Source organism: Staurois parvus, unplaced genomic scaffold (genome assembly GCF_062004578.1).
Source record: "Staurois parvus isolate SC_StPar_1 unplaced genomic scaffold, SC_StPar_1.0 ptg000916l, whole genome shotgun sequence".
NCBI classification, from domain to species: Eukaryota; Metazoa; Chordata; class Amphibia; order Anura; family Ranidae; genus Staurois; species Staurois parvus.
In genome coordinates this window covers 285,621-429,799 of record NW_028318712.1, presented here as the reverse complement: position 1 = coordinate 429,799, position 144,179 = coordinate 285,621, and the positions used below count along the sequence as shown (strand labels likewise).

General features: G+C 40.0%; 1 protein-coding gene and 1 long non-coding RNA gene across 2 annotated transcripts; one reads left to right on the top strand and one right to left on the bottom strand.

Moving 5' to 3' along the window:
- The first annotated feature begins 54,879 nt into the window (after positions 1-54,879).
- ACTN3 (actinin alpha 3) lies at positions 54,880-143,900 on the top strand. Its single transcript, XM_089656546.1, has 21 exons — positions 54,880-55,219; positions 108,692-108,806; positions 118,001-118,120; positions 120,364-120,450; positions 122,702-122,789; positions 124,908-124,986; positions 127,032-127,113; positions 127,203-127,288; positions 129,049-129,141; positions 129,421-129,651; positions 130,809-130,956; positions 131,747-131,897; positions 134,369-134,477; positions 134,601-134,741; positions 135,384-135,566; positions 136,957-137,091; positions 137,256-137,435; positions 138,479-138,625; positions 138,788-138,853; positions 139,461-139,619; positions 141,415-143,900. The coding sequence occupies exons 1-21, from the start codon at positions 55,094-55,096 to the stop codon at positions 141,571-141,573; spliced, it is 2,685 nt and encodes an 894-aa protein (XP_089512672.1). The 5' UTR covers positions 54,880-55,093; the 3' UTR covers positions 141,574-143,900.
- LOC149442071 (uncharacterized) lies at positions 89,877-93,300 on the bottom strand. Its single transcript, XR_016307243.1, has 3 exons — positions 93,266-93,300; positions 90,328-90,467; positions 89,877-90,168 (listed from the first exon to the last, which is right to left on the bottom strand). It is a non-coding gene; the product is annotated as an uncharacterized LOC149442071 (long non-coding RNA).
- Positions 143,901-144,179: the final 279 nt, after the last annotated feature.

Below are 144,179 nucleotides of genomic sequence, written 5' to 3'. Positions count from 1 at the left end.
TCAGTGCTTTGAGCCATCCCTATCATAATGGAAGTGAAGATACCCTGTATCCTGGGATATATTATAAAGGAAATGGGATTTTTGCTTTACCTGTAGTTTCCTTGTGATGGAGTACATCACAGAAAACAGGGAATTCCTTTCCTCTTCCTTTATTGTTCATGGTGTGCCATAAAACAGAAGCTATGCCTGGCTCAGAAGGGTTATGTGGGGATTCCTGTTTGTTTTTTGCCAATGTCCAATCACCTGAAGATGGCAGCATAACCCTATTGTAATGGATATGACGATAATGTGTACAATAAATGTGTCCAATAATGTACTCCAAGAAAACATTTTTTACAAGAAAACCAAGGATCCCATTTTTACCTACTGCATCTGTAAAGAGGCAATTTTCCTACTAACCAATAATGCAAAAAGCACTCTGGCCAAAAGTATGAGGGGACCCTTACTCCCTGTGTGAGTCTGGGGGCATGCACCTGCACGGATGTCATATTGGGATACAGTGGACAATGCAGCCGCTGTTTCCCAATAGACAACAATGGGGCTGCTGACATTGGGATGCATAGAAAACTTGTGCATCCCCATGTCAGCATAACATGACCCTGCACGGGGCATGCATGTAATTGTCCCATGTGAATGAGGCCTAAGTTTTAAATACACCAAGTATACAACATTCCTAAGTCTTTTGTTTATTTGTATAGTTCAACCTACTGTCCACACTAATGTTCTGTGAAGTGTATATATAGTAATTATTGGCAGTTGTTCTCTGAGACCTGTTATTTCAAGGGTTTATCGGTTAAAAAGGTTGAGAAATCTGCCATAGTTCTTTGGCGCTATGTAGTATTTACCATGTTAAAAAATTGCTGCATTTCTGGCCCCAATTTGGGATTGGTTTCCTGTACTTGTTCCGGTGCCATGAACTTCTGAACTGTTTATTTAAGATGTGCAGAAGAGCAGTGCAGAGTGCATAACAGCTGATGGTCTATGCAAAAAAAGAAGTGTGGAGGGTATAGCCAGCCTAGGTGAGATGTGTGGCTCTGAGAGGGGATGGAGCAGTGTGAGGTAACTGGAAAGGATTGTGTGTCATGGCAGGTGTCAATATGTCTACAATAGAAACTAACTGGTTCCTGGGGACAAGGGTTCTAGAGATCCATGATCTTCTGGATCTATAGTACACAGCAATAATTTGTAGCACTCCCTTTAAAGTGGGTTAACAGATGGGGGACAGCCTTGAGTGGGCCATGTGGGAGGAGAGGGAGGATGAGCAGACCTATCAGAGGGGCTCTTAACTGCACCCCTACATCTTACAGATCTTGTCAAAAATACCAGGGGAGAGGCAACCTTGGGTCTGTGGCCCATGGTGCTGACCTCTTTCCATAAAACACCCCAGTGTTCATAAAACTGATAACTATCAAGAAGATTAAGGATTGGTGTCATGGGAGGCAGTGTCTCCCTATAAGGACCTGACATTAGCATCCCTGTATGGGTGGCAGCAGTGATAGAAACTGGGGGATGGGTGAAGAGCAGAGCTGTCAGCTCTTATTGGAGAATAAGAATAAGTGCTGTAGGCAGGTTGCCTGTGGAGGTAGCGCAGCAATATCTAGATGTGCAGGAAACGAGAGGTGTTTGGCGAGTAGCAGTGTTTGGGCTGCATAGTAATTGGATTGATTAGTGTAGCAGATGCGTTGGGGAGCCTGCGAGAGGAAGAAGAAATTTTTTTTTTGTTACATCTGCTCGTATTTGTTGGCTCTGCAATTGCTCCTTGGGGAGAAATCTACTGCTACAAAACATAGCTTAGAGCTAGGCCTCATGCACATAGCATATGAATGTATGCTCCAAATATACTACCAGAAGTTGACAGAAAAAATGGCTCTAATCTCAACTACTCATGCGCTTTTACAGGCTTATGAGCATAAACTCATTCCATTGGCTAGAATATTAATTTATAAAACAAAAATTCTAATGCGCTTGGCATATAGTAAAGATACAACGCTAATATATCCGGATACAGGAAAATGAATGTGTTAATGTCTATGTAATAAAGAAATCAAATGCGCTTGTGTGAAAGGGTTAAGCCCCAGTGGACACACTGTATACTTCCATGTGTTTCTCCTTCTGTAGAATAACCAGTCTCCTAGAGCGCACAGCTCACCTCAGAAACAATAGAAAGAAAGGCAAGCCAACATAGGGTAATAAAATTAAAACTCCTCTTTTATTGAAAAAGAAAAGGCACTCACAAATATCACAGGTTAAAAAGCATAAAACGCCCCCTCATGGTACAATGGCAGACATGAATGATGTCAGGTCATAAGCTCTGTCCCTACACATTTCATCTGCAATAGGACATCCTTAGGGAGCATATAGAAGGCTGGTGACCCAAACAAAGCATACATATATACATCCACTTATGATGTAATCAAGCCAGACACCAGAGAGACTGGATCGAAAGTTGAGGGAGTGCCTTACACTAGCCAATAGTACTGTAACGGGAAATAAACCATATTTTTTTAGGCTACTGAAATGGGGAGTTCGCTAAATGGCCAAATGATGCAAAAACAGGCTAGTACAATGTCTGTATAAAATGGAAAAAAATCCAAGTATACCATTTTGTTGCAGACAACCTTGAAAAAATTCCAAAATGAAGACCACAGTATTGTGCATTAACCCAGATAATATTAATGTAAATCTATAGGCAAAAACATTTTTTTTTTAATTTTGGATAGAGTAAGGGAGGGTGTTAACCTTTGCCAGATTTTTTTTCGCCATCTTTTTCCCATTGCAGTGATTTCCCTTCACTTCCTGTCCCATAGCCAAACAGGAAGTGAGAGGAAATCCCTGCAAATTATGAGTATTCATTGGGGACCCCAGGTCACCAGAACTAATGTCCTCATTGGAAGATTTCTCCTCTATTACTTTTCTGGGGACAACCAAAAATTTGGGATTTTCTTTTACTTTCACTTTCAATAATAATAGTAAACAGGACAAATAGAGGGAGTGAATCGTCTTAACAGGGGCACAGACAGCAATAAAAACAGACAGGTGTTCTAATCCATCTGCACTCTATTAAAAAAAAAAAAAAGTTGCCTTCAGTTATACTTTAAGCCATTGTAACAATATAGCCCAAGTTAGCATATGGACAATACTGAACGTTGTAACAATAGTTAGCTAAACTTCTATGGCCAGCTGCTTAAAAAATAAGAAATTAAAATTGATTAAAAGTAACAGTAAAATATAGCAATCATCTTAAAATATACAGTTGTGCTTAAGAGTTTGCATACCCTTGCAGAATTAGTAATGTACAGTACCATTTTTAAAGAAAAATGAGGGAGCAGGCAAAACACATTTCTTATTTCTTATGGGATTCATATTCAACTCTAGTTCATAACAGAGTGGCACAATTATAAAACAAAACATGATGACAAGTAAACAAATGAAATGACCCCAGTTCAAAAGTCTGCTTACCCTTAGTTCTTAACTGCTTGCTGTCCAGCCACTGTAGAAAAACGGCCACAAGGTGGCACCGCTGGGCAAAATCACATTTTAAAATGTAATTTTTCAAAACAGGTAGTGAGGCGCGCGCCCACCCTACCCGTCCCGCCGATCGCGGCAGCGGGTGTCAATTACCGGGTCCCGGCCAGTCATTACCTGCTGGGTCCCGGCAATTGCCGGCAAACAGCGACACAGAGCACAGCTGAATTGTTTACAATGCAGCTTTCCTCCCTGTCAGCTCCTAACACGCTGATCCTGAGAGAGGAGTTTATCTCTCGGGATCAGCCTGTTCCTATGAAGTACACTCCCCCCCGCCCCCTAGTAAAACACTCCCCTCACACAGTTAACCCTTTCATTGCCTAAACAAAGTTAACCCCTTCCTCCCCAGTGCCATTAGTACAGTGTCAGTGTTTTTTTTTTTTTTGCACTGATCACTGTATTGGTGTCACTGGGGATGTCAGTGACCCCAAGTCAGTTCCCCCTAGTGTCAAAATGTCCACCGCAGTCCCGCCATAAGTCGCTGATCACTGTCATAAATTGCTGATCGCCGCCATTATTAGTATAAAAAAAAAAATCCCAGTATCTTTCCCACCATTTGTAGACGCTATAACTTTCACGTAAACCAATTAATTTATATGTATTGGGATTTTTTTTTAGCAAAGACATGTCGCAGAATACATTTTGGCCGAAATTTATGATGAAATTTGATTTTTAAATTTTTTTACTGGACATGTTTTATAGCAAAAAGTCCAAAATATTGTTTTTTTTTTTCATAGCACAAAAAATAAAGACGCACAGGCGATCAAATACCACCGAAAGAAAGCTCAATTTATGGGAAAAAAGGATGTCAATTTAATTTGGGTGCAGTGTTGCATGACCACGCATTTGTCAGTTAAAGTAACGCATCGACGTAACACTAACCGCTTCCTGACCGCCCTATAGCAGAAATACAGCTACATGGCGACATGGGTGCGCAAAATCACTTATATATATATATATATATACATGATTTGCGCTCCCGTGATTTTCACGCCCCTCCCAGATAGCGTCAGATTGCCCGTCAGTACACCAGTCATCACATTTAACCCCTTGATTGCCAGGAGCACGCTCATGCACAATAAACCTCGATTGCTAGTATAGCGTCTGAACGGATCAATATCTTTGATCAGATCAGCACTATACCAGCGTTCACATTAGTATAGTGTACCCAAAAATGTTGCGTTAGCGGGATAAGCCCCGGCACCTGCCAGCACCTGCGTTTAGCCCCTATGCTTTCCCCCCCCCTTCTCCCCCAGCAAGTGCAGTGTCAGTAGGTCACTGTCACTTGATACATTGCACACAAAACCGCAGTGTTCGCAGAATCAGGCCTGATCTCTGTTAGCACTTGCCGGTAAATTTTGATGACTCTCATATGTAGCAGAGTGCCAGTACTAGTGCCGCTCTACCTTTTGGTGAACTGGCGAGTACCAGCGGTCTAGTACATATTGGTCTTTCAGATACCTCCTTGATTTTTGGAGCTGTTTTTCACAGAATATCTGTATGCGTTGATTGTCGATCAAAGCAATTTATACGCACAACAATTTATCGCCACCAACCCAAATTCAAACCTTGCCAGACCAGTTGCATGGAAACTCATTACGGTTTCCGAATTTACATTTTTTTTTTTAGCCTAACCCTCAACATGGGCATTACTAAAAAAATGTATTGTGGTTGTATTAGTCCGCAGACCCGATTCAGCATATGCCCATGTTTTCTGCTGCTATGGCCAGGCATAGGTATGAGAGTATAATGTGTTTTATGCATTTCAACGACAATACACTCTGTCATCCTCGGGGTGACCCTGAATTTGATTGGCTCCACAAAATTCAGCCCCTCGCAAATCACCTTAACCAAAAATTTGCAGATGTCTATACTCCCCAGCAAAAAAATCTGCGTTGATGAGTCCCTGATTAATTTTTCTGGCCCCCATGCTTTCAAACAATTTCTCCCCAGCAAGCGTGCCAGATATGGGGTCAAGATGTAGAAGACCTGTGAGAGGACAACAGGCTATACTTATAGGTTTCGAATTTACGAGGGAACAGATAGTCACGTGGAGCCCACTGGATGCCAAGACTACATGGGGAGCAGTGGCAAGATAGTTTGGGACTTGGTGTCATCCTTTTTCCATATGGGGTACCACTTATACGTGGACAATTTTTATGCAAGCATGCCACTATTTAGACATTTGTACAATTTTGAAACTGGCGCATGTGGCAAAGTGTGACCTAATGTGTGCCCACCATTAGAAGTGGGTAGATGCAGGGTGGTATATTCTAATGGTGGGCATACAGTGGGGCAAAAAAGTATTTAGTCAGCCACCAATTGTGCAAGTTCTCCCACTTAAAAAGATGAGAGAGGCCTGTAATTGGCATCATAGGTAGACCTCAACTATGAGAGACAAAATGAGAAAAAAATCCAGACAATCACATTGGCTGATTTGGAAAGAATTTATTTGCAAATTATGGTGGAAAATAAGTATTTGGTCAATAATATCTCAATACTTTGTTATATATCCTTTGTTGGCAATGACAGAGGTCAAACGTTTCCTGTAAGTCTTCACAAGGTTGGCACACACTGTTGCTGGTATGTTAGCCCATTCCTCCATGCAGATCTCCTCTAGAGCAGTGATGTTTTGGGGCTGTCGCTGGGCAACACGGACTTTCAACTCCCTCCAAAGGTTTTCTATGGGGTTGAGATCTGGAGACTGGCTAGGCCACTCCAGGACCTTAAAATGCTTTTTACGAAGCCACTCCTTCATTGCCCGGGCGGTATGTTTGGGATCATTGTCATGTTGGAAGACCCAGCCACGTTTTCATCTTCAATGCCCTTGCTGATGGAAGGAGGTTTGCACTCAAAATCTCACGATACATGGCCCCATTCATTCTGTCCTGTAAATGGATCAGTCATCCTGGTCCCTTTGTGGAGAAACAGCCCCAAAGCATGATGTTGCCACTCCCATGCTTCACAGTAGGTATGGTGTTCTTTGGATGCAACTCAGCATTACAGTTGTGGCCAAAATTATTCAACCCCCACTGAAATTGAGTGTTTTGGCCAGTTTGACATTGCTTTTGATCATTCAGTCATCTTGCTTACATTTACATTAAAGAGGCACTTGTAGGTCAGACAAATATAACATAACAGTTATAATGAAATAACCACAAATGTCTTTTCTGTGCTCACAGCATTATCAGTTTTATTCAACCCCCAAGTGACATTCAATCTTAGTACTTAGTACAGCATCCTTTTACAGTTATAACAGCTTTTAAACGTGAAGCATAGCTTGACACAAGTGTCTTGCAGCGATCTACGGGTATCTTCGCCCATTCTTCATGGGCAAAGGCCTCCAGTTCAGTCACATTCTTAGGCTTGCGCACTGCAACTGCTTTCTTTAAGTCCCACCAGAGGTTCTCAATCGGATTTAAGTCTGGTGACTGCGATGGCCACTCCAAAATGTTCCAGCCTTTCCTCTGCAACCATGCTCTAGTGGACTTGGAGGTATGCTTGGGATCATTGTCCTGTTGAAAGGTCCAACGTCTCCCAAGCCTCAGGTGTGTGACGGACTGCATCACGTTTCCATCCAATATCTCCTGGTACTGAAGAGAATTCATGGTACCTTGCACACGCTGAAGCTTCCCTGTACCTGCAGAAGCAAAACAGCCCCAAAGCATGATTGACCCTCCACCATGCTTCACAGTAGGCAAGGTGTTCTTTTCATCATAGGCCTTGTTCTTCCTCCTCCAAACATAGCGTTGATCCATGGGCCCAAACAGTTCTAATTTTGTTTCATCAGTCCACAGAACACTATCCCACAACTTTTGTGGTTTGTCCACATGGCTTTTGGCATACTGCAGTCGACTCTTCTTATTCTTTGGAGACAGCAAGGGGGTACGCCTGGGAGTTCTGGCACGGAGGCCTTCATTACGCAGTGTGCGTCTTATTGTCTGGGCTGAAACTTCTGTACCCACATCTGACAAATCTTTTCTCAGTTCCTCAGCAGTCACACGGGGACTTCTCTCCACTCTACGCTTCAGGTAGCGCACAGCAGTCGAAGTCAGCATCTTCTTTCTGCCACGACCAGGTAGCGTTTCAACAGTGCCCTTTGCCTTGAATTTGCGAATGATGCTTCCTAAGGTGTCTCTTGGTATGTTTAACATCTTTGCAATCTTCTTATAGCCATTGCCCTTCCTGTGAAGAGAAATCACCTCTTCTCTTGTCTTCCTGGACCATTCTCTTGCCTTCACCATGTTTGTAACCACACCAGTAAATGTCTAGAAGGAGCTGAGTATCACAGTCATTTTAAAGCTGCCTAATTGGTGCTTATTATGCTTGATTGCTGCTCGGTGACATCCACAGGTGTTTTCAATACCTGATGGAAAGCACCTGTATGAACCTCTGTTCTTCAGAGTGGTAGTCTTTAAGGGGTTGAATAATTGTGGCAATGAAGAAACCACATAAGAACCATTTACTACTGTATTACATAAACAATTGATGTCATTTTAGTTGCATTTGGGTAGTTACAACGTCCTTGTAGGATTTGATTCTGAATACAATTCCAAATGTACACTATAGTCCCTAAACCCCTTTACAGCATTGGGGGTTGAATAATTTTGGCCACAACTGTATCTCTCCTCCAAACACAACGAGTTGTGTTTCTACCAAACAGTTCTATTTTGGTTTCATCTGACCATATGACATTCTCCCAATCCTCTTCTGGATCATCCAAATGCTCTCTAGCAAACTTCATATGGGCCCGGACATGTACTGGCTTAAGCAGGGGGACACGTCTGGCACTGCAGGATCTGAGTTCCTGTCGGCGTAGTGTGTTACTGATGGTAGCCTTTGTTACGTTGGTCCCAGCTCTCTGCAGGTCATTCACTAGGTCCCCCCGTGTGGTCCTGGGATTTTTGCTCCCCGTTCTTGTGATCATTTTGATCCCACGGGGTGAGATCTTGTGTGGAGCCCCAGATCGAGGGAGATTATCAGTGGTCTTGTATGTCTTCCATTTTCTAAATTTTGCTCCCACAGTTGATTTGTTCACACCAAGCTGCTTGCCTATTGCAGATTCAGTCTTCCCAGCCTGGTACAGGTCTACAATTTTTAGGAAAATATATGCGAGCGCACCCACAAATAAAGTAAAGCAGCTGCACACCAGGTAACCATAAAACCTCTTAAAACAATATAAATCAAAAGATGCAGCGCTGGAAAAGAGACACTATAGAAATAAATTATTAAATAAACAGTTCATGTGGTGATTTCAAAGTGACTTCAGGTGCTTTCATCTAATCATATCCTCCTGGTGGTAAGGTGCTGTGCGATAAAGTGCAGAAGAAATGCACACTCACCAGAACGCACAGTTTAATGAGCGTTTATAAATGTTTCTCCTAAGGTCATCTGCTGGTCAGGATGAAGTCTGGAATCCAATAGCCTCCCTTCAGTGGTCCTGGATGTTAATATTAGGACATCAAGGTGATCCCTCGGGTGGTAGCCTATGGACTGCTCTATAGTGATTATGAAAGCTCCTTCCCCAGTAGTCAGATGAATGGCTGCGGATTAATACTCCCCAAGGGAGTCAAAACAGACATCTCCATAGTGTAGTAGATATGTACTTTATTGGAGCAAAAACGAGGATTTGAAAGATAAAAAATCAGTAAATATGCAAACGATTACATGGACTAACCGTCCAGTGTTAAAGATGGCCGCCGGAGCTCCACGATGCTCCGGCGGCGTGACGTCACGGCGTTGCTGGCTCCTCCTACGCGTTTCGTGCACACGCACGTCGTCTGGGGGGATTTGCCAATAACGCCGAGCCGTGTGACGCCAATTTATATGCTAGGCGCATGCGCATTAGGCAGGCTCCATATTTTAGAAGTCTTATCCGTGGACGTCCGAACAATCGTGCGAGCGCCATTTTCTGTTGGTTTATTCTGAATACAGAGTATTACAGCTGCGATATATCTGTTTGACTGGCACTGATTATCTTGTATGCAAACGTGGACACCTGCCGTCCTTTGTCAATATATCCCATATTTAACACAACAAAACTGCTCAGTGTGTATTCTTTTGATAATAATTGGAGATAAATAATAAAATATATGTTAAAGCCTTTGTCAATCAGCCGAATAGAAATGCCAATTGGTTTTCAAATAGAGAATATAGCACTAGCATATAAACAGTATATACTGACAATAAAAATATATATAGGGTACATCATAACATAATAAAATTAGATTACAATCACAATACTCATATCAAGGTTAAAAACGAGATGATGTAAATTATTGCTGTTAATTATAAATTGTAACCATAGTTGATATTAAAATAGTACTAAAATTATATATTTAAAATATTTTCTTCAAAAATTGATAAGAAACACACATAAAATGACATCATGATTCTAAAGAGCCTATCTGGTATCATTAAATATTTTTAAATATTTTGAAAGGGATAAAACCATATTCTTGCCTATTCTATTCTATTAAGACCACAAATAAACATATGGCCGAAAGGTATTAACTATTATTAATGAAGCAATTTAAATCTATATCTATATTGTGGCCTTTTGGGTACAGGGTTTGGAGTTCGTGTATCCAACGTGTTTCAAGTTGTGAAACTACCCGCAGTTTATTGACCCCCCTCCAATGCGGTTGTACCACATCTACTCCAACAAATTGTAAGGACGACGGATCTTTGTTGTGTTTCCGTTTGAAATGATAGGACAAGGAGTGATCCTTATAACCCTTTTTAATGTTATTAATGTGTTCTCTCAGTCTGTCGCGTAAACGTCTAGTTGTACGTCCCGCGTACTGGAGTTTACACGAACATTCAAGGAGGTATACTACGTTCTTACTGTAACATGTAATGCATTTATCAATATTGTATATTCTACCCGTAGTACATGAAGTAAAAGAGTATTGTTTATGTTTTCTTACATTATTGATTGTGCATATGATGCACTTATTACAGGGAAAAAATCCTTTTAGATTTGGTGCAAAAGAAATTTTCTCTGGGGGATTTATGACATTTGGTGCTAATCGATGTCGCAAGGCCATAGCTTTTTTATATATAATTTCTGGCCTATCTGGTAGAATTTTAGAGAGAATAGGATCCGTCATCAAAACATTCCAATTTTTATTAATTATACGTTAAATAGCTCTATGCTGTATGGAATATGTGGTTATAAAAGGACAAATCAATGATTTATTTGACGTTCTTTTGTTCTCTAGTAGTGTACTTCTATTTGTATTAGCTACTTGCTGAATTGTATCATCAAGATTTTGTTGGGAATACCCTTTTTCCAGGAACTTTTTCTTTAGAATCTCAGCTTGTGTATAATATGTGTTGAGTTCAGTGCAGTTTCTGCGGATTCTTAAAAATTGGCCTTTTGGAATGTTTGCCAACCATGTGGGATGGTGGCAGCTTTCAAGCGGGATGAAGCTGTTCCTGTCAGTTTTTTTAAAAAAGGACTTAGTAACGATCATCCCATTAACATTCAATAATGTCAAGTCAAGAAAATGTATTTCTGTAGTACTGTAAGAATAGCTTAATTCAATATTAAGTTTATCGTTAAGTGTTTTAAAAAAGTTTTTTAGGGATTCCTCCTCCCCATTCCATAATAAAAACACATAGTCTATAAATCTTTTGTAAAATATTAATTCTGGCCAATCTCTGGCATAAATTAACTTCTTGCCGACCGCGCATAGCCGAATGACGGCTTCACCGCGGCCGGCCAGTTCTGAGTGGACGTCATATGACGTCCTCCCAGAACGCGCTCTCCTGCGCGCCCCAGGGGGCGCGCACCCGGCGATCTCCGTGATCGCTGTGTCCTACGGACACAGCTGATCACGTGATGTGGTGAAAGGCCGATCCCACCGGCCTTTTACCACGTGATCAGCGGTGTCCAATGACACGCTGATCACAGGGAAATGCAAGTGCCGGTTCTCGGCTGCACTTTCCTCACGCTGTCAGATCGTGAGGAAAGTACTGCCGAGAACCGGCAGTTGTCAGAGCGGGGATCGGCACCGATCATCAGGGCACTGATGATCGGTGCCCAGCAGTGACACCCGCAAGTTCCGCCCAGCAGTGCTCCCACTAGCCCCGCCCACCCGTTCCCTGCAGTGCCCCCACCTGTGCCCAGCAGTGCCCCCACCTGTGCCCAGCAGTGCCCCCACCTGTGCCACCTACCTGTGCCCAGAAGTGCCACCTACATGTGCCCAGCAGTGCCACCCACCTGTGCCCACCCACCAGTGCCACCCACCTGTGCCCACCAGTGCCACCCACCTGTGCCCACCCACCAGTGCTGCCCACCAGTGCCACCCACCAGTGCAGCCCAGCAGTGCTGCCAGTCAGTGCCACCAGTCAGTGCCCAGGGGTTGTGCCAGTCAGTGCCGCCAGTCAGTGCCCAGAAGTGATGCCAGTCAGTGCCGTCTATCAGTACCCATCATCAGTGTCACCTATCAGTGCCGCCTATCAGTGCTGCATATCAGTGCCGCCTATCCGTGCCACCTCATTAGTACTGCCTATCAGTGCCCTTTAGTGCTGCCTATCAGTGCCCATCAGTGCCGCCTCATCAACGCAAATCAGTGAAGGAGAAAAAATACCTGTTTGAAAAATTTTATAAAAGAAACAAATAAACTTTTTTTTTTTTTTTCAAATTTTTTGCACTTTTTTTAATTTATAGCGCAAAAAGTAAAGCGCCCAGTGGCGATTAAATACCACCAAAAGAAAGCTCTATTTGTGAGAAAAAAATGATCAAAATTTCATATGGGTACAATGTTGCATGACCGCGCAATTGTCAATCAAAGTGCGGCAGCGCTGAAAGCTGAAAATTGGCCTGGTAAGGAAGGGGGTATAAGTGCCCGGTAGGCAAGTGGTTAAAAACTCTTCCCAGTAGGCCATAAAAAGATTAGCTAAACTGGGGGCAAATTTTGCCCCCATCGCTACAAGGAGCAGTAGCATCTCCTAGGTACTATAACCAGATGCCCCCTAACCCAAAAACAAAACCATCAATCTCACAACACAACAGGGACTATTATGATAATAGGAACCATCAATATACACCGCCAAGGACATCATATAACCACGGTCCAAACAGAACACCTCAGGTGCATTTTTTAGGGGAGGGAAGAATTCGGAAAAGAAGCGGTTCCGTAGAGGGAAGAGGGGCGGCAAAAGGGTCAACAGAAACAGGCAAAAGAAGGAAAACATAGCAGGCCAAGGTATCTTTAATTTGAGCAATACATTATTGACCCAACCGGAACTACACCTTTTGGATAAGGGGCTAAAATTTGCTCCAAAGAAAAAGTTAAATAAATTTCAAACCTATATTGATATTCATAGATTTTCACGACAACTTTCTTTAAAACGGTATTTCTACTCTAATCCTAGTATTTACAATCATAATAATACTGCTAATTGTTCAACATTAAGAAATGCCTCAACCTATAACCCCCCACCCCAATCCAGGTCTCATGTTAATATCTTTAGGGAACTGGTATTAAAAGATCTGGAAGAGCTTAAACTAAAACAAACTTCCAATACAGACACTACAAAAGCGATTGATCTTCTTCTAGAAAGAAAAGACCTGGTTATTAGACCAGCGGATAAGGGAGGAGGGGTGGTTATACTTAATAAATCAGATTACCTCGAGGAAGCTTATAAAATCCTTAATGACACCACCACATACACACGCCTACCTAATAATCCCCTACCAACCCTTAAAAAAGGTTTGAAAAACATTATAAAAAGGGGATTTGAGAATGGCATAATAAATAAAAAAGAGAAGGATTTCTTATGTCCATCAGCTCCGAAACTTCCGGTGTTTTATATACTTCCGAAAGTACATAAAAATCCGGTGAAACCACCAGGACGACCTATCATCAGTGGAATAGGATCATTATTCTCAAAAGCAGGAGCATATATAGACTATTTCCTGCAGCCATTAGTTACACAAACTCCTTCCTTTCTAAAAGACACAAAACATATTCTTAATGATATAAAAGACATCAGGACTTCACCTCAGACCTTTTTAGTAACAGCGGATGTCACTTCCCTATATAGTAACATCGCACATGCAGATGGGATGGAAGCTACCAGATATTTCCTGGACACTCATAGCACTTTACCCCCCCCACATATCGAGTACATTTTATCACTGTTACAGTTCGCTATGCAGAATAACTATTTTTGGTTTGATCGCAACTACTTTCTTCAAACTAAAGGCGTAGCGATGGGGGCAAAATTTGCCCCCAGTTTAGCTAATCTTTTTATGGCCTACTGGGAGGAGTTTTTAATTTATGCCAGAGATTGGCCAGAATTAATATTTTACAAAAGATTTATAGACTATGTGTTTTTATTATGGAATGGGGAGGAGGAATCCCTAAAAAACTTTTTTAAAACACTTAACGATAAACTTAATATTGAATTAAGCTATTCTTACAGTACTACAGAAATACATTTTCTTGACTTGACATTATTGAATGTTAATGGGATGATCGTTACTAAGTCCTTTTTTAAAAAAACTGACAGGAACAGCTTCATCCCGCTTGAAAGCTGCCACCATCCCACATGGTTGGCAAACATTCCAAAAGGCCAATTTTTAAGAATCCGCAGAAACTTCACTGAACTCAACACATATTATACACAAGCTGAGATTCTAAGAAAAAGTTCCTGGAAAAAGGGTATTCCCAACAAAATCTTGATGATACAATTCAGCAAGTAGCTAATACAAATAGAAGTACACTACTAGAGAACAAAAGAACGTCAAATAAATCATTGATTTGTCCTTTTATAACCACATATTCCATACAGCATAGAGCTATTAAACGTATAATTAATAAAAATTGGAATGTTTTGATGACGGATCCTATTCTCTCTAAAATTCTACCAGATAGGCCAGAAATTATATATAAAAAAGCTATGGCCTTGCGACATCGATTAGCACCAAATGTCATAAATCCCCCAGAGAAAATTTCTTTTGCACCAAATCTAAAAGGATTTTTTCCCTGTAATAAGTGCATCATATGCACAATCAATAATGTAAGAAAACATAAACAATACTCTTTTACTTCATGTACTACGGGTAGAATATACAATATTGATAAATGCATTACATGTTACAGTAAGAACGTAGTATACCTCCTTGAATGTTCGTGTAAACTCCAGTACGTGGGACGTACAACTAGACGTTTACGCGACAGACTGAGAGAACACATTAATAACATTAAAAAGGGTTATAAGGATCACTCCTTGTCCTATCATTTCAAACGGAAACACAACAAAGATCCGTCGTCCTTACAATTTGTTGGAGTAGATGTGGTACAACCGCATTGGAGGGGGGTCAATAAACTGCGGGTAGTTTCACAACTTGAAACACGTTGGATACACGAACTCCAAACCCTGTACCCAAAAGGCCACAATATAGATATAGATTTAAATTGCTTCATTAATAATAGTTAATACCTTTCGGCCATATGTTTATTTGTGGTCTTAATAGAATAGAATAGGCAAGAATATGGTTTTATCCCTTTCAAAATATTTAAAAATATTTAATGATACCAGATAGGCTCTTTAGAATCATGATGTCATTTTATGTGTGTTTCTTATCAATTTTTGTAGAAAATATTTTAAATATATAATTTTAGTACTATTTTAATAATATCAACTATGGTTACAATTTATAATTAACAGCAATAATTTACATCATCTCGTTTTTAACCTTGATATGAGTATTGTGATTGTAATCTAATTTTATTATGTTATGATGTACCCTATATATATTTTTATTGTAAGTATATACTGTTTATATGCTAGTGCTATATTTTCTATTTGAAAACCAATTGGCATTTCTATTCGGCTGATTGACAAAGGCTTTAACATATATTTTATTATTTATCTCCAATTATCAAAAGAATACACACTGAGCAGTTTTGTTGTGTTAAATATGGGATATATTGACAAAGGACGGCAGGTGTCCACGTTTGCATACAAGATAATCAGTGCCAGTCAAACAGACATATCGCAGCTGTAATACTCTGTATTCAGAATAAACCAACAGAAAATGGCGCCCGCACGATTGTTCGGACGTCCACGGATAAGACTTCTAAAATATGGCGCCTTCCTAATGCGCATGCGCCTAGCATATAAATTGGCATCACACGGCTCGGCGTTATTGGCAAATCCCCCCAGACGACGTGCGTGTGCACGAAACGCATAGGAGGAGCCAGCAACGCCGTGACGTCACGCCGCCGGAGCATCGTGGAGCTTCGGTGGCCATCTTTAACACTGGACGGTTAGTCCATGTAATCGTTTGCATATTTACTGATTTTTTTTATCTTTCAAATCCTCGTTTTTGCTCCAATAAAGTACATATCTACTACACTATGGAGATGTCTCTGTTTTGACTCCCTTGGGGAGTATTAATCCGCAGCCATTCATCTGACTACTGGGGAAGGAGCTTTCATAATCACTATAGAGCAGTCCATAGGCTACCACCCGAGGGATCACCTTGATGTCCTAATATTAACATCCAGGACCACTGAAGGGAGGCTATTGGATTCCAGACTTCATCCTGACCAGCAGATGACCTCAGGAGAAACATATATTTATAAACGCTCATTAAACTGTGCGTTCTGGTGAGTGTGCATTTCTTCTGCACTTTATCGCACAGCACCTTACCACCAGGAGGATATGATTAGATGAAAGCACCTGAAGTCACTTTGAAATCACCACATGAACTGTTTATTTAATAATTTATTTCTATAGTGTCTCTTTTCCAGCGCTGCATCTTTTGATTTATATAGGTCTACAATTTTGTTTCTGGTATCCTTCGACAGCTCTTTGGTCTTCACCATAGTGGAGTTTGGAGTGTGACTGTTTGAAGTGGTGGACAGGTGTCTTTTTTATACTGATAACAAGTTCAAACAGGTGCCATTGATACAGGTAATGAGTGCAGGACAGAGGAGCCTCTTAACTAGTTGCCGACCGCAGATAGCCGAATGACGGCTGCACTGCGGCCGGCCAGTTCTGGGTGGACGTACACGGCCGATCGCGCGCACCCGGCGATCTCCGTGATAGATGTGTCCTACGGACACAGCTGATCACGTGATGTGGTAAAAGGCCAATCACAGCGGCCTTTTACCACGTGATCAGCGGTGTCCAATGACACGCTGATCACAGGGAAATGCAAGTGCCGGTTCTCGGCTGCACTTTCCTCACGCTGTCAGATCGTGAGGAAAGTACTGCCGAGAACCGGCAGTTGTCAGAGCGAGGATCGGCACCGATCATCAGGGCACTGATTATCAGTGCCCTGATGATCGGTGCCCAGCAGTGCCACCCGCAAGTTCTGCCCACCTGTGCCCAGCAGTGCGCCCACTAGCTCCACCCACCTGTGCCCAGCAGATCACCCACCTGTGCCACTCTGCAGTGTCACACACCTGTGCCCAGAAGTGCCACTCACCTGTGCCCACCCACCTGTGCCCACCAGTGCCACCCACCTGTGCCCACCCACCAGTGCTGCCCACCAGTGCCACCCACCAGTGCAGCCCACCAGTGCCGCCAGTCAGTGCCCAGCGGTTGTGCCAGTCAGTGCCGCCAGTCAGTGCCCAGTAGTGATGCCAGTCAGTGCTGTCTATCAGTACCCATCATCAGTGTCACCTATCAGTGCCGCCTATCAGTGCTGCATATTAGTGCCGCCTATCCGTGCCACCTCATTAGTACTGCCTATCAGTGCCCTTTAGTGCTGCCTATCAGTGCCGCCTATCAGTGCCCATCAGTGCTGCCTCATCAACGCACATCAGTGAAGGAGAAAAATTACCTGTTTGAAAAATTTTATAATAGAAACAAACTTTTTTTTTTTTTTCAAATTTTTTGCATTTTTTTATTTATAGCGCAAAAAGTAAAGCGCCCAGTGGCGATTAAATACCACCAAAAGAAAGCTCTATTTGTGAGAAAATAATGATCAAAAAATTTCATATGGGTACAATGTTGCATGACCGCGCAATTGTCAATCAAAGTGCGGCAGCGCTGAAAGCCTGAAAATTGGCCTGGTAAAATAAGGGGGTATAAGTGCCTGGTAGGCAAGTGGTTAAAGAAGAAGGTACAGGTCTGTGAGAGCCAGAAATCTTGCTTGTTTGTAGGTGACCAAATACTTATTTTCCACCATAATTTGCAAATAAATTCTTTCCAAATCAGCCAATGTGATTGTCTGCATTTTTTTTCTCATTTTGTCTCTCATAGTTGAGGTCTACCTATTATGCCAAATACAGGCCTCTCTCATCTTTTTAAGTGGGAGAACTTGTACAATTGGTGGCTGACTAAATACTTTTTTGCCCCACTGTACCACACACTTTTTCTGGCAGAGATTTCTTCTTTTTTTTCATTCAGTCCACAGGCTGCATACAAAAAAAAAGAACATAGCATATACACCCAACAAGGACCAGCGATGTACTGGTACATCACAGGACTTTGAATGGTTATACCAGGATGATGCCTACAGCTGCAGGCATCATCCTGGTATCATTTTTTTCAGCCGGCGATCGGCTTTCATGTAAAAGCAATCCTAGTGGCTAATTAGCTGCAGGATTGCTTTTACAAGCAGCGGGATATGGTGCCCCCCCTCCTCCGCTGCCTTCCACAGCCTTCTCGGGCATTCCCGTGCCATCGGAGAAACCTGAGAATGCAGCCGGTGTTTCTGCCAGCTGACCATAGAGCTGATTAGAGACCAGAGTGGTGTCAATCATCTCTATAGTCTAAGAATTCAGAAGCTACAAGCATTTCTTTACTTCAGTTTCGCAGGATAAAAACAGCACTGTAACGGACCGCACTTGGGTATTTCCCGTTATACTGCAGCTTCCCTGTCCGAACACAGATCCCCGGACACCACCCGCAGATCATGCAGGAACTAGACTCACCCGACTCTTCTTTTTTTTTTTTTTTTATAAATATTTATTCATTTTTCAAGTCATATACAAAATATTTCCACATTTCTATTAAAATAGTTATCTAAACAGTAATTTCTCCTTATGTAATTTATTTATTTATATATATATATATATATATATATAACTTCCTTTTCCATCCCCCCTCCCTTACACCCCCACCTCTATCTCCCTATCCCCTCCCCTCCTTCCCCCTCCCTCCCACGTTCCACCTTTTTTCTTATCTCGTTGACTCCATATATTGCTGTTGTTCCTAAACCCCATTCTAAACCCACTTCCAGGAGTGTTATCTCTTCATATATTTCGCCTTTGCTTTGTAATCTTCCCATCCTTTCCATTTTTTATTGTAAATCTCCAACTTGCCCTCATACCTATAGTATAATCTTTCTGTCCCGGATATCTGATTTACTCTATCCATCCAATCCTCCTCAGTTGGCACCTCTCTTTTCTTCCAGTACCTGGGGATCAGACTCTTTGCTGCGGTCAGGTAGTGCCATATCCCCGAACTCTTATATGCTTTCATTGAGAGTTCTGAGATATGGAGGAGACATAGTTCTGGATCCAATCCTATATTGATATTAGTAATTTTCCTTATCAAATAAACTATCTTCCGCCAAAACACCTGTATTTCTGAACACTCCCACCACATATGATACCACGTGCCCACCTCTCGACAACCTCTCCAACACATCTTTGACATTTCTGTATTTATCCTGTGCTCCACATTTGGGGTGATGTGCCATCTATTTAAACACTTATAGTTTATTTCTACTTCCCTCATACTGATATTTTCGTGAATTAATGTGAACATTTTCCTCTGCTCCTCCTCCTCTATTTTTCTTCCCATATCTCTTTCCCATTTCTCTATGTGCATTAAATTTGTGTCAGTGTCAAGTTCCATTAATATTTTGTGTATTTTTGCCATTCCGTGTCTACCATTTCCTCGTGGCTCCAATATTCTCTCGAATGGATTCCAATCTTTTCTAGTTCTTATAGGCTTTGGGAGGCTCTCAAATAAGTACTTCAGTTGGTAGTATCTTAGTCTATCCATCTTATTGAAGACTTCTCCTGTTCTTTCCTCCATATCCTTATATGACCCCATTTCCTCACCTACCATTATGTCTCTCAGTTGTGCCTCCTGTTTTATAATCCATTTCCCTGCTATACTGTCCATGCCCGGGGTGATATATTTTGTGTTCCTGAGTGGTATTAATTGTGAATTAAAAACTCACCCCTTTTGTCTATGTAGTAAATCCCATTGTTTTAAAACGTTAAGAGTGTACGTGCTAGTGCTCTCCTCTAATTCCCTATATTGTGCAGGTACCAAAATACTTTTACTTAAACTTATTCCACTCAGTGCTTTCTCAATTTTAACCCAACTTTTCTCCGGATTATGGATCCAGTCAAAGATTCTCGCAATAATCCCCGCTCTATAGTATCTCCTAAAGTCTGGTACTCCCAATCCTCCTCTCTCTTTACTTCTAGTCAACGTCTCATAGCCTATTCTAGGTTTTTTATTTCCCCATATATATTTTATTATCATTTTCCTGAGTTATTTGAAATATGCCTCCAGGAGTTTGATTGGAATCATTTGAAATTTATATAATACTTTGGGGACAATTACCATCTTTATCAGGTTTATGCGCCCTATCCACGATGGATTCCCATTTCCCACCCTCCTTAGTTCCTCCTTGATCTCATTTAATAATGCTATATAATTTGCTTTATATAGGTTCTTAGTTGAGGCTAAATATTTTAATTCTTTTTCTCTCCAAAGGAAAGGAAATTCTTCTTTGTAGTTTTTCTTTTTCACTATTTTTAAGATTTATATTTAAGATTTCAGTCTTTGTCGGGTTAATTTTCAGGTTTGACAGTTCTCCATACTCCTTCAGTGCTTTCATTAAATTTGGAAGTGATGTTCTGGGGTTTCCAACATAAAACATCAGATCATCCGTGTACGCCACAACCTTGTGTTCTCTATCTCCTATCTTTATTGCTTTTAAATCTATGGTCTTCCTAATCCTAGACAACAAGGGCTCCAGTGACAACACATATAACAATGGAGACAAGGGACATCCCTGTCTTGTGCCATTTGACATCTTAAAATGTTCTGATCTTCCTCCATTTACCATTATGGTGGCGGTAGGCCCTCTATATAACTCTCCAATCCACCCTCTCATTCTGTCTCCCAGACCTAACGCTTCCAGGGTATCCATCATAAAACCCCAACTTACTCTATCGAATGCTTTCTCAGCATCTATCGACATCAGTATCATTGGGATTTTCCCTTTTTTAGCCTCCTGGATGATCAACAGTGATCTCAATGCATTATCTCTACCCTCTCTTCCCGGGACAAACCCCACCTGATCTCTTTGTATCCACTCCGACATCAGTTCTTTTAATCTATTTGCCAGCACTTTTGCAAATATTTTAGTGTCTACATTCAATAGCGCTATTGGGCGATAACTTGCACATTGCGAGGGATCTTTATCTTCCTTCTGTATCAGTACTATATTGGCCTGTAGAGATTCTCCCCTCATCTCCATCCCATTCCCCAAGGCGTTCATATAGATCTTCATCTTAGGTATTAAAAGCACTTTATATTTTTTATAATATTTAACCATATATCCGTCCGGGCCTGGACTTTTCTTTCCCGCCATGCTTTTTAACGCTATTTCTATTTCCTCTGAAGTTATTTCTTCCTCTAAAGAGTTCAGTTGTATTTCTCTTATATCATGTATTTCATTTAATAATCTATTTATCTTTTCTCTCCTTTCTTTTTTCTTTTTTGCCCCCATTGCAATGAGAAGACCTCTGATGTAAGCTTTGTGTGCTTCCCACACCGTTGCAACCGACACATCCTCTGTCTCATTCTCTTTAAAAAACCATTCAATTTCCTTCTCGATTCTTTGACCAATCTCTTCATCCATGAGAAGTGCCTCATTCATCCGCCACACATATCCCTCTCGCTCCTCTCTACCCCATTTTAACTTCATTGCAACCGGGGCATGGTCCGACAGAGTGCTTTCTCCTATTTTTACTTCCCCCACCCACTCTATCATTTGATGTTCTACTAATATGTAATCTAGTCTAGAATAAGTCCCATGTACATGCGAAAAGAAAGTATAATCTCTCTCCTTCATATTCCTAATTCTCCAGATGTCCACCAATTGACACTCATGCATCAGTTTCTTTAACCTTCTCATGGACTTGCTTTCCTCTCTCCGTATACCAGAGTTAGTGTCCAACCGCTGTTCCATACAGAGGTTAAAGTCTCCCGCTACAATCATACACCCTCTTTTAAAGTCTATCAGTCTCTTCAACACTTCTCTCATGAATGTCTCTGGCTTCTTGTTAGGACTGTATATGTTTGCTATTGTGCATTCAATTCCCTGTAGTTTACCTCTCAGAAATAGAAACCTTCCCTCCAAATCCGTTAATCTCTCCTCAACCTAAAACCTTATATTTTTAGCGAAGCCTATAGCAACTCCTTTTGCTCTTTTTATTGGCGAGTCCGCATAGAACCATGTTGGAAAATATCTGGTCCTCAGTCTAATCTTCGACTCTATCTCTAGGTGTGTTTCTTGCAGGAATACCACTGAAGATTTTCTATGTTGTAGTTCTTTAAATAACCTAAATCTTTTTCCTGGACAGCTTAACCCTTTTACATTGTAGGTTATATATTGGATTTCTTCCATCTTACTCTTTTCCTCCTGACTCCTTTTCCCTCCTTACTTTCCTCTTTCTTTTTCCTATAGAGCGTTTTTATCCCACTAGCCGTTTCTCCCCCCTTGTCCCTCCCCCCCTCTCCCACCCCACCCGCTCCCCTTCCCCTCCCGCCACCAACCCCTCCCTCTCCCCCATCTCCCTCATTCCACCCCCCTCCCCCCCCTCTTTTAAGGCCACCAATATGCCTACTAATCATTTGTGGGAGATCCCACCTTAGATTTTGATCCCTGGGGTATAGCTCCGCCCATGGACATCTCACCCTCTACCTATCCTCCCCAGTGGCCCCCGTGATGTATTTTTCTTTTCCTCTCTCTCTCCTTCCCCTTACTCCATTAATTCCTATCAATTACTCTAGTCTATTTCCTCCAACAAGGTCTTAGTAAGGGGGTTAAGGCCTCCTGCAGGGAGAGAGTCAGAGGGAGAATAAACACACAAAAAAAAGTCCAGATCTCTCCCCTTCCTCCTCCCCCCCATTACCTTCCCCCCCCTAACAAACTGCCAGTCCTCTTTTCTTATAGTTCTAATTTCTCTTTCTTCTTCCCATCCAGCCATTTCCATTCTTTGTAATTCAAGCCTGTCACAGAAGTTTCTCATATCCTCTGGAAATCTCAAGTACGCCGTAACTCCGTTTTTCCATCCTATTAGGCATTCCGGGATCCCCCATCTATATTGCACATTTTTCTTTCTCATCTGCTCTAGTAAAGGTTTTAAAGATCTCCTCCTCCATAGCGTCTCTGGTGTTAGATCTGCAAATATCCAAATATCCAAATCTCCACATTTAATAACTGATCTTCCTTTTATCTTTCTCCAAATTTCATCTTTGTCCTTAAGGTTATAAAATTTAACGATTATATCCCTCTGTCTTTCCTTCCCATTAATTTGTTGGAATTTCCCAATTCTGTGCATTTCTTCTATTTTTAATTCTTCCATATCATTTCTCCCCGCTATGGAGTTCAAAATTTTATTTATATCCTCATGTAATGCTTCTCCTTTTAGATTCTCTGGGACCCCTTGTATCCTGATATTCCTCCTCCTTTCTCTATTTTCCTGAGTCTCTACTTAATAAAGCAATTTCATTTGTGTTTTTCCCATGTCTAATATCTTCTTTTCTAATCTGGAAATGTCCTGGGCCTGATTCTTAACTGTCTCCTCTGTTTCTTCCACTCTCATCAACAACTGCCCCAGATCCTTCCCGGATACCAACCATTTCTTGCTTTATTTTTTTCTCCAAGTCTTTAAACATCTCTTTTTTATTTGGTACTTGTAGTTCCTTATCGGACTCCGCTATTCCTGATACTTGGTGACTACTAGTATTCAAGCCCAATGAAAGTCTAGGGCTATTTTCCAGACTGGAGTCTACTTCCCCTTTTCCATTTATACCTTGGGGCCTTTCTGGAGTCACATTTCCTTGGGACGTGTATTTTTTTTATTGTGCCAGTTTGGGACCCTTTGAGCCCACTTCCCTTTGTACTTTTATTTTTCTTATCTTCTGTAGATTTTTTTACTCCTTTAAATACTCAAAATGAATGCTGAGTGTGTATTTCTATTTCAAATTCAGCTTTATCCAGTCAATTATTCTTTTCACCCATCCTCTTCTGCTTTCCTCTCCTTTATACACCCTGGGGTTTCCCCTTACCCTTCTTCCTCCTCAACCTTATCCTGAGCACAGTATGTTATATGCTATAAATCAAGCCACAGCTCATCTCACTCACCTCAGAGATCTCTTCTTGTGAGATGGCTGGGGCCCCTCCTCGCAGTCCTTCTTCAGCTCAGCTTATCACATCTCTAGGGGGAATCCTCCGGGTGTCCTCTTCTTGCTGCTGGATGGTATCCCAGTCGGCTTTCCAGGTAGGCGGCTGGTCAGATCCGCGAACCGACCGGCGCTTCCTTCTCCCCACCAAACACCGGCCGGCTTTCTTGCCTCTCAGCAGTCCTTTTCGGCCGATCACGTGATCGCGTGGTCATGCTGCGCCTCTCTGTCTCCCGGCAACCCGGCTCTACGACACTGCTGGGCACTTTACGTGCCAAGTACTGGCTCTCTCCCCACTGTCCACCGTTTCGGTGGGCTGGCAGGACCTCCTGGACCCCTCACACAGAGGTAAGTCCTGGTTCATCAAACCCCAACATCGCAGGGGCTCCTAGGGAGGTCAGGCAGTGGAGCTCGTCCGGGAGCTCCTACATCGAGCCCTCCTCAGACGCAATAGTCAGGCTCCTCCCCCCCTTTCCCCCCTCACCCGACTCTTAAGACAGGAAGTCAACTCCTTCATTCTTACACACACAAAAGATATATACACAGGGCGGAGAAACACAACCAGGGGCAGGAAACACATCATCAGCCCGCCCCATCAGTGGGAAGGGCTACAGGAAACACATCATCAGCCCACCCCATCAAGACACAGAACAATGGGATGCAGCACATGACAGAGGACAATGGACAGAGAACAAAGGACAACACACCAATACACAATATACATACCCATTCACATTCACACCCTGTACCCCTTAACAGGCACAGGGTGTGTTAAACATAAGAATTAGGGAAGATGATACAGGGGTCCCCCCACCCCCCAAAAGTCACTCCCATCACATATCTCCCCTTTCGGCAGGAGACTAACGCATGAGTAGATCCCAGACGGATGTACTCTAAAGATAGTCTGTACCTCCAGTCCCTCAATGCCAGCACTCACACAGTACCCCATGCAAATTGTCCTACACCAAGCATTACTCACCCAGCCAACCTCTGCCTCTCCCTTAGAACATACCCGCCGCTGGGGAAAAGTACGGACTGGTCCTTCTCCCTGAAATCCTCTCAGCCGCTGGAGAGATGACAGGGTGGCTGGGCCGACTCCATCATGCTGTGTGGGATCTGGGCCGACTGCCCAGCATCCCTGGGGTATCCAGGTGGTGACTGTAGTCTGATCCAGGGACATCAGTTCAAGCTGCTGTTGTGAGGTGCCGATCGCATCCTCTTCCTGTAGCTCCTGCAGTGCTGATTGTTGTGGGCAGAGGTCTACCAGGCCATGCCCTGATGCCAGCTCTTCTGCGGGTGATGTGCTGGCTGGTTCCTCCACAGCAAAAAAGTCTATCAAATCCCCAGCCTCTGGAACTGATGTCTGGGGATAGGGGTTCACCATTTCCTGTCCGTGGAACTCAGAAGACGTTACCAGTGCTGGGCAGAATTCACTAATGTTTAGCCCTGTTGCCAGCTCTTCTGCTGGTTCCTCCTCAGCAGAGAAATCTATCAGATCCCCAGTCTCTGGAAATTCCATTGCTGATTCTTGGGCATGCTGCCGAACATGTCTTAGCAGTTGCCTGTATGCCCTTTCCAGATGCAGTTCTTTCTTCAGCAGGTATTGCAGATCTGGCTCAAGCTCTGAGACCCCTCTGAGACCGAACATAGCCTCTCTGCCTTCTCACAACTTCTTCAGGGTAGGTTCTCCTTCATCGCCAAACACACAATGATCTGTAAGGCTCTCCCACAGCAATCCAGGCCCACCAAAGTCATGTCCCTCAGTAGAGCACTCCGTTGACACCCCTAAATATTCCTGCTCTGCGTACCATTGCAGAGCCCGATACCTGTTGTCCAGTTGTATCTCCTGCTGGACCAGCCTGTCCAACTCAGTCACCCATTGCTCCTGGGGTCGCTCTCCCAGGAATGGCATCCGTAACTTCTGATGGTCCCTGGCCCTTTCCCCTGGGGTTGGATAGCACTTGCCTTTCTCCATAACAGCAGCCTGGAGGGCTCCTCTCCAAAGGACCTCCCAAATCTGCTGCCTGAGCTCCAGGTACTGATCTGTAGACACAGTCCTGGGGTATGTTGCAAGAACAGTCTGCAGCAGCCCTGGGAACTCTGATGCCAGGTCTATATCTCCACTGTGGTGACTGACGTCTCCTTTCCTGACCTTGAATCCTGGTGGTGGTTTGGACGTGTTCACAGCTTGGAAGCACAATCCAACCACTTGCCACCAATGTAATGGAACCGGACCCCAGACTGCACTTGGGTATTTTCTGTTATACTGCAGCTTCCCTGTCCGAACACAGATCCCCGGACACCACCCGCTGATCATGCAGGAAATAGACAGCACCTGACTCTTCTTAAGACAGGAAGTCAACTCCTTTATTCTTACACACAAGATATATACACAGGGTGGGGAAACACAACCAGGGACAGGAAACACATCATCAGCCCACCGCATCAGTGGGAAGGGCTACAGGAAACACATTATCAGCCCACCCTATCAAGACACAGAACAATGGGATGCAGCACATGGCAGAGGACAATGGACAGAGAACAAAGGACAACACACCAATACACAATATACATTCACATTCACACTCTACCCCTTAACAGGCACAGGGTGTGTTAAACATAAGAATTAGGGAAGATGATACAGGGGTCCCCCCACCCCCAAAAGTCACTCCCGTCACAAAATGTGAAAAATTTGCAAATTGGGAAAGCATTTGATCACACCGATTTTAGTTTGATTAGATAATGTAAGGGCAGAGGAGATATCTAGAGCCTGATAAACCCCAGATTTCTCAAAAAAGAATATATGACAATGCCCATTGAAGTTATAGGGGATATTTGCATTCCCTGTGATAGCATTAAAAGTGATTTAAAAAAAATGAAAGTTACAGTGAAAAAATACTTAAAAAAATCAAAATAACTTAAAAAAAAAAAAAACTCGCCCCTCCCATGCACGCACACCTGTGTGCACAAGCGTTGACCCTGTGCCGGTATATAATCAGCGGTTGCACCATACATGTGAGGTATCGCCGTGAACATCAGATCAAGGGCAGTAATTCTAACACTAGACCTCCTCTTTAATTCTAAAATAGTAGCTTTTAAAGGCTTTTAAAGTGTTGCCTATGGATATTAAAAATGTATGCAGTTTGACGCCATTGCACGGGGCATGCGCAGTTTTAAAGCATGTCATGTTTGGGATATATTTACTCAGCATACCATCATATTTTATATCTTACCAAATAATTGGCCAATATATTGTGTTTTTGTGCATTAAAAGTAAAAAAAGTGTGTTTTTTTTAAAAATTGCTTTGAAAAATCGCTGCGCGAGTACTATGTGCCATGAAAAATTGTAGTACCCACCATTTTATTCACTAGGGTGTCTGCTTTAAAAACATGTATAATGTTTCGGGGTTTAAATTAATTTCCTAGCACAAAATACAGATTTTTTTCATGTGAACAAAAAGTGTCAGAAAAGGCTTGATCTTCAGGTGGCTAGAAGAGTGAGTGATGTGTGGTATAAACTTCTAATGCTGGGCATAAAACACCCCCACCCCCCAAAACGACCCCTTTTTGGAAAGTAGACACCCCAAACTATTTGCTGAGAGGCATGTTGAATCAATAGAAGCATTTATTTTTTTACCACAAGTTTTTGGAAAATGACAAAAAAATTTTTTTTTTTACACAAAATTGTCACTTAAATGATTTACTGCTCACACATGCCATGGGTATATGTGGAATTACTCCCCAAAATAAATTCTGCTACTTCTCCCAAGTATGGGAGTACCACATGTGAGAGATGTTTTGGCAGTCTAGCCAAGCACAGGACCCCAAAACCCAATAAGAACCTTCAGGCTTTTAAAGGACTTTATTTCCTCATTACACTTCCAGACTACCTATCACAGTTTCGGAGGCCCTGCAATGCCAGGATAGCACCTAACCCTCCCAAATGACCCCTTTTTGGAAAGTAGACACCCCAAGGAATTTGATAAGAAGCATGGAAGTATTTTTCAGATCTCATTTGTTGCCACAAGTTTTTGGAAAATGAAGAAAAAAAACAAAAACATACTTTTTCTATTCTTTTTTTAGATTTCAAAAATGTGATCTGCAAAAAACTCACCATGCCTCTTTTTAAATTCCTTGGGGTGTCTACTTTCCAGAAAGAGGTCATTTGGGGGGTTTGGTGCTATCCTGGCATGTCAGGGCCTTCGAAACTGTGATAGGTATTCAGGAAGTGAAATGAGGAAGTTGGGCACCTTCAGGCTTTCAAAGTGGTCATTGGATTTCAGGCTCCTGTTTGTAGCTAGGCTCCCAAAAAGTCTCACACGTGGTATCCCCATACCCGGTAGAAGTAGCAGAATGTATTTTGGGGTGTAATTCCACATATACCCATAGCTTGTGTGAGAAATAAATCATTTAAATTACAACTTTGTGTAAAAAAAAAAAAAAATGTTTTTGTCATTTTCCAGAAACTTGTGGAAAAAAATAAATCTTACATGGCCTCAATATGCCTCTCAGCAGATAGCTTAGGGTGTCTACTTTCCAAAAAGGGATAATTTGAGGGTGTTTGTACTATGCTGGTATTTTAGCACCTCAAGAAATGTGATAGGCAGTCAGAAAGTAAAAGCTGTTTAAATTCCATTATCTATACCAGCAATGGGCAAACTACGGCCCGGCGGACCTTTTAATCCGGCCCGTGAAGCGTGATAAAAAAAAAACAGCCAGGGCAGGCAAACATTGGCTGTCAGGATGTGTGTAGGCGGGGCAGCGTGACAAACGTGAGGGGAGCTAGGCTCCTCTCACAGTCCGCCCTGAAGACCGGAACGGCGTGGGAACACGGCGAGAGGAACGTGCGGAGCAAAGGTAAGTAAATTGACACGGGGGGACTTGGCTTACTACTTGGGGGGGAATAGTACTATGGGGGGATGAAATACTATATGGGGGATGAATTAATATGGGGGATGAATTACTATGGGGGATGAATTACTATATGGGGGATTAATTACAATGCTTACTATGGGGGAATATTACTATACTTACTATGGATGGCATGGTAGTGGCTGGGCTGGCCAGCAGCTAGTGGGGGGCATAAAAGTTTTGTAAAATTACCTCTTTTTATGCTTTTCTACCTTAAATTAATCTAAACATTTAATGTTACAAATTTTAATTTAATTTATATTAATTCACACATACACATCATTCATCTACTCTTGGTCCGGCCCCCGGGTCCAATATATGAACCCTTGCGGCCCTCAAGTCAAAAAGTTTGCCCACCCCTGATCTATACCATAGTTTGTAGACGCTATAATTTTCACACAAAGCAATAAATACTGGGATTTTTTTTAACCAAAAACATGTTGCAGAATACATTTTGGCCTAAATTTATGATTAAATTTTAGTTTTTTTGGATATTTTTGAGAAAATATTGTTTTGTTTTATTTTTTCTTCAAAACTTTTTTTGTTTATAGCGCCAAAATAAAAAGTGCACAGGTGATCAAATACCACCAAAAGAAAGCTCTATTTGTGTGAAAAAAGGACATAAATGTAATTTATGTACCAAATTGCATGACTGCGCAATTGTCCGTTAAACTAGCAAAAAAATGGCATAAATTGCACTATCTATACCAAAATTTGTAGACGCTATAACTCTCACACAAAGCAATCAATGTACACTTATTGGGATTTTTTTACCAAAAACATGTAGCAGAATACATTTTGGCCTAAATTTATAACTAACTTTGAGTTTATTATATATTTTTTATAGCTGAAAGTAAAAAATATAGTTTTTCTTCAAAATTTTCGGTCTTTTTTTGTTTATAGCGTGAATAATAAAAAGCGCACAGGTGATCAAATACCACAGAAAAAAGCTCTATTTCTGTGAACAAAAAGGACATAAATTTCGTTTGGGTGCAGCATTGCATGACCGCGCAATTATTAGTTGAATTAGTGCAGCGCCAAGTAGCAAAAAGAGGCCTGGTCATTAAAGGGGGTAAATCCTCAGGAGTGCAAGTAGTTAATACTATGCATTGCCCCCTTTAACATCACTGAGTAATAGTTCTCTGAGTCCCCAAATTCTTGCAGGTGGTATAGCTGCTCATACGTCTTGGCAAAATGCCTCCAGGTCAGGTCCCCAGAGTAGCTCGATGACATTAAGGTCAGGAGACTGTGATAGCCATACCATAACCTTCACTGTTTTTCTGCTGTAACCACTGGAGGGTCAACTTGACCTTGTGCCTGGGGGCATTTTGGTGCTGGAAAGTCCAAAATTGTCTGCCAGTATTTTCTGATAACATGCTGTGAGACATATTGTAACCAGGTTTTTTCTGGCATTGTCGCAGTAAAGGTTTCTTTCTGACAACTTGACCATGAAGCTCATTTTTGTTCAAGTATTGTTGTATTGTGCTCCTTGAAACAACCACACTATCTTTTTCCAGAGCAGCCTATGTTTCTCCTAAGATTACCAGTTGGTTTTTCCTTGTATCCCAAACAATTCTTCTGGCAGTTGTGGCTGCAATCTTTCAGTCTACCTGTCCTTGGCTTGGAATCAAGAGATCTCCGAATTTTCAACTTCTTAATACGTGATTGAACAGTACTGACTGGCATATTCAAGGCTTTGGATATCTTTTTATATTCTTTTCCATCTTTCTAAAGTTCCATTACCTTGTTACGCAGGTCTTTTGACAGTTCTTTTCTGCTCCCCATGGCTCCGTATCTAGCCTGCTCAGTGGATCCACATGAAATCTAACAAACTCATTGACTATTTATACACAGACACCAGTTGCAATTTAAAAAGCCACAGATGTAGGAAATTAACCTTTAATTGCCACTTTAACTTGTGTGTTACCTTTTGTGTCTGTACCAAACATTCTAGGGTATGTAAACTTTTAATCAGGGCCATTTGGGTGATTTCTGTTATCATTATGATTTAAAAAGGAGACAACTACAATATATGATAATAAATGGCCACATATGATCACTATCCTTAAACAAAAGACAGTTTTTTTGGCATGATCAGTCATATTTTCAATATCAATGCCAAAATTTCATGATTTCGACTTTAGAGCATAACTGTATGCAAACCCTCACCTTGTAAAACAACTTGTTCAGTTTAAAATAGAAATCAAAGGCAAAATATTTGTGTATAGATATAAAAAAACATTATTAATACTTTTTTTTTCCTTTTTTAAGTGATCACATACCCTCTAAGCGCCTTATGCAGCTGAGAACAGAGATCTGGGGAGTGAGGAGGAGAACTGACCCTGCTTTTGCTCTCATCTCTAGTATAGTCAGTTTTTAATTTGAAAGCAGGGGGACTGACAGGCACACCAGGAATTTCATACAAAGAGAAGAGGATACTTTTTTCATAAAAGTGAATGGTACAGCAGGTACACATCAGGAATATGATATGTTGGGTTTACAAACTCTTTAACTTCCCTTAACATTAAAAAATAATTAAAAAACAAAAGAAAAAAGTTGCATGTGGCTTGACTACATCATAGGCAGTTACAATCCTTATGCTTAAAAGTAAATTCACACAAAGACAAAATAAAATAAAAAGACAGGAAAAAAACAAAAACAAAACAGTTTGGGATCAAAATTCCTAACTTTTACTAATAAAGCTGTCAAGGTCCCAATCCATATTCAACCAAAAAGGACTACAAGTTTTGAAATCATAAATCCAATGAGTTTCTGGATGGTATACTCCTCTTTTGCTGTTACTATCACTCCATTAAGGGAAAACCTTGTTTATACCTAAAACTTTTAACAAACATGAATCCCTATTATGACAGGCTTTGAAAGGCTGTGAGTGCTGAATCCCTTCATAATATTAGCAATACGTTTATTAACCCTTACTTGGAGGGCTTGAGTGGTTCGTCCTACATACTGAAAACTGCAAGGCCATTGGAGGACATACACTACAAATGTACTTTAACATGAAATAAATTCTCTAAGTTCTTTGTGTATTATTAAAAGCAAAAGTCTGGACTGAGAGCAGTTCTTCCCCAAGGTTCCATACATTTTGCAACTTCTACAGGGGTAAAAACCTCTTATCCCTCCAAACAAAGTTACCTTGGGAGGAGGTTCAACTACATTGGGTGAAATATAGTCTCTCAAACATTCACTTTTCCTGAAAATAATATTGGGACAAGCTGAAAGTAGAGGTCTGAGTATTTTGTAATTCCTAAGTATCTGCCAAAGCTTGAATATTAGATTTTCAACAACTCTATAATTGCCTTGAAAAGATGATAGTAAATGTCCATTCAAATTTATCTTTAGATGGGTGGTTGGTAAGATTGAATAAAGACATCAGTCCATCCAGTTCAACCTGTGTAGGTGTGTGTATGCATTTATGTCTCTAACACTTCCCATATCCCTGTATATTGGTTGCACTAAGATGCCTATCTAAAAGTTGTTTTTTTTAAATTGCGAACATTTCCCGAAGACACCACAGATTGTGGAAGGGATTTCCACATCCTTACCATAAAGAATAGTAAAGAACCATTTGTAAAGAGCAACCTTCGTTAAAGAACAACCTTTGTTGTTTTGACCACATGTCCTCTCAAGCAACCTGAGACTGAACTGTTTTATCCCTATGCTAGAATCACCATGTAGATATTTATGTATTGCAATCATATCTCCTCTCAAGCATTTCTTCTCCGGGGAATACAAGCTTAATGTGCAGGCCTGGACTGGCCATAGGGCACACCAGGCATCTGCCTGGTGGGCCGCCGCCGCCGGGCTTAGGATGACCGGGCTGCACAGCGGGAGGTAAGTGGCAACTGCAGTCTGGCCGGGGCTGATACAGACCGCGGCCGCCGCTCACCTTCCACTGTGCGGCTATGCCTAAAGCAGGGCTGACAGGAGGAGCAGCACTGACAAGCAGAAAGCACAGCTGACACAGGGACACCTCCTTGGCCGGCTGCTGCACTGAAAGGACAACTGCCTCTCCTTCACTGGCCGGCACACTGTTACAGCTCTGTAGCAGCAGTGGATTGGACTGTCTCTTTGCTGGACGGGCTGTCTCTTTGCTGGACAGGCTGTCTCTTTGCTGGACGGGCTGTCTCTTTGCTGGACGGGCTGTCTCTTTGCTGGACGGGCTGTCTCTTTGCTGGACGGGCTGTCTCTTTGCTGGATGGCTGTCTCTAGCTGGATGGGCTGTCTCTTTGCTGGATGGGCTGTCTCTTTGCTGGATGTCTGTCTCTTTGCTGGATGAGCTGTCTGTTTGCTGGATGAGCTGTCTGTTTGCTGGATGAGCTGTCTGTTTGCTGGATAGGCTGTCTCTTTGCTGGACAGGGCTGTCTCTTTGCTGGATGGGCTGTTTTTTTCCTGGACAGCTGTCTCTTTGCTGGACGGTCTGTCTCTTTGCTGGACGAGCTGTCTTTTTTCTGGATGGGGCTGTCTCTTTGTTGGATGGGCTGCCTGTTTGCTGGATGGACTGTCTCTTAGCTGGATGGACTGTCTCTTAGTTGGACAGGCTGTCTCTTTGATTTTTGAACTGTCTCTTTGCTGGTTGAGCTATCTCTTTACTGGATGAGCTATCTCTTAGCTGGACGGGCTGTTTCTTTGCTGGTTGAGCTGTCTTTTTGCTGGATGGGGCTGTCTCTTTGCTGGATAGACTGTCTCTTTGCTGGATGGGTTGTCTCTTTCCTGGATGAGCTGTCTCTTTGCTGGATGAGCTGTCTCTTTGCTGGAGGAGCTGTCTTTTTTCTGGTTGAGCTGTCTCTTTGCTGGGCAGGATGTCTCTTTGCTGGACGGGCTATCTCTTTGCAGAATGGGCTGTCTCTTTGCTGAATGGGCTGTCTCTTTGCTGAATGGGCTGTCTCATTGCTGGGCAGAATGTCTCTTTTCTGGACTGGCTGTCTCCTTGCTCAATGAGCTGTCTCTTTGCTGGATGAGCTGTCTCTTTGCTGGGCAAGCTGTCTCTTTGCTGAATGGGCTGTCTCTTTGCTGGGCAGGATGTCTCTTTGCTGGACGGGCTTTCTCTTTGCTGTATGGGATGTCTCTTTTGTGGATTGGGCTGTCTCTTTGCTGACATGGGCTGTCTCTTTGCCCAGTTGGGTCCAGCAAAGATACATCCAAATTCAGCAAAGAGACAGCCCAGTCCAAGAACGGACATCCCTGTCCAGCAAAGAGACATCCCATCTCTTTGTAGATTGGTATGTCTCTTTGCTATATGGGGATGTCTCTTTGCTGGACGGAAATGTCTCTTTGCTGGACTGGGCTGTCTCTTTGCTATATGGGGATGTCTCTTTGCTGGATGGGGAATGTCTCTTTGCTGGATTGGGCCATCTCTTTGAATATATAGGGGGCACTGTGATTAGATCTCTATAGGCACTCTAATGTAAAGGTGCACTGTGATATAAAGGGGACTGCGCTGTAAAGGGACATTGCAATCAATACAGTGCCCTTTTACAGTGCAGTCCCCTTTATATCACAGTGCCCCTTTATAGTACAGTGCCAGCCCACACGTGTTGATCTTAGGTACTGCAGTTAAACTGACCACATTAATTGGCACTTCCTGCCCTTCATTCACTAGCCTGAAAAGCTTCCTCAGATCCCTCCCCCATCATCTAGTTTAAAAGTACCTCTAACTTTCTGGCCATCTTCTTCCCCAGCAGAGCTACCCCCTCCCCATTTAGGTGCAGTCCATCCCTGCTATACAGCAGGTAACCGACTGTAAAATTGGCCCAGTTCTCCAGGAATCTAAAACCCTCCTTCCCGCACCAATTACGCATACATTTGTTAAGTTCTCTAAGGTCCTGTTGCCTCTATAGTGTGGCTTGAGGTGCAGGCAGTATTTCTGAGAATACCATCCTGGAGGTCTAGATGACAAAGAAACTGTGTTAATTTTTGAAGCAAATATTCCCAGTTAACATTATATACCTCATTATTAACCAGTTGCCTACTGGGAACTTTTGCCCCCTTCCTGCCCAGGCCAATTTTCACCTTTCACTTTCACTGTTTCACTTTTGCGCAGTCATGCAATATTGTACCCATATGACTTTTTTTTCACACAAATAGAACTTTCTTTTGGTGTTTTGGTGGTATTTAATTACCACAGGGTTTTTATGTTACATAGTTAGTCTGGCTGAAAATAGACAAAAGTCCATCTAGTTCAACCATTAAAAAAAAAAAAAGTTATAATCCTATACCCACAGTTGATCCAGAGGGCAAAAAAAACCCCAGCAAAGCATGAACCAATTTACTCCTGAAGGGAAAAAAATTCCTTCCTGATCCCCCAAGAGGCAATCGGATATTCCCTGGATCAACTTTACCTATAAATGTTAGCATTCAGTTATATTCTGTGTATCTAAGAAAGAATCCAGGCCTTTTTTAATGCAATCCACTGAGCTGGCCAGAACCAACTCTTGAGGAAGTCTATTCCACATTTTCACAGCTCTCACTGTGAAGAAACCTTTCCGTGTTTGGAGATTAAATTTATTTTCCTCCAGACGTAAAGAGTGCCCCATTGTCCTCTGTGATGACCTCAGGGTGAATAGCTCTACACTGAGTTCACTATATGAACCACTGATGTATTTATACATGTTGCTCATATCCCCCCTTAACCACCTCCTGTCCGGCCGTGGTATATAAATGGCCAGACGGTGGCAGTGCAGGGTTGGGTGGCCATTTATAAACGGCCTCCCCGCCCCCTGCTTGTGCGCGCTCCCTGGGAGCGCGCAGCACCACGATCCGGTGCCCGCTGTGTTCTACACACACAGTGGAACACCGATCGTTGTATGGAAGCTCTCTGCGAGGTCCTGATCAGTTATCACATGCAGAGTAGTAAGCAAGATGTCACTTCTGAATGATCACAGAGGTCACATGGTACAAGGCTATTCACAACAGCCTTGTACCATGTGACAAGCTGTGATCAATCACATCTCACACAGTAGTTCTCAATGGCTGCAAGAATGCAGTCAGAGAGAAGGAGAAATGATTGCTTTTACAGCCTTTATGGGTGTTAAAGCAATCCGTGAAAAAAAAAAAAAAAATCTTCATCACCCCCCACAAGTAGTACAGTGTCACCATGGTGACACTGTATTGCTAGGGTGACAGTATGTAAAAAAAACCCAAAAAAAACCCCATAAATAATAATATTAAAAAAAAATAAAAATGTTTCAAAATTATAATTTTTGGTTATAAACTAATTTGGGTTATTTATTTTTTTTTTTACTAAAAATATCATGGAATAAATTTTGGCCTAGATTTATGATGAAATATTATTTATTTGCAAAATTTTATAAGAAAAACACTTTTTTTCAAAATTTTTGGACATTTTTCATTTACATAGCAAAAAAAATAAAAATCCCAGTGGTGAATAAATACCACCAAAATAAAGCTTTATCTGTCTCAAAAAATGCTAAAAATTCATATTGGTACAGTGTTGCATGACCGCGCAATTGTCATTCAAAGTGTGATAGCACTGAAAGCTGAAAATTGGCCTGGACAGGAAGGGGGTAAAAGTGTCCAGACTTGAAGTGGTTAATCTTCTCTTCTCAAGAGAGAATACATTCAGTTCCACTAATCTTCCCTCATACCTGATCTCCTCCATGCCTCTTATGTTTTGCGCTATAAACAAGACAAGACCGGAATTTTGAAAAACAAATGCGTTTCTGTTATAAAATTTTGCAAAGAAATAATCTTTCTACACAAATTTAGGACAAAATGTATTCCAGTACATGTCTTTGGTGAAAATAACCCAAATCAGTGTTTATTATTTAGTTGGTAGGACAGTTATAGAGTCCACAATCTATGGTACATATTTAAAAATTTATAAATCCGTATGTACTGACAGCTGATCTCATTTCTTGAGGCTCAAAAAGCCTCAAATACCCCCAAAATTACTGCTTTTCAGAAAGTAGACAGTCTGAGGTATTTAGTAAGAGGCATGGCAAGTTTTTTGAAGTTGTAATTTTTTTGGCAGTTTTGTGGAAAATGAAGAAATGGAAAATTTTTTTTGTTTGTTTACATACTGTCACCAATGCAGTACAGCATCATCATATAACTGGTGCGTCGGTGACTAGGGACACTGAAATTTTTTCTTTTTTTTTTTTCTACTGATGTGACCAGAGCAATACAATGTTACTATAGTAACATTGTACTATGGGCAAGCGATCAGGATTTTTTTTTTTGCACATTATGATTGCCTATACCAACGAATTTCATTGATATAAGCAAGCATTTTTACTGAATGAAACTGATTAATTCAGTAGTTTTTGTTGTAATCAGCAGTAATTGGCCATAGCTGATCACATTCTACAGATAGGCTTTGATTGGCCCAGTCTGTACACGTGATCACTGTGACCAATCACAGCTTGCATCACAGTTGTAAACAATGAATGGCTTCCTTTCGTGTCATTCACTGCTTAAAACTGTCATGTGATCTGCTGTGATTGGTCAGTGGGCCGGTGTAGTGATCTGTCATCAGCCGCATGACAGATCGCGCTGGACAACAGCCCATGGGGTGATCCTGGGAGGAAGTCATATGACATCTTCCTAGGATAATGGGGTTCCTGCTCAGCCGTCGTCTTGCAATAGGCTGGGAGCAGGGGCGGACTGACCATTTGGAAACTCGGGCACTGCCCGAGGGCCCAGGGTCAGTAGGGGGCCCCATGAGATGCCCCTGGTACCTTTTTCATAGGCATTTTTGAGTTTGGGCAAGGATACAGGGGCCCCATGATCCCCTATTGCCTAGGGGCCCCATGAGTTGTCAGTCCGCCCCTGGCCGGGAGGGAAGGATTTAACAGGGCTTACAGATTACAGATTTTACAGAGAAGTATTTCCCTTTTCCAAAAATCTGTTTTTCAAAATTTCAGCCTATTAAAAACTGATCTCTCTCAAAACAATTATGCCTAATGCAAAGAAATTGTCCCTTAGGGATCGCCTTCAGCCATGAAGGATGGTGGCAACTCCCAGAAGGAATGTAGGTGTTTCTATCAGTAAATAAACAATTGCCTCTTCTGAAAATGACCAGATCCAAAAAGTTGATTTAATAAAAACTCCAATCATAAGAAAATGTAATGCCCTAATCATTCATGTTTAATCTAGCCATAAATTCATGAAGAGAATCAACTGTTCCATTTCATAGGACGAGTACATAACTGATGTACCGACTCCAAAATATGAGTTCAGAAATGGATTGTCAATATATGGCCCCCTATTCCCACCAGGACATAAATAGGTTCGCAAGACTGGGGGTAAAATTTATCCCCATTGCAAAATCACCAATGAACCATAAGTAATTAGGATCCATAGCGAATACTAATAGTTCCTCTCTGTTTTCAGTTTATTGGTGAACAACTCAAATCCTTAGAAAAGCCCTTTACAGTAGGATTAATGAACAAAGACTGATCAGAGCTGAGACTTTGTAAGAATTGCCGCTGTCTAATCAACCACTAGTACTTGTGCACAAGGGAGACAACAAACCAGTCACTGGAATCCTAGACTCAGGTCTGTATTCACAATTACCCTGGATAACTGGATGCCTCCTTCCAATATCCGCCAGATATTCCCCAATGAGTTCACCAGACAAGACTCCCAGTGAAGTCCCTTGATTCTCTTCAACGATTACGTGCTGTGTGGCTGTGCACATTTTTGCGCGAATTAGCACGGCCATGTTGGGCATTGGCACATTTGCTTGGGCTTTCTCATCTTTTCCCCTGACACCTAGTTTGGACCTTGATGAGCACATGCACAATTTTTGATGCACTGCCCTGAAGGACAGCCGTTCTTCAAGTTGGGAACTTATCCTGCTGGACAAGAACAGGACTGCCCTAAGTCCCAGACTATTTATGTACTACTACCTAATGGACACACCCCCAGGGATTAGACAAGACAAACTATGCCAAGGCTTTCAGCCCACTACATTATAGAATCCTCTAGAAGACAGGGGGAAGCAATCAAACTTTCAGCCAGTGAAATCTAGAACAGCCCAAAGCAATAACAAACTTCTGCACTGATAACAGAGCAGCCAAAAAGACATTTTACATTTTCCTATACATCCTAGCTACCTATCTATTTGTTTAGTTCAAAAAGTACACTAAACTGTTTGATAGGGAAAAGAAGGTCAACATCGGAGACAGAGCTCTGAGGGAGGAACAGCATGTTACATACTATATTTCCACCAATTAATTTATGCACACTGATTAGAGAGGAGAAAGTGATTTTGCATGTCAGCACAAATATGGTGGTCACATGGCTTTATTGATAATCATGTCAGTGATTTGGCTTTTTATTATCAACATAGCTGTCACTGTATTTTTAGGTGGACTCAATTTGCACTCAGAAAGAAATATTATAATAACAGAAGTAATAAAAACTATGAGAAACTAAAAATGAAATTATTGTAGGCTGCTGCACCATTAAAAACCACTCAAAACTTCCACTTTGACTCTAACTTCCTAATGAAATCTGGCCAAAATGTTACAATTTTTGTCAGAATGTCGGCATTTGTGCAATTTCACTGATCTCCAATTCAGACTGAAGTACATTTTGGAAAAATAGATAAGTTGTCTCCATCACTATTACTTCTACTCCATTTTCTCCACTTCCATAGTGTAACATTAAAATAGTTGTATGTAGAATAACAAACTTAGCATAAAAAGTTATCCAATTAGATATTACCAATGTTCTGTATCTATCCCCAAACAAAGTAAAATTATTTTACATACTCTAGCTGCATGCAAGGGCATTTTGTTCTTAAGCGAGACTGTTGAACTATATAAACAGGTGTTCGTCTAGGTCTGAAACTATATTTAGTCCCCTGTGTGGATGGGAAGATAGAACCTAAAATTGTTTATGGTATGAGTTAGTGGACAACTGGAATCTGGAAGTAAACTATGCTAATAAGATTGGGTGACACATCTGAGGAGTTTTTAATGGCAGCGGGTAGTACTGGGTAAGAGATACATCTTCATCAGGTCATTAAAAGGAATCTCTGCCAGTGGTACCTAGTAAGGTTGCAGCAAGGACCCACTGCTGGAATGTGTTAAACATATCAGTGTCTTGCACACATACATAATATAGACACATCTTCAAGTTAATCTATGGAAATAAAGTGATCTCCTGCTCTGTGAAGTGCTTTAAGCGCAAGTGTTGTAAAAAAAATTGTATCCTGGTAACTGGTAATAAATTAAAGTGGCTCTAAAGGCTCAAAGTTTCTACCTTCATGCATTCTGTGCATGAAGGTAAAAAAACCTTCTCTGGGCAGCATCCTCCCCAGCCCCCCCCCCCCCAATACTCATTTAAGCCCCCTCTTGATCCAGCAATGTGTACTGGAGTCTCAGCTATCCCAGGACTCCCTCTCCTCATTGGCTGAGACAGAAGCGAGAGCCACTTGCCAATCAATCATAGCCAGTGAGCCAATGAGAAGAAAAAGGGGGTGGGGCCAAGCCACGGCTCCATGTGTGAATGCATACATGAAGCAGTGGGTGCCACCATAGCAAGCTGCTGCTGTGGGGGCACCTGACAGAAGGGAGAGGCCAGTAGCACCGGTGGGGACCCAAGAAGAGGAGGATCTGGGCTGCTCTGTGCAAAACCACTGCACACAGCAGGTAAGTATAGACATGTTTGTTATTTAAAAAATAAATAAGCCTATAGAATCACTTTCATTTTTTATTTCCTAAATTTTTTTATTTTTTACTCCATATTTATATGCTGACCAAGCTGTCTTGCATGTGTGACAGCAACAGGCGCTGGGATGGGGCAAACAATGATACAGGTCCGTGTCCTCTCCATTTATGGACAGTCTGTCAGTTTACACCCGACTGCCCTCCGATCCAATCCACTAGATGGAAGGGGAACAGAACCCCTTCCATTTGTTTTTAGCAGGTCAGAGCAGATTGGAGGTAGGCGGGTGTAGACGGTGTACAGGACGCCAAGGATGGGTCCTGGATGGGTGGAATGTGGCAGCAATATTTGGGTTATGGTCCTTTAAGGGAAAAAAAGGTGTGTGTACTTGAGTCTCACCCGTCATTGGTGAGGTATTTGGGGGTAGTCATGTAAAGGAGAGGGCTGACTCGCAATTCTCTTGGTATTAGCAGAGACGTATTCGGGAACCTGGAATTTTGGAGGTTTGGAGCGACATTCGGGTGGGAAAAGAATCTCCACTCCTGACTACGGGGACTCCAGTCCCTACAGGGTTAAGCAGCCACCAGGAAGCAGAACAGAAAACAGGAAACTCTGAATATCAGGAGTGGGGAGTAGGAGTTTTGAGAGAGACCTGTTGAAGTGCTGCACGAGTGCTGAGAGCTACCAAACAACCAGAGTTGGACTGTGCTAACCTTGGGGTAAATCCCATCTATGAACTTTGTTTCCTTTATGCTGTTTGTGCTGAGGATAAGCAGACTTTTCTGTTATATTTTCTGGAGTTGAGTGAATTCCTTGTTGCTGCTTTGCTTGCATTTAAAGATTCATAAACACTTTTTTATGTTTAATCTCCCTAACGGTCTGATTATGTCAGTATTTCTGTGCTCAAAGCGGTTTCAATTGAAATGTTATTTTTTTATTGTAGGCCTGTAATTCTTAGGAATAACTCACTGAAATCTGTTGGGTATGATAAAATTTGAAACACGAAATCATAAATTATAATATAATATATAATCATAAAAAATAATAATATAATAATAAATTTAGTTCAATAATGTAATCAAACCAAAAACACTGGAATTTGAAATAGAGTGCCAAGTTCACACATCACTGAGCTCAGTCGCAAAATCGTTTTCAGTCTCTGATGACAAATTTCCCCATGAATCATTATCACTCAATTCTGCAAGTGGTTCTAATTTACTATCTCTGTTTTCTAGCTGGTCTAAAACTGCTTTTGACCTAAAGGGATGCTTTCTGGATGCCATGGATGTTTCTCAGTTTCCAGGCACAAAGAATGGTAAAAATGCAGGCAGGGCACAGGACAAAGCACTAGGGATAAAATGTATGTGAAATTGTTTGATACACTAATGTAATACTATCAGATTTTAGTGTATTGAGGGAAGGTCAAATTTTAAAATTTTTGAAATTCCCGCCGGTTCCGTGTCCCATACGTCTCGATGCTCGCAGGGAACGGAACCCAGAAGACGGATGCTGGCATCGGCCGGGGACGCTGCAGGGGGGACATTGTGGGACCGCAGGACAAAGTAAGTGCTCGAGGGATCGTAGAGCAACACTGCAGGGTAATCCCGAATGAATCCCCCATGCCTCTTATCAGTTTGGTTCCCCTTCTCTGCACTTTCTCCAGTTCTCCGATATCCTTTTTTTGAACTGGTGCCCAAAACTGAACTGTATATTCCAGATAAGGTCTTACTAATGATTTGTATAGGGGGAAAATTATGTCTCTATCTGTCTGTAGTCCTGTTTTAATACAGAAGAGGTTTTCGCTTGCTTTAGAAACTGCAGCTTGGCATTGCATGCCATTATTAAGCTTCTGATCTACCAAAATACCAAGATCCTTCTCCACCATTGATTCTCCCAGTTTAACTCCCCCTAGTATGTATGATGCATGCATATTTTTAGCCTCTAAGTGCATAACCTTACATTTATCAACATTAAACCTCATTTGCCACATAGTTGCTCAATTAAACAGAGCATTGAGGTCAGCTTGTAAGCTGGAGACATCCTGTAAGGGCGTTTTTCGCCTGCATAGCTAGCGATGTCATCCGCAAAGACTGAATTGTTACTTTTAATCCGTGACTATATATCATTTATAAATATATTATAAAGTAAGGGTCCCAACACTGAACCTTGGGGTACATGCACTCCTTGCTTCCCCTCACTGGCTATGGGCAGCTGGCAAGTGAGGCAAACTTAAACTTCCACTCTGTGCCCAAAATGTCAAACCTTGAAATTATGTGCCCCCATGACACAGTGAAAAACTTATAAAACCCTATATTTTTTCATAGGCGACGCTTTAAAAACTCCTACAGATGCTCTGCTGCTACAGTTCTTGCTCTCACACAAATTATGCTATTACATAGGGGACCAATAACCCCCTATGTGACAGCATATAGGTGATAGGTTCTCTTGATATTGGGGGTCTGTTAGACCCTAGATGTCTCTCCTGTACACCACTGAAGTTGATGGAGCACTTCACCAGCCACTGATCCAAGTGATTGACAATATCATTCAGGAAATGACGTCATATATGCCACTTCCTGATCTGTGCACAGGAGGGAGGCTCAGCAGATGGATGTCAGTTGAGCTCCTGCCACTCTTCCCAGTGACACCCACCATACCTGCACTTGGACCGCAGGTGGGACAGCTCGGTAAGCATGGCAGGGGTGGAACATGTGGAGCGGGGCAGCACATTGGGGCAGTTGTGGAAGTGATCAGCTGCTTAACAGCAGCTTGTATCACTTCCACATTGACAGCAGACAACTGGCTTTACAAATGTACACACACTCCCGGCTGTTTTAGTGGCTGGGAGTGTGTTAAAAATACATGTTTGTAGCACAGTTAAAGTCCAAATCCCCCATCCTGGCACCCTAAAGCTGGGTACAAATGGTCTGAGTATAGGCTGGTTCAGAAGGATTCAAGGATTGTAGGAAAGAGAAAAGAGACTGGATTATGAAGAACCAATACAAGCAAGTCAGGGGTGCTGTAAATAAAGCCGTGACTTAGGGAAAGTTACATCTGTTTTTCTGAGCAACTGGGATCTACACTTTCATTGAAAGTACTAAACCACCCTACCTTGCCTAATTAAAAGAAAGCCTGCATAAAACTAATGCAACCACCCTGTCTAAGGACTAGAAAGCTACAGTATGTGAAATTAGTGTTTTGGGGTTTAGGTACACTATAGAAATACTTAATTTAAAAAAATGAAGAAATGTTGGTGGAGTACTAGATCAGGATAATTAAAGTGTTTCTAAACCCACAACAAGTACAATCAGTCTGTATATGCAGTAAAGCATGCTTGTTATACTCACTGTGGAACCTAAGGGGATCCTCTGCATTGTGTAAAAAGAATGTTTGATCCTGTCTTCTCTGATCCTCCCCTTCTACTGTCCCCAATTCATCTGCTAAAAGTACAGAGCTCTTGGAGTCACTCTGCACATGATCGGTTTAGTGTGCATGGCTAGAGAGGTTTTTTTTTTTCTTTGGAAGGGTGAATGTGATCAGCACAGGGCCAATCAGCACTGTCCAGACAGAGGGTAAGGGGTTATGCAGCCTCATAGGACAGTTAGAACAGAATTAAAATTCCTCCTACAAGCTTTAACCAGTGCTCAGCTGGACACTGATAGACGTCACAAGACTGCTATATACTGCTGATGAGAAAAGGTATTTAGCAGTTTATATTTACTACAATAATTGCATTTCTATGTCGTTTGTACTGTGGGAGAGCAGATATAGTGAATGCAGGGGTCATGGGTTTAGTAACGCTTTTAAGAGGAAGAACCCAGAATAATAGTAGTAAACCTGGTTTAATGAAGAGAGTGCCAGACTTTTGGTTGACAATCCAATTCAGTTTTGTCACTAGAGTAAAAACAATTGGCAACACTCTTTTGGGGGCGTTACTGATTTTCCTTCATCAGGGTTTGTGCAGGTTAGGGTTAGGAGAAAGCTGGATTTTGCAAAGTTTCTGAGGAAAAACTGACAGAGTGACAGCTGAGGTTCCAGGGGCAGCAATGAGTCAGTTTTTCCTCCACAAACTTCATAAATAACCAGCGTGGGAATAATTCCCATTTAATATCATGTAGCAACAGCCCTGAAGAAGGGAGAGCCCTTTCTTTTGAAATGCTTTGGCTTGATGTACTTGTTGCTATTCTCAATAAACATCTCTTAATCTACCATTAAACTTGCATTTTTCTGGACATCGGGTGCTACCTCGATCCTATTATTACAAGTATACGTGTGGAAACAACCGGCTGTACCAGAAAGGTAGCAAACCTAACCCTAAGAGGGTTTACCACCAGTATCCTCCATTGGGAACAACCTACTACTCACCCACACAACCACCCACCCATGACCAGTGACTGATCCAGTCAGTCCAGTGTGGTCTTCAGCACAAGCAAGATACTTCAAATCTGTCATGGAAGATTGAATCCAATCAAATGATATATCAAGCAAAAAAAGAAGCACAGACCAAAGGAAATAGAAACAACACCTATATATGTGGAGATCTCTGAAATGTGGCTGCACTGCATACCAAAAAAACACAAAGGTAAGAAAAGATGATCAGTGCCCTGATGATCAATGTAGCCCCATCAGTTCCACCTGTCAGTGCACATCAATGCCACATATCAGTGCCTACCAGTGCACAACAATTCCATATATCAGTGCCCATCTGAGTTACCTTTCAGTGCCGCCTATCAGTGCCAGTCAGTGCTGCCTATCAGTGCAACCCATCAGTGCCATATATGAGTACTGCCTTTCAGTGCCCATCAGTGATGTCTGTCAATGCCCACCAGTGATGCTTTTCAATGCCTCGTCAGTGCTGCCTATCAGTGCCCATCACTGAAGCCTCATTAACGCACATCAGTGAAGGAGAAAAGTTACTCATTTACAAAAAATTTTAACAGAAACTAAGAAAAAAACTTTTTTTTCATAATTTTCAGTTATTTTTGTTTTGTTTAATGAAACAAAAAATAAAAAAACTCAGTGGTGATTAAATACCACCAAAAGAAAGCTCTATCTGTTAAAAAAAAATTATAAAAATTTCACGTGGGTACAGTGTTGCATGATTGTGCAGTTGTCATTCAAAGTGTGACAGCGCTGAAAGCTAAAAATTGGCCTGGGCATGAAGGGGGTGAAAGTGCCCGGTATGCAAGTGGTTAAAAAAAAAAAACTGAATTGGCCTGTATCTTTTTTCAACCATAAACTGACTTGCAGTATTGCTTCTGTATAATTTTAAATGTGGGTGATGCTATCAAGATTTGAAATAGGTGAAGGAATTGAGACAGGACATTCATCATAGCCTCCCTAGCGGTCTGATTATGTCAGTATTTCTGTACTCAAAGCAGTACATTTTTTTGCATGGAAATATGTATTTTTTTTTATTGTAGGCCTGTAATATTTAGGAATAACTCACTATAATCTGTCCGAGCAAGAGTCTAGTAAACATCCCGGGTATGTTAAAATTTGAAACACGAAATCATAAATTATAATTTAAGAAATAATCATAAAAAATAATATAATAATAATAAATGTAATTCAATAATATAATCAAACCAAAAACACTGAAATTTGAAATATAGCGCCAAGTTCGCACATCACTGAGCAAAGTCGCAAAGTGTCTGATGACGAATTTCCCCATGAATCATTATCACTCAATTCTGCAAGTGGTTCTAATTTACTATCGCTGTTTTCTAGCTGGTCTAAAACCGCTTTTGACCTAAAGGGACGCTTTTTGGACGCCATGGACATTTCTCAGTTTCTAGGCAGAAAGAACAGTAAAAATGCAGGCAGGGCACAGGACAAAGCACTAGGAACAAAATGTATGTAAAATGCTTTGATACAGTAATGTTATACTATGTAATTTTAGTGTACTTAGTGAATGTCTCTTTTTCACATTTTTAAATTTTCCGCCGTTCCTTCCCCATACGTCCTGACGTCGCAGGGAACGGAACCCAGAAGACAGATGCCGGCATCGGCCGGAGGACATTGCAGTGGACACTGCAGGAGGGACATCGTGGGAGCGCAGGACAAAGTAAGTGAAGAAGAGATCCCGGAGCAGTTCTTCAAGGTATTCCCGAGTGAAGCTCAGGGTTACCACTTGTGGTGCTGAAACTTTACCCGAGCTACACTCGGGAATACCTCCAGGGAGGTTAAGGGAATTAATTCTACCAAACCAAGATATTCCACGATGATACTTATAACCTTTTAATGGTTCATACCAGATTTTTTTTTTACTGTTGTAAAGCTGCAACTTCTTCAGATCTCAGTACAGTAGCAGTGTTGGCCAAATCCTTGACAACTCTTTGTTTCAATACTTCTTGTTGGTCCTTTTTTTTTTTCAGTCAGTGCATAACAGAAGTATATTGTACTTATCTTTCATTTTTAAGAGGGGTTCTTGAGAAAGAATGTGTAGATGTTTTCCTAAAATATTTCTGAGGTTTATATTTGCTACTTTTTTTGTTTGTAAACCATTTTTATCAATATTCTCATATAGGTAGGGAAAAAAAGCAAAATTAATAATCATAAACATTTTCATACACAGAAAAAAATCAATGTACATATTTGTACTGTATATTTATATAAAACAACTTCCTCTAATTTTTACGTGCTCTTTTTTAAAATTGCTATAACTTTCTTAGCTGAAAAACATATAGTAATAGCATATACAAATCCTGTACATTAATGCATACACCAAAAAAGAATATAAAAAAAAGGAAGAAGGGGAGAACACTTACATTGCTTTTTCATAAGAATTGTTCATTAGCAATACTTAATATCCATTCTTTAACTCAGAATAAATAAAATTGAAAACGAATCAAAACAGGTCATAAGCCTAATTCCATGTGTCCATATATAAAACCCACTGGCTCCATTTGACCCTAAACTCCTCATGTCTATCCTGTTGTTGCGCAGTCATTTGTCTGTAGCCCTGATAAAACTGCATCATTTGACCTCCAAAACAGTTTTAACATGTATTTGATTTTTTTTTCTAGTGCTCTATATCTGTCATATCTAAGTCTATGCGCAGCCTTAAACTCTTCAGGCTTAGTGACCACCCTCAAAAACTACTATAAGGATCACTTTTTTTGTATTTCATCTGTTGCTTTTGGTTGACTAATACCAACATCTTTGTATAATGCTGTTTTCTATAAGTATTAGGCTGCATAGACAAGGATGCAATCACCAATGCTAGTTGACTGCTGAAATAAAAAAAATAGTAATTGTAATGGGACCATGTGTAGTGTGCATTAACTGTTTTTTGTACTGACTGGGGCAATCCAGGAAATGCCAGTGGTTAAACAGCATGGGGCCCACAAGGGTCCTTGTGTTTGAACCAGATTTGCCTAACCAGAACCCTGGATTTCCAAACAAACTACAACAGTTCCTTTAATGAGGAAAAGAAGAGAAATTAGCTATGACAAGTCAAGATGAGAGATGAGAAGACCTTCACCACACCACTAGCAGAAATAGCTCCAGTCCTCCTAATGAGGAGCTGTGCCAAAAGGTAGTCTTACTTTCTAAGGGGGAACACACACTCTGCTACCCAAAGCCTACAGGGTATTAAAATCCTCAGTTCCACTGCACAGCACTAGAGGGTACCCACTTTTTTGCCCTGGGGCTCCACTGACTTGGCCTTATATATACTTTCCACAACACTCATGAGTTGCAGACAGCTCTGTCTAGCAACCATAGAGCAGGACTAATTATGAAGGGGTTTTAATCCAGTGTACAAGGGTCCTGTGGGGACATCTAGTGTCTCCCTATGGAACTGCATCAGTGCTAACTACTGGTCCAGGGAATAGGGCCCTTTGTCCCACTAATCAATTACTGCACAAATTGTATTGGGCAAGACATACCACCTCTGTTGCTGGTTATTATTTATTTTCCAATTGTTTTATCCTACACAAGTTATAGCATCCGGTTATGATTCATTATTTATACCTTGTCATTATTTTATAACACTCACTTGTGTACTACATGTCAGGACAATAGGTAACAGTGAAACAGTTCAGATGTGCTAAATATTCAGATTGTTCAGTAATGAATAGCAGATACCATGAGCAGGTCTGTAGACAGAGAAGGCTTGCTGGTGCTTGTGATGCACTGCTGCAGATGTTAATAGAACATCATTAAGACTGTGGGGGAAATTTTCTAAAATTGGACCACTTGTGCATGGTGACCAATCATCTAGTTTCAGCTTGTACGGTTATGCTTTGGATATGAAAGATAAAAAACCAATTGGTTGCCATGCATAGCTGCTTCGGGTTATGGTTGCTCCAGTCTTAAATTTCCCCCTGTATGTAGCAGGAGCAGGTCAGAGCAGCAGTAACAGAGTCTGATAATAGGAGGGCCAGGCAGAAGTGTAGTCTAGACAAGCCAGGTCACACATGAAGTCCAAACGGTACCCAATCACTGCAAGGAAAAAGCAGGATCAGAACAAGTTGGGTCAATGTTCTGTGAGAGGGCAATGGGCATCCCTGCAGAGCTGACCTGCTGTCAGAAATTCTCTGCACAGCAGAATCAGCTGTGCGACTACACTAGCTACACTGGCTCCTGCTCCTCACATCCATCCCACTTATTTTCTAGGTCACATACAGACGCTCATGATATATGTGAGTGGCAGATTACAGGGAAAGCAGAGCACCAGAACAGGCAAGTAAGCCAATGGCCATTTTTTTAGAGAAGAGTAAAGGATAACTAAAAAAAAGATGCAATATACTGCAGGAGCAGATAAAAGGGGAACACTGGCAGCTGGGCACAGGGAACATGTTAGGATCTACTCTGGGTTATACATATTAGCAGCCACTGTCTAAAATCTGAACCAGCGAACACAAATGCTCCTGCGCTTGGGGATGGACTTGATGCAGGCTACAACCCCATTAAGAATGTCCTGGAACATGCACACCTTGCTGCCCTCAAATGGACCGGGGGAATCCAAATATACTGAATGAGGAAAGAACAAAGAGAGGGCACACAGGCCTAGTGCATTACCATAAAAAATGTTTAATAAGAAATAAAATAGGTGTTGTACTCACAAACGAGAATAAAGTCAAGACACATCATAAAAGAACAGCTGGGTCAACACCGCGCTGAGTAACAGTCCGCAATGGGGAGAGTAGACATCCAATAGGTTGACGCGTTTCAAGGACTTCACTCTTCCTCAGAGCCCTGTCTGAAATCTGCACTGTGTTCTGCCCTGTGAAGTCTGTTATGTATGGCCTTTCTAGGGTAGCTCCCTTAAGGTCCCGTTCACACTTGAGCAATGCTACTGCGTTGTGTTTTTTGCACTTTTTTAGCTTGTTTTTGGAGTGGCACCATTCATGGGCTTCCCTCCATTCCAAAAACCCATTAAAAGAAGCTCATGTACCAAATTTTGAAAATAAACCAAATGCATTTTGGGTTGTACATTTTGTCGCCAGAAAAGCACGCCACAGACTCACATCTGCTACCCTCTTTTGGACTACCGTTAGGAAATCATGACACTGCAAACTTGTGTGTTTTAGCGCGTTTTTCAAGTGCTTACAAAACCGTGGGCTGAAATGCTCTTTTCTGCCCGTATTACTTCTAAACCCAAGTATGAACAGGGCCTAAAAATAGGGTACTGTGTCCGTTGATCTTTGATTTTTCCCAGGTTGTACAGGTAGATCTCCACCACTCTAAGGTTGTCTACCCGTGGTCTACAGTGGATACTTGTGTCAATCCAGAGCACTAAGTTTCATTTCAGTCTGCTGCCTTGTTCCTCTGATATCTGTATGAGTCACTTTTGACAAGTTTTCTTGACATCAAGAGATAAAAAGGTGACAGCGGAGGGCCCTCCAGCACACAGCCTGTGATTGACAGCATCAGCTCTGCTCCTGTGTGCTGTGTGAAGGGGGTGTGTCCCTTCCCTCCAATCAGCTCTCAGCTCCCCTCACTAAGATCTGCAGAGTGCAACTTCAGCAACTTTAATGTAACTTTCTGATTTCTGAAAGCTTAGACAAGCTTTTAAACTCTGTACTTTAAAGGATGTAGAAGAGAGAGGACTGCAGACAGACAGGTACAACTTATGTAGGAGGATTTGTTTCATGTCTGTGTATCACGTGAGGCCAGTCACTTCAATAGGTTTAAAACCACTTTAAGATTCTTATATTCTTAATGAATTCGTTATTGTCTAACTTTTGTTGGACAAGAAATACCTCCCATATAGTGAGTTATTTATGGCAAAGTTTTTCAACAAACACACATATATTTTGTCTTTCAAATATAAAAGCAAAAAACATTTTTTCTGATAGTATTTAGTCATATTGTACCCAGCTTCCAACGATGTTTTGATGAACAACACACTTAGGGCTCCTTCACACAAGTCAATACTCTGTGTCTATGCAGCTTTTATTCAGCATTTTTAAAGCCTTATAATTGCCCTTCAATGCCTGCCATGAATATTACAATGGACTCCACTCTGTTTTGTTTACACAATGGCAGTAGCTTTGTGTTGTGTCATTTATCTCAGAATGCACTGGTAAATAATAGAAAACTAGGACAGAGCAGCTGTAGTCACTTCCTGTTTCAGATGCCGGGAGGCAGAGGCGGGCATTTCGGTTAAGTGGATGCTGTAATTGGCTGTCACAGCGGTCACATAATCGGAAAGCTCACGTTCGCAAGTCGTGATTGGGAGCTTTCTGTTACCCGCCAGTAATTGTGCCAGGAGCGCACAGGCGTACGCTCTCGGTACAGCATTGTTTACATTTTGGTATGCTCTCAGAGGTTAAGGGTCTATTTATGAATTTCAATTAGTAAAATGTGTAAACCTTTGATGAAAGTTGTGTAAATTTTGGGTGAAAACATTTATAAATAGACTCCTAAATCTTCCTAGACAGCCTGGTAAATAAAAAAAAAAAATGTCATATGTCATAGCTGTCAGTTTTGGGCATATGCCAATCATTTAAAATATGTACTCATCACCATATACAGGTGTGGCAATGAATGGGCCTCATCCGACAGTAAAAACAATTCAGAGCAAATGTTGATGCCTGGGAAAATTGTAGTCAGTGGTAAATGATGCTTATGGTATTGTGATAGACAGGATAAGGGAACACTTCAGGGTGTTAAGGAAGAGACCATTGAGGAGATGAGTAGTGTTTAATATAGGTTCCTGCAATGTATCACCAAAAAGAAGAAATTATCAATGGTAAAGCTGCCTAAAGTAGGTTGGGAAGGGAGTGGAAAATATATCAACAACATCTTCTAATAGAAGGTAAGTTTATATTTAACTCTGGTGGGTGATGAGTGGAATCTTCTCTTTTGAAGAGTCCTGTGCGTTGTTACTGTCTGGCACTTCTGGGTGTGTTGCATAGTGTGTCCCCCATTATTCTCTGTGGTTCTTCCTGCCCAGTCTACTTACTATAGGGCACAATAGTGATGTAGGATTTGGCAGAAGGAATCACAGAGACCAAGGTAGACATGCTATGCGACACACGTGGAAGTGTTAGATAGTAGCAGTGCACAGGGCTCTTCAAGAGAGTAAAGATTTAGGCTCCATGCTCACTGCCTTAAAAAAATGCTGCTCCTAGATGACTTTAGTGTTTTTCCTGTATAATCAACTAATTTTATCCTCTGTATCCATGCACATTAGGTACTCTAGAGGCATGTTTTAGCTCAGTGTTTAGAGGAAGAAAAAAAACACCCTTCTGTTTTACGTTTTTGAGCACGTTTTTCTCCTAAACGCTATTACAAAAAAATGCTCAAAATAAGCACTAGGCATGGAACCTTAATATACAAGCCGGAGAGGTAAGTATGAACCTCCTTTTTTACGGGCTATTGTTTTTGGAACATTTTCCCCTCACTGACACGGTCACCTTAAAAATGCAGACAGGAGGTTATATTTAAAAATAAATGAAGGTAAACATGTACAGGCATAAATGAATTAAGGCTTTGACCATCTAAAGGTAAATGAATGTACAGAGGTGTCAACGACTGTTCATAAAAAGTTGGGCATGTTGGTCATCATCTTAATGTACAACTAAAAGCAAAACCGTTTTTTTGTTTTGGACAGAGTGGGGAGGGATTTGAACACCTGTCAGTTTTTATTGCTGCCTGTGCCCCTCTCTATTTGTCCTGTTTACAATTATCATTAAAAGTGAAGAAAGTAAAAGAAATTCTAAAATTTTGGGTTTTCACCAGAAAAGTAACAGAGGGGAAATCTTCCAATGGGGATACTAGTTCTGGTGACCTGGGGGTCCCCTAGGGATTCCCTTAATTTGCAGGGATTTCCCCTCACTTCCCCATACCCAAAGGTATGGGACAGGAAGTGAAGGGAATTCTCCTTAACGGGTCCCATATGGCAATGAATAAACCAACAAGGGTTCTGGCCTTCCCTTACTCTATTCACAATGAAAAAAAAGTTTTGCCTGTAGTTCTACTTTAATAGAAGCTTTATAATGAATGTAGGTACTTTAAATCCTGACTGCAGTTTCGGCATTAATCCCAATTCAGATCTCTACTCCCTAAAAATAAATGTCTGTACCTTTTCCATGGATCTTCAGTACAGTTGCATGACACTGTGTCTACTTTATCTGCTTCAGTGATGGGTGGGTCTTTGAATGCTGCAGAGAGCCCTCTATCGCATTTCCCTGTGATCTCAAACTGGAATTTTTTTATTTTTTTACTTTAAAAGAACACTGGAGCTCTGCCTTAAGAGCAAATGGTAGCATGTTAGCTTTCTCCTACAACCATAAAAGATGGAGAGAATACACCTAAGAGCTACAAGAGCTCTATCCTGACCTTGGGGAAACATTGCCAGGACACAATGAACCAGGATGCTACAACAGATTCTAGGCCAGGAAAGCAGAAGAAACTGTTAGAAGATCGTAAGTGTCTTAAAGGAGCACTCTAGGTCTTGTAAAATGTAACAATGTCAGGAGAGTTTGCTCATAGGCTTCCCTGGCTTTGATGATAGAAGAGTAGATAAAATAAAAAAATATATAAAGCTGTCTGCTGTTCCAGTGAATTAAATAAAAAAAAAATCTCTATTTTGTGGCTTAGAAAAAAATAGGATTGTAAAAAATGTAACATAGTTTACTTTATTTCAATGCCTAAAGAAAGAAACGTATCTATTTGACAGCAACCAGAATTGTCAGAGGAACAGTGTCATCCCCTTTTTATTTTAGATAAATATTATAAAGTTTCCTAAATCTTTGTTTCAACCTTTGGTAGCCCTGCTACCTGGTCTTCAAGGTTGCACCCCCAGTTAGGAGACTAGAGAAGAGGCTCACCAGAGTGGCAATAATTTATTTTTCAATGATTTAAAGTGTACCTATAACCAAACATTTTTCATGTTAGTTTTGGATAAAATAAGAGAATGGTTATATTTTCTTGATCCTGCCACAAATAGAGCTTGAAAGGAAATGCTGTTGCCTGTCCTGTTTGAAAATTTTCTATGCCTTGGAGGCAACAGAAAATGAGATGAAGCCTTTGCAAAGTTTTCAATGGAACTGAAGTTTCATTGCGCAAATTTCTCATGACCTCCTGGTGACAATGGTTATCAAGACAGACAGAGATGGTGCATTCCTTTAGCAGGGATGTAGAAATAAAAATCTGATGGGATGTAACAGCCTGTAACAAAAAACTTACAATGAAAAGTTTTGGCTTCAGATACACCTTAAAATATTTGTCAGTCTGTGTTTGCAAATAAGCAAGATGGAAAATTTGGGAATCCCCAAACTCTATGGTTATCCAAGATTGTTGGTATTTGCAGAAAGTATTGAATTGCGACTTTTACTTTTTCTCTTGTGCTTTCTTGGTATTGCTGCCTTAGTGTTTAGTCCAGCATTATGCTGTTCCCTACTAATGTGTTTTTCAGTTTTGTATTAAGACAAAAAGTGCATTCTGTCCACTGGCAGTTTGAACCATTTTAAAAGCAGAAAATCTTCAATGTATTATCAAAGTCAGATACGTGCTATTTAGAGGGTGTATTTGTTTTACTGCTAGACTATTCTTGGACACTGAAAGTGCTTGCAGTTTAAGTGTATGCCATGGGTAGGGAGGACGGGGAGAGGAATCTATTTCTGTATATGTGATATCATGGTGGATGTCACATACAGTAGCTATGAAAGATCATAGGAACTTGCAGCTGTGAAGTGAACTAGGTTATACAGACTTTCAAAAATTAGGATTACAAATGTGACAGGGTACATAAAAGTGTTATAAGTCTATAAAAAGACTTTTGTTCAAACTCTTATGAAGTCTGAACTCATAGGGCAGACTGGCTAGGAGGAGTTTTGTTAGACCACCCACTCACCATTTATGGGTGGTTAACAGACCACATGGTGCCCAGCTGATGGTACTTATGGAGACTAGGTCACGTGTATCATTTTTGACCAGGGACAGCAGGCTGGACGGAGGAAGCAAGAAGCTTGAAGAGGGGATTCCTGGCTAGATCTCCCAAATACATACCACTGCAATTAAGGTTAAAGAAGCTATTACCTGCTGGCCAGGGGCTGCAGGAGCCATTAAGAACAAACCAAGCAAACTTGCAGAGTAACATAGAAGTGAGCCAAGTTAAAGGGAGAAAGCAAAGATGACTGCCATTGATCCGCATCTGCAGTATACCAACTCGTACAATGAAGAAGATTACATGCAACAGGAAGATGACTGGGATAGGGACCTACTCTTAGACCCTGCATGGGAAAAGCAGCAGAGAAAGGTAACATAAGATGTCCTATCATTCTATAAACCTGTTTAAAATATATTATATATAAGTTGAATATCCAAAAAACACTTTGGCTGCTTGGGCCACAACTGAACCTTTCTAAGCAAGAAAATCCATCGTAACCATTGAATTGGGATTGCAAAGAGGAACAAAAGCTTTTATATTTAACCCAGCACTAAAGAATATTTCAGAATGACTGTTCTGTCTGCTCAACAGTTGTATCAGCTGGAGGCTGAACAGGTGCCTACAACACATCCCCCCAACCCCACACATTGCAGCTCTCCCCCCTGTCCTTAGCCTGGCTCAGGATGTTCCTCTGATGCTTTTTTTGGAAGGAGTGGGCTCAGCAAGAGTGACAGATTGTTTTTCAGTATCAGTCCAGCCCATTTGTTGGTTGGAGAGCTGCAAGGTGATCCTTACAAGGGAGGGGACAGAAGGGTGGGAGAAGGGAGCTCTGCATCTGTGGCTTAGTGAGCAGCTGGTCCCTTGTAATAACTCTGGGAGGGATAATGCCTTATAGGCTGGAGACATTTTCAGCAGAAGGTGTCATCACAATGTGAAATGTATGAGAAGGGTGATCAGGTGGCATAGCAGAGACTTTATGGTTGGGTTATGACTTCAACATACAGATATAGAGACAAGGATAGTTATCAAATCTCTGGTGACATCAGCCAGGACACTTTATCTGCATGTGTCATAAATGTTTGGGATAGCACAAAACAGAGACTTTTATGTCAAAGGTGGGACGTCTTCCAGTTTTTCACAGACCAGTTCAATAAACAATATTTTACACAGAAGTCAGTAATTCAATTGTACTTGAGAACATTTTGAACAACTTCAAATTGTTTTGAGTTTTAGGGCAAATTTCCTATTGTTAAAGTCAATGCATTTGACTAGTCTTGCCATGGTTGATGTCAGTGAGAAGAAAATGTAATCATGCACTGAAGTGGGTTTTTAATCAAATGACAAAGGCTCTGTAGTGTTATATTCCATGTAACTGAATCAATCAAGTTGCTCTCAATTTACATGCATTGGAAGGTGACCCGCTGTCTCAAACTTAAGGACATGTTAAAGTAGCACTTTAGCTTATAGTAGACATTACCATTTGTAATGTGCTGTACAATTCAAAAATACCTTATTGCCATCACTTAAAAACTTATTTATTAAAAGGATGTTTGATGTTTTAAACTATAACTACATTTAAGTTAGTTTCTAGCAAAGTTAAGATCATTTTTAAGTAGAATCGTAATTTAACAAACTTTCAAACATTTCAGTTAGTACAAAAGTACATGGTACTGAATATTAATAGAATGTTGAATTGTGTAGGAAATAGTCAGGTACACTTATTGTATCAGTCTAACCAAAACTTTTTTAAAACACTGCAGTTTTTTTTGGTTTTTTTTTGCATTAAATCATGTAAAGGATTTGTTTAACTTTTGGAGACTCCTGCAGTGAGGTTTCTGCACTTGACATGGCATGTCTGCACACCTACTGTATGCTTCCTATATTAAAATACTATTGTATTATAGAGGATACAACAAGACGTTTCATATTGACAGTAGCATATCTACATAATGCACTAAACATGGAAATAGTTCAAAATAAATAATAAATAAATAATCTCTCTCTCTCTCTCATCAATTTTATCACAATCAGTAACGTCATTCATATGCCAATCTTGGGAAAGTTAGACATCAGTGAAAATGTGCCAATGCTGCAACGGCTATGCTGCTTGCAATGTAGAACTAAGGTTAACATGCCAGACCATCCAAAAGAGATATTTGGGAATCTAGTGGTGAGTCCTTTCCACCACAGTTTCTAGTTCTGTTCCCTCCCACCTTCATTTTATAGCATTTGGGTTATTCCTGTTCACTAGAGGTATATTTACCCCTGCTGTTGCATTTTTCATAAGATAAAATAAGTGGAAGATCTTGCCACCAAAGCCCTTAGAAGACATAATAAACTGTCAAAAGGTGTAATTCTCCTACATAACCCAAAAAATGGAAATATCAGTTTTAGGTGGACTTGCCTGTTGCGTTTTTGTATTTCAATGCTTTTTGTAATCATATTTATTTCTTAGGCCAGCATCCAAAACTGTCTATTAATACATTTAAAAAATTATAGCAAGGTTGATTTACTGCAAAAAAAAGTTGTATTATGCTCTGTGTATAAATATATATATGTGTACTGATTATAGTCTTACTATATTGTCTGTGCAATGCAATAGTAGGCTCCTCCAGGACCCTGCATATATCAATAGTTATCTTTCACAGTCTCCTGTGAAACCTGGGGTTTTCTCTCTTTAGCTTGGAAGCTGGAAGCAGAAGAGTGTATGTGAAAGTAGTGGCCTTCTTGCTGAGGTCTGTATTTGCATTAGATATTTCCCAAGGTGTAAGACTCCCTGGGTGCTCTAGAACATAACACATGATATGTGCACAGAGTTGGAGGTGCTTGCTATTACTTTCAAAAGGTAATTTACTGAGAGTTGAGTATCTGTGTTTTGAAGGAGAAACTCCACCTAAACATTCTCCGAAACACAAAGGCCTTATCCTGAGCACTTCTATATCCAGTCAATCTCCACCCATTCTACTTGGGTGTCGAAAATGTCCCATCAACTTAGGCTATGTTCACATTTATTTTTTTTGCTGGAACATGTACAAAATCATGTACATCCTTGCAATACACAAAAAAATGCATCCCTGTTCGGAGACACAGTAGTGCCAATAAGTCTTAATGACAACATGCACTTTAACAAAGAGTGCCTGCTCTAAACGTGACATACAAAATTGCGAGCACACAGTGGCACCTGCATAGGTGTGAATGGAGCCCTAAAGTATATCTAAGGCCAAAACTTTGTCTTTATTGTTTATTAAAGGATACAGGGTGAGAAGGAATTCAGAGACAACTGATTATATTGCTGTCTACAGGAGAAATGGACAAAAAACTGTTATTCAGCCAGTTATAACCCTTCCCACTCCCATCGTTCCTACGTTTCTCCCTTGTGTTCTAGAAGAATGGATGTATTTTCTCCTTAGGGAAAATAAACCCATGTTACTTAACGTTTTTTCTTTTTTTTATCAAGATATTTATTCTTCAATCGTCTGATCCTAGGCACTGCCATGGAGGCTGTACCTGGACCCCACCCTAATGAAGATGGAGGGCCTTACTGTAATGTAGCCTTTGGACTCTGGGCTCTGCTTATGGCACTCTTCAGGCGCCTAGTGTCCTGTGCAAGTTAGCCACTGATCATTTTACAGGTCCAGAGCTGTGATACACCTGCTGGTGTTATCTTTTCCTTAAAGACTCCCTTGGAAGAATGCCTACCTGATGTTCAAATACTTATGGAATGTTACATGCTTCCCTGAGTCCTGTATTGACATTCTCCAGTACCTGCAGAAAGTTATTGGGGCTTGTTCCACTTTTTGGAATTTGGTATGAGTTGTTCATTTCCTACATCTCCCCTTGTGGGTTAACTCTCTGGAGATTAGTGCTGTGACACTTTTTTATGTATTGAAGATGATCTTTGGCAGTATGGCTGCAATTTTTCAGTCCTCTGTTAGGTTTATTGCATCACTTTCAAGGTACAGGCACCCAGCCTGTTCTAATTTGTGGCTGTCAGGTACATGCACAGTGGATTTTGTTTGCAGAAACTTAGGCCGATGTCACAATCATTCAGCCTGCTCTGACTCAGAGCTATCATGCATCTGCTCACTGCTCTATTTGTATGTGCCACTTAAGCCTTTTACCCTATGCTGTGTTGCATTGCCAATATACTGCCTTCCTTCTCCTCAGCGTAGGATACCTCACCATCACAGCACTCACAGAAAGAGCCTCCAAAACAGTTCTTCTTGCTGCAGTTTACAATGACTCAGTCACAGATGGCCATTAGACCTTCTCTGTTAAATCATAAGTTAAAGGGAAGTGGTCCTGTGGGTCTTTGTAGTTCATGATCCATCCACTGCTTCAGTCCATGAGCATCTCAGAATCTTCTCTTATTGTATCAGGTGTGGCTTTCTCATCTGCATTATCCAGAGAGGAATTTTCTGCAACTTTGTCAGATAATATTACGAAAATCGCTATCATGATAGCTGAGAACGCAGAACGCAGGGGAAGTATGTGTAATTCTACACCTTCTCCTCCTGAGTCTGTCTCAGATTTGCCTGCAGCTTCTTCTCCACCTTCAGCTGGGGATGATGAAGAATGTAACTTATCCTTTCTGGATGATTTTGTGCCTGAGGAAGTTCAGCATGTTGACATAACTCTTAGCCTTAAAGATACCATTTTGTTTCTTACTTATGAGGTGCATACATGTTTGAGCATAGGCCAACCTGTGCATGAATTCTCTAAGTTTACCAGTCTGAGCTTCCTTAAGTGTCCTCAACCTGTCAAAACTTTCCCGGTAAACTTGTTACTGAAAACTGTTTTGTATGATAACTAGTCTACTCCTGACAGGTTATTTACACCTCCTAGGCATTTTGATGAACAATACCCTATTGAAGAGGCATTTATTAAGTGAGCTGTTCTCATTGTGATCTTAACATTCCTTGCCTAAATAAACCACTGACCATGGAGAACATCCCAGTGTATAAGGATCCAGTGAACAAGAAACTGAAAACCCTTTCCAAGTTCTTGCTTTTACCAACAGGCCTTGGTTTGCTATCTGCCATTGTTGTCATGTCTGTTTGCCAGACCTTGGGGCTATGGACCAAAGGAATGACCAATGCACCTGGGTCGATTCTAGCTGATCCTTCAGTTTTAAAACAATTAGAACTCATGCCTGCTGCCCTTCACTACTGTGTTTATGCACTTGTGGATATCATATGTCTCATATTCAGAATAAGTCTCCTGTGCCTACATATGCATCACAAACCTTGGACTTCCAAATCTGCAAGCAAGTCCTTCTCACAATGAGGGGAGGCCCCCAAGTCTCAAAGTGGAGGAACATCTGTTAGCCTTTCCGACTATGTGAAATGAAAGCATCCCCAATGCATGAGTGGGGGAGGTGGTGTCTAGGAGCAATAAGATTGAATTCAGTCTCTGCCTCACTTTACATTGTCCAACTTGCCAATATCTCTGCACAGACTAATAGACCTCCACGCTGCTGTGGCACAATTGCTCTCTCAAGGAGTCAGTGCTATTTTTCCAGAAAAGGAAAGGATTCAGTGTTTCTATGCCAACTTATTCATAGTCAAATGAGGTATATTCCCCATTCTGGATCTTAAAGCACTCAATGTCTTCATACAAGTGCATAAATTCTGCATGTAATTCATCATCAAGGATGTCTACTTACATGTCCCCATCTTTCAGGCTCATCAAAGATACCCATGTTTTACTGTGAACACACAATGCTACCAGTTTCTTGCCCTTTCTTTTGGTCTGTCCACTGCATCTTGAGTTTTTACTATGGTGCTAGCAGCTATGCTTGCTGTGCTGCATTTGTAAGGCATTCCTGTCATTGGATATCTGGACAACCTCATGCTGAGAGAACAGTCAGCTCAGACCCTCTCACTCAATGTCCAAAAGAATGTTCAGCCATAAAAAAAGTTTGATTGGATCCTGATATTGAAGAAATAAATGCTGGAACTGACTCATAGCTTAGAGTATCTACAATAGGTCTCTTTCTAGATACTGCTCAGGGTTTTTTCTTTTGCAAGACAAACTCCGAACTCCTGGACTTTGCAGTCAGGAAACATCCAACTCTCTGCATTTGCATGAAGGTTCTGGGTGTAATGGTGGTCTTCTTGAGGCAGCCTTTGAAAAGGATGTTGCTGGTAAATGTTCACCTGTACTCCGTCAAATCTCAACCTGGCTTTAAAATCTTTTGAGCCTTTTAGATAGAGATATTCCTATGTCAACACTTACTTTTTATACCATCACGCCTGTTAGGTGAATTTTTAAGTCTCCTGTAGAGAACCATTTTTTGTTTTACATAAAGATAAAGTCTTGAGACCCGTGGCCTCTTTTATTTTTTCCTGCCTTCACCTTAACTAGGGCATCGTACTTCACTCTTTCTGTCTTGCTGCAGTTAATCCCAAGGAATTTGCCTTCTATTGTTTGTTACATAGTTACATAGTTAGTCTGGATGAAAAAAGACAAAACTTTGTCCAATTTAACCATTAAAAAAACAACAAAACAAAACAAAAAAAACAAGTTATCCTATACCCACAGTTTGGATGTAGTATAAGCTGTTTCAGCCTTTCTCTCAGCCATGTCTTCTTTACTGAGCGACCCATCATCATTCCTGAGGGCCCCAGTAAGTCAGTAAGTAACAGACTGCCTCTTGTTCCACCATTTCCTAGGCTTAGGCAGCGCAACATTCAAGCATATAGGCTTAAAGTGGTCCTAAAGCCTTAAGGTTTTTCACCTTAATACATTCTATGCATTAAGCTGAAAACTCTTGTGTACTGCACAATCCCCCCCAGCCCCCTTATTCTTACCTAAGCCCGATCTGATCCTGCGATGTGCATGAAAGCAGCGGCTCTCACCACTGTCTCCCTCCTCCCTGGGGAAAGTGACAGCAGTGGGAGCCATTGGCTCCTGCTGCTGTCAATCAAATGCTGTGCTGAGGCCAGGGGGGCAGGGCAGAGCCACCCGCTCTGTGTCAATGGACGCAGAAAGGGCAGCTCAGGAGCCAGCCCGCATGGGTGTTCCTATGAAAAGCGACTTTCCATGGAGGCACCTATCTAAGAGGAGGGGCCAGGAGTGCCAGCAAAGGACCCCAGAAGAAGAAGATTGGGGCTGCTCTGTGTAACACCACTGCACAGAGCAGGTAAGTATAACATGTTTGTTGAATGTACGTAAAAACAGTGCTACACAGTACTATGTGCTAAATGTGTGCCACTGTTTTACATACATTCAGGTCTCTACTTGTGGGAACACAGGAGAGTGCGCAGCAGTAAAAAAATTATTTTATGCACTGATTGGTGATAGTTTATGGGTGATTGCGCTTGGGTACAATTGGTTGATTTTGGATAACATGTCTGTTATTTTAATTAAAAAAAAATAAAGCTTTAATCTTGCTTTAAAGACAAGGTTTCACAATTTTGTGGCAAGGTACACTGCACTAGGTCAGTAAGGCCTCAGGCCTCTGCTCCCCCAGATTTATAAGGTTTTTAACCATCTGATACCAGTTTCAGATATAGGAACCTTCATTTGGCTTTTTGAGCTGCAATTAGTCCCAAGTTTACCCTGTTGTTTATGGGCCTGTTAGCATTGTTTTTGCTGTGTTTGGACTGCTTTGGAATGTGCCAGTCCTCTCAGAATTTCTTATGACCCTTATTGAATGATAAAGAAAACAGATATTTTGATCTACAGTAAAATCCTTTTCTTGGAGTCCATTAGGGACACAGGTCCCATGATTTGTCCTATGAATACTCCGACTACTGCCTTTGTACAAAGCTGTAGCATGAAAGGAGTGTGAGGGATTATACCTGGCTGAGTAACAACTCTTTTGTTTGCCACTGTGCAATTCTCCTGTAGGCAACAGTATAACCCAGTTGTCTCAAAATTTCTTCTGACACTGTGTCCTTTAATGAACTCCAAGAAAAAAGATTTTATGATAAGTCAATAATTCAGTTTTTCCTAGTTGTGGATAATGTAGGTAAGGGTTAAAACCCATGATGGGTTTTTTGCTGTCTGCAACCCATTGGGGAAGTTTCACTTTATTTCCTGTCCTGTAAACATAGCAGTAAGTGAGAAAAAATCTCTCTAAAGTAAAGGAAGTCTTCTCAGACAGTTGTCACTACAGCAAGAGTTCCCATTGTAAGACTTCCTCTTTATTACTGTTCTGATGTCAGGTAATGACTTCTCAGACAGTTGTCACTACAGCAAGAGTTCCCATTGTAAGACTTCCTCTTTATTACTGTTCTGATATCAGGTAATGACTTTGGATTTTGGATTGGTTTTAGCTCTAGTTACAATTTTCATTATAGAGATTTAAATCATGCCAGCAGGATACAGACAGCATTAAAACTTAACAGGCTTTCTATCCCATTCATACTCTACCCAAAACTAAAAAAAAAGATTTGGGGGATTGATTTACTAAAACTTGAGAGTGCAAAATCTGGTGCAGCTGTGCACAGAAACCAGTTTCCAGGTTTTTTTAGTCAAAGCTTAATTGAGCAAACTGAAGTTAGAAGCTTATTGGCTACCATGCGCAGCTGCACCAGATTTTGCACTCGCCAATTTTAGGATAATACTTGCCAACCCCTTTGGCTTTAGACAAACTTTGGGGTATATTTATAAAGCAGTAAACCTGACATTCACCAAACATTTGCTCAAGATCTTTCTGGTGCTTGAGTTTTAAATGACAGTGATTGATTCAATGCCAGTAAATGTTTGGTGAAAGTCACATTCACCATTTTATAAATATACTCCTAAATTTCCTTCTATTAGAGGGATTTCCCATCTCTTGTACTAATGGAGACATACTGTATCACTATAAAATCCTCAAACAGACTCTAATCCTTTCCTACTCACTCTAAAACATTTTGGCTGGGACTGAGCTGTATAACTGGCTACTGTTTTGGTAAATGTAAACTACCTTGTATAAATTATGAAAATAGGTAGTAATATTAATAATATTCTACGTTTATGTAATGTACATTTATACTTTAAACTGATAATTACTGCATATTTGTAAAGTGTTTGGATTTGTTAATCTTTTCACTTTTTAGGGTTAAATTTCCAAAGGTAAATAGGCTCTTCACCTACAAGGAAATTATCCCCAGGGCTCAGTGAATTCAGTGAAATTTCACTTTGCCCAAATCACACACAAGGAAAATAAAGAAAAAAGAGCATTTTTTTTAACATGATCAAATGAAGGAAGTCAGCAGATCTTCGCCTCACTGAGCTAAAGGAAAATTCCCTTGCAAAAGTTGAATTCTTGCAAAGTAAACAAATTAACATTTGTAAATCAACCCATAAGACTATTCTTCTTCATATGTGTAATCCAGAAGAAACCTATTTAAATAAACAAAAGAAAAAACCTAAGAGAATGAAATACAGAATGACATGATGAAACAATCATTTTTTATAATTACTGTGTCACACTCCTATAGAATGAGTGTACATTTCCATATGCAAGGTCCCACCTTTTCTCAAGAGAACAGTAGAAATTGGTTGAGAAAATCCAATCCACTGATATTTCATCCTAAAATGGATGGTTTTTGTTGCTTTCAATTTTCTAAATTCACTAAACAACTTAAAGATTTCTGATAGATTGCTATGCAAACCAGAACCATACTGCTCTTAGCTCTTTGCAATTCTCTTGCAAAGTGCAACTTCCCTTGCAAAATGAACAGTCTATTTGTCTTTAATAAATAAACCCATTTGTGATGAGCTCTGCTTGCTGCAGAAGGTATGGAATTCAGATCACAAACAAAAATTTCCCAGCACACTCACCAGCTAGCCTGCAAACAAACCAAACTGACCCTGTCCAACAATTTACTTTAAAACATAGGGTTTTGTTGCACACATTTGAAATATATATGTGGAAGCCACAGTGCCCACATCAAGGCTCCTCTATATACTGCGGTCCTAACTCTATAGTTTTGAGAGTTTGCAGGTTGAGCACACATAGCAGTGGATGAATTAAAGGCAAGTATGCCTGGAGGGAGCCCACTCCAAAGGTACAGGGATGCATTGGGCACCCAGCAAGAGCACAATGGCATTCGAAGGCATCAAATACATCCCCACACCAAATTAATGAACAAGCTATAGAAAAGGTCGCAACCAACCCAATATAAAGGAGCCTAGGGTATGGAATTCAGACAGTCTATCTGCCCCAAAGCAACCATTTAGATAAGCTCTTTCTCTAATTCAAACCCCCCTCACGTGCACCTTCACTCCCCTTACATGTGCTTTCACTCCCCTGAGCTCTGCGCTCATTCCTGTGATGATAGAGCTGAACAGTAAGAGCTAGGAGTCTCCTATCAACATCCAGGCAACAAAGCAGGATGGATGTTGCAATCTCTGGGAGTTTTTCAGTCAGGCTTTAGGAGGTACTTAAATGGCCTACACCCTATAGCAAAGGCGTTATTCAACTTAGGTCAAAGCTGTACAATTTGTTTTTATGTACAGGTGCCCTTTACCTGTGTAGGCAGTTTTTTGGTAAAGGTTTACTATGTCTTTAAAGAGGGACTTTATCCCATTGTAAAAATTACAACAAATTCACCTTTAGAAATGTTCAGTAATGTTAATCTACAAATAGATACTTCTAGATAATTGCAGACTTTTTATTCTTTGAGCATCTTGATTTTCTTTTCCATTCTCTATATCGTTACCATTTTCACTAAGGCTAGGTTCACACTAATGCAGTCTCCCTGCGTTTGCACAGGCACAGTAGTCCTTTTATTTGAATGGGCAGCTGTAACCTGTTCTAAAATGCCGGTTGCTCAGAAACTGCATGGTACTATGTATTTCAATGCATGGAAAAATGCGGCACGGTTCCCAATGCGTGAGGGTGCCGTTAGGAAATAATGGCAATCCTGCGCATCTGCTAAACAGCAGCACATTTTTGTTGAGGGTGAGGAAATATGTATGATTTACACACAGTCCCACACCAACCTAGATGTAAACTTAGCCTAAGGGCAGATGAATTTATCTCCCTTTGCTTCCTGGACCTCTGGCTAGAATACGGGGTCTACCTCCTGGAACATGTGACAGGAACTTCCCAGAAGGCTGCTGTGAGGCCCGGGTTGCATCACCAGTGCCTCATTCAACCAGGCACCAATTCCAGCAAGTGGAAAAACATAATAATAGTAAAATCAAAAAATGTTAGTTTAACTAATGAATGCAAGATTATTTCATATTAGCATACAGAGCTGTATGCTGATGTAATTTTAATAAAAAGGGGAGAAAGTTCCACTTTAATCTTTAAAATGTATTCCTGTTACGTGTATATTGTATCATGTGCTTGGTTTAAAAGGTGTTTTTCTTTGTTTTTCTTTCTTTGTGTGAAATACCTGTTGATTTGCCAGTCACCCTGCCTTCCTATTTCAAACTGAGTATGCTAGGCTAGGAAGCACATCCATCCCAGCATGGTAAGTTTTCTAACTGTGCAGGGAGCCCAACCTGCCTGTCCTCCAATGATCAGACATGTACTGACATACTGACCCCCCACCTCTTCCCCGCACTGCTCTTCACTGGGAAGATCAGTGTATTGCTCTTTCTCTGCCTCCTGCTGACACACCTCCTTGCAGTCTCCTCCAACCCCTCCAAAAAAGAAAAAAATGTATATATATATATATATATATATATATATATATATATATATATATATACACACACACACACACACACGCTATATTGCCAAAAGTATTGGGACACCCCTCCAAATCAATGGATTCAGGTGTATTAAATCAAGCACCTAGGCATGAAGACTGCGAGCCAGGCGTTCTCGTCTGACATCAGTGCCTGACCTCACAAATGTGCTTCTGGAAGAATTGTGCTTCTGGAAGAACTGGAAGAAGACGCACACCTAAACCTTATGGACAGCCTTCCCAGAAGAGTTGAAGCTGTTATAGCTGCAAAGTGTGGGCCAACCCAATATTGAATCCTACAGATTAAGACTGGGATGCCATTAAAGTTCATGTGCATGTAAAGGCAGGCGTCCCAATACTTTGCAATATAGTGTATGTGTATATAATATATATATATATATGTATATATACAGTATTTGATGTGATGTAAGGCTTGGATGCAGCTGCTCAGCCATGGAAATCCATGCCATGAAGCTCTCTACACACCGTACAGTGTTTGGAGGTCTTTAGCTCTTGACTATGCAGACAGTTGGAGTCTTCTGCACACTGTGAGCTTCAGCATGCGCTGACCCATTTTACTTGGCCTACCATATTGTGGCTCAGTTGCTGTTGTTTCCAGTTGCTTCCACTTTGTTATAATACCACTAACAGTTGTACATGGAATATTTAGTAGAAAGGAAATTGAACGGATGAACTTATTACACAGGTGGCAACCTATCACTGTACCACGCTTGAATACACTGAGCTCCTGAGAGTGACCCATTCTTTCACAAATGTTTGTAGAAGCAGTCTGCATGCCTAGGTGCTTGCTTTTATACACCTGTGGCCATGGAGGTGATTGGAACACCTGAATCCAATGATTTGGATATATATATACATACAAATGTTTTGCTGTTATAAACTGAATTAGTTGCTTTACCAGGTATGGGCTTACATATACATTACTTTAATTTCACGTCTTTTTATGCATGTGACAGAAGGGTTTAGCATATAATATGCCATTATTAGTTATATCATATATATATATGCCATTAATTCTAATTTTACTACTGAGATTGCATATTTAACAGGTTTTGCCTCAAAACAAACATGTCAGTTATGCACGGATAGTTTGATAAATCACCCACTGGAATAAAAATATCAGGCTCTATAAAATGCTGTATTTGGGTTCCAAATGGTGAATAACTTAGTGAAAAGCGTCTAATTACATGGTCTAGGAATGGCATCATAAATACTGTAAATGAGATTTGCTGGCACTGCCACTGACTTAATTTACAAATCAAAGCTTATGAGCTTTAATCAGTATATCACTATTATTAGGACTATTGTTAGGAGCTGACTCCTAACACAACTTTCTTGAGTTTGGATTATTCCCATATGGAATAAATCCTTTTAATTGACATAAGCATGTGATATATAGCTTGTCATTCTGTCCTGTTACTCTCCATTGGAAGGGGTGGGAAAGGTCACATAGCTGAGGTGTGAAAATGTTTCACAGATGCAATCATGCCATTTTATGTATCCCAAATATGTGCCAGGTAGACATAGTTATCTGGTTTCAGCAGGAGGAGCATTTCATTAAACAGATTTTGTTGCTTGTTTATCCTGTGTGCTTTCTTTCTAAATATGCACAAGATGACAATCCCCCTGAAAATGATCACTGTTGAACAGCATTATTTTGTTTTATATATGCCCCAGTTATTGGTGTAAAATATAATACTGAATCTTTCATACATAAATTAGAATGGTGAACAGTAGATAAACTAAAAATTAGTGGAAGTGACACTGATGCTAGCTGATGTTAGCTGCACAAAATAAATCTATAGTAGTCTTCGAAAGAAGCAGATGAATACTTTCCTTTCCAGTATCCTAAAACTTTGTTGTGCTGAAGATCTTCTGGTACTGCTGGACTCCAACACTTCTTGGTGTGTTGACTACCTGAAATCCTGCAACTTGTGGTGGTTCCTCCCTCCAGTCTCTACATCACACATTAATAATGTAGGGGCCAGGCAAAATACAGGCATGCCCAGAAGTATCAAATACACACCTATGACAGGCAAATTTGGCAACATGATAAAAAAATAAAGATGAGGGATTGTTGCTTAACAGAACCCTATCTTTGTGGTCTTCCTCATGAAGTTGCCCCCAACTTGAGAGTAATGCATTCGTTGAAGAACTTTATCTAACTGATGGATCTCTTCCTGAAACTCAGTCATGTCCTCTGGCTTGCAGCTTTCGCAGTCCATCATATACATAACTTTGCCCCCAGACACATTGAGGTTGCTTACCTTAAAGTGATATTAATCCCTCTAAATAATAATATATTGTAGCTTAGCATTTCCTGTATTAGATGATCTGGCCAGTAACACACTCTCTGTGTTAGGATGTCTCCACTCTAGATGGAGGAGCAACAGAAACACCTTTGGACAGCAGCATCATTAATCTAGGGAAAGGCCAGAAACAGCATCATGGCCTTCTTCCTTTGAAAAAGTCACAGTTAAGCGAAGGAACGCATCAGCAGTGTGGCCGTATGATGTTATCATCCCGAGGTCATTACCAGAAGTGAGGTTTTTTTTTTTTTCAAATGTACTGATGTCTATGTATTCCTTAAGGGGGCAATAAAACTTTAAAGGAGGCAATATATCTGAGAGCAATGGGATGCAGTGCACATTGTTTGTGAGTGCTTTTATCTGTCTTTTAACCATTTCAATACCGGAAAATTTTCTCCCTTCCTGCCCAGGCCATTTTTCAGGTTTCAGCGCTCTCACACTTTGAATGACAATTGCGCGGTCATAGAACATTGTACCCAAACTAAAATTTTATCATTTTCTTCACACAACTAGAGCTTTCTTTTGGTGGTATTTAATCACTGCTGGAGTTTTTATTTTTAGCTAAATTAACAAAAAAAGACCGAAAATTTTGAAATTTGAATTTTTCTTTGTTTCTGTTATAAAAGTTTGCAAATAAATAATTGTTCTTCATGAATTTAGGCCGAGATGTATTCTGCTGTATGTTTTTGGTGAAAATAACCCAAATTAGGATGTATTTTTTAGTTTGTAGGAAATTATGGAGTTCACAAATTATGGTATAGATCTGAATATTGATCAATCCTGAAGTACTGACAGCCAATCTAATTTCTTGAGGTCCAAGAATGTCAGAACAGTACAGATATCCCCCAAATGACCCCTTTTTGCATAGTAGACAGTCCGACATACTTCATAAGAGGCATGGCGAGTTTTTTGAAGTTGTATTTTTTTTGTCATAATTTTTCGGAAAATGAGAAAATGCAAAAAATTATTTTCACAATTTTATTTTTACATACTGTCACCAGTGCAGTACAGCGTCATCATATAACTGACATGGCGGTGATCAGGGACACTGACTAGTGACAGTATGAAAAAATAAAAAATATATACATTTAAAAAAAAAAGAATTTTTTATTTTTTTTATTATTTTTAATTTTTTATTAATTTTTTTTTTCAAGATTTTTTTTCATATTTCACTATGTCCAAAGTAGTACAATTTTGCCATAGTAACATTGTACTACTTTGGGGAAGTGATCAGTACTTTTTTTTTTACACAATTTGCTTATAGCAAAGAATTACTTTGCTATAAGCAAGCATTTACCTGAATGACATCGATTCATGTAGGCTTTTTTTTTTTTTTTTTTTTTTTTTTTTTTGTGCTTAGCTGTGATTTGGCCACAGCTAATCACATGACATGTGCATGTGATCGCTGTGACCATTCACAGCTAGACACTAGTATACAATGGATGGCATGAATGATTGGTCACAGCAGGTCACATGGTACCGGCAATGGGGGCCGGTACTCAGATCTGTCATCGGCCGTGTCCGAGGTACACGGCCGGTGACTGATCGCGCTGCTGCGCGGCTCTGCAAGTGCGAAAACTGCGCATGTGCGGGAGGACGCCAAATGGCATCCACCCGGAAATCTAGAGCGTTTTCCCGGCTGCCATTCGGCTATTGGCCGGGAGGGAAGTGGTTAAATAAATCTGTCTTTTAATTAATATATTGTGCAATGAGAGATATCTTTTCTCTTGAGCCAACCTTGCTGGTTTAGAGAGGAGCTGGTGTGTGGTGCAGTAGAAGAAGCTGAGTTTACAGACAGAGGGGAGACTGTTAGAGTGGCCCAGCTTAGGCTCTTATTAACCTTACTGTACAGAAGGTCATAACCGTAGGTAAGCAGGTGGTTTAGAAAGTGGAGGATGATGGAACAGTGGTGTTTTTTCCTGTTTGGATATATTATCATGGCATAAAGCTAGTTTGTGCACAAATGTACACATGGATTATTGGAGTGCTGGACTATTATTGCATGAGATTTATTATATTTTAGTTATGGGTTTATTGATTTATTTATCTCATCAACTGTTGATGCATATATTGATATGTTCCCACTTGGTACACAGAGACAATTTAGTAATTGCCAGTGTAAATATATTAAATTGTTTTTTATTTCACTTTATTTATGTTGGTAAATTGTTTAATTCTATATCTCAGTGCCAAGAGACAATGTAGTGAACACAAGATATGTAAATGGATGTGGATAAATGTATAAAAAAAACCCAAAAAAAACCTTTTTTTTCTGGATGAACAGGTCACACAATATTTGTAACAGGTCACAGGTCACACACATATATAGTACTCATAGGAGGTTGTGCTGCACTTTATTTTTGCATTGGATCAGTTGATCCATCGATCAGTTGTGCATCTCTGTCACAGCTGCAACAGGGAGAAGCATATATTTGCATTTTTAACACATTGTTTGCACAGTTGGTGAATGCAGAGGAGACACTCTTGTAATAATAATATATTGTGGCTTACCATTTCCTTTATTAGGTGATCTGGCCAGTAACACACTTTCTGTCTTAGGATGTCTCCACTTTAGATGGAGGAGTAATGGAAACAGCTATGTAAAACAGCATCGTTAATCTAGGGAAAGGACAGTGTTAGATACACTACCAGATGTAAATGGATTTGACTTTACAAATTAAAGCCAAACTCCTGCTAACACTTTTTAAGCAGTTACAGAAACAATGGCCAATGGATCCCGCTGCTGTCTCAGCCAATGAGGAGCCAGAAACCCAGGGCAGCCAAGGTTCTTGTGCACACTGCTGGATTGCGATGGGGCTCAGGTAAGTATTAGGGGGACTGCTGCATGCAGAAGGTTTTTTACCTTCATTCATAGAATGCATGAAGGTAAAAAACCTTGAGCCTTTACACTTTAAATGGTTTGTCTCAACCTTCTTACTACCACTGTTGCTGGGTAGCTTTGTCTGTTAAAGAAAATTGCTAAATAACAAACAGACTGGCAGGATCACCAGGTGAAAATAAAGGAAACATGCCTTAAAAAGAAAACTAATGCAGCCACTACATCTATAAATGGCTAAACTGCAAAATAATACATTTTGGTTTTTGAGTTTAATACCACTTTAAGACAAATAGGCTGTTCACTTGTAAGGGATATATCTCTGTCATTAATTTTCCTTGTAATAAATGTGGTGGAAATTTATTTTGCAAAGATTACCAAATCACGTGTAAGGAAAATAAACAAACAGCCTTTTTGTTGCACATGATTGGATGATGGAAGACAGCAGAGCTTCACCCTATTCATAAAGCTAAATGAAGATTCCCCTGCAAAGGGAACAGCCTATTTGCATTTAGTAATTCAACTCCATTGCACTTTAGGGTTTGTTTTACATATTTACATTGAAGCCAATAAATGAGAAAGAATTATTTAAGCTCCAACTGATGGTGAATTCCACTTTCTGTTCTATCTCCATACCTTTCTAGTGAGTTGAAGGTGGTAGGCTGAAGAGAAATAAAATATTACATCCAGTAACCGTCACAGAAATTGGATTTTAGCTACATATTCTGTTCGAGATGATGCATTAAGGGAGGTTGAGAAATTAATGATCTGCTCAGAGTTTTTTTCCCAGTGACAATGCAGAGGGAAACCCTGCAAAAGCATCTTTAAGAAGTTATCCAATATGTCCTGGATCTTGGCTCAGTCATTTTGGCTCACAATCCTCACAATTTTCAATAAAGCATATACACAAACCTTGTGGATCAAAAAACAAAATACGTTATGTGATTTGGCCATACAGTGTATTTACAGTATAAATGCTTTATTGAAAATTGTGAGAGATTAACATTGAACCATGGCAAACATCTTGCTTTTATTACAATTTTATAAGAGTACAATAAATGTAAAAAACTTATTTAGAAAAATTGTATGTGTCACCTCATATGTACCAGTAAATTCCATTGAGTTCCCTCAAAAAAAGAAAGAAATTAAAGGAGAAGTAGTGCCAAAGCTCTTTTGGCAATGCTTCTCCTGTGACCCAGATTCAGCCAACTGCTGTTGAATGATGTCACAGATTGGTCCAAACTCTGCAGGGATTCTGACAACAATGTAGGGAGCGACCCAGATTTCCTGACCAGCAACTGGATCAGCCTCTCTGCATGCCCGCTGAGAGTCTGAGCCAGCTACTCCCCCCTCCACAGCCTAGTGCTCCAGTGAACACTGGAGGGGCAGAGCAGAGAGTCAGTGAGATCGGTGCAACCGAGTGAACAGTGGTCATGTGATTGCTCAGTTCTCTTCACATAGGTAAGTATGAATCTTTGTTTTTTTTCAATCTTGCACTTCTCTTTTAAAAATCTGATGCAGGTGAAGTACAGGCACCTAGAAGTGACTCCACATACCTGCAATAGTAGCTTCAAATACCCTACAGAAAAGACTAATTGTCAGGCTGTGCTGATAAGCAACACTTTGTGAGTTTCTGATTGTGGCGAAGCTTGCCTGCCCCTTTTAGTCTTCCACAAATTGCTATTGCCCTGTGAGGCAGCCCAAAACAGCAATGGGCCAAACTTATATAGTTATATATACTTAGTATAGCATATATTTTTCTGAGTGTCCATACAGTTCAAAAGAATAAAGTTTCCACTGTTTCAAGAGGAACTTTTACCCAAAACAACCTGTGGTATTTTACCCCCTTTTACATTATGTGCGGGGTTAGCCACAATTAACATACTTATACTCTCAATGATGCTGGTGTGTTTTTTCTGGACTTCCCCACTTTACTGCCTATTCTCTTGTCACTGCCATCATCCTGCCCCCAATGGCGTGCCACCTTGGCTGCCCCACAGCCGCTGTATGCATCTGCTTAATAGCTGTCAGGGATATGAAATGGGAATATCCCAAAAGGGTACAGGACAGGAGGGGGGTATAGTTTATTGTAATTTAGATAGTGACAGGTACACTTGAAAGAGAATTCCTTCAAAATATTTTTCATATATACTGCCACTATAACAACATGACATCTGGTAGTATATTAATTTTCCATAATCCCTTGCACTTAAGAAATCGGAAAATATACAATAAATCAGATTTCTGGTTGTACAATGTAGAAGGGGTATGAAAAATATATATAAATGAACAGGATTAAGATAGTTTAGCAGCTGAACTGTGCTGTTTTAAATAGCAGAGTCAATCCAAAAGCATGGGCAGCACAGTGGCTAAATGGTTAGCACTTCTGCCTAGCAGCACTAGGTTTGAATCCCATCCATGACACTACCTGCCTGGAGTTTGCATGTTCTCACTGGAACATGGGAGGAAACCCACACCGGTACAAAGACATACTGGTACGTTAATTGGTTCCTGTCTAAATAGGCCATAGTATGAATGTGAGTTTGGGACCTTAGATTGTGAGGGCAGGGGACTGATCTGAATGTACAATATATATGTGTAAAGCGTTTTGTAAATTTACAACACTATATAAGTACCTGTGATAAATAAATACATTTGTGGACACTTGGAACCTCTTCCCTTTATCATTCCATATACTGTATAAACTGCATAAATAATGAAACAAAATGACAGCTGCATTACTGAGCTTAACAGATACTTCCCAATAGGTCTCATTTAATGTTGGTGCTTTTAAAAGAGAAGTATGGCTTTTTTAAAAAAAACATCATACTTACCTAGGTGAATGCATCATCAGTTCGATGCTGCCTCTGTCCCCCGCCGGGTCTAAGAGTGAGAACTGAGTAATCAAAGACCACTGATCGCTCAGTTCTTGCTACGTCTCTGAGCAGAGAGCGGTGACAGTCAGTCACTGCTGTCTGCTCTTCCCCCTCAGCGCTCAGTGAAGCGCTCAGCTGTAGAGGGGGCGGGAGAGGCTGGCTCAGGCTCTCAGCGGCTTGCTGAGAGGCTGAGCTAGGTGCCAGTCCAGGCTCCTGAGTGGATCCTAACCCTATAGTCGCAACCCTGCCCCAGGCTGGTCCGGCTCTGCGATGTCAGGCGACAGCAGGCTTTAGCCCACTGTTGGTTGAAAATGAGTCACGGGATCACAAGTCACAGGAGTGCAACCTTTGGGGATTTCCTACTCTACTTTGCAAAATGCCAAATGCATGTCTACATATAGCATACGTTAATGTACATATGGAGCCAATATGGGGCAAACAGACACAGGTCTAATAACTGACTTGAACTATGCAATCACACAAGGAAGGCACAAAATCTGTGGATGAACTGTGTAAAGGACATATTTAGTTGCCTTGGTTGTTTAGGTATTGACCATTTAATTTTATTGGCAGTTTTAAAAAACACATCTGGCTGCATGTTGAAATGGTTTAAAAACATTACATTAAACAATGTTGTTTGTAATAAATTTATATGTATAATCATTTGGACAGTTGAAGCTAAAGTTGTCCTTTGAGAACCAAAAATGTTTTAAATTATTTGATTTTGTTGAGTGCCGCTATTCTATTTGTGACAAATATGTCATAGCCTTACAAGGCAGCTAGGATGAGTGTTTTATTATTATTTTCTATAATAAGCTTCAGTCTATTTTCAGGTTGGAATTCTGCAAAATGTTCCTAGCTGGCATGACATATTGATATACAGTGCTCAGCATAAATGAGTACACCCCTTTTGAAAAGTTAGATTTTGCTCAGTATCTCAATGAACACAAGAACAATTTCCAAAATTTTGACAAAACTGAGTTTTATAGAACATTTATTTAGCTTATTACATGAAAGTAAGGTTAATAATATAGCTTAGATTAAACAAAGTTAGCTTTACTCAAATTAGTTGATGCAAAAATGAATACACCCTACAACAAAAACTACTCCCTCTAGTATTTTGTATGACCTCCATGATTTGTAAGGACAGCACCAAGTCTTCTAGGCATGAAGTGAACAAGTTGGCGACATATTGCAACATCTATTTTTTTCCATTCTTCAAGGACAACCTCTTTTAGAGCCTGGATGCTGGATGGAGAGTGATGTCCAACTTGTCTCTTCAGAATTCCCCATAGGTGTTCGATTGGGTTCAGATCAGGAGACATACTAGGCTACTGAATCACTTTCACCCTGTTCTTCAGAAATGCAACAGTGGCCTTAGATGTGTGTTTTGGATCATTTTCATGTTGGAAAAGAGCACAGAGTGATGGTAGCATCTTCTCTTTTGATATAGAACAGTACATCTGTGAATTCATGATACCATTAATGAAATGTTGCTCCCCGACACCAGCAGCACTCATGCAACCCCACAGAAGGACACTACTACCATCATGTTTCACTGTAGGCACCATGCATTTTTCTTTGTACTCCTGATCTTTGTGACTCCATACAGTTTTGAAGCCATCAATTCCAAAATCATTTATCTTGGTCTCATCACTCCTGAGTACAGAGTCCTAGTAGTCTTCTTCTATTTCAGCATGGGCCCTGACAAATCCTAGGTGGGCTATTTTTGTGCATGGACTTTAGGAGAGGCTTCCTTTGTGGACGACACCCATGCATGCCATTCCTCTGTAGTGTCTCATGGGAAACAATCACCCCAGTTTGGCTTTCTACTTCTTTAGCTAACTGCAGTGAACTTGCATGGCGATTTTCTTCAACCCTTCTAATCAGAAAACACTAATTTCAAGGTGTTAACTTCCATGGACAGCCTGGACATCCCTGTGAGATGGTTCTGGTTCCATCTTTGTTAAATTTTTGTATCACTTTTGTTACAGTATTCTGACTGATAAGTAAAGCTTTGCTGATCTTCTTGTAGCCTTCACCTTTCATGTGTAAAGAAATTATTTTCTCTCTCAGGCCATGTGACATTTCTCTTCCATGTGGTGCAATTGCTGACAGCATGAAATGGGAAGGGGTTTTCTTTGTTAAGTAATGGCCTTTTAGAATCACCTGTCTGCTGGACACCTGTTTAGTGAATAATTAGACACCCCTGTAGTTGAATTTTTGTTAATTAGGATTTTTTTGTCATAAAATATAGCTTTGCTCCTAAGACGTTTATTGGGGTGTATTCAGTTTTGCAACATGGTCTTGAATGAATGTGTTAGGAAAAATACTTTTTTTTGTGTGTGCAAATGAAGAAATCTTGTTTGCATTCAATGGCCTGCATTTGTGGGAGCATTTTGTAGTATAGTGTCCCATAGAAAATGTTGATAATGAAAGGAAAGTAAAGGTTTTCTGACAAATCTGTCGGTGTGTAGTCATTTATGCTGAGCACTGTATACACAGAGGTTTACAACATAACAGAGACAGCCAACAATATATTAATATTATAAACCTCATAAAGAGTAGAACCACACATTGTGATTAGCTTTAGCTCCAGCTGATATGCTGCAAGTCCAACTGTGGTTATTGGGACATTTCAACATTTTGAAAAAGAAAAGCCCCCATTTCTTAAAAGGGAAGAAGGAAGTGGAAATCTGCTTCACATTCTGCACACCTGAGCATCTAAATTTTAATAATTTATTAGCTTAATTGTTTTACTGAGAAGGCCATGGAAAGCAGGTCAGGAACCAAATCTGAATGTGTTGTTGTGTTAGAGTATTATCCTGGAATACTGAAATAAGTGAGAGAACAGCATTTGCACTATAAGATGCATATGTTGATGTTTTACAACCATGCAGAACAATAATTGGTACTTATTCGCAGTGCACTTTGGATCCGTATTTAATTGCTAGTAGCAGGCATTGTGAATTGAAGGACTCCTTTGCCTTCCTCCAAACATAGGTCTGCCAGGTATAAGAAAACGGGTCACGTTTTTCATCTGACTGATTTCTATTTACTAGTCAATTTCAAGTCTGGTTTCAATTTCCTAGGTGTCTTTCCTCTTCCACTAGGTTAGGTGTACGAGCATTTTGGCATTAAACTCTCATAAAGACAGTTTACATTTGGTATCTTTGAGGAATTTAGCCAGTATCTTGTTAAATGCCTCTGTGCTAGTTAATTGTAATGTGGGACCGCTGTTTGCTAATACAGCTTGTCCATGTTTACCCCATCTTGTGGTCATATCTGAAAACTCACTATGCAATACTTTTGGAATGAGGCAAGTTCAATGTAGACTCTGATTCTTTGGTCTGCTTTCTGCCTTTTGTTGGGGGGGGGGGGGAGCAGCCATTTGCTTGCCTTTATCTAGCCCTTGAGGCATTATTCCTGCCACTGACACCAACAAAGTGTATAATTCCTGCCAATGACACCAAAACAGCATTCTATTCGTCCCAGTGACACCAACAATGGGACATAATTCCCTCCACTGACACCAACAATCAGGCACTATTCCTCCCACTGAAAGTGCACAGAAGATGTTCAGTCAATTACTGCTGGATTGAGGTAAGTATGCATGATTGTGATTTGCTGATTAAAAATGCTTTTTTATTGAGATATTGTCTTGTCCACCCCCTATAGGTTACACTGTATAGAACTAAAGGTTTATTAGATATAAAACTGTTTAAAGAAAATATTTCTGAACAAACATGTGTGTGACTATATTTTAAATATAAAGTGTTAAGTTACCTAAAACAAGAATGTTCTATAAATACTACTGTGTAACAAAGTATCTAAAAATATATCCACTTTCAAAAATATTGTGTTCAAAAAATATACTGTTCAGTTCACAATGTGTCCATATTAATTAAAACCAAGTTCTTAATCTTCATGTTCAAGTGTGATGTGTATCTAAAAAATTTAAATTTAAATTTAAGATAAAAGAAAAGAAAATTGTAAAACAATGCTCATTGTTCAAAATATGATATAAAATTACCCAAGGCTTTATTTAATAAAACTACAAAATTTGGTGCAGTTCTGCACCAATCAGCTTTCAGGTTTTATTACCAAAGTTTATTTGAACAAGCTGAGGTCAGAAGCTGATTGGCTACAATGCACAGCTGCGCCAAATTGTGAGTGCACCAGTTTTAGCAAAACTCCCCCACAATGTCCTTCACCTCTTCAGGTAAATGGCTCACCTCTTTATAAAAACAAAATAAAGGATTCGTACTTATAAGAGGTGTCATACACTATACAAGCCACTTCAGATCCTTTTGGATTCCTATGCAATCTCAAAACATCCAAAGAATGGGTTAATGGATCCACTCCTTTTATTAATGGACTTGCAAACCAGTCATGTGAGGTTCTCACAGTTCCAGACCATTTGCCACCATGTCAAAAGCAGAAAGTAAATCTTCATCGCGTAAAACAATCCTGTTCATTGATAAAAAACTATTAGTGCAATCACATCACCAAAGAGGTACACACATGTACAAGTAAAGCCACCGACTCCAGCCATGAACACAGGCTGCTGGTCATTAAGTATAAGTTTGAGCACTATATATTTTTGAAAGTGGACATATTTTTTTAGATACACTTTTGCACAGTGATATTTATAGAACTTTCTTGGTTATAGGAAATTTAACACTTAAAGTTGTTCTAAAAGCTCTATGCATGAAGGTAAGAAACCTTCTGTGTGAAGCAGCTCCCCCCCCCAATGCTTACCTGAGGCCCATCCCAATCCAGAAATGTCAATGAGAGCCTTGGTTCTCCAGGGAGTCTCACTCCTGATTCGCAGCAGTGGGAGCCAATGGCTGTTAATCACAGTCAGTGAGCCAATCAGGAGAGGGAGGGGGCAGGGCCGAGCCATGGTGTTGTGTGTGAATTAATACGCAGAGCCGAGGCTTGGGATCGCACCTGCTCGGGTTCCCCCATAGCAAATTGCTTGCTGTGGGGGCACCCAACAGGAGGGAGGGGCCAGGAGCACCGGTAGGGGACCCAAGAGGAGGAGGATCCGGGCTGCTCTGTGCAAAACCACTGCATAGAGCAGGTAAGTATGACATGTTTGTTATTAAAAAAAAAGACTTTGGTATCACTTTAATATTTAGAGCGCACACACAATTGTTTTGCTCACTGTTTGTCCTGTTGACCATTGTCATTGAAATAGAAAATGATGGCAAAACCAAAATTTTACAGTTGTCCCTAGAACAGGAATAGACTGATTTTTTTTGCACCAGGGACACATGTCTAGGAGGAGAATTCCAAAGATTTCCTTTCACTTCTTGTTTCATGAAATTCCCCCAATATGACACAGACAACTAAAATAACCTGGTAGGGGTTTTAACATTTCTCTACCCTATCCAAACCTAAAAAGCAGTTTGCAGTATTTATACAATTTAACTGGTGAGTAGTTAAATGATCTCCTGTGTCTTTAAGGGACTTTGGAGTTTATTTACTAAAGCTGGAGAGTGAAACATCAGGCTCACTTCTGCATAGAAACCAATCAGCTTCTAACCCCTGCTTGTTGAATTAAACTTTGGCAATAAAACCTGAAAGCTGATTGGTTTCTATGCAGAAGTGACCCTGATTTTGCACTCTCCAGCTTCTTCGATTGTAAGCTCCAAGGAGCAGGGCTCTCCTAACCCTCTTGTATTTAACTGTATTGTTGTTGTCTTGTCTCCCTTTATTTTGCAAAGCTCTGAGCAAACTGTTGGCGTAATATAAATCCTGTATAATTATAATAATAATAATAACAGTAAAAATAATAATATAGTAAATAAACCCCTGTGGTGATGAGATCTCTGCTCTTGAGTTTCTGGCTCTGCATGCCTGCAATAGTTTTTATCAAAAGGGTCCAACTTTCCTTTTTTTATGTATATTATAGAATGCAGCAATAGTAGTGGGAACAAGCAAAGTGACGACTTACCTAATAGATTTGGCCTGTAACTGAAATATCAATTTTGAATGGACTGGCCTTTTAAAAATAATAATGGCTGAGCCCAAACAGACAACAGGCTAGACAGTGAGAAATGCTAAAGTGCATGATCACACAGCAGCCGATTAGAATTGGCACTCATACCAAGGTAACATATGTGCTGTTACTGCAGCCTGCATTCAGTTTAGTGTGGAACACTTCAAAGCTCTTTAAATAGCCATAAGAGCTTCAGCAGCTTCTTTCTGGCACGTGTGTATAAGCCCTTAATCTTTAATCTTTAATGCAATAAAATACAATTAATTAAAATCTGACTGATATATGGTGTAATGCAATTTGCACATATCATTATGTTTAAACATGTTTTCTAACAAATAGGTTTAGTTATGAGAAATAGAGCATACAAATCATTTGTGTTTAGCAATCAATAAGAACCCTTTTTAGTCTTTTTGGATATGCACTGGAAAAGTAATGGTTGTAGTTGATTGGTTGCTGTGAACAAGTTTTCTTTCAGGTTTAGTCATCAGCCCCAAAGAACTAACAGCAATACATCCCTGATTTCTATAGCAATCTATCAGAAATCAGCTTTAAGTAGTTTAGTATGATTGTGAGCTCTAATGAACAGGGCCATCTGTTGCCTCTTGTACCAAATTGTATTGTAACTGAAATGTCTGCCTTCATTCAAACTGTTGGCGCTATATAAATCCTGTATAATAATAATATAACAATACTGTAAAATAATGAAAGCAACAAAAGCCAATCATTTTTGAGTGAAGAATCAATAGGTTGAATTTTCCCAGACATTTTCTGCTGTTCACTTGAGATAAGGCTGGAGCTGGTACATACATATGCATGCTCATTCTACAGGAATGTGCCACAGTAATTCTAAAAAAATGATTGCTCCATCTGTGCTTGAAATTCTGTATTCAGTTTCCATTTTTGTAGGTTTTTGTGTTTCTTCATTTATCATTGCTGGATTACATAAATCAAGAATAAAGTCTTAGGGGTAAGAATAAAGTCTTACAGGTAGATTTACTAATGACAAATAGGCTGTTTTGTTTCTAAAGGAATTTTCACTTTGCAAGGGAATTTTCCCTTAGCACAGTAAATTAGGTAAAACTCTGGTGACTTCCATCATCCTGTCATGTGGTAACAAAATTACAGTTTTTTCCCATGCATGCGACTGGGTATTATTTTACCAGTTTCACTAAGGTAAGAAAAAACTCACTGTAGTAAATCAACTCCTTAGTCTATATATTGCTTTATTTATTTTTGTTTATTGGTTGATGGACATATCTTTTTTTTAACTTGCTTATTAGTAACTAAGGGCACAGCAAGTGCTCTGTGATTAAGAGGATGTGTGGTTTTCTGCTCTTTATAATATCTTAGACTTTATGTGCCCAGAAATATACTCAAACAATAATACACACTAAATGTTGGAATCACCTGAATTTACTGAAGTCATAGCCACATATCTATTTATAACTACTCTGTAGCATTGGTGGTGACTTTTTTTCTAAAGGTTCTTCAGAGCTACTCTTTTATGACATGCTGAGCAGGTACCTTGGTTGTAACAATGCTGTTACCAAGGTCCAAATATTTCTCAAATGTCAGTAATGTAGTCATAATCTCTCTCACTAAACATTCCCTTTGGATTCTGATCTATGCCTGTCTACTTCCTTTCAAAATTAGTTACACATGGCTGTCAGGGGATAGGGCAGATGTGTTTGACATGCAGGCTGTATTTGACAGCTGGGATTCACTTTCCTTTTGCAGTGTGGAAAAAAAGATGGTAGCACCCAAGGGGGAAATAAATTGGTCTTGGTGGATAGACTGCAGTAGAATTTTTGTTCAATGATTATGCACCAGTGAGTTATTTATAGGCTGAATCATTCATATTTGGCAGTGGCTTGTGTAACACTAGGAATGGAAAGGATTGCTGTAACTGTTACTGTCAGATTAGCAGTTAAGGATATGTAAGAGGTCAGGGACATTTTGAGTCAAGACTTGCCTTGTACTTTTGGCACTGTATGCCCCACACTAAGAACTTCTTTGCTTAAATCCAATGTACCTCCAAGGCCTTGTTCATTGAAATCAATTAAGTACACCATAGAAATTCATCTATGGCAAATTAAGCAATGTTGAAATGTTCTTTATCCTCCTGTATATGTGTCACTATATGTGATTTTTTTCTGATTATTTAAACATTAGGTTTTGTATACAATTACTTAATTTAGACATTTATCTATATGTGTCATGATGCAGATGCAAATCTTCAACATTATATGTTTGCACAGAGGATTCTGTTCTTCATATTCTTGCAAGTACTCCAGGGAGAACCTGGTTTATTTAGAGGTTGATGTACCTATTATCAGACTGTATATGTGTACATGCGTAATTCTAAGCCTGTCACTAATCATTAATTTCCAATCGTCTGCACTGTGCTTATAAATAAATAATGTTAATGTAAATAAATGGTAACTCTTTATTTATTACATTGTATAAATGCTTTCAACATATTGAAATTGACCCCAGGGGCGGACTGACAACTCATGGGGCCCCCGGGTAATAGGGGATCATGGGGCCCCTGTGTCCTTGCCCACACTCAAACCACACCCAAAAAAACCTATGAAAGGTACCAGGGGCATCTAATGGGGCCCCTTACTGACCCCAGACCCTCGGGCAGTGCCCGAGTTTCCGAATGGACCCACATAGGGAACTTGATGTAGAGTTATTCATTTTCAATTCATTACAAAAGACAAGGGGACACTCTTTATGTCTGGAGGAAAAAATTTAACCTTCACATATAGAAAGGCTGCTTAACAGTAAGGGTTGTAAAAATGTGGAATAGGCTCCCTCAAGAACTAGTTCTGGCTAGCTCAGTAGATTGTTTTTTAAAAAAAGATGCATTCCTAAATGCACAAAAATAAATATAAACTAATTTTTAGAGTTATTTGATCCAGGGAATATCCGATTGCCTCCTGTGGGATCAGGAGGGAGTTTTTTCTCCCACTGGAGTGAATTGGATAGTGCTTTATTGTTTTTTTTTCCTTCACCTGGACCAGCTTTGGGTATAGGACAGTGTATATGGAGGTTATCTATTTTTGTGTATTTTTAAATTGGTTGAACTAGATGGATCAATGTCTTTTTTCAATTTGAATAACTATGTCACTATATTCCTACAGTATTTTATCAATCAAATAAAATAGATGGATTAGTGTCTTTTTTCAATCTGAATAACTATGTAACTATATTCCTACAGTATTTTAACAATTAAATAAAATAGAAAGTTTGGAGTAGAAGGACATCAGCAGATGACAGCTTCTTCTTTAAGGCCCATGGAGTAAAGGGCGCACAAGTGGATGGAATGCAAAACCCAAGTCGGCATAAGCTTTGGCATTTGGACAAGGTTTGCCACCGATCTAATTTTGTACTGGGAGCAGTTGCACTCAAAGTTTTTATAAGTATAGTTATCCTTTAATGTGATACCACTGACAGGCTTACTTAGTCAAATCAGAATGCAAGCTTTTGAAATATATTAAGTTCTCTTATCTAGCTTACCATCAGGCACTGTATCACTTTAAAGCTGAACTCCGTGGATGAAAAATCTTTACCCTTGCAGTAAGTCCCCACCCCTCACTGCAAAGGTCCAATTGCTTCCCTGATGCCTCTTCCCTTCGCAGCTCTTCTTTGTCATCCCATACATAGCAGGTCTAATAGTACTACATTGCAAGAAGAATGGTGAGGGCCTACTGGCCATATGGATGCTTAAAACAGTCGGGGAAAGCACCATCTGTCAATGGACTGGGGAATAACAAAAATATATTACCTTATTTATCATCCTCTAGGCCAGGGGTGTCAAACTCAATTTCATTGTGGGTCCCATCAGCATTATGGTTGCCCTCAAAGGGCCGGTTGTATCTGTAAGACTATACATGTACAGTATCTACTCTTTATCATATTAAATGATTGCCTCTGCATTCAATTATTACTGTTTTTTGTAATAACCTAAGACCTAAGCTGTGAAGGACAGGGGCAGAGCAGCACAGAGCCCACGCACACTCCTGTAGCAGATGATGTAAGTCTGAAAAGAAGGGTTGCACACTGCTGCTATCATTCACAAGAAACTTTACTGGAGACTGCTCCAGTACATGGTTTAGTCATGGTGTTCTGTCTGAGCAGTCCAAAAACGATTCTTGTGGATGATAGCAGCAGTGTGTGACCCTCCTTTTGTAATGGCATAGATTTGTAATATTCACAAAATAATCATAAGCAGATGTCCAGAGTAACCCACCTCCTTTACATCAGATATCAAGAGCCCCCCACCAGCAAAAGTCAAGAGTCCCCCACCCTCCCTTATATCACAGTGCACCCCCTTACCTTGTGCTGCTGCTGGAAGGAAGCTTTGGGCAAAGCTTGGGAACAGAAAGTGCAGGGTCTGGAGGAGGACCCAAGGAGGGCTGGAGTCAGCTGCTGGAGTGTCCTGAATGCTGAGACCAGGGCAGTCAGAGATGAAGGGTTGCTGCGGATGCACAGAGATGCGTAAGATCTGTAGGAGTTCTGTCCTTTTCTCTGCTGCCAACTGCTGAGACAAGGGGGGGTAACAGAGATTTGCGTCTCACATCTAATGAGGGTGTTCTGTCCTCCTCTCTGCTGCTGAGATAAGGTGGGGGCGGGAGGGGGGCCCACTACAAGAGTAAACATTTTTCATTCCCAGAGTTCAGCTTTAACATCAAGTAAAAATTTTGCAGGAAATGATTGTAAATGATCTTTTCTTCAGTTAAAGTGCTCTCAAGAGAACAATGTGTGGACCGCCATTGCTGTCTCTCCTTGGTAAATACCAGGCTTTGTTTGGTTTCCCTTCTTCTGCACTACAGTCCCAGAACAAACATGGAGCAAAAAGTTAGGATTCTATATATACTTGATTCAGGTCAACAATTCAAAAGGTAATGATAGCAAAGCACCTTTTGTGACATATATGTAGCATTTCTAGAAGAAAATGTCAGAACTGTCAGCCTAAAAGCTTCTAAAATTACTTTAATTATTACATATTTGATTATTCATTTATTTGACTGTTTTTTGATCATCCTAAATAAGATACATCCTGGAGATCTTTGCTAAGCATCACCATGTGTACCTATTAGTACACACATACAGAGGGATAGAAGTGCAGGAGTTTGATTACTGCTTACCATTACTGGCAGCATGAGCTCATTGTTCGTTTTTTAGGCACACTAAGTGAAAGAATGTCTGGATTGCGTCATTTCATATCACTGTACTGTACAGTTTATATCATGTAGAACTCTCAGCAAGACAAAGCTTGACTGTTATTTTGTTTTAATATATATCATCTCACAATACATTCATAATAGCTTTATAACTCATTTTCCAAATGAAAAGCATGGGGAGTCACAAAAGTATAGAATAGAGCAATCAATGTCAGAAAGCACAGCATGTGCACTTTTTTACAGTGATTTTTCTTCCTCATGGTTTATCTTTATTGAACTGATCATCAACTTCATCAAACAAGGAACTAAAGGGGAAAACGACAACAAAGGCAATATAAGAAAATCTTGTGTGACGTGACTCTTAAGGAAAACGTATTATGAGAGATACATTTAGGCTGCCATTGTTGTCCTCTCTATCTGAAAGTGCTAGTTGCTGATGCTTTAGCTTCAACAGGTTGCTGACCTTGAACAAATATACTGATGAGATTTTTTTTAAACTTATTTCTGACTTTCAATTGTTGCATGCTTGTATTAAAGCCAGACAGAGCCAATCAACCAGCATTTCCAAAAGGAGATTTGCACGGCAGCCTTCGTATTTCTCTTTGACAAGGTTACTTGGTTTTACTTTGGTAGTGCATAGTACATTGCTGTGAAGCAGATTTGCAATTCTGTAATCAGCTAAGAAATGATTTGTAACTGGTGGCTAAGGGTTGCTTTCTTTTGCACATAGTTACAGCCCCCGTACACTGTTTTACTGAATAAGAGGCTGGAGAAGGTTAGGCTGGATTGTATGATTTTACTGGGATGGCTGGAACAGATCCTGAGAGGAAGCTGACTGGTATGTCCTACTTTCCAGCTTTTTACCCAGGACTTTGAGGTAACTAAGCAGATAAGGGATATGCTGAATGATGGGAGACAGTTGGTATGGCCTATTATTAGCTCACCACCATCACAGTGGCAGCCCTGCAACTTGCGTTGTGACAGCTGTGACTGGTTTGTGAAAAAAGTGCTGCCGTCTGCTGTCTTTTGTCACTCCTCTTTCTGCTGTTACTTTTTTTGACACATTACGGAAATAGGAATGATTAACTCATTTTGTTTTGACTGAAGGTAGCTGCAGAAAAGAAAATGATTGCATAACACTGGGCAAAACCAAAATGACATTTCTAATTTTACATAAATATCAAGGATATGTTCAGTGCTTACCTAAACTGGCTGTTCAACAAGGTTTCAAAAACATTCAAAGTCAACAGCTACAAATACTGTAGCTGCTGACTTTTAATAAAAGGACATTTACCTGTCCTGCTATCCAGTGTCGTCCTCACCGAGGCTGATTCTTCGGAGCTGGCATGTTTAGTGTGGAAAGTCTACTGTGACTCCTTGCAGCTTCACCCTGCGCATGTGTGAGACACGCTGCATTGCGTGAATGGTCTCAGAGCCTTCTGGGACCTTTGACATGTTCCAGAAAATTGGGAAGCAGGAGGAGGGTTAGAACTTCTGGTAGAATCATCTAGGCAATTCCAGTAGAAGTAGAGAGTGGGTACCTGTCAAAACTGGGTATCTGCTCCCCACCCCCAAAAAAAAGTTCCAAAAGAAGAGGAGGAGGAGGGCAGAAGAGCATGAAGTGGAATTTCCCTCTTTGGGTGAAGTTCTGCATTAACAATGTGAACCTGATGTTTTTTTCGAGGAAATGGAATGATGTGGATGTTGCTAAGGATTGTTACTGAACACTATGGGGGAGATTTACTAAAACTGGAGAGTTAGCTTTTTTGTCAAAGCTTAATTGAACAAGCTGAAGTTAGACAAAAGTACTAACTCTCCAGCGCCTCAAAGGGGTCAATACCAGGGAGAGATCAGGGAGTCAGATGTGTGAGTGACCTATGGATAAAGTCCTGGAGATGCGGTCCTCCTCAGATGGGGAGATCAGCGAACTGGAAAAAAGCAAACAGGTGGGGCAAACACCTAGCGCATTATCCGAGGTTTATTAAAATGTTTAAAAAGACAAAAAACATACTCACAAACTAAGTGCACAAAAAAGCCTGTAAGGCTACAGTGATGGCCAAAATGGTGGCAGAGTGTCCGATTGGTGGTGTGGTCAGTCTCCTGACACGTTTCGGGGATGTGTCCCTTTCCTCAGAGCTGAAGTTAGAAGCTGTTGGACTACCATGCACAGATGCACCATATTCTGAGTGCTCCAGTTTTAGTAACTCTCCCCCTATGGATAGTATAAATAAAAATAATACTTAAAGTGGTCCTGACTCAAAAAAGTGATGATTTGCTTTGCTATATGGGACATCCAGAAATGTTAACTGTGCCTACGCAGTACTCTAAAAAAAAAAACCTTTTGCCTGCATTTCCTCCATGGAAAAAGCAGAGCATCTTCCGGTATGTGAGTGTGCCTAGGCACTCCTATACCTACAGCCTCATAGCTGTTTATCTGCATTGTAAGATTTAGGGCACTGCTGCCTTTGACTTCTAGTCTTTGGAGTGAGATTTGCTGATATCACCACACTGCTGCTCACTGTTCTTTTTGCTTGAGGTTTTGACACAAGAAAACAAACCCCTGCCATTACCAAGATGGCTGCCTCCTTATAGAGACACAGTAAAGAACAAGGCATGGCTAGTCAGTAATGGGGCTAATATGAGGCAATACTGGTGATTAGTCCTTTGATTTCTTCCTTCCTTTTTTGTGGGCACAACTTCCACAGTTCAGCATGTCTTAGGACCACAAAACACATATGTGTGGCAGCAAAATGGTGGGCACACGCTGAACATATGCGTCACTGGGCAGCCAATAGTTATATGCTGAGAGTGTGCTCACATGGAGAGTCAGACATTTTTCTCAGGCAAGAAACACTTGTTAACATGTATTACAAATGCACTCAACTGAACTCTTAAAGCTTGCCCACAAAGGCAGGCAATGAGTAAAAGACTGGTCCCAGTATTTCCTCTGCTCTCCTTGCATCTTCCCTCATTACTGACACACCATGCCTTGTTCTGCATTGTGTTTGTGTTGTGTGGAAGTGACTATTTTGGCATAGAGGCAGGTCTTGCCTCATTATGTCAGAACCTCAAGTAAGACCAATAAAGCATCGCAGGAGTTAAATCACCAAATGTAGTTTACAAAACTCTGGTTCAGCCATATCTTGAATATGCAGTCCAGTTCTGGTCACCAGTCCTCAGGAAGGATGTCCTTGAACTTGAGGGAGTCCAGAGAAGGGCAGCAAACCTAATAAGGGGGCTGGAGGACCTCAGTTATGGGGATAATCTACAATTATTAAACCTATTCTACCTAGAGAAAAGACACTTAATAGGGGATATGTATAGCATTGGGAGAAAACATTTTAATCTTAGGTCTTTAAAAAAATCATTTAGGCCACAGTGAAGTTGGATGAAAAGTGTTTCAGGCTTAAACTGCATAAGGGGTTCTTTACTGTGATGCTTCATGTATACGAGCCTTCCCTGACCACCGACCATGAGAAAACGCAAATTGCGGCAAAAATGCGGTACCGTGGTTGCCGCATTTTGCCAAGTTTTGCGTTTTCCCGTGGTTGGCAGTCAAAACGTTCCTATCCTGAATGCGATTCTTCCACATTCAAGAGAGGGAGGTTTAACCTCACCTAAACTCTGCTAAAAGCAGAGTGTACATGAAGCCTTAGGGTTTTAAGGATCTGGAACTCCCTTCCACAGTTGGTGGTGTCAGCAGATAGTGTAGATAAGTAAAAAGAAATGTTTAGATGTGTTTCTTAGTGAACACAATGTACAGGGATATGGAAAACAGTAGTCAGAGACTTGATAAAGCACATGCGTGTGAAACATGTTGTCCTGGCAACCGGCCTCTTCCTTCTTAAGCTGCGGCTCCAGCGAGAGTTCCCCCCCTCCGTCTCTCCACATAGTGGTGACGTCATCCGGGACGCTGGGATGTCGGATACACCTGGTCCCTGCACTGACAGGCATTCTACTCTCCACTGCTTCCCTCTGAGAGGACAGGGCATCCATCTTGGAACCTGGCTTCTTAAAGCCACAGGCTGGTTATCTATTTTTTACCATATGAATTATTAAAGGCACACCTCCATATAAGGTGTATTACTTTTATCACAAAACTACACAGTGCCTGGCTCCTGTTCATACTTCACACAACACACATACTCTCTGTTTGAACTGGATGGACCGATGTCTTTATTTAACCCTATCAACTATGTAACTATATAAAATCTGGTGAGATTACCAGCCAGAGGCCTTAAATTCACAATACAGATATACAGTTTTGAAGCTGTAGGCAGTCCTGGGATAAGGTCATCCACCGTCCAGCGCAAAGATGCCAAACTATGCCCCCTCCTTCCCGTTCATGATATGTGAGGGGATCCGCTTAGGGGGTGTGCAATCCACAACTCCTTCTGGACCTCTCTTCACTGATCCCAGTGCTGGGCTGACAAGAGTAGTGATGCTGGAAGGAGAAGGAATCCAGTTAAGCACAAGTAACATATTCTTGTAACAAAGCAAATTACAAAATCACTTGCTAAGTGGCATTGACTCAAGAGACTTAAATGTGTATTGCTCTCCCCCATCCTAACAACATTTTTATAAAGGCAAACTGTATACTCACTGTTCTGTACTTTTTACTATTTTGTGTGCTTCCTATGGCAGCATCCTCACAGGGGTAGGCCCCACTTCCTTTAACTCTATAGAACTGGCTGCTCTATAAGTTCTCCCAGTGATGGATTCACCTTCTTATGACTTCATCAGCTGCAATAAAGGGAGGGGAAATTATATGCTATTAAATGATTGCAACCAGGAAAGAAATTAAGGGAAAGTGATATTAAACTTTTTATTTTCCTGGTACTTTTAAGGTCGCACATGGGAGATTGCTAGCAATACAATGAAACAATGTAGGGTAAATGCTTTAAAATTTTTATTATGCAGCAAGGTTGGAAGATATTCTCAATATGCTTCTGTCAAATTTCATCACAATAAGAGATGCCTGACTGATCTTGTAATAGTTTATATAATTTTGGCAAGATGTTTGATAAGACATAATGATGCCATCACTTTTATAAAGTGAAGCAAAAAGTCTTCTGGAATTTTTACCTGGAATGAAGATAACACTTTAGAAAGTGACTCTCCTCTTCAGGGTTGGGACAAGGGGTAGGCAGGAGGGGCGGCTGCCCTGGTCACTTTGGTATCATGTGAGGTGGGGCACAACTAGGAGATTGGGGGAGGGGATTTGTGTTGGGAGGGTGGAGGCAGGGGGTAAGAATTGTCCTAGGAGGGGAAATTTGAGGATGTGTGCTAGGAGAGGTGATTTGGCTGGGATTTGAGCTAGGAGGGAGGATTTGAGGGGTTTGTGTTAGAAAAGATGATATGGTGAGAGAGGGGAAGGAATTTGTGCTAGTTGGGGAAATTTGGGGGGGGGGATTAGTTTTGGGGCGTATGGGGAGAGAGAGGATTTGAGCTGGGGAGTGGCAAAAATTTGTGCTGGGAGGAGGGATTTCAGTAAGTGGGCGGATTTGTGGAGGAGAGGGATTTATGCTTATGGGGTTGGCATGCAGATTAGTGCTCAGTTTTTGGGAGGTTATAGGATTTTGGCTGACACCTAATGCTCATACATCTTGGGGAGGGGGGTGCAATTTGACATGTTCGCCCTGGGCTCTAGATGACCTTGTCCCAGCACTGCTCCAGGTTCCTTCTGCCGACCTCTACAACACCAACATCCTCTGATGTTGGGATCGCCAGTAGAAACCAGTGTGAACTTTGGGTGAACCAAGAGATCAACAATCCTGGAAGTGTTGGTTACTCGGAGGACATTCAGGGACCATTTCTGAGCATTTAAGTGCTTTTCAGTAGTGCAGGCAGGAGGACAGTTAAGCACATACACATTTGTTTTACTGGTGTGCCTTTTTTCAGAGACTTTACTATAGTGACAGAGTCTCTCTAAAGCAGAAATGTTCTAAAATGCTAAAAAAAAAGACTGCAACCACAGAAAGACCCCTCTATCCCCTTTCCCAAAGTAGCTGTGGCAAAAGATATATTTGTATTAGCTAGTACTAGGGCAATTTAAATGCAGAAGTTGCTTTATTGTAGTCCTGTCCTTTGTAATCACATATTTATTTTTTGCTAGTATTTAGGAAACCAATAAAATTTGCAAAAAAACATTGCAGATAATTTTGTCTGCTTAGTACACCTGAGCATTGGTTATGATATTCTTTTTTTTTTAATTTCAAAATGTTTGATTAATGCAAAATACACACTGCTGTTTGTCTTCTCCCCACTGGGGAGAATCCCTTCAGGTGCCACAGGAAGTGAATGTGATCTTCAAATGGGACACAGACAGCAATATAAAGCTGGCAAAAAGTTCTAGTCTTATAGTTCAAAAAGAAAACAAACATTTAGCAAGAGTTTTATTATGAAGTATTACTGCAGCCAAAACATTTTCTCTTTTAGATGGGAATGGTTATAAGCTATGCCAGGTTTTTTAATCTGCCTCTGTACTTTAGAAATATTTAACCTCATTATCTCAGAAGACCATTGTCAATGGAAGGTAAATTGAGGTGGGATCCAAAATGTCACACTGGAGGGGACATCTTCTATTTGGGATACCTATCTTGGGAACAAGTGGGATTTCCACTCATTTTAGAGCTGATTACACATATTTCCTGTTGTGTCTTAGAGGACCGAAAGTGCAGGAAATTCTCCCTAATGAGGGTGAAGATAGCAGGGTTCTAATTTTTTCCTTACTATAGCTTATATATATATATATATATTCAGAGCAACATATTTTGTCCACTTTTATAGAATAACCCCCCAACCCCCTCAATTAGAAATAAAAGTGACCTGGTCAGACCTAAACGGGCTGGGGTCATGAAATCTGCAGAAGCCTGGCCTATGTTTTTTTTATCACATATAGGAAAGTATGTGAAAAGACAACCCCCCTGTTATGTTAATGCTTAATTTATTATGTTAAATCATTATGGTCTTGGAGTGTATGTTCCATATCTTTAACTCTATATCATCAATGAACGAAGGTCACCAGCACCAAACTGATTTTATTACATTGGATGCTCTGAACAATGCACCAAATATATACTTAGTCATAGCATATACTGTATACTGTCGATATCTGTTTATGTGTGTTTACATATATAATTTTGATAAGGAGGGTGAGTCAGAGGATATGGGACTCTGTTCTACAAAATAAAGTTATAATAAAAAAAACAAAAAACAAGACAATCCAAAAGTCAGGATTCCCCAGATAAGCGACTTAGCCCTTATTATATATAATTTACTTGTCATGCATAACTAGAGATAGTTTTCAAAGTTCCTCAATAACAGCAATAGGAAATAAGACAATAGCTGTAAACAGAAAGCATATATCATAATGCAATATCTGATATCCGATTATTTTAACAGTGCTATTAAGTAAATGCCTAAGGAAGTGTATGTATGTTTTGAATTTAAAGTACTTTTGTGGGAACCAAAAGGCTGTGTCAATGTTTAGTTTCTAAATATTACTTTAGAGAGCCTGGTGTCCGTACAGATATACCTACCAAGAGTTACTCTTGTAAAGCCGCTGTCCTGAGCTATAATGGTTTGCGTGTGTAAGGGAAGTAGCTAGAGGAATTTAGCATCATGTAACAGCTGCTATTCTGGACCGTGGATCCTTTAAAGGTAATGTCTAAATTAGCTCCAGATTCCTCCTCTGTAGAGGAGGGGTAGGGAAGGGAGAAAGATAGGGGCATGAGGTCATATGGATATTTTAAACGGCTTAATTAGGATATAGGTTGGAATACAGATAGGAAGATAGATTTTAGGCTTTAGAAAGGATAGTTAGCTGAGAACACCTTGCATGGATTTTTTTTCTACCCAACTGATTTCATCATTGGAAAAATAATTGTGGTATGCCTGTCTGTAGTAATATAGGACCTTATCTGTTAGAAGATGAACTGTCTGCATTTTCACAGAACAGCCAATCAAATTCAAAAGGTCATTTAAAACCAATACCAACAGTTAATATTGACTTGTATAGCATGCTAGCATGTTGCTTCCATTATTAAAGTTTTCCCCTCGTAGTTGTCAAGTAACTGATGCACTAAATCATCCAATACTCCAATCATCAATCCAAAAATGTTATATATTGTAGCTTGCCAATCATTAGATATGGTGACTGAATTAGTTTTCTTTTTAATGCATTTTCCTGTGATCTGGCAGGTAACACACCTGCTGTGTTTGTGTGCCGCCACTCTAGATGAAGGAGCACAGGGGCACCTTTGTATAGGAGCATTGTCAGTCTAGGGGAGGGGAGTATTAGATGTACTAGCAGATTTGGGTTCGCTAACAAACTTAAGTCAAACTCTAGCTTACACTGCAGTTACAGCAACAGGTTTTCTCTTTAGGAATAAATGTTTTACATCATGTTGCAACACTCTAATTCCCAAGCCTTCAAAGGATGCTAAGGGTTCCTTTAGCTCTCCCTGATTGACCTCCCATTTAATGGTGCCTGCCACTTGTCAAGCCAGCTGCAGGACACCGATGATCTCTTTAGCTATCTCATGGGTGGCCTTATGGCCAGCACTGTAAGGATAGCATTCTTTCCACTGTCCATAAATATAAGAGATGTTTTACTCACTGATATCCAATAAATTTGTTTTACCAGGGGTTTATCGGAGACCTAAAAATTATTTCAGGAGTTCCTATAAGGTAAAAAGGTTGCGAAAGGCTGCTCTAACTGATACCTTTGCAGAAGAGCTTGTACTGTTGAAGAACAACAGGTTTACTGGCTGGATCACCAGGTGAAAACAAAGGAAAGAAAGTCTAAAAAAGAAAACGAATGCAACCATCACTTCTAACAATTAGTAAGCTGCAATATAATAAATAAATCATAAGATAAAGTGTTCACAAATCCAAATACAAGCTTCATAAATGTCCCAAAACCCCCCAGATAGTGCTTGTTACTGGTCTTCTTAACATAACAACCATGCATTAACCAACTCCACCCAAAAAATTGGCCTCTCACCTCCAGAGAATGACCCCTGAACTAACAGTAGGTCAAAAGCACTTTCCCTTTAAGGGTATAAATTCTCAATTCAAATGTTGCTCTTTTCCGTTCTCTTACAGCCCAGCGTTGCAGAAACATTCATGCAAGAATAAAGAGACAGCCCATTTTATAAATTAATACTGCTAAAAACTGGGATGACACTTACAAGATACAGCACATCACGGATAAAAGCATGTATTGATGTTACCAATACTCGGTAAGATGGCTGAGAGATGACGTCATGGGTGTAGCTCCACCCCCTAAACACGTTACGTCCCGTGAAGGACTCCCTCAGTAGGCATGGAGCCAATGCTGGAACTCACTGCTAAAATACTTTCCCCGACTTTCGGCGTCGGCTCCACACCTACTGAGGAAGTCCCGCCCTGGACATAACATGTATGGGGGGGTGGGCTGTCTCTTTATTCTTGCATGAATATTTCTGCATCGCTGAGCTGGAAGAAAATGGAGAAGAGTAGCATTTTGATTGAGAGTTTATGTCCTTAAAGGGAAAGCATTTTTGACTTACTGTCAGTTCAGGGGTCATGCTCAGTAGGTGAGCGGTCAATTTTTTTAGTGAAGGTGGTTAACACATTGGTGTTATGTTAAAAAGACCGATAACAAGCACTATCTGTTGATTGAATTTTTGGACATTAATGAAGTTTGCTTTTGGATTTAAGACACTTTATTTATTGCAGGTAATTATATAGCACCGTCAATTTACACAGCGCTTTTTATCTTATGATTGATTTGTATATGAGTTGTTTATTGTTTGGCTGCACTACACTATTTTGATTAATATGCTTATAGAGGGTTATGTGAAAAAACTTTAGTATTTAGCAGATCATCCAAGATTATGTGGGTACACAAGTATATTCATTTATATTTTATTTTATACACTTTGTATATCTAGAGGTTTGTGACAGAGTGGATTGACACACACTATAATTGTGCAATATAATAAATGTTTGCTTTTGCTTTGGGTTTAATAACACATTTTTTTTCCAATAAGTTTTTATTAAAATTCTCCAAATTTACAAAAATCCAGTAAGAAAAAAATACAGTACAAAACTCCAAACAGATCATGATATGCAGTAGCAAACATAAGATTTCACAGTACCAGCATGTCATATGTCTAGCACGGTGTGTGAGAACAGGGATAGAACCAGTATAGCCTTAAAACAATAAAAAATAAAACTTTGGGAAATCATCACCACATCCTTCAAACTTACGATATGTCTATGAATTCAAGTAGAGCCTATGAGCGCAATGAAGAAACCACATATTGCCGCCAGCTCCATCAAAATAAATAATTTAACAGACATGAACCTTGTTATTTCTGATACTATATATTGACCCGCTGTCTGAACCTCGCCCTTCAATGTATCTCAGCTCCTCTTATCAATTTTAACATTGGAAAATACCTAAGGATAGTAGGGACAGAGGGGCAAACCCTGGTACTTGCAGCCAGGGGTCCCAAAGCTGATTGAATTGGTGAGGAGTACCTCACTGCAGCAAGATTTGTCACTCCTTGAGCAGGTTAATATTAACCTGTTCTCTCCAAAGCACAAAAGTTAGAGGAGAAGGGGAGATCCATTTCAGTAAAATACATTTGCGGGCTATAAATAATAGTCTGGAGATAGAAGTCTGGGTATGGGGAGTAAAAAGCTCCTCACCCAGGAATCGGAGTATGCAAGTTAGTAGATCATTATGTAGTTGTGTCTGAAATGTTTGATTAATGATATCAATTATATCACGCCAATATCTAACTAGTTTTGGGCATTTCCAGAGCATGTGGAGGAGGTCTGCAGTGCAACCTCCACATCTAGATCATTCTGGAATCTCCCTATGATGCCATTGGTGTAGCTTATGTGGTGTTCGGTACACTCTGTGTATAATAAATAGCTGGGACAACCTTTGGGAATGTGAAAGGGACACCAGTGTAACCTGCTCCAGAATAGCCTGCCAAATCTCCCCATCAAGAGACTCAATATCCTTAGTCCACCCTAACCTACCATTTAGCTGAATATTTTCAAGGGAATTGTGCAGTAGTAATTGATATAGAGATGAGATAAGTCCCCGCTTGTTGTTGGAAGAAGCTAACTGATCTATGAGCGGAGCGAACACTTGATTAAGATTAGTCCATCTATCTTGTACAGGTAGGACGTGCCTAAGATGAAGAAACTGATAGAACCTCTGGGGTGGAAGACCAAATTCCCTCTGTATGTCTTGGAATGATTTTAATTGATTATGTATAACTGATGGAGAAAGAAAATGCTCTTGGCATACCATCCTTCAAAACCTTTCAACATATAACTGTCCCCTCTCCCACAGGGGCAAGTAGCTAGTCCTTCCCTCATATCTCATAATCCTCTTCATTCCTCACAGACTTTAAGCATAAGAACTAAGTTAGGATATTGGGAGTCATCCCAAAATGTCCCTGCTTCCATTTGAGCCATTAATGAATATTTATCTGCCCTAGACAAAAGTATGACCTGTATAGGGTCTTGTATGTTAAAAGCACCCCAGCCGGAAAAATGCTGAAGCTGAGCTGCCAGGAAATATAGTCTCACTGAGGGAATAGACAGGCCTCCATTTTGCAATTGCAAAATGGGTAAGCAAATTCTTCGATTCTTACCCCTCCATATTAATGCCCTAAAAAGGGAGTCTATAGTTTTAAACCATTTCTGGGTAATCCATATTGAAGAGTTATGCATTACATAGAGCAGTTGTGGGGCCCAAATCATTTTAATAAGGGTCAGGGTGCAGAGTATAATAGTTTTACCCAGCCTATAAATCTAGCACCCAAACTAAAGAGGTCCAGTACCTTTCAAAAATAGGGCCAATCCACACTATCAAAAGCTTTGGTGGTATCCAATGATAGAATGACCCTATCTCCCACATTATCTGAGGGTAGTTGCTGGTTCAAGAAAAGTCTGCATATGTTGATGGCAGTTGATCGTGTTGGTATAAACTCCGATTGGTCAGGGTGCACCAATTTCTACATAACCTTGCTAGGTCTATTGGCCACTACACTAGCTAGTAATTTAAAATCAGAGTTTAGAAGAGAGATTAATACCACTTTAACTGAGATGTTAATTCAAACAGAAGAATGGCAAATGCCAATTTAAGGATAAAAGAAAATAGGCCCAATTTTTCAGTGTTTGAAATAAGAGCTATCTGATCGAATACAGTGTGTTATGCCCCAGATGAACTAAGCAAAAATCCGAAAATGTGTGAAAATTTTGTTTGTTATAAACACGTTGGTGCTGCCATGGTTAGGACTGTACATATCTAGCTTTTGTTGCTGATGATCACTGTTAGCATGTCACATAATTACATAGTATGTCAGTCTGAAAAAAGACAAAAGTCCATCCTGTTCAACCATTAAAAAAAAAGTTGAAATTCTACACCCACAGTTGATCCAGAGGAAGGCAAAAAAACCCAGCAAAGCATGATCCAATTTTCTCCTGCAGGGGAAAAAATATCTTCCTGATCCCTCGAGAGGCAATCGGATGTTCCCAGGATTAACTTTGCCTATAAATGTTAGTATCCAGTTATATTCTGTGTATCTAAGAAAGAATCCAGGCCATTTTTAAACCAATCCACTGAGCTAACCAGAACCAACTCTTGAGGGAGTCTATTCCACATTTTCACAGCTCTCACTATTTTCCTCCAGACGTAAAGCGTGCCCCCTTGTCCTCTGTGATGACCTCAGGGTGAATAGCTCTACATCGGTTTCACTATATGAACCACTGATGTATTTATACATGTTGATCATATCCCCCCTTATCTCCTCTTCTCAAGAGAGAATAAATTCAGTTCCTCTAATCTTTCCTCATAGCTGAGCTCCTCCATGCCTCTTATCAGTTTGGTTGACCTTCTCTGTACTTTCTCCAGTTCCCAAATGTTATTTTTGTGAATTGGTGCCCAAAACTGAACTGCATATTCCAGATGAGGTCTTACTAATGATTTGTACAGGGGTAATATGATCTCTCTCTCTGTGGAGTCTATACCTCTTTTAATACAAGAGAGGATTTTGCTCGCTTTAGAAACTGCAGCTTGGCATTGCATGCCATTATTAAGCTTGTGAACTCCCAGATCCTTCTCCACCATTGATTCCCCCAGTTGTACTCCCCCTAGTATGTATGAGGCATGCATATTCTTAGCCCCCAAGTGCATAACCTTACATTTATCAACATTAAACCTCATTTGCCACAAAGTTGCCCAATTAAACAGAGCATTAGGGTCGGCTTGTAAGTCTTAGGGGTTAAGAAAGCTAAGTTTAGGGGTTGCATGTTTAGTTCTAAGGGGAGTTTTAGCATTAAAGGTGAACTCTAGGCAAATATAACAGATACAAATTAATGCAGCTCTGTAATAATTAAAATGTCACTAAATATAAATATTTTAAATACAGGCCATATAATTACCAAAATTTGACTTGATATCAGCCTCTTGCGGTCTCTGTACAGCAGAGCTGAAGTGTAAGAGTAAGAAGCAACACTAGTCCATGTGTTGACCATACGCATGCTGCTAGAAGGAGAAAAAAGAGTGAGGTAGTGATTAAATCATCACTGTGCTGCTTCTCCTTTCACTTTCCAGTCACAGGCTGGGGTAGGTCCAGAAAGATCTGGGCTCAGAGGAATTGGGTTGAATGATGCTGGCCATCATACTGAGAACATCTAGCACCAGAAAAAAGTACTGTGGGTGAAATCTCTTAGTTAAAAATGAATATTGAAGCAAAAGGTGGATTTGTTATTTCATGGGTTATCTTTTTTTATTTTATTTTTGGCTGTAGTTCTGCTTTGAAACTAAAGCTTGCATTTACAGACTAGGGCTCCTCTCTTCGACTCCAGAAATAAGATCTTTGCACTTGGATTCCAAGGTCAGCAAACATAACTTTTGGATGGAATGATTAGTTAATTATGTATACTCTAGTCAAAACTAAAGAGAGCATGACCCCTCCAACTTGGAGTTTTAATTTTTGGACATAGCTGCACGGCACCAGTCTACCCCTCTTAGTTTGATGACTCGTGATACACTAGAGGTTGTAAAATAGAGATTGAAATAAGTGGACCCACCCACTTGACACATGGGGAGGTCTCTAAAATGTGGCTGCAAAGGAACTCAGATGCAAGCAGAGTGAATGCTCTGACTTTGGTGCTTGGCAATGTTTCTTAGATTGCATTAACACATTAGGCTAGAAAGTTATAAGAAATCCAAATTTTACAGTTACCATTGGAACAGAAATGGAAAGGAAATCTTTTTATGGAGACACCTGTTCTGGGGACAGCTGTCTAAGAGGGGATTTCTTAAGACTTTGAAGACATTTTCACTCAGTTTAGTTGTGTCTTCTATTTTTAAAAGTTTTTGAAAAAAGCACACAGTAAAAAGGCACAATACATTGTCCAAGGCACAACACATTGGCCAAAAAGAGTACAGGGCCCTTAAAAATATGCAGGGATCACAGAATAGACATTACATCTTCACAATATGAGAATATTATAAATGGGTCCTAGCACGAATGTGGTCAGATGGTAACAAGGAGAATCAATCTACTCCAATGCTAAAATGGAGCAAGTGCATGTTAGATGAGTAACATACAGTAAATCAAAAGACAAAAGGCATCAGGGAGATAAAAAAAAAGAGTTGAAGGAAGGTGGGAGGGAGGGAAAGAACTTGAATAGAGAGGGTGGCTAAAGTGCTGTCTGTGTAGCTGGATCCATGGACTTGAGTTCATTATTAATCCTAAGAAATTTGTCATTTGTCTCCAGGATAGGAAGTGAAAGTATATCTCCCCAAAGAAAAAAAAATTGTTACTTTATCCAAACCTAAAAAAAATTCCAAGTTGAAAACATTTAAAAATGATTTACTTTCTAAATCACTGGTTTAAAAGAATAAAACATTTAGGATCTTTAAGGTTCATTCTGGTTCTCATGTTTTACCTGTTTGTTTCATGTCAGTATTTCAAAGTAGTAAAGTCAGAGACATTCAGGCAACTTGGCATAGTTCACCTTTACAGAAAAACTGCCTATGCAGGGAAGGGGTGCCTGTAGATTTAAAGTACATGTGCAACTCTGACCAAAACGGACAGGTGTAGTCCATTTGCATACCTCCTGAAGCCTGACTAAAAAATCCCCATAGATAGCATCATCTAGTCCTGCCTTATTGATAAAAGACTCCTAGCTCTTACTGTTCACCCCCACCATCACAGAAGCGAACTGTCAATCACTTAGCTCAGATCTGCTGCATTAGCACAATTTGTTTTTATCCACAGGACCCCTTACCTTTGCTGGCAGTTTTTTGGTAAATGTGAACTATGCCTTTAAAGTACAACTGCCAGTAAATCTAAACTGACTGCAGAACTAAAATGCTTTAACATTTGCTTCAACACAAAGTTGCAGCTTTTAATTATTGTGACAACTGATTACATTGGCAAACATGTTCTTGTTCAGAATATCCCATGATGTGTTGTTCTTGTTCAGCATATCCTGGGATGGCATATTGTTCCCAATTGTGCTCCTGTGTTGTCACCCCATTGCATGTACCCCTGGTGGAAACCACATGCACCTGTGCCAACACACATTGTGCAGGCATGGTTCACTGTTGTCACTGTCAGGAATGTGGTCTAGCGATATGCAGATGCTGCTGCAGACAGTGCATGTCGACAGGAAATGTCTGCAGGAGCAACAAAAAGCACTAGACCTGGATCAAAATGGTCTTTAGTGGGACAGCACAGAGGACAAGGAAGAGAAAACTGGCTATCAATTATGTAATTTTTAAACATGGTGGCCCAGGAGCAGGGCACAGGCAGAACAAATGCTATGGGAATGTGGGAGAATATAAAAAAAAGGTTGTTGATAGATGAAAGTGAATATATTTCCCTAACTACTTCTATATAGCATTGTCAGTTTTGAAATATTTGAAATAATTTGTTTTAATATTATTGCCTGTATAAATTTTTTCACTTTGGCATACCATGAACATATGACAGTGCTCCCCTGACACACAATATTTTTATGCTGGTTGGACATTTACAGGAAAAATAATTTAACTTGAAATAAAAAATAAATAGGTCTTTGGTTCATATAGTTTTATATCGGTGAGCTGACACCTTTCTGCCTCTGCTGAGCCATCTCCATATGTAGAGTCTGTGCTGCCTTTCTACATTACCAAAACCTATGTGCATATAAAAATATAATTTTCCAGTTAGTAAGCTTTATTTTTATGTAAACTTAGATCTGAATAATTTTAATAAATTATTTAAATAAAGTAGATATTACAGGCTGTAGACATAATTTAATGGCCAGTTTTTTTAAATATACTATGTGGACAATTAACATGTTTGGGATTGATGTTGGTGGAATGTTAATTAGAACCTTAAAAAAACCTGTCCGGATATAAATATAGGAGCTACATTTGCTGACTTGTCTTTAAAGATGCAAGCTCTAAAACCTTTTTTCTTTCAACTACTACTTGGTGGGTCTCTGACATGGAAGAAGTATATGTCATAGGTCAGGTCCCATATTTCTTTCGTGACAGGTTTCACGTAACAACCCTGAATATGAATGCCTACATTATTAGACAATAAAGTTAACTTTGGTGATCTGGTTATGACTATCAAAGTGCCTTGGACATTTTAATTCAAAATGCATGGTTGTGATTTTATATAGTTTAGCCCATGTTTAAGAGGCTGTGGCTAAGGCCTGGTCCCCATTGCATTAATCCAGTTCAGAGGGTAATCCAGGATAATGTGTTAATCAATTCTATATAATTACATTTCAGTTACAATGATGATGCTCTAAAGGTACTGTAAAGACAAAGTTGACAAAAACTTAACTTTGTACATTTTGTTTTTAAAATGACAGAAATACAAATTCGTACCTTCCATATTTATTATTGATTTAATAGTCTCACAACTTATGTTAATATTTCACAGTGAAATGGGCACTGAGGTGAATTAAAGTGCTTCAAATGTATATATTGTCAGTAACAGGCTGAAGAAAAGGTGTCATGTGGTATGCAGCATCCTAAATAGAGCATCACTACTGTTAAAACTTCAGGAAGATGTTACCCCACCGCATTGCAGACAGTAATTGGATCTCCCACCTGTCCATTCACTTGGCATGGAATCGCCAAGCTCCCTCATTCCAAGATGATGTACAGTGTACATCCCATAAACCCTCTTTGGGACTCTCCAGGATACCATTACCCTATAAATAGCTTTCTAGGAAGCTGACAGATTTGTCTAGTTGACCAGACACCTCAGAGAAGGAAATCTGCTTGAAAGATTTTTAAGCACCAAGCTGGACCTAGACTTGACACAACTATAAAACATGACATTAGTAAAACCCCAAGTGATGAGGAAGCTAACAGATGTTTTGCTTAACTATTGCTTTGCAATGAATTAACAATCTTCCAAAATTTTAACCATAGTCCCCAAATACCAAAATTGTGCCATACCAGTATATTGTAACAGGGTTTATGGAGTTAGATGTGCTTTCAGTTATGACTGACTGGATCCCCAATGTCATTTCTCTAGAAAATAACAGATTTAATATTGACACATGATCAGTTGCTAGACATCTCTGGTCTATCATTCATCTAGTCTACATGCATAAGACAACTGCCAAAATCTCTAATCCCACAACACACCATCTAAATGACTTAATAAACATATACCTGACATAACGATCTCGCAGTCATTTCCTCTTTAAATATCAAGCAGGTCTGTTAGTGAGCCAAGTTACTAAAGCGAATGCAAAGTGTAGCAGTGATAAAAGCAGTATATGAAAAAGCCAATTACTTGCATTCAGAGAGTATTATTATTATTATACAGTATTTATAAAGCGCCAATAGTTCGCTCAGCGCTGTACATTACAGAGGGGAACAGAACATGTGACAGAACAATACCAATACAATGCAAAACATGAGGGGATCGAGGGCCCTGCTCTTTCGAGCTTACAATCTAGGAGGGAGGGGATGGTGGCACAGGAGGAGATAGCTGTGGGGGATGGAGTGGTAGGAAGAGTGGAGGAGGTCGGCAAGTTAGCAGGGGGCGGGGTAGGCTTCCCTGAAGAGATGGGTTTTCAGGGTGCGCCTAAAGGAGAGGAGAGTAGGTGATAATCTGATGGGTTGGGGCAGGGAGTTCCAGAGGATGGGTGACACCCTGGAGAAGTCCTGGAGGCGGGCATGGGAGGAGGAGACCAGGGAACTAGAGAGAAGGAGGTCTTGTGAGGAGCGGAGTGTGCGTGCTGGGCGGTACTTGGATATTAGGTCAGTGATGTAGTTCGGGGCAGTATGGTGGACGGCTTTGTACGTCAGCATTAGGATTTTGAATTTGATCCGTTGCGCAATCGGAAGCCAGTGGAGGGATTGGCAGAGGGGGGTGGCGGAAACAGAGCGGTTGGAAAGGTGAATGAGTCTGGCAGCCGTATTCAGGATGGACTGAAGCGGGGATAGCCAGCGGCGAGGCAGGCCAGTGAGGAGGGAGTTGCAGTAGTCGAGTCGTGATATGATGAGGGAGTGGATGAGCTGTTTAGTGGTTTCTGGAGTTAGGAACGTGCGGATTTTGGCGATGTTGCGGAGGTGGAGTCTACACGAGTTTGTTAAAGAGTGGACTTGGGGCTGGAAGGATAGGTTGGAGTCCAAAATGACACCAAGTACTCTGGCCTGCGGGGCGGGTTTGATGGTGGCGTTGTTGGACATGATGGAGAAGTCAATGGGGGGTGGTGTCCGGGCTGGAGGGAAGACAAGAAACTCGGTTTTGGAGAGGTTCAGTTTAAGGAAGTGGAGCGACATCCAGTCTGATATGTCGCTCAACAGGTGTGTGATTCGGGCGGAGACCGAGGGGGTGAGGTGGGGGGTTGAGAGATAGATTTGTGTGTCGTCGGCATAGAGGTGGTAGTTGAAGCCGTGAGAGTGTATGAGTTGGCCAAGGGAGGAGGTGTAGATGGAGAAGAGAAGGGGCCCGAGGACAGAGCCTTGAGGGACCCCAACAGAGAGGGGGAGTGAGAGGGAGGTGGTGGCATTATAGGTAATGCTGAAAGAGCATTGTGACAGGTAGGATGAGAGCCAGGAGAGAGCAGAATCTCTGAGGCCGAGGGAGTGTAGTTTTTTGAGGAGGAGGGGGTGGTCGACTGTGTCAAAGGCCACAGAGAGGTCAAGGAGTAGGAGCACTGAATAGTGGCCATTAGCTTTGGCGGTTAGCAGGTCGTTGGAGAGTTTGAGTAAGGCAGTTTCGGTGGAGTGTAGGGGACGGAAGCCGGACTGTAGGGGATCGAGGAGGTTTTCGTTGAGGTGAGAGCATAGGTGGGCGTAGACTAGGCACTCGAGGAGTTTAGATGTAAATGGGAGCAGGGAGATGGGTCTGAGGTTGTTCGGGTCATTGGGTCCAGGGAGGGCTTTTTAAGTATGGGGGTGATGTGTGCATGTTTCAGAGGGGAAGGGAAAGTGCCGGAGGAGAGGGAGAGATTGAAGATGTGGGCGAGGGAGCGTAGGATGGAGGGGGAGGGAGGTTGTAGGAGTTGTGAGGGGATAGGGTCGAGGGGGCAGGTGGTGAGGCAGGCATCAGAGAGGATCTTGGAGACTTCTTCAATGGTAGTAAGGTCAAAGGTGCGGAGTGTTGGGGGAGCTTCAGTATGAGGAATGTAGGGTGGGGTGGGGGAGGAGGTCAGAGCAGTGGTGGGGCCGTGGGAGAGGGGTGTAGAGGGGATAGCTGAGTGAGGGGGAAGGGGATTGGAGGGAGTTTGAGCAGCGACGAAGTCCCTGTGGGTTATGTCGAGGGGGAGGGGGGATGAGGGGGTAGCTGTGTGAGAGGGGACGGGTTGAGAAGGCGTGTGAGTTGCGGCAATGTCCTTGCGAATTGTGTCAATCTTGTTTTTGAAGTGACTGGCAATCTCAAGGGCAGTGAGTGAGGTGCTGGGTGGAGGTGGGGGTGGCGAGAGTAGAGAGTTGAAGGTGGAGAAGAGTCAGCGAGGATTGGAGGAGAGGGCCTTGATGAGGGTCAGGAAGTAGGCTTGTTTGGCAGTATGGAGGGAGGAGGTGTAGGTGTGGAAGGCAGATTTGTATCGGGTGAAGGCTTGTTGGGATTTGGTTTTGCGCCATAGTCGCTCCAGGGCACGACTGTGTCGTTTGAGGGTTTTGGTGTGATCAGTCTGCCAGGGCTGGAGCGGTCGGGGTCTGATGTTGCGTGTGGTTAAAGGCGCTAGTGAGTCAAGGGCTGTTGACAGCGCATTGTTGTAGGCGGTCATAGCCAAGTCGGGGCAGGACAGGGGGAGGATGCGGTCATGGAGTTGATCAGCTGCGGAGTGGAGGGAGGCAGGGTTAAGGTTGCGGTGGTTACGGCTGGTAGTAGTGTGACATTTGGAGGGGTAGGCGTTGGAGGATGAGGAGATAGAGAAGGTAATCAGGTTGTGGTCAGAGAGAGGGAAGGGGGTGTTAGTGAGGTTGTGGGGAGCGCAGCGGTTGGAGAAGACAAGATCAAGGATAGTCTTCTCATAATAGACATAATAGAATATATTTGGCTAGGCATAAAATATTTTGGAACAATAGTGCTATTGGCACTAGTATAGATTTACTTTACATTTTTTTTTATTGTTGTTGATAGCATTCTGCCTATAACTTATAATAATTGTTTGGGGATAGCTTGAGGATTAGGTTTAGAGGATGGGTTTTGGGTACAATTTAGGTTAGAGTTAAAGTGGTTGTAAACCTCAGACATAAAATATGAACAAAGCATATTCCTCTATAGTGTGTATTTGTCTCAAGAACAATAAGTTTCATTTCTGTTTGCTGCCTCTTTCCTCTGCTATCAGCATGAATCACTTTTGACAAGTTTTCCTAATACCAAGAGAAACATGGTGACAGAGAAGGGACCTTCAGCAGATTGACAACTTCAGCTTTGTTCCTGTGAGCTATGTGGAGGGGGGGGGGTGTCTCTGACCTCCAATCAAATCTCAGAACTCTACTCACTGAGTTATTTTCCTCACTTCAGCTCTCCACCCCTTTTTTCTGAACTCTCAGATAAGCTGTATACATTCAACACTTTGAGTGGATGTAGAGAAAAACTTACATGGGAGGGTTTGTGTGATCTTTGTGTATTACCTGAGGTCAGTCACTTCACTTTGTATATATAAGGATTTACAGCCACTTTACGGGTTGGGTTTAGAGGTCATGTTAAGGTTTCAGGTTAGCTCTTGGGGTTAGGTTCAATTCTACGTGACTGCAATATGCCTTTTTAGGTCCTTATGAACAATGCCACATGTTGTGAACACAGTAATTAAGCTTGTAGCAGAGAACTAAGAATATTCACCTGTGTGTCTTCCTACTTTTCAGACATCACTGTCAAAGTAACAAATTAGTCATAGCATTATAGTCAAGTTAAAGTGATTGTAAATTTTCACCTTGTAAAATAATCCATTCAGTTTAAAATAAAAATGGAAGGTAAAACATTTGTGCATAGATATAAAAAACATGTTAAATACCTTTTGTTCCCTTTGTTATAAGTGATCACATTCCCTCTGTTCTCAGCTGCATAAGAACTAGGGGAGGAGAAACAGCAGTATATTGATCTTCCCAGTGAATGACTGTGGGTGGGGGGGGGGGGAGCGTGTCAGGACAAGACTGATCATTGGAGGAGAGCACACTGAGTTCTCAGCATAGCTAGAAAATGTACCACATTGTGTTCTCCTGCTTAGTGCGGTCAGTTTTTAATAGGAAAGTAGAGGGACTGCCAGGAACACCAGAGAGTTCACACAAAGGAAACAATATAAGGAAAACAGGACACTTTTTTTCATAAAAGTACATGGTACAGCAGGAATATGAAATGTTGGGTTTACATATTGTTTACCTGAAGCATCAGTGTGCAGAATTTGGTATGGGCATCTAACTCTAAAATTACTTTGGGTTACAAAAGGGATAAGGGATTAAGGTTTGGGGGTTGGGTTGCGGTAAAGTTTAGTTTTGGAAATGAGGTTATGGATTATTATATGGGGTACATTGAGTTAAAAAGGTGAGTAACTACTAGTGTGTGTGTGTTGAAATATTACATATGCTATATGTATCAGTGTAAAATATATATGTGTGATCAAATCGCTTGTGTACACTATTTTTGATGCCAAAAATACATGATAAAAATTCTGAGAAACTTGTACCTAAGAAAACAGTTCAGCATTGTCAGTATTTATATTTGTATGCTAATCTTCTTATATTAAAAGCAAGATTGTTGTACTTATGTACATATAGTGTATATGCAGGTTACTAATCTGCATCCAGGATCGGCATTTCTTTGCAGTTTTGGCTGCATGCAAACTGGCTGCTAATTGGCTAATTTTATGCGGCCATATAATAGAGTGTTGCAGTGTCCAAAGGCAAAGTTTAGCCACCTCTGAACACAGCAAACATTCTGCTGCTATTTTACAATCTGAATGTTGCCTAGGGAATTGTCACACTGGCAACCCTGTAGCAGCGATTTTGTTGCCCTTCCATGTGCACCTTACTGCTAAGGCTGGTTATAGGTTGGGACAGTTGACATTTTTTGTGCAGCAGCGATTTTGTAGCAGCTGCACATATCTCTGCTTTATTGCCCTGATAATGTATTGCTGGATATAGAGTTGCTGCTGTAGCTGCTTATCTATGCAGCTACATAACACTAGTGTTCCATAATTATCAGCTGCTACACTGGATAGCATGAGGAATAGCTCCAAAAGCTGCAAAAATCTATTGGTTAGCAACCCAGACAGAATTCCTCTGAATTTTCAGCAACACAGACCTTTCATTGACTGCTATTCATTTTTCCTACCAAACAAAAACACTATTCCGTTCTCAATAGTAACCATCAAGTCTTTATATCTTGCTTATTCTGGCTGATTTATTGCTTTGCAAACCTTTCCACGTGGATCATTGTAACTCTGCCTGATTTCTTTCATTTGTTTTCTTTTAGACCTTCACAGCCTGGTGCAACTCTCACCTGAGGAAAGCTGGCACACAAATTGAAAATATAGAGGAAGATTTCAGAAATGGCCTTAAATTGATGCTGTTGCTTGAGGTCATCTCTGGTAAGTGCTCTAAAGGATCATTCGTTCAGCTTTAGCAGTACATTAAGGACAAAGGTAATGGCAGTCATGGCTGTTGCTGTACATTTGAGTGCTAGCATAGTGCTGGATCCAGGCTGAAAGCCACACACTTGTATATGTAACTTCTTACTCTTAGCTGAAACAAAGTTACCACCTTTTTCTTAGAGCAATGGGGCTGAACTCATGGCCCGGGGGCCACATGTAGCCTTCGGAACCCTATGATGTGGTCCTCCACCTCAAGCTGAATGCAGGAGTTTTGGTGTGCTTTCTGAAAGTGCACCACACCCGCAAGATATAATAGAAGTCTGTGGCAAAGGTAACTCACAGGAAAGTTGCAGGTGCACTGCGCTGCACCCATGATGTGGGTAAACTGCAGTGTATCAGTGTGAGAGCAGCCTTATAACGGGCTCAGGACAGTAAGGGCTCACTTACTTTTGCGGTTTAGGAGGTGGTAAACTCTGTAGTTGAGATGTGTTTTTACCACCCCTTCAATCACTGGTGTAGCATCAAGGTTCCCAATGGCAACCCCGTCCCATGCTCCAGGGGGCCCATGCAGCCTCCCTGTCACATTCTCTTTTACACTTGGACAGGAGGAGTGGGGGACTGCATATGCAGGAACCGATCTTCTCAATTTTCCTCCTGCAACCGCTGAAAGCCGGATTTGTTTTCTCTCCCACTGGCATTCAGCATCTGCGGGAAGAAAATGTTCATTATACTATTCAAATTCAAAATTCTGAACCATTTCATTTCATTGTGGCCCATGACTGGCTAGCTTCTCCAGGCTAACCCCAGTACTACTATGTAAAATGAAAACAGACAACATGACAAAACATACAAAAATAATTGGTTTGAAGGCATTAGCGTAATAGCATATTAAAGCCCAATTACAGCAAAACCTTTAAGTTTTGAACAGAGTGGGGAAGAATATTAAGGTCTCTGTCCCCATTGGGGACATTTTCCCTTACATTTAGTCAGGACAGGAAGTAAAAGAAAAATTCTCCAGGGGTGACAAAGACTGCTACTATTTTCAGTAAAACAGGGAAGGGTTAGAACTCTGTCAGGTTGTTAGTATTGTTTGTGCTTTCCTGTCCTGATGATGACTGATTCCTCATTTCTTGTCTGCTGTCACTGGAAATCACAAAGGCAGGAAGTGAGATGTAATCTTACCAACAAAGATCAATAATAATTTGACAGAAATGTACTCATCCCAAATCTGTCCAAAGCTAAAAAAATATCAACAATTTATAAAACTTTTAAAAAAAAATTCCATTGTGGTAAAGCACTGTATTATGAAGTATAAGTAAGCTATCAATGTGGACAACACATATTAGATCATATGTTCAGTACTTTAAATATAATGGTAAATATAATGTATTACAAGCTTTAAAGTTAAAGTGAAACTTTAGTCATAAAATTAAGTCCTGCTAGATCACTTCAGGCTGGCCCATTATGTAGCTATAGTTATGTGAAACATTAAAAACTAGAAAAGCTACAATTTCTGGGGAAATTGTGTGAAGTGTTCTTGCCTCCATCAGTAGTCTACAAAAAATTATAAATCCTACACTGAAGAGCTTAATATTTTGAGAATCACAAGACCCAGACCTACATTTTGATGCATAGTATGTCTCTGAAATATTAAAAATGAAGGCACAGTCGCAGTTTAGAAATTGCCCTTCAAATTTGAGGTGGCTAGAGTGGAATTTCAATGAATGTCAATGGGCGGCATGAGTTGGAAACAAATGGTCATATTGTGAGAACTATCAGGACTATAGCTTAGCCGTGGACATTTTTAGTGGCAGCAGGGATAGCGGAACGTTTTGATATAAGATTTGTGTAGGTGGGCTTGAAAATGAGGGAGTGATGGCAGTTTAGAAATCATGTCCTGATTTTTCAGCTCACACTCTAGCTTTTGTCACTCTGCTGCCTGCTCACACACCTGGGTTCCTATGGCAACTCACTCTACAGCAAGGGCAGAGAAGAGCGGTTAAAAAAAAACTGCTCCAACTTGCTCACTTCACTGGCGGTTGCCATCTTCAAACGGTTGTAGTTTAAAAATTATAAATCCTACACCGAAGCTCACACTCTAGCTTTTGTCAGCTCCCACTCTAGTTTTGAACATTCCGCCATTCATTCCTATGGGACCAATTTCACCACAAAAACGCTGATATTTCGTGAACCATTCAGCGAAACGTTCCACAAAGTAATAGCACACCAATCGGGAACAATCCGCACGTTTTGGTATATTACTGTCTATATAGTGTAAAAACTGTGGGAGGAGTTAGGGTGGTAAATTTGGCTATAATAATAAGAATATATATGTGAGATAACAGTAAATGGTCTTGCCATGCAAGAACACTCCATTTTTAGAGATTTTTAGGCACTTCCAAATCTGTAGAGGCCGATCTGCTGACAGCCTTAAAGCAGAATTAAACCCTCCTATCCTTTACAGCCAAGGAAGCTGCTTTTGTTTGATCTGCAACTGCCATGAATCTGCACATGTGATCAGTTATGACACCAGACATTTGATGGAACAGCTTGGCTGAGAGTTAGGGATATTGCCATTCCAGGGATGTGACTGTTTTTTTAAAACATTCAATCGATGGGTTTACTTCCGCTTTATGATTTACTGCTGCTCAGGGGCTCTGGGCTTCAGCAAAATGGCAGACTCCAGCAAGACAAGAGCAATGCTGGAGGCAATTTACAACACACACTAATTTTGGTAGCATAATTATTCCTTGCTAAAGAACATTCTTTGTTATCAAATTGTTATGGGTAAGGTTCTGCTTTACCCTAGGTTCACACCTAAGCATTTTCCTCAGCATTTTGCGTTTTGCAGACACGCACTACAGTCCATTTACCGTGATTTCCTATGGGACACGTTCACATCTCTGCTTTTTCACCTGGTGCGTTTTTTGGAAAGGGTCAGGGACTTTTTTGAATGCAAAAAGTTAAATTTTTGGTTCTATAATCTACAATGGAAACGCTTCAGAAAAGCATGTAGTGCGTTTTTGCTACGTTTTTGATGAGTTTTTGATGCGTTTTGTGTTTTAAATCTGCCTACCAACAAGAAAAAAATTGCAAAATGCATAAAAACCGCAAGTGCCAAAATGCACTGCAGAAACGGATCAAATGCAAACTGCATAGGTGTGAACCTAGCCTTAATGTATCAAAATAAAAGATACAGTAAATCTAAACAGTATCTACTGAGCTTCTCCTGTGTAAACGTTAACATCATTTTTAAACTCGGGCACTGCCCGAGGCCCGGGGTCAGTAGGGGGCCCCATGAGATGCCCCTGGTACCTTTTTCATAGGCTTTTTTGAGTTTGGGCAAGGACACAGGGGCCCCATGATCCCCTATTGCCCGGGGGGGCCCCATGAGTTGTCAGTCCGCCCCTGGTGGCAATGTCAACACCAACCAGTTGGACAAAATTCAACTTAAAGATCATTGAGCCAACCCCCTCTGTATCTCAGCTCCCAGTATATACTCAACTGTGAGCAACAGACTTAGGAGAAGACTTTGATAATGAAGTTTGGCCTCAGATTTGGGCTAATGTAAAATCCAGCTGCTTTATGTTTTGGCTGTGGAAGCCAATAACCAGGTTATGGCACATTGGTACCTGGTGCCTGCCAAAATGGCTCATTTTTTAATCAGGTTATTCCCCTCTGTGCTTATGGGGTTGTGGACAGTTGGGACCTTTTTATCTCATTTGGTGGACATGCCCAGTGGCTCAGCAATACCGGGCAGACATATTTTTGGTCCTTACTATGTTGATGAGACACAGGATTCCTTGCAGAGCAAAGCATACCCTCCTTTAAACTTATGGTTTATACCTTTTCTGCTGCAAAGCATGGAAGGATTACACTCTTTCTGCAGATCAAATAAATATGTGGCTACCTGTTACCCCAGATTTGCACATTTTCCATCAGAAATTGACACAAGTCTCCGAGGAATTTATCTGCATTCCAGTTGCATTCCCTTAAGTACCTTTTGAGTTGTCTCCTATCCCCCCACCTTCCATGGATCCTTGAGAGTTTTTATGGGCAGATTCTGTACCAATGAGCCAATGGGACCTTTTTCATTCTGTTTTGTTCTATTCCTTTTATACACATAAATCGATTGTTTGTATGTTTCTGTTAAATAATAAACATTGTATACTTATCTGCTGTATGCAATGGTATTGCACAGAGCAGCCCGGAACCTCTTCTTCTGGGGTCCCTCACTGGTGCTTTTAGTTTTTTCTAATCTCTATAGTGGCACACCTGCAGGCTTGCTCCCAAGCATCCATTGACACATACTGCGCAGCTTGACCCCAACCTGCAATCCTCCTCACAGGATTTGATTGTCAGCAGCAGGAGCCAGTGCCTCCTGCTGCTGTCTCTGAGCCTGTGAGGAAAGAGAGAGATCAAGATAGGACTCAAGTAAGTAAAGAGGGAGGTGCGTGGTCCATAGATTATGGAGGGAGTCCATAGACACACAGAGCGTGGCTCAGCCCCACCCTCACCACTCCCTCCTCACTGACTGTGATTGTCAGCAATTGGAGCCAATGGCTCCCACTGCTGTGTCTTAGCCAATGAGGAGGGAGAGAGCTGGGAGAGTTGCTGTTCTCATGCACATTGCTGTATCGACATTGGGCTAAGGTAAATACAATGTATTTGAGAACTGGCAACCACCGGGTTGCACCGTGGTCACACCAAACTGTAAAAAGTGCCACGTTCCAAATCAGAGAGGAAAAGTTTGGAATATAACCAATATGGACTTTAGGCACATGAATACAATACTGATATAGGTACAAACATGTATTTATTAACACAACTTATTAAAATTGATATAACTCATTTAAAAAATGTGATGCATTTTACTGAAAACATAGTGTCCCCCCCCAATTGGGTTATAGTCTCTGGCATTGGACACTTAGTATGGATGTAAATGGTCCACTTGTTCCAACTGTAGGGGGCGCCACCGTTCACAATCTGCCCAACATGTTTCTTGACTGGAGTCGCTTCCTCAGGGCCTTGAAATGCATCTATAGAACAGAAAGGCTTACAAATAATAACCATTGTATTTGTATACAGTTAAAAAACAACTGGTAAGACACTTAACAGAATGAAATGTCATGTAATATACACATTTTTCAAGGCGATAGATAGAATACCACCGGGCAGCAGGCGGACCAGAACCCCAGGGGGGATGTGGGGGCACAATTTCAAACAGCCGAGGGGAAGAGAGGGCCACTGTGTAAAAAGCAGTGTAATAGAATGCATGAAGGTAAAATAACCATCAGCCTTTAGAAACACTTTAATTCATGATTTTCATAATATCTTAACTAGTCAGTCATGACTTAATATGCCAAGTTAAACACTAAATACGTTACGTGTGTAACATCTCTTAGTAAATACTGCATTTAATCAGGCAAAACATTGCATATTATAAAATATATAGGGTGTCCCTAAACTCTGGACACATAGGCAAAATGCATATTTTCAATAAATTTCAATACATTTTTCAATAACATTTTATTTAATTGTAATATTAATCAATAAAATCTTCAATGTGATCTCCACCATTTGTGATGCAAAGTTCCATGCGCTTTGCAAGATTCACATGAACTTGATGCAGTAACTTCACATTTCTGTCAATTTGAGCATATTCATTCATGATGCCTTCCCTCAGGTGATTCATATCTGTGATTTTCGTTGAGTACACCTTCTCCTTTAGCATTCCCCCAAAAAAGAAGTCAAGGGGGATAAGGTCTTGTGAGCTTATATAGTGATATATTATACACATATAAACTCACCGGCCACTTTATTAGGTACACCTGTTCAATTGATTGGTAACACAAATTGCTAATAAGCCAATCATATGGCAGCCACTAGACTTGCCGAAGACGACTTGCTGAAGTTCAAACCAAGCATCAGAATGGGGAAGAAAGGGAATTTAAGTGATTTTGAGTATGGCATGGTTGTTTCAAATCTAATCTACTGGGATTTTCACAGATAACATTCTCTAGGGAAATTCAGACTCATCAAACCAGGCAATGTTTTTCCAATCTTCTGTAGTCCAATTTTGGTGAACCTGTGCAAATTGTATCCACCATTTCCTGTTTTTAGCTGACAGGAGTGGCACTCAGTGTGGTATTCTGCTGCTGTAGCCCATCTGCTTCAAGCTTCGATGTGTTGTGCATTCAAACATGGTATTCTGCATACCTTGGTTGTAACGAGTAGTTATTTGAGTTACTGTTGTTTTTTTCTATCATCTCGAACCAGTCTGCCCATTCTCCTCAGATCTCTGACATCAACAAGATATTTTCATCCACACAACTGCCGCCCACTGGATATTTTCCTTTTTTGGACCATTCTCTGTAAATTCTAGAGATGGTTGTATGTGAAAATACCAGTAGACCAACAGATTGTGAAATACTCGGACCAGCCCGTCTGGCAGCTACAACCATGCCACGTTCAAAGTCACTTAAATCCTCTTTCTTTCCCATTCTGATGCTTGGTTTGAACTTCAGCAAGTCGTTTTCACCACGTCTATATGCCTAAATGCAATGAGTTGCTGTTATGTGATTGGCTGATTAGCAATTTGTTTACCAAACAATTGAACAGCTGTACCTAATAATGTGGCCAGTGGTTGTAGATGCACATGTGTCTTTTTTTCAACTGGACTAACTATGTAACATGCACTGTGGTTCGCTGCCAAACATGCTACATGCACCTTTTTTGGTGCATAACCAGCCCATTCAAATAACACACATTGCTAGCACAGGGCAATAATGTAAATGGACCCTTACACAACACCACTTTTCTCAGGTACACTTGAACCCACTTAAAAAGTGATCTACCTAGATTTTAAGATACAACCATCTCTTGGGTTTACAGAGAATGGTCCGAAAAAGAGAAAATATCCAGTGACGGCAGTTGTGTGGACGAAAATATCTTGTTCATTTTAGAGGTCAGAGGAGAATGGGCAAACTGGTTGCTGTGACATTCAGGTGGTAGGGTCAGGCTTTGGTGTAAACAACATAAAAGCATGGATCCATCATGCCTTGTATGAATGGTTCAGGCTTGTGGTGGTGGTGTAATGGTGTGGGGGATATTTTCTTGGTACTAGCAAGGTGTACCTAATAAAGTGGTCGGTGAGTGTAGCTCAACTATGTAAGTGTGCTGCTGCAAGCTGTGTTGCAACACACATCTGTTGATCTGTTGACAAGGTACATAGGTGTGCCATTCAGAATGAATGGCACTGCATCACACCATCATGTGTAAAAAGTATTGTGATGTGTTGAGGTTGTGGCATGCGTTACCCTAGTACAATAGTGTGAATAAGCTCTTAAAGAGAAAGGACACACCAAATTTTGATCTGATTTTGTTTTTTTTCTCTGTTTGTACACTTTGTAGGTTGAGAGCTAAAACTATTAGCTGCATTATTTTTTAATGCATTCTCACTGTAAAGAATTTTTTTTAGTAGTACCTATATTAATATAGTCAAGTCAACTAAGCGGTGACCACAGCACAAAGTGCTGCTCACTTGTGCTGAAGTCTTAATGCCAGGTTTAAATATTTCAGTGGATAGTTCCCCTTGCCGTAAAATGTGTTGATATCTTGGTTTAGAGTACACATAAAATATGTGTCAAGGGCAGGAAATATCTTTCAGCACTGCTTGCTAACATTCTACTGCCATGTGAACTGTCTATGGCTAGCTTAAGAAAGAATGTGTTAACATTTACTATCAATATAGGAAATACTACAGGCTGCATGCTTCCAATTTTGGTTGGATCATGGATGCTTGGGGACTACAGAGGCATTTTTGACCAGCCTCTAGGCGTGCCATTTATGCTAGTCAAAGGTCTAGTTGATTAGATTGTTTAATAAAGAGTACTAATGACAAGACTAAAATTAAATTTATGAATAATTTCACATCTATTAGGCTGACACAATTTTATTACTAAAACTGTAGAGTGCAATATGTGGTGCAGGTGTGCATGGTAGTAAATCAGCTTCTAACTTCAACTTGTTCAATTAAGCTTTGACAAAAAAAAATGAAAAAAATGAAAGCTTGTATGCATCATTTATTACTGGGATTCATGGATGGCTGACCTCTCATGTGCTGAAGTTAACCAACTCAGATACATCTGTTCTCCATGGTAGATACGGGTGAAAGTATACATAGGCACTTTGCTCAGTGCTTCATGCAACCTGGATGCCCCAAGCTGGTGCCAAAAGTGTTAGTGAGTAATGGCAACTTCACCAGAGGGAAATATTTCTTCATGCTGGACTTCACGTGTGTCTTCCAATTCCAGACACAGTAGATGATCTTCAGTACAGCAATCCATAAACATGTATGTTAAAAGGCATATTAGCATATAAAACCATATTTTTCTGTAAACACTGTGATAATAGTGGCAGATGTATCAGAAGGAAAATGATATATATACATGTAGGTTGTAGAGCGGGCCCAGGCCGTAGGCACTCCAGTGGGAAGGCACGGCACACCAAGTGGTTGAAATTGCAGGAATTGTATTGTCAAAATGTTCCAACATACAATAACAGAGTCTATGCAGCGGCTCACAGAAGTTATTCGGTACTTGCAGAGAGCAATCCACGGAGACTGACAGCATCTGGTGCAGGGGGTGGCTCGAAGGCGGATGAAGAAGTGACTAGTAGCGGAAAGGTTCCCCTTAGAAGCTAATGTCCTTATGCTGTCCCTCCTCCTCTAGAACCGCTCCCTATGCAAGGCACACACTCCCTGTCAAGTGGGTTCCTGTCCCTAACCTAGCCAAGCATAAAATGTGCACCGAAAGCAGGGAGACGGTGCTTTTTATAAGCACTAGCCTCATTGAAGATGGCCGCAGGCATCACCCGGGTGGCAGCGTCTAATCAGACAGCAGCCCAGCCGATGACACGTACAGAGGTTTAAGAGGAATTCGTATTCCTCCTTCATCCTCTCCCTCTGCAGGGTGGCCGCAACAGCATCACCTGTGCAGGGAAGTCAGACTGCACCTGCCTACATACAGTTCTTATTGAAAAATAAATACAGTATATGTCTGTCAAATCATTACACTTTGAAGCACCAAAGTGTAAAGTGTGTAAAACACTGAAGGGAGATTTCAAAAACGATGAAAACTATCATTCCAATTTGTTTGATATTACTTCATGTATACATTCTGCTTTTGCAGGTGAGAGGCTGCCTAAACCCGACAAAGGAAAAATGCGCTTCCACAAGATTGCAAATGTCAATAAAGCCTTGGACTTCATCGCCAGCAAAGGAGTGAAACTAGTGTCAATTGGTGCTGAGGGTAGGTAGTAGCCCTGGACTGGTTAAGGATTAGAATTTGAAAGGAAGGTATTGTTCTTTTAATTTTTTATTTTAAATATGCATGTGAAACATATTTGTGCGGTGTATTTTTATTCTTTTCTATCAGTTATATATGTAGCGCACTTCATACACATACTAAAGCCCTGTACACATGGGCCAAATATCGGGCGGTATTGGCTGGTTCAATAGAATCCGGCCGAATGCCTGGCTTCTGTGAAAGGACATGACCGACAAAGGCTGAGAAAGCTGACGGGGGGGGGGGGACCTGTCAGAACACAGTAGCTCAGTGGGGAGATCACTGTACTAACATTAAGTTGCTAGTACAGGATCTCCTTCCGATGTCTTCATTTATTTTCATTCAGCTCACTGGGTTGAGCGAAAAAAAAAAAATATAGTGTGTACTATGCCTTAACATCCTGCTTTGCAGAAACAGAGGATTTCTACATTTTGATTTGGTTTCTGCTAGTGGCTAAATCCGTAGGTGTAAATGTAAGATAAAAATACTACAGTAATAGCTCAAGATGTGACCAAGAGCAATATCATCCTTTCCTAGGTGAGAAATTAGGAAGCGTGAGTATCTGCTGAAAAAAGGTACTTGCCACACAAAAAATATTTTCTAAATGTTTTAAGGGCCCGTTCACGCTGCCCCTACAGCTGTAAATCAACCCCTGTGTATTTTACAGCATTCGACTATCGTTTTTAAAGACAATTCATCCTATTTTCATATTATTTTCAAAGAGAGTTCGCCCATCAGCATACAACATAATAGACAGATTCTAAATACACACACAATTTCTTCATGTTATTTAAAATCAATCAAGATTCACCTACCAGCATATCATATAATATAATATAATATCTATCTATCTATCTATCTATCTATCCAGTCGTATCTGACCCTTGGCGATTGCATGGACCGTCACTCGTAAGCGACTTTTTCCATGAATTCTCTTAGCAATTATTTTACAGGGTAGGTTGCCAGGTCTTTCCCCAACCCCTACCATGCAGGAGATCCCGCATGGCCAGGTATGAATAATATAATATAATATGGAGAGATTCCAATGACAAACGTGTTTGATTTTTCTAGTCACATTTTTAATCAAACAAGACTTCACAATCAGCCGCCATATTACAAATAGGGTGAATCCTCTTTGAAACTGAGCCTACAGCCTAATGCTGTAAAATGCAGATAGACAAATGTCCAGCAAACATTTGAATGTGCGAATCACATAGTGAATCCTTTATAAATAGACTCCTCAGTGTACTATCTGTGTACTCCTGGTACAAGAAGCAGATTAAGCCAAAAGGTCAGTACATTGGATTGCTTCCATAAATGTCTCTTTATTCCATTTAGGAGGGTTAAGCCATGGACAAAGGCAGGCTATACCTATGTATGTGGTTTTTCATCTCTAATGAAATCATGAAACATTTTGTGAAACAAGCTGATGTGCTGATCTTTGGATTTCACATATTACTAGTTTCAACTTAAATAAAATGTATTTAGTGTATCTCTCCAACTATTTCGAATACATACTTGACTATTGAAAACCAAGTGACTGGATCAGAATCCCAGGGGTGCTAGTCAGATAAGGATGAGATGCAGTCAGACAAGACCATTATTTGACTTTGACAGTCCTGCCAGATGACATTAAACTGATTTTTTTATTAAGATGTAGATATATGTTGCTGCTTTTATAAGGAAAAAATATTCTGCAGTTTCATATTGTTAGTTCAAGAATGCTGTACCAGAAGAATGACTGTGCAGTTATGTAGCCATAGCACCCTGATGGTCATAACAGAAGATCTCTGTAGGGTGGCTTTACATATAAAAAGTGGGTTGAAATTTTGTGTCCGATTCTTTATTCATCTCCCACCAAATGGAGATCAGGACCTGCTGTTTCTACTGGTAGACGGTGTTATGGCCAAAATATATATACATGTTCAATTACCCTTTTCTCTTTTTTTTTTTTTTATTTTTTTATTTAATTGTTCAAAAATAAAATATCACATATGGACAACACTTTGACCTTGTATAACTGGAGTCCCGGATTCAGTTCCCAACTGAGATGCTATCTGTAAGATAATTGTATGCTGTCTGTTTTTTTCCAGGCAACAGCTCACCTCAAAAAAAAATCCATAATATAAATAGTACAATATGAAAAATTACTCTGTATTTAAAATCCATTAAAAAACAATATTTGTTATTTATTTCTTTTCCCATAGAAATTGTTGATGGAAATTTGAAGATGACTTTGGGTATGATCTGGACAATTATTCTCCGTTTTGCAATTCAAGACATTTCTGTTGAAGGTATATGTTAGGTTTATCTTTATATATTTCAAACCAATACTAATGCTAAATTAAGGATCACTACAATACTACAACACCTTAGCATGGACGTCTTTGGTGAATTGCTCTAACCTGTCATGGGTGAAAAATCATTGTATATCCACTTGCCCTTCCTGACCAGGCCATTTTTGTGTCATGGTGCTGCGTTATTTTAACTGACAATTGCACGGTCATGCAATGCTGCACCCAAATGAAATTTACAGCCTTTTTTCCCACATATTGAGCTTTCTTTTGGTGGTATTTGATCACCTGTGCTTTTCATATTTTTTGCATTATAAAAAAAAAAAGTCCGACAATTTTGAGAAAAAAAACTATATTTTTGACTTTTTGCTATTAAACAAGTCCAGTAAAAAAAATATAAAAATCAAATTTCATCATAAGTTTAGACCAAAATGTATTCTGCTACATGTCTTTGTTAAAAAAAAAATCTTAATACGTGTAAATTAAATGGTTAATATGAAAGTTTTATCATTTACAAATGCAAGTATAGATACTGGAATTTTTTAAAATTTTTTACTAGTAATGGAGGTGATCAGCGACTTATAGCGGGACTGTGGCGGGCATTCTGACACTGGGGGGAACTGACTTGGTGTCACTGACATCCCCAGTGACACCAATACAGTGATCAGTGCTAAAAAAAAGCACTGACACTGTACTAATAGCACTGGGCAGGAAGGGGTTAACATGAAGGGTGATCAAAGGCTTAACTGTGTGCTGTTTACTTGTGTCTGTGTGTCTGTGCTTCACTGTAATTACACTGCTTTGGATGGCTGTGTCATGTACAGCCATCCAAAGCAGTGTGCATGAGCTGACAGGGAGAACTGTATTATTTACATACAGTTCTCCTCCCCATCGGAGATGCTCGGCAATCACCGGGCGCCGGGGAAAAAATCACCAGCCAGGACCCGGTGATTGCTGGCTACGAATGGTGGAGTGGGTTGGGCTCGTGCACGCCCCCTACCTGAAACTGCAAACATAATTTAGTAGAGTAAGGAAGGATTTTTATTGCTGCCTGTGCCTTCTTAACTTCTCTGACCCAACCCAAACTATGAAACAACATGGGCTGCAGTTAGTCTTTAACCTTCCAACTTACCTATGACATTATTCGATTTCTCAGTTGCCTTCTTTTTGGGTTTCTTTGCTATCATTTATCTTATCTATGCACCCATCATTTTGTATTAAGCTTACCATACATGGATCAAAATTCGGCTGGTTCAGCAGGGACTGGCCAAATTTCGATCCATGTATGGGCAGGGAGGTTGTACATCAGTTGTTCTACCGATTGACTTCTGTACAACCACAATGTCAAATTTTCCCTGCTCGATCAGGGCTGCAAGTTATAACCTGCAATGTTAATCAGAGTATTCTGACAGAAGGGGAAGCCTCCCTGCTGTCAGAAAACAATATCTCAGTGGGGAGGATTCCCCCATCCACATGCACACAGGTCAGTTTTTTCATTCAACCCGCTGGCTAAATGAAAAAAAACAAACTGTGCCATCTATAGGCTGCCTCAGGGTGACCTTCCCTGTTTCCTAAGGATTTATGAGCTGTAATACTTGTTTTCTCATGCTTTGATATGATTTTCTAATGTCAATAATCAATCAATGCCCTTGCTGAGAATAAGCTTTTTAGCTTAACAACATTTCAGCTGCTAAATGAAGGAGGATATATGGAACACAGGTGTCCAAGTTTGTTCCTAAGCAGCAGAAGCACAAGATTTTACCCTGGTGTCTCATATATTATTAATAAAACAATACAGTATAGGCAGAGTATTTATTTGAATATCATCTTGCAGCCACTATCATCTGATTCTGGGTCATAGAAGAACATTAAATATACCCGTGAGGCCTGAAGGAGAAGTATGGCCAAATACTTTTCTTTTAAGGAATAAAGTGTAGTTCTCTTAGTTTAGCTTAGTAAATATAAGACACTATAATATAAGAATACCAAATATTGAAAAAAAAGAAATTAAAAAAAAAAACCCTGTGTATTAGAGACATCAATTTCTATTCAAATCTACACTAAGCTGAATTTATATTTTCAGCTCAGCTGGGCAATAACACACCATAATTTTCAATTAAGTTCCTATTTAGGCTTCTGTACCTTTATACACATTAAAGGTGGCATCATGTCTTTCCCAAAATGAGATGGGTAAAGTGTTCTATTCATTTGTAATGAAATATTTCATATTTAAACCATGTTTTCCCATCAGAGACATCTGCCAAAGAAGGGTTGCTGCTGTGGTGTCAGAGGAAGACTGCCCCCTACAGAAATGTTAATGTGCAGAATTTCCATATCAGGTAATATGAGTTGCAGGAACATTAAAGTACTTTTTATTGAAACTGAAGTTTTTTTTTCTAGAGCATTTGGGGGCACCAAATATACAGTTACCAAATGTTAAAACAAATTTCAGGAACACTACTATTGTTTTTGTTTAAATTGACATGGTAAATTTTATTTTGCTTTTCAAGTTTATAAGTTTTTAAACTCTTTTTAAATCTGTTTAAACTATCTATGTTCAGTCATGGTTTCCAATGACAGTTAAATACATGACCATGGGAAATGTTATATTAAAAGTTAGCTAAAAACAATAGCACAGCAGAGCAGCTTGCTCTCTGGTAAATGATAAAGTCACTACATTGATGACTCAAACGAGTTCTTTAAAAAATCAGCAATTCCAACACAGTTGAAAGTTGATACAGTAGAATATGTCATAATTAGACTATACTGCCATCTGCTGGCTAGATAGAAGACTGCATATTAATCATTTCCATTATTTCATATTAACAACTGTAAAAAAAAGAAAAACCTTTTTAAATATTTTATTTTTATAGCACCTTCCATTTTAAACCAAGATAAAAACATATGCATAAAACCACTATGCATTCACTTAAAATCTGTATTTTCCTCAGTTTCCAGACCACACTAGAGCAGAATAGCTTTCAATGGAAACCATGTAAGAACAAACAGTCTTTTTCCGTAGCCAAAATTAAACATTTATACAGATTACATGTTAAGGTTTAATTTTACCTTATTTTCCCCCAGTGGTCTGGATATCTTTCTGTATACTACAAACAACACATTACAAAGAATCTGAACAGACACTCTTAACATAATGCAGCATACTTATGAGAGTCAGAGCAAGAATAGAACTGCTGCCAATAGCAACCACATTCCTTATTTCATATAGCAAATCAAGCTTTATTAGTTGCTACAAGCAAGAGCTTTACTTTACTTGTATATATATTAATTCTAATCAGTATATACACAATCTGAAAATGTTAGCTGTGTTTCAAACTAAACATAAACTGGATTTATGCTTATGAGAACAGCCCAAGCTGCATGTACTGAAAGCTGACTGACGAGCTGCCATAGTCATAGTTATGTAACACATATGAATCTATCATGGACAAAGAAAATCACATTATGAAATATTTATTGAATGCTTCAGCACTTTTTGCTGACAAAAGTACAAAAATTCCAAATGTACGGTACATGTAATAAAACACATTCCTAAATCATTATCATCAGTTTTAGGATACACTATTGATTGGCACAGTATTGTATTATTCTTTTATGATGTTCAATATCAAAGAAGGCTTTTCATTCCACTCCCTAAAGTTATGTGATTTGTATCGCTGCAATGGGCAATGCTTCAGTCCAGTAAACGTTTATGGAATCTGCTTAGCAGGGAGAATTACAGCGTGCATCTGCTGGCATCAATCAGGGCCTTATCTATTTTTACCATACAGTGTAGGGAACTAACATGCATACCCTTTACAGTATCTAAGAGTAGATGAAAAAATGCCCCTGCATCTAGAATCTATTAAACTAGTTAGTAGTACATAAATGTTTGTCAATTTAAAAGACTTTTTTATCCCTAGTTGTATTAGTTTACCTTCAATTACAGAAGTCTCTTCATTTGGAATATGAAAATATAAAACAATAAAAAATGCTATGCTGCTTAGTAGTTTAAAGTATATAATTTTCTGCAACATTATAGGAGTACTTTAGGGCCCATTCACACCTATGCACGTACATTGCAGGGATGTTGGTAATGCACACATGTAGATATAAATTTCTTTAAAATTCTCTAAAACTCTTTAAATATACTAAAGTGACCAATTTATTCAACCTCAAAAAGAGTTGAGGATTCCACCCTAAGGTTTTGAAGTCCATCAAAACCCCCAGCAAATCCCACTAAGCCTCTCAGGAGTAAAATGGTTCTACACTATCATCAGCATAGACATGGAGGTCAAATATTGGTAAATCATCCCTTCAATCAAAAAAATAAAATAAGGTATTTAGACAATTTTGACAGTTTGCAAAAATATGCAAATACTGCAGTCAGAAATGCCGCTTTGCTATAAAATAATTCTTCCAATAATGATTGCTTTTTCTTCTTTTGTCATGTAAAGCTGGAAGGATGGCCTTGCACTTTGCGCTCTTATTCATAGACACAGGCCTGACCTCATTGATTACTCCAAGCTCAGAAAGGTATACCTTTCACTTTCATTATCATTTACATTGTCAGTATATGTTTTCAGTATTTGTTTACGCCATTCTTCCCTCATTATTACAGAGAATTCCATGGCTTGCTTTCTTCTTCTTATTATAGATACATTGTAATATATATATATATATATATATATATATATCAGTTTACCAATACTTAGATGTAGTGGTGCATTCGTTTTCTATTTTAGGCTTTTTTCCTATATTTTTACCTGTTGATCCTGATAGTAAGTCTGTTATTTCTCAAGTTAGAGGGTTAAGACAAACCATTTCCCACTGGCAGGAGTCCTTACAATGAACAGCTTTTATTTATTTATTTTAATTCACGTAAAAGCGTTAACTCAAAAGGAGAAAAAAACTGTTGCTGTAACTGTTTAGAAAGTGTAAGACACCTATGCATGTTTCCGTGTGTCATGTTTAGTGTAGCTCATTCATTTCAATGGGCTGGCTTACAAGGAAAAAAATCAATAAAGAAGTGCATGACGATTTTGAAAAATTGCACCCCACCAAACCGTATTGTCCTTTGTTACCATACATTTTGCTGCATGTGAAAGTGAGTGTTAGCAAGATACTTGGGGGTGACATTAAAAATAATGGCTAAACTAAAATAAACTAAAATAACTGCAAAAGGGCTGCATGTTTTTGTGTGTTGTGGGCATGTGCAAAATATTAGGTGCATTCCCACAAAACACAATTGTGAACCTAGCCTTAGCTGGAGTTTGGCTTTAATTTTTTAGTCAAGCCCATCTACATCTGCTAGTGCACTTAACACTACCCTCTACCCAGACTGACAATGTTTCTGTCAAAGTGTGATTCCATTTTTACTCTATCCAGAGTGGAGACACTCTAAAACAGAAAGCGATATACTGGCTGGATCACCAGGTTAAAATAAAGGAAAAACATTTCTGAAAAATAAAACTACTGCAGCCACTACATTTTAAGACTGGCAAGTTATAATACATTACATTTTTGCTTTTGGATTTAATGCCACTATAGGTACCCTTTGACATATGTACACTTATAAACAATACTCTCCATTTCTCTGTATAAGGTTTCCAAGTAGTCATGTGTGTTTTAAAATTACTTAAAAGCTCCTCTCTGAGTTCTGTAAAGTATAATTTATTATTTATTTAAAACTTCACTTCAGTAGATAAATGCACTATTTGAAATTTTCAGACGTACTGCTTGTGGTATGCGTTCTACTGGTTAAAAACCTATGATATGTTTGATGGCCCTAAATTAAATACAATGTGAAATAATTTTAGACGTTCATACAAATGTATAAATATGTGAGTGAATGTGAGTTAGTAAAAAACATTGAGCCTGGGTTCACATATGTGTGAAGTCAGTTTGCAGCAGTTTCAAGGCCCGTACGGTGCGACTTCACTCAGTGGTAAAGTGTATGATATTGGAAATTGCACCTGCACCTTTTTGAAATCGCACATTTGTGAACTGGCTCCATAGAAGAGCCTAGTGATTCACATGTCATGCGAATCGGATGTGGTTCAAAACAAATCCAAGTCACATATATGTGAACCGGGACTTATATGGAAATCTTTTCAAATTATTTAATTGCACACAAATGATCTTTATGTATGTGTAGCAAGCGTTGGTAAATGTTTCAGTCTGGTGCATTTGCATCGCATTGTAAGTGAATAAAAAAATCATACAAATTAAAGTATATCTAAATCCAAGAAAAAAAATTAATATATTGCAGCTTACCAATTCTTAGATGTGGTGGCTAAATTAGTTTTCTTTTTTCAGGCTTTTATTTCCTTTTTTCACCTGGTGATTCTGTCAGTAAAACATTTCCTTTTCTACAGTGACAATGCTTGCTCATTGTACTGTATCTATCAAGAAGCATTCTTGTCACCCTTGGATAGTACTACAGAACAACCTTCCAATCCTTATCTCCCATTCCACCCACCCTTATCACTTCATAACAAAAGGGGGAGTTATCAGCTTAAAGGGGATCAGTAAGAGAAGTGTATATCTGTCTAAAATGTTTTTTTAATCAATTTCTACAGGATGACCCCATCGGTAACCTCAACACTGCCTTTGATGTAGCAGAAAAGTTTCTGGATATCCCAAAGATGTTGGACGCAGAAGGTGTGAAACAGATAATGAACAGAGTCATGAAATAAAACTAGTAAAAGTATTGGTGAATTTCCATTACAGATTGTTGTCCCTCTCTGCAGATATTGTAAACACACCCAAGCCAGATGAAAAGGCAATTATGACTTATGTGTCCTGCTTCTATCATGCCTTTGCTGGAGCTGAGCAGGTAACAAATACAAATCTTCATTTTTCTGAAAAAAATAATCAAATTCTGGTCCAAGATGACTCACTGTAAGAGTCTAGATTTTGACAGGCTCGGGACAGGATTCAGCAATCCAACAATTATTGGGGAACTGGAGAAAGTACAGAGAAGGGCAACCAAACTGATAAGAGGCATTGAGGAGCTCAGTTATGAGGAAAAGATTAGAGGAACTGAATTTATTTTCTCTTGAGAAGAGGAGATTAAGGGGGGATATGATCAACATGTATAAATACATCAGTGGTTCATATAGTGAACTCGGTGTAGAGCTATTTACCCTGAGCACATTACAGAGGACAAGGGGGCACTCTTTACGTCTGGAGGAAAAGAAATTTAATCTCCAAACATGGAAAGGTTTCTTCACAGTGAGAGCTGTGAAGATGTGGAATTGACTGCCTCAAGAGTTGGTTCTGGTCAGCTCAGTGGATTGCTTTAAAAAAGGCCTGGATTCTTTCTTAGATACACAGAATATAACTGGATACTAACATTTGTAGGTAAAGTTGATCCAGGGAATATCCGTTTGCCTCTCCCTGCAGGAGCAAATTGGATCATGCTTTGCTGGTTTTTATTGCCTTCCTCTGGATCAACTGTGGGTATAGGATTATAACTTTTTTTTTTAATGATTGAACTGGATGGATTTTTGTCTTTTTTCAGCCATACTAACTGTGTAACTATCATTAACATATCTCCATGAGATTAATTAGTTATTGTCATAAAAAAATAAACACATTATATTAGGGTGCTATATTCTGCAGCTCACACACAGATCACTGAGCCATTCACAACAATTCTTACCCCATAAAAACTTACATTTCCACTCAACACTGAAAAATATGCTTTGTGCCCAATCAGATATTAACACATACAATTTGCAGTACAAATTATATATAAGCAAATAGATGCTGCATCTTGAAACATATTTATTATAATTTTATTTGTGTACAGAAGGCATTGGTAAGCAGCATAGCTTGTCAATAAATGACTGATTTCCAAGAAGAAGATGGACAACTTACAGTTCAAATATTAAATGAAAATTTATTTTGAAGGGCACACAATTAGAGAAATCGCTTGCTATTTTGAAACACTGACTGACTCAAAAATAAAACCATAAGTAGGCAATATTAAAGCGGAGCTCCACTCACTCTAAAAAAATAAAAGTAAGCAGCTACAAAAACTGTAGTTGCTGACTTTTAAAAAACAGCCACTCACCTGTCCCATGATCCTGTGTTGCCCCCGCCACAGCCGTTTCACCGGCTGTTCTGTATTCCAGACGCCGGCATCTTCAATGGGGGCACCAGGCTGTGACAGCTTGTGGCTTCACAGCTGGGTGCCCACTGTGCATGTGTGAGTAGCGATGCGCTTCCTGAATGGCCCCGTCGTCTTCTGGAACCTGTCATGTGTCCCACAAGACTTCGGGGAGGGAGGGTAGGAGGACAACTTTCATTTCTGATTGCCTAGGGGATTGCAGCAGAAATGGGAGCGGGTACTTGTCAAATTCGGGTACCCATTCCCTCCCCCTGCTCCCCAAAGGTGCTAATCCTTAATGGGGAGCAGGGGACCAATCTTTAAAGCAGAACTTCCCCTTTTGGGTGGAACTCCACTTTAAGAAAAGAATGCAAACATGTCAAAGGTCAGCGCACATTTTCTTTGTACTTGTATGCTTTTTTGTTGCCATTGGTTGTGAAGTATAGTGCAAAGCTCCATTGAAATGTAAACTGTTTATACAGGCTGAGACTGCAGCAAACAGGATCTGCAAAGTACTTGCTGTGAACCAGGAGAATGAGAAGTTGATGGAAGAATATGAGAAGTTAGCAAGTGAGGTTAGTATGTAATCATGCATGAATCTAATGTGATATATCCTGCAACTGGCTTTATTTTCCCTATTTACTCTATCCTTTACTTGGATAGATACCTTAAATGTACCTAATATGAAATTAATACTGAGATCCAGTTAAATAATAATGTGTACAAACAATATGTACTTTGTTTTGCCAAAATTGCCAATGAGTAATTTCAGGGTGATGACCTAAAATATTATTTCATGCAGACTTGTATATTGCTTATATAGTGCTGAAAAAACTGCTCATACATTTTCACAGCTTCTGGAATGGATCCGCCGCACTATTCCCTGGCTGGAAAACAAAACCCCCGAGAAAAATATGACTGCCATGCAGAAAAAACTGGAGGACTTTAGGGACTACAGAAGGGTACACAAGCCACCCCGTGTTCAGGAGAAATGCCAGCTGGAGATAAACTTCAACACTCTGCAAACCAAACTGAGGCTAAGCAACCGCCCTGCATTCATGCCATCTGAGGGCAAGATGGTGTCCGTAAGTATTAACAACAGCAATAAAGCTACATGCTATACTCATCATTTCCTTCTTCAAATTGCTAAACTTAGAGACTATAGAGAAGACCTTAATAAACCTAGACCTTAATAAACATATAGCACTTTGTTCAATTTGTGTAGGTACCAGAGCTAGTGTGGTTGACATCGTCCCCCACAGCTATCCAACCATGTTGCTCTGTAGAGATGAATAACTAATTAGCGCATAGGCATGCAAAGGGGAATGGGGTGTGTCAACACTCATCCCAGTTTCCCAGTGGAAGCCAGACACCATATCTTATTTGTGAACTACTGTATATTTCAATACAGAGCTGAACATGCTCTGTTTAATAACACAATCCAATTTTGAACGTGCTGTAAGTAGCTTCGTGCCTTCATCTGCTACACTGATGATTATAAATGAAGACAGTGTGTCTGACCTGTGAGCTCACTGAAAAAAGTGGTGGTAGCAACTGAGCTCTACCTGAGCTCAACAAGAGCAATGTCCACAAATCAGACTTCAGACAGAGGAGAAGCTGACAGGTAGCAATTGGAGAAATAAAGAGTTTCTGAGGAGAAGCAAAGAGAGGTATTTCTACGCTTATCTATAGACCAGCAATTAATTTTTCATGGCTTATGAGACTTCTCATCTCATTGCTCATTAACATATGCAATGTGCTTTTAAAACAAAGAAATAGCTCCAAATGATTTGTATGCTGTTACTAGAACACATAAATCAGCATATGTTTAGGTATTTATCACTGAAACCTTCATTTGCATGCAGCAATGTATATAAAAGATAGCAAAAATGTCCTGCAGTACATTCCTGGGAAGCATAAATCTTAGTTATCCCTAACTATTGTTGTAGCCATAGCCAAAATACATGCTACTGGTTGCATTTCATACTTTATAGTTTCTATGCCCCAGGATAATCCTCAAACTAAACATGCTTTAAGAATATTTGCTTTGTACTTCATTTTTTATATAAGATGTATTAAGCGAAAAAAAAAAATGCTTGTAGTAAGAACGTGGAGAAAAATAAAAGTAGGTAGTTTCTGGTCCATGGACTCTGAGCACCCTGACTCTGAAAACAAGGAATGTATTTAATATGATGTATTTGGTTTGTTTAATTTTTGTTCTCACTAAATTGTTTTGCCATAGGATATTGCCAATGCTTGGAAAGGTCTGGAGCAAGTAGAGAAGGGTTATGAAGAGTGGCTTTTACTGGAAATAAGGAGACTGGAAAGACTGGAACATCTGGCAGAGAAGTTTAAGCAGAAGGCTTCTCTCCATGAGTCCTGGACCAGAGGTAGGGGAAGAGTGTTCATCTAACAATAGCTATTTAACTAAACCGTTATTATAAAGCTATATCCAACTACAATGTTCAACTTTACCATAACCAACATAGGAAGAAAAATATACTTATTCTACATTAAAACATTCACATATTCTAATAACAGAAAACAGATACAAAGGTTTTACTACTCTTCAGAAGAAACATTGCAGCTTCCTGAAGTAGCAAGAAACCAGACCTAAGACATAAAGAAGGCTATTTAATTCCCACTTTAATTCCTTTTCATGCTTTTATTTTTTTATGGACAATAGAGAAGATTGAAGACCAAGTCTTTAAATCTGGATAATTATCTAAGGATATCTAAATCCTAAAACAAAATGTAGAGTATTGCAGCATACCAATCCTTAGATTTGATAGATTTAATTAGTTTTCCTTTTTCAGAATAAGAACATTGTCAGCAAATACAAAAAATACCTGTTTATCCTACCAGATATGCACTGTATTTGAACTGAAATCACAAATAATATCTTCATTCCAAGATATCTTCTGTAAACTACTAATTCCCCTACCCTGCATAAAGTGGAAATTAAGAGAGGAAGATTTGATTGTAGTCAAAATAGGAGATTATCCTAGTGATAACAATGGCCCCTCCACTGATGCAGTGAAATGAGTGTAGCTATCCTAGAACAGGAAGTGTGTTATGCAAAGGGTTACAAGCTAAAAATAAAGGAAAAACATGCCTGAAAATTGTTAAAAAAACCTGTAGATTCTGTCCACTAATCTCTGTGCCTTGTGCACTGTACAGGAAAGGAGGAACTGCTGTCCCAGAGAGATTATGAATCAGCTTCTCTAATGGAAATCCGTGCCTTGGTACGCAAACACGAAGCATTTGAAAGTGACCTTGCTGCCCACCAGGACCGTGTAGAACAGATTGCTGCTATTGCCCAAGAACTGAAGTGAGTGTGTGATACATCTTTACAAGCCTCCAACGTACAAGCTGACCTCAGTGCACTAATAATTGGACAATTATGTGGCAAATGAGGTTTAATGTTGATAAATATATAGTTTTGCACTTTGGGGCTAAAAACATATATGCATCATACTTACTAGGAGGAGTACAGGTGGGGCAATAAATGGTGGAGAAGAATCTGGGTGTTCTGGTAGATCATAAAGCGGAGTTCCACTCATCCTGTCAAAAAATATAAGTCAGCATTTACAAAAACTGTAGCTGCTGACTTTTAAATAACAGCCACTTACCTGTCCCTCAGTCCCGTGGGGTGTCCCCCGCAGCCTGTTTCACCTGCCGTCCTGGATTCCTGGAGGCCGGCATCTTCAGTGTGGGCACCCGGCTGTGACTTCTTGCGGCTTCACAGCCGGGTACCCCCTGTGCATGCACAAGTAGTGCTGTGCTTCATGAATGGTCCTATAGTCTTCTGGGACCTGTCATGTGTCCCAGAAGACTACAGGGAGGGAAGGAGGGAGGACACCTCCCGTTTCCGATCACCTAGGTGTTCTGACCGCAATTGGGAGCCAGTACCTGTCAAATTTGGGTACCTGCTCCCCCTCCGCCCCCCAAAGGTGCCAATATTTAATGGGGAGCAGTCCTTAAAGCGGAACTTCCCCTTTTGTGTGGAGCTCTGCTTTAAAGAATGTGTAAACCACAATTTCATAATACTGATGTGATGTGACTGCTATACCATGTACTTGTATGAAAAAGTATCATGTTCTCTTTGTATGTCTTCCTTTGTGTGAAATACCTGGCATTCCTGTTAGTCCCTCTGCTTTCCTTTTAAAAACTGATCACACTAGACATGACAGCACAGCGTGGTCAGGTTCTAGCTGTGCTGGAACTCAGCCTGCTCTCCTCCAATAATCCCCCCCCCCACACCCACACAGCCATTTATTGGGAAGATCAGTTTGCTGCTGCTTCTCCGGTCTGAGCTCCTTATGCAGCTGAGATCAGAGGGTATGTAATCACTTATAAAAGAATGAAAAAAGGTATTTATAATGTTTTTTTATATCTATACATAAATGTTTTGCCTTTCATTACTATTTTAAATTGAATGGGTTGCTATACAAGGTGAGGTTTTACATATACTTTAATAACAGCAATGCTAAGCTTCAGTTTCTAAAGATAATAAAATCCTTTCTTATATTAAAAGGGGCATGAACTCCAGAGAAAGAGAGGCATAATTTTGCCCTGTACAAATCAATAGTAAAACCTCATCTGGAATATGCAGTTCAGGTTTGGGCACCAATTCACAAAAAGGATATCAGAATACTGGGGAAAGTGCAAAGAAGGGCACCCAAGCTGATAAGAGGCATGGAGGCGCTCAGCTATGAGGAAAGATTAGAGGAACTAAATGTATTCTCTCTTGAGAAGAGGAGATTAAGGGGGAATATGATCAACATATATAAATACATCAGTGGTTCATATAGTGAACTTGGTGTAGAGTTATTCATTTTCAGGTCATTAAATAGGACAAGGGGGCATTCTTTATGTCTGGAGGAAAAGAGATTTTACCTTCACATACTCAAAGCTTCTTCACAGTAAGAGCTGTGAAAATGTTGAATACACACCCTCAAGAACTAGTTCTGGCCATCTCAGTGGACTGTTATAAAAAAGAGCTGGATGCAGTACTAAATGCACAAAATATAACTGGATACTAACATTTATAGGTAATAACACTAGAGGTAGGTGACACAGGGAATACCAATTGCCTCCTGGTGGATCAGGTGGGACTTTTACCCAGAATCTAGTGAATGTGCTGAAATTTTACTTTGCAAAGAATACCCGATCGTGTACAAGGAAAATGTAAAAAACAGCATTTTTGCTTGTACACGATTGAATGATGGGCATCAAGTAAACTTCACCTCATTCATTAAGCTCTGGGAAAAATTCCCTTACACAGTGCAACTTCCCTTGCAAGGTGAACAGTCTATGTGTGTTTGGTAAATGAACCCCAATATAGCAGGACCATATGTTATATCCCTAATAACCAAAGTTTAGCAAGATTATCACCTTTTCCGCCCATAGATTTTCCCAAGATACCCTAATCAGTGTATAGCAATGTTAATTCCCCTTGATTTTTCACCATATTTATACGTTTTTCCCCAAAATAGAAATGTAAAAAACGCTGTATGTAGTTTAAACTTCTTAGCTGCACTTTGACTTTACGTTCTTGCATATTTAAAGTGGTTCTAAAGGTAATTAAAACAAAACAAAACAGGTTTATACTTACCTGCTCTGTGCAGTGATCTACTGCTTGCATCAACATAATGAATGAAACTATGTTAGAGATGGGGCTCTGAAAAATGGCTATGTTTATTTTGGTGATAGATGGCAGAATATACTGTATGTCATTTGTGCTTTTACCCTTAATTCTACATAGAGTCACTCACTAAAATGTAAAAATTTTCTCTACAGTGAACTCGACTACCATGATGCCGCTACTGTTAATAGCCGTTGTCAGGCAATCTGTGACCAGTGGGACACTCTGGGTACCCTCACACAAAAGAGAAGAGATGCTCTAGAGGTAAAAAAAAAAAAAAAAATCTAAATTCCATAGTAAAAAGCACATTTTCATTATCATGTGTGCTTATTCAGATACAAAGTTTGGAAAAAAGTAATAAATTAGTATGTGTTTGTTATTTCATAGCGTGTGGAGAAGCTGCTGGAAACCATTGACCAGCTGTACTTGGAGTTTGCTAAAAGAGCTGCTCCATTCAATAACTGGATGGATGGAGCAATAGAAGATCTGCAGGACATGTTTATTGTGCACAGCATTGAAGAGATCCAGGTAAATATCACACCAGTATGTATACAAATACAGTGACTATTGCAATGGATGCAATATGGTATACACTCCGTGAAATAATTTAACTATCCTGAAAAAACTATGAAAGAGTACAATTATTTGTTCAAAAATAGGATGGAATACAGTGATCCTTGGAACTCTGGTTAGCAAGTGGAAAGACATCACATAATTGCAAATAACAGCTCAAATGTCATTTTTGTACAGTCCTTACAGACATGTATAGTAATTCACACATGATGAAATTTTGGAATTATTACCAAAATGAGGATTCTGCTAATAGTTGACATCATTCATTAATGCATATTTAATTATAATTCTTTATATATAGTGAAAATATGCAGTGATAAATCTTTAGAGAGACTCTGCAAGGCTAGGTGGCACAGTTAAAAAATGGCTAATCATCCAAAATGTAATTCTAGAGAGTACATTAAGGTTAGATCTCATTAGTTTACCCCTACAAAGCAACCACAAAATACTTAAATAATTCTAGTGTTTTGTTGCAGACCCACTCCTTAATAGGAAGACAAGAATTATATACAATATCTAATATATACAGTATTTCTAATGCATTTTTAATGAGAGTTGTATTTAATTAAAACACTTGTATCTGTATTTTTATCACAGAGCCTGATCACAGCACATGAACAGTTCAAGGCCACACTTCCAGAGGCTGACAAAGAGAAGATGTCAATTCTGGGCATCCAGGCTGAGATTCAGAAAATTGCCCAGACTTATGGAATTAAACTTTCTGGAATTAACCCATACACCAACCTTACGCACCTTGATGTTGCCAATAAGTGGGAGACAGTGAGTAAATAAGGAAATTGTGGTTCTATTGATTAGCATAATATTGAATAAAATTATTGATTTGCCATGGTATAACAATAATATCTCTATTAGCATGAGTTAAACAGTATAAGCTACATTCTAACAATCTGTATATACCAGAACAGAGGTTATATGTACTAGAAACACCATATACAGTTATGTGATTCAAACACAGATGATTGTGAAAGGCTTATGTTTGTAGATGTGTCTTTTTTAAAGGTGCACTGTCAAAATTAAACATTAAACATGGAAAATCAGGGAGTGAGCAAAGTCTACCTATTTGATACTTGTATTTCCACTTTTGCAGGCAAATTGGGATAATATCTACATTATGTTACATTATATTATATGTGCCAATTCACATAACATAACTTATTGACTGAAAAAGTTCAAATACACTTAAAATTGTATTTATCCAAGCATTGCTGTAGTGCATCAATCCATACCAGTCCTTTCAGACAGAAATTTGGTGATCTAAGAACCACTTATGGTGGTACAGCAGAGCTGTACCCAATCTCACCAAACAGCAGGCCGTTTGCTGTTTGTCAAAAAGTAAATTCTTCCTACTAATAAGTTCCTTACACACACCTGTCAGAATAATCCTTTCCTTGGATAGTTGAGTGAGATTTGTGATACAGAAAGCAGAGAGGAAAAGGTTACTCAAAATGTACTCTCCCAGTGACCCTATATGGTGTTCTCTAGATTCCTGCCACAGCAGGTTACACCAAATTCTGATTAAAGACAACATGTGAACTTTGGAGTAAAGTATAGTTTCTGCACTTGCTGGATAACAGGAGTTCACTGGTTTCACCTGTTTCCCTAAATTGCTCTTTAAAGGAAATCTTTAGTCAGGTAACAAAAAAATTTAAAGTCAGCAGCTACAAATACTGTAGCTGCTGACTTTTAATAAAGGGACACTCACCTGTCCAGGGATTGTGTGCTGTCCTCATCTGAGCCAGTTCTTCAAGTCCCTGGCACCAGCATCTTGGATCTGGTAAGCCAGCTGTGACTCCCTGCTGCATCACAACCAACTTTCCACTGTGCATGCGAGAGTTTCACTGCACTTTGTGAATGGACACTGCACTTTTTGAATGAACCCACAGCCTCCTGGGACATGTCCCAGGAGGTTGTGAGTGGGGACAACTTCCTCTGGAATTGCCTAGAAGATCCCAGTGAAAATGGGAGGGGGAACCTGCCATAAATACATAAATAGGTACGTGCTCCTCCCACCAGAAAAAAAGTGTAGTTCCGTTTTAAGAACCAACAACCAACAACCGAATTAACAACCAAAAGAAGTTCCGTTTTAAGAACCAACTTGATTTATAATAGAGGATTTTGCCACTCAGTATTTCTTATTTGATTTCAACAGGCAAAACAACTGGTACCCCACAGAGACCAAACCCTACAGGAGGAGCTTGCCCGTCAACAAGCTAATGAACGCTTGCGTCGCCAATTTGCAGCACAAGCTAATGTTATTGGACCCTGGATCCAGACCAAGATGGAGGTAAGATAAAAGTTGCTATTCTTCAGATAAGTTAGTTCTAAACCAGTCATCATAGATTAAAAATGAACTCAACAATATTTAGAATTTTTCTATCATTGTTTTATAAATATCTCTTAAATTATAGGATAAATATTTATGGGCATTTTATTTTTATTCCTGTTTAGGAGATTGGTCGCATATCTATAGACATTAGCAGTTCCTTGGAAGACCAGATGAATCATCTTAAGCAATATGAGCAGAATATCATCAACTATAAGTCCAACATTGATAAACTGGAGGGAGACCATCAACTCATCCAAGAGTCTCTTATCTTTGATAACAAACACACAAGTTACAGTATGGAGGTAAAGGGCAATCGCTTTATTTACTTTCTTCAAGACAGAAAAGTTTTGGATGGATTTCACTTGTTTTCAGGACCTGCCATACTGCCTAGATCAGGTTTTCTCACTTGTGGGTCCATGCAGCCCTAGGGTTTTGTGAGAGGTCTCTGGGGTTCCGCCACCTCCACCATTGCAGCAGATTCGTATCTACCTAGCCTTATTATCCTTCCTGCACTTCAGTAGAGAGAGCGAGTATTAGGAATGTAGGGGAGGGAGGAGAAATAGGCTGTGCTTTTTAATTGTGTTGACAGGAATTCACCCCACACATAAACCTCCTACTGGTAACAATGCAAGGCAAGGAGTAATGATGAAGGAGAGGGAGCAGAACAGGGGAGAAGTTTTCCTAACAAAAGTTTTTCCTACGGATTGGAGAAATTTCAGGTTTGCAGCACAGTAAGAAAGAGAGATGAAACAGCAATGACAGGAGAAAGAGCAGTATGGGAAAAAAAAAATATCACTGACAGTAGTCCGTGACAGTAGTAGCAGGGTCTCTCAATTAGGTTTCAATGACACTGTTGTTAAAGTAAAAAAAATTGTTGTTGACCTTGTTGACCACCATCGATAGTGTTTCAATTTAGCATGATGCACTTTTTGTGTTATTGTAAAATTATTCATGCTCTTATTCTATCCCCAACTCCCTGATCATGTTAAAGTCTTGTGAGCTATAGACCAAAAAATATTGAAGGGGTTCCCAAGGGACCCTCACAACCAAAATGGTTGAGAAAGGCTGGCCTACAGTTGATGCTCATAAATTGGACGTAAAGGTTTCAAATCTAGAACTCCTTTTCTACCACATTTCACCTCCATAGAGGTCTAACAAATTTCTTGATATAATAATCTATCACATACCCTCTTTCCATTTACTGTCATCACTAATGTGTTTTAATGCAATAATGGTTTTGTGTACTTTTTTTTTTATTTTAAGAAAATTATTGACATTAGTTTGTAGTCAACCACATAATTGTAATGTGAACTGCATTTAACTCCACCATTTACCTTTCTTAAAGCACATCCGTGTTGGATGGGAGCAACTCCTCACTACAATTGCTAGGACCATCAATGAAGTTGAGAACCAGATCCTGACCCGTGATGCTAAAGGCATTAGCCAAGAACAGATGAATGAGTTCCGTGCATCATTCAACCACTTTGACAGGGTAAGCAAAACCTGTGTGAAAAATTCAGATGTTACCTGATGATCCCAACAAAAAAAAGACATACAGTAAATTGTCATTCTCAATGCACACATCTTGAACAAAAGGCTTCTTGTTTTATCTTGGTCATTGTTAGTAACATCATTATTTTCCATTTGATTACAGAAGAGGAATGGCATGATGGATCCTGATGACTTCCGTGCTTGCCTTATTTCTATGGGCTATGATCTGGTAAGACTGTCACACTTTTGAGAATGGTTATTGGAGTTAGTGCATGCTGCAGATTAGAATATAGTGGATCTACCTCCAGTTCTGTTAATTGATTTGCAATTTTTTTTGTTTTACTAATGATCCATGAAACTAGAGACTATGTTGCTTTTATTTAATATGCAAAGGTAGTACTGCAGTTGTGCAGATTATTCTTTTTTGCCAATTTTCTGTAATAGCATTGAGTAGCTGAAGCACAATAGACAGGTGAAGAAATTTGTCTGAGGCTGCCCCTAGGCAGTACTTGCGGAGACAAAATTCTCACATTTATTATGTATTTATTTATTACAGGTACTTATACAGCGCCTTTAATTTACACAGCGCTTTACATATATATATATTGTACATTCACATCAATCCCTGACCCTCAAGGGGCATACAATCTAAGGTCCCTAACTTACATTCATACATACACATACTAGTACCAATTTAGACAGGATCCAATTAACCTACCAGCATGTCTTTGGAGTTTGCCTCACATTGTCTTTTTTTTTCTTATTTGAAGCAGTTTCTTCATTTTTTAAAAATAAATACTGCATTGTTGATATCAACTTTTTTGCTAATTTTGTAGGGTGAAGTTGAGTTTGCCCGCATCATGACTTTGGTGGATCCTAACAACACAGGAGTTGTAACCTTCCAGGCCTTCATTGACTTCATGACTCGTGAGACAGCTGAAACTGACACTGCTGAGCAAGTCATGGCTTCATTTAAGATTTTGGCATCAGACAAGGTCAGTAGAAAATTCTTGATGTAAATATGTATGGCTTGTAGGGGTTGGTTAAATATTCAAGTAATATAAAAGGGTGACATCTCCTTTGCAGATATTTATGACTAGCAGCATGATGGGGCTGCTTTTCTGGCATGCAGGTATCTAATCTAAATGGAGATTAGTGCAAGAGGCTTTGGGGGGTCAAGGCCTAGGTGTGTTTTGGGTGTGGAAGCTGGGAAGTGTGTAGGCTGAAATTTGTATATGATAGAAGGCCAGTATCTGAACTGTTGAAAGCACTGGCTCTGTGGTGAACAGTGAGCATTTGTTGCTGTATAAGCAAGCTTTGGTGCCCCCAGGTAAAGTGTCAGTGACTTGACTTTTGAGTAGATGCATCATTTACATGAAGGTGGCTGGGTGGGTCATTGTAATACAATTCTGTCTGTTCTTGGACTTCCATGGAGACCTATTGATCAACACTGAGGGTTTAAACAAGAAACAAGTCAGTAGAACATTGAAAATTGTCCAAATGTGGAATTGGAATATTTACAAGCAAAATATGTAATATAGCCCCTAAGTAGAGGATTTTCTGCCAAATGAAAGCTATTGTGGAGACCCAGCAGTTGACTGACAAGGTGGGAATTGTGCAGTTTTCCAGTGCCTGTCGCCAGGATAGCTGTACCAAGTGTTACCAGGATTGAGCTTAAAGTGGTTGTAAGCCCTTCCATGTATCTTTTGAAGAGACTGGCCTTAGGTGATACACAGAGATTAAACACAGTGTCCAACATAAGTTGTACTTGTCTGTCTGCAGTCTTCTCTTCTCTACATCTGTCGAAAGTGCTGAATTTATAGCGTAGAGCAGGCAGAGAGCTAAAGTTACAAGCAGCGGGCTCTGAGAGCTGATTGGAGGGAAGGGACACTTAATGCTCTTAATTGAGACAAGTGCAAACCATAGAGGGATATGCTTTATTCATATTTCATGTCTGAGGTCACTTTAATGGCCCTAGGCCAATAACCTTGGGGGGTAAATTTTATAGTGGGTGTGGCTGGTTACCTTTCCAGTTCAGTCTTGGCTACTGGTCCACAGAATAAATAAGTATATTTATGTAATGATGCTTTTTCATATTAGATATGGAAGTTTGGATGTAATTCACACTTTCCATCAGTTAGGAAATGTATTTGTCTTCATTGGTATCTTTGACAAATTCAAATAGCATTGGAGCTCTTAAGCCCTATTCACACCTGAGCATTTTGTAACTCAACATTTTTTCAAGCAGATTTAGATATTTTTGGTCTTATAGACTTCAATGCGAGTGCCTGTAAAAAACCATGTAAACGTGTCTATTTAATAAATGTCTACGGGAACAAAAATGCATGATCCTGCTCCAAAGGAGCTCCTGTACATTGTTCCTAAAACACACAAATAGTCACCTGAATATGCTATGCTCAAGTGTGAATGTAGTTTACTTAAAAAAATTAAGCATACCACTGGATTAGTCAACACTACAGTACTACTTATAGATTGTTAGCTAAATAACAATAGGCTATTGCCTGTTGACAATTCAAACCTGTGTTGATGTCTTCATTTTAAATTATGATTTATGTTTTGGGGGTTTGGAAGGAAGATGGGTGAATGCAGTGAGGACCTGAGAATTTATTTTACTTTGTATAGTTGAAAAATAAAATGTATAAATAAAAGTTGATTAAAAAAAATTAATAATCAAATTGAAAATTACTTTCAGATAAATATTAAGAAAATCATAGTGTGTATGTATTGAAAAGAATGAACTGCATTTCTGACCATGTCTTTGCATTGCAGAACTACATCACCATTGAAGAGCTGCGCAGAGAACTGCCTCCAGAACAAGCAGAATACTGCATCAGCCGTATGACAAAATACATAGGTGCAGATGGTATCACAGGAGCTCTGGATTATATCTCCTTCTCCAGTGCTCTCTACGGAGAGAGTGATCTGTAAAGAAAATCACCTTCCCCTGCTTCCCATAACTATTCCCAAGCTCCACCCCTCCCCTGTACCTCAGTCTTTTACCCAAAGGCAATGATGACCTTCTGAAAATGTATCAAAGTGGCAGATAAAATGTATATGTACACTTTGTTGGTCAAATATGTTAGAGACAATCAAATGGCAGTGAATAATGTCTCTTAAGGGATTAATCAAATAAATATTTTGTTTAATTTGATTATTTGTCTACATTGTCTACATATTCTGTACCTATGTTACCAATTTTAAATGAATACCGACAATAACATTTAAACATGCACCTTGTATTGCCTGGCTCTTGTTATGTAATGATGATGTCTTGGATGTCATAAAGAAGGAACACCTATTGGGTATCAGATGTCAGTCATTGTAATTGTTAAGTGCTTTGTCAAATGTTCTTTTCTGGGACTTGTATTGCTGCTGTACTGAACAGTAATAAAATATATAAAGCGAAGGTGAAATGTGGGAATGAAGCCTAAATACGTTTTGTGTCCCACATTCATTTGGAAACATCTATGTTTCATTGTATGAAGGCCAAAGTGTATATATACATTTTAATGATTATTGCATTGTATTTACATAAAGTTAGAATTAGCAGTTTAGCTTTCCATGCACATAACAGAAATGCATTTTTTAAAGTGCAAATCCATTCATGCATCCATAGGTCATTGAAAGTGGTAAAAAGAGTGGGATTTTGAAAGGTGATGTTTTTTTGAACCTTCGGTGAGCCAACATGCAATGGCAAAGCACAAATTAAACCTAATGTGTTCTTGTTATGGTTCAAAAACTGTTCAATTTTTCAGCACAAAAACAAAAAAAAAAAATTGTAAGCCCAGATGTCTCAGGCCCACTCTCAGATGGAGTCGTGTGAAGGTGAGAGGACAATAAATGTGAATATTTATGGTTATATGGATTGTTTTGTTCTGTTCATCTGTTCCTTAATTATTAACAAATAACTGGACAGAATCTCACAATTAATCCAAAGGCATGCAGTATTTTTTTTTTTCACACTGTGCAAAGCACGTATTTAAAATAGGCAATACAACCCTCTATGTAATATATTTAATTAAGAAATGTATGGAGTTTATTTTCTAAAACTGGAGAGTGCAAAATCTGGAGCAGCTTTGACAATAATACCTGGAAGCTGATTGAGTTCTACGCAGAGCTGCACTAGATTTGTACGCTCCAGTTTTAGTAAATCAGCCCCATTTATCTTGTAAGCTGAACTGCGGACAGATATAAAATACACATTTCAGATTCTGATCTTCATCCATTTGATTGGTTAGCTAGGATGATGTCACTCCCATGCATGTCCACAGCTCAGTATACATTGCGAACAAAGAGAAAAGAATACTTTGTTGGAGAAGAGACATAGCGGTTGATTTACCAAAGACAAATAGGCTGTTCACTTTGCAAGGGAAGTTGCGCAGTCCAAGGAAATTTTTCCCAGAGTTGAATATGGTGAAATTTCACTGTGCAAAGAATGCCCTATCATGCGCAAGGAAAAAAAAATATATATATATATATTTTTGCTTGCACGTGATTGGATGATGGAAATCAGCAGAGCTTCACCTCATTGACTAAGCTCTGGGGAAAATTCCCATGCAAAGTGCAACATAACTTGTGAAGTTAACAGTTTAATGGCCTTTAGTAAATGCACCTTATAGTATGTCTCTTTTTACTAAAAAATCCAACTTGTTCACAAATCATTATTTATTAGGTTAAGTTCCACTTTAAGGTACTTGTGATAGTCATTGGACCTGATTCAACAAACATAATGGCAATTAAGGTGTGCTAAAGAGATGTGTAAAAATATTAAAGATATAAGGTACAGATTTTATAAGCAAGTAAGAAAGTTCACAAAATCAAGTACATTTCAGGTCGGTTAAACAAATACCTACTGCAAAAAAATATGATATTTTATTATTATAAAAAGCCACTATTTACAATGCTGTTAACTAAAATATGCACAAATTTCCTACCCCATTATGACTTATTTGCACTCAAGTTAGGGAGGCTCATAGAGAACATACAATGTGCAAAATGAAGTTACTGATAATAACAAATCAGAATTCTTTCATTGTTCCAATATGTCTGAACTGATGACAGTTGTTTATTAGTAAAGTCATTGCTCTTTGCGCATTAAATTAGCCCCCAGGTGTTAGAAAACTCCCCATAATTTCATTTATTAACAGTACTTCAAGTTTGTCTGACCAGAACTTTAAAGTATACAAATCTATTCTGCTGAAAATAATTATCTCATTGTCAGAAAACAATCAATAAAATGTTCTATCCAAAAACTACTTCACAAATGTATTTGATTATTTATCTAATGCTCGTACAGCATTATCACAATCATGCAAAAACTGGTGGGGAAGTGTAGCTGGCATTAGCTAGGAAATGGTGCAGTCTCTATTAAAGTGGTTCTAAACCCAAAAGCAAAAATTTATTATATTGGTTGTAGTTTACCAATTCTTAGCACATTATGCCTTTACCTTGCAGGGAAATTTTTTTTACCCAAACTTATTACCGCTTTAAAGGATAAGTTCACTTTAAACAAAACAAAAAATAAATTGCCATTT

Bases quoted from the DNA above. Each gene is read 5' to 3' on its own strand.
- ACTN3 (XM_089656546.1), top strand. From the start codon at position 55,094: ATGACTGCCATTGATCCGCATCTGCAGTATACCAACTCGTACAATGAA. The intron at 118,121-120,363 runs GTAGGTAGTAGC...CTTTTCCCATAG, and splicing joins AGTGTCAATTGGTGCTGAGG to AAATTGTTGATGGAAATTTG. The intron at 138,626-138,787 runs GTAAGCAAAACC...ATTTGATTACAG, and splicing joins CATTCAACCACTTTGACAGG to AAGAGGAATGGCATGATGGA.